The sequence below is a fragment of the Trachypithecus francoisi genome, unplaced genomic scaffold (genome assembly GCF_009764315.1).
Source record: "Trachypithecus francoisi isolate TF-2019V2 unplaced genomic scaffold, Tfra_2.0 Lachesis_group20, whole genome shotgun sequence".
Taxonomy (NCBI): domain Eukaryota; kingdom Metazoa; phylum Chordata; class Mammalia; order Primates; family Cercopithecidae; genus Trachypithecus; species Trachypithecus francoisi.
Genome location: NW_022681466.1, coordinates 24,394,554 through 24,537,800, shown reverse-complemented (window position 1 = coordinate 24,537,800; position 143,247 = coordinate 24,394,554). Strand labels below are relative to the sequence as shown.

The window sequence follows — 143,247 nt, the reverse complement described above, 5'->3', positions numbered from 1 at the left end:
GGGAAATACATAAGCCCCAAGCCTGAGGGTTCTCTGAGAAGCCCAGCAGGGCTACAGAAGGGCCTTCCTAGAGGGATATGATTCCTAAAAAAGAGCCTCCCCCGAAAGGAGAGCTCAGCCCCAAGCCCTGTCACCCACTCCTCCTGACTCCTGGGAGACGAAATTCCCTCACACTGGTCCCCTTGTCCACCCAATCCTTCTGGAAAACAGGCAGCCTATAAAAGACAGCTAGATAGTCCAGCCCTAAAATACATAGCTTCTCAAATGCTCAGGAGCCCCAGGGTCCTTGGACTCAGTAGGAAATCAGAAGGGATGAACCCCTCAATGATTTTCCCAAGTCTCCCTTCGAACGGGCCCTTCAAGCTCAATTTGTGGTGCACACTCAGCTGTTTCCAGCCTCTGGGATTCTTTCTTCTTCTTTTTCTCCTTTTTTTTTTTTTTTTGATGGAGTCTTGCTCTGTTGCCCAGGCTAGAGTGCAGTGGTTTGATCTCAGCTCATTGCAACCTCCGCCTCTCGGGTCCAGGCAATTTTGTCCCAGCTTCCCAAGTAGCTGAGACTACAGGCACACACCACCACACCCAGCTAATTTTTGTAATTTTTAGTAGAGACAGGGTTTCACCATATTGGTCAGGCTAGTCTCGTCCTGATCTCAGGTGATCCACCTGCCTCAGCCTCCCAAAGTTCTGGGATTACAGGTGTGAGCCACCGCACCCAGCCTCCAGCCTCTGGGTACATGGGCAGAGGAGGGGAAGGGAGAGGCTGAGGTGGGGAAGGGGCCTTTGGAGGAGAGGCAGAGTAAGGGCAGGACAGGTGGGGAACCAGCCCCAGCAGCTCCAGGCTCCCAGGACAGCAGGAGCAGAGATCTGCTGCTGGTCCCCTTTTCCTCCAAAAGTCCTTTCAGACATTTAAAAATCTTGACTTCTTCAAGTTCTGTCTCCTGGAGGCCAGTCGCTGCTGTGAGAGCAGGTCAAAGTTTGATCTAATATCTAGATTTTTCTGAAGCCCTTCTCTGCCTTTAGAATTCTGCTAAGTTGACCTCCTCCTCCTTCTCTATCCTTAATTATGTAATTAATGTCTGGGGAGTGGGGCTGAGGCCACCTTTCAGGGGAGGAGCAGCAGGATCGCCTTCATTCGGGGCCAGCATTTATTCCTGACCTCAAGAAAACAGCCACCTTTGCCTGAACAGGAGACTGGTAAGGTGTGTGAGTGGGGAAGTGGGGTGGAATATTCAGGAGACCCTGCTGCATTTTCCCCCAACTCAGCCCTGGGGCCAGTGACTCCATCTCAGTTATCCCATCTCTAAAATGGGATAATAATTTTAGCAACCACACAGTGGGTGTTCTGAAGGTGCGTCTGTTAATTAGACACCCTGGGAGAGCAGGCCAGCCTGGCTGCTGTGATCATACCCCGAGCTGTGCAATCTCAGATAGAATGAGATGTACCATCAAGCCACCTACCCCCAGCTCCACTGCCCTCAACCCCAAATTGGGACATTCTTCCAACATTCTAGGCATTATCTTGAAAAGAAGGCTGAGAATCTATGAATAATAATAACGCATCAGGCTAAAATCAGGTAAGGACTAAATAAGATCAAATAGGAAATCAGGCAACAGACCTCAAAAGAGCTGGCTTCTCCTGTATCCCTTTGCCTGGCCGCTAGGGCTTATACTTTGGTAGGGTGACAAGCTGTCCCAGTTTGCCTAGGCCTGTCCTGGCTTTAGCATTAAGAGTCTCACATCCCCAGGAACCCTTCAGTCTGGGGCAAACTGGGACAGCTGATGAGTCTTTCTCAGGACAGGTTTGGAGATTGGAGAGATCGCAGATATCTGATTTCCTTCACCCCACCTGGTTTTCTGTATGCATCCATGTGGCAATGGAAAAATCCTGGAGATCGGAGAAGGTTTTTCTCTCCATCCCCACAACTATGTGACCTCACAATAAAAAGCAGCCTGCCTGCCCTCCACTGCAGTCCAGGACCCCTTCCCCCAGTTATCCCTTCTCCAGGAAGAATTTTCATCTAAGGACTAAGGTCCTGGACCCCTGCCTCCATTCACACAAGCCAGGTGATGGCAGGGCCCAGGAGCTCCTAGCCAACCAGGGATAACCTTCTAGGAGACAAGCCCCAGGTTGCCATCTGGTGGCAATTCTCCAGGGAGGAGATTTGCCCAGGTGACCCCTAGGTCAGGCTCCTTTAAATAGCCCTTAAATTGTCTTTGACACAGGCAACCTGGGGTCGCTGCTCGGGGAGGAAGACCCAAGGCTTAGAAGACCACACCCCCAAAGGCACTACCTTGAAGCCACTTCTGGGGGCTAGCCTTCCAGCTGTGCGACGGCCGTCTAAAGGCATTCCTGAGGGGTAGCTGCAGCATCAGGTCTCTGGGAGGGGTGGGGCAGGGGTGAAGGAAGTGGGGTGCAGGCCCTGCCTATTACATGCCCAGCTGTTTTCTTTTAGGAAACACCAGACCCCTGTTTCCTCTACCACCATGCACACACATACAAGTCTCTGTTAATCTTAAAACACAACAATCATTGTGCAAGATGACCAAGGCCCAAGGCCCAAGGGAGGCCTGAGTCAGGGAGCCTAGTGAACCATGCTCCCCAGGCCCCCACTCAGCTATGGAGCTGTGCACACAGTAGAGGGATGGAACCTACAGGGCCCATACAGGTGCCTGGGCCCTGTTTGGAGCATGGCATCCCCCGTGGCATCAGGTCAAGGGTGTGGGCACGCAGCCTGGCCTTGGGCCTCTCACTCAGAGCCAGGCCTCCCAGGCTGGCCAGGGAGCTGTCAAATCCCCCACTACAGAGACAAATGGAGCCGTCAGAGAAAATAGCTTCTAATGGGGAGCAGGAGCCAGGCTGGGCTGGGGTTGGGGGGAGGACTCTGCTGGCCAGATGTGAATTCTTCACTAATCACACCAAATTGGCCCAATTTGTTCACTGACACGCGGGGGGACCAGCTTCATCTTTTCCCACTGATGAGGGTTCCCTCCCTCTTGCATGGAAGCAGTTTGGCTCCAGGGATGGGGCTGGCCAGCTGGCAGCAGGGCTGGGAGGGAAGAGGGTGAGGCAAGATTTACATGCCCTCCCTCCCTGTAGGACCCCAGAAGCTGGCTTGGGTTTGCCTCCTTTCCATCTCTGCCAGCCCCCTGAGCCCTGGGTGCTGAGGGTCACATAGTTTGGGGGAGGGAGGTGAGGAAGAGAAGTGGGCTGGGCCATCTCCTCTCTTGAAAATGAGTGGCACAAGTGGGAAAGGAATTGGGACGTTCTTGGGAAGAGTAAGGAGGGGTCTTTGGGAGAGGCTAGGGGACTATTTAAGGCAAAACAACGTCACCTCGTAAAGGCAGCTGAGTTCACCAGGTCCCTGTAGGGCCACAACTCTGAGCATGCTGGTGAAAGAAGGCAAAAGAGACCCTGTGCCTCACCTCTCCAACTCCACGCCAAACTCACCCCTTCAATGCTTGCTCCAGAAAGAGTCTTGAAAGCTGGGACTGTCACAGGAGGCCTGCTGGTGGGACTTGGAGAAGAATTGCCTCTCACCTTCCCCTTCCCTAGGGCCTCTCTCTCCACAGCTGATCAACAGGCAATATGGAGATGTACATCTCCTGGGGTTTGGAGGTTCCAGGAGGTGGAACAGGAGTGCTGATGGCTAGTCAGCCAGGGCAAGAGCGTGCATGGAGGTCCCCAGCCTCTGTAACCTTGTCTTCTATGTCCTACACCAGGTAGATGCACTCACGCACGTGGAGTTGGGTGTCCTAGCCCACCATCCATGGTCCATCCTTCCCACACAACCTCCACTCCCCTATCTCACCCCTCACCCCAACAGCCACCCTGGGGCCTAAGAGTTTCAGTGGAAGGCAGAGTGAAGGGAAAAGCTGGCGCAGACTCTGACAGCGGGCTCGGGGCTGCTGGTAGGGAATTCTGAGGTTCTGTGGTTTAGAAAGGGGTAGTGTGAAATTCCCCTTGGTTTCCCTCTTGGGGAGGGAGGGATTCCACTGAAAGAGAAGTAGAAGAGGGCTATCAAGCCTTAGGGCCCGAGGCAGGAGCCTCAGTGCCCAGCCAAAGAGTAGGTTGATGAGGGCCCCAGTTCCTGCCTGAGGGCTGGGGAGAAGGTGAAGGGCATCCGGGTGCCCCAACCTGGCTAGCTCTGCAGGGGGGAACACCTCCCAACCCCATGTCCCCTTCCCCATTCTTTCTCTGTCTTACCTCAGGGCTAAGCCATTCCTACCCCCGGGGATGGCCCTTAAGAACTTTCCCAGGTCACCTTTCACCCCAAATCCCAAACCTACCCAAGGCCCAATCCTGTTGCAATCAGCAACTCCTCCCTTAGGGAAAATTCCACTCCAGGAACCCCGTGGAGGGTGGGGCCAGCCCTGAGGGGGAGATGAGCCACTGGGTGGGTTCTGAGAAGGAAGGGAAAGCACCTGGTGTGGTGTGATAACCTGTGGGACCAGGTGGGGCCCGCTCCTGGAGGGAGAAGCAGGACAGAGCTGGAGGCAAGGGGCTCGAGAGATGGAGGGCAGAGGCAACCAAGCCCTGCGGGGGAAGTCCAGGGCATCCTGGGGAAGAAGGGGTGAGGGGAAGAAAGAGCAATGTGCTGAATGGACTTCATCCTGCTCTACCAACAAGTTGATTTTTTTTTAATATATAATAATCCCACCAGGCACAGTGGCTCATAACTGTAATCCCAGCACTTTGGGAGGCTGAAGCAGGAGGATCGCTTGAGCCTAGGCGTTTGAGACCAACCTGGGCAACATAGGGAGACCCCATCTCTACAAAATAAAAAAATTAGCCAAGTGTGGTGGTGCACACCTGTGGTCCCAGCTACCTGGGGGGCTAAGGTGGAAGGATCACTTGAGCCTGACAGGTTGAGGCTGCAGTGAGCCATGATCCCGCCACTGCACTCCAGCCTGGGCAACAGGGCAAAACCCTGTCTCAAATGAATAACAATAATAATCCCTACTCCTCCCAATGGCACCTGCCTCCCTGGGTCAAGGTACTTGCCTTTGCTCCTTTCTGGTTTGCCCTGGCTAAACAGAGTGCCCCCTCCTGGCAGGGTTGTAGACCTGGCTTCCAGAGAGCTGAGCACATATAGGAAGGGAGGAATGCAGGAAAGTCCCCGGATTTTTCTTAGAAACACTCGCTACCTTCCATTTTCTGGCACAATTCCTAGTTGATGTGTGGGCTTCTCTTCACTATCATGAAGGGCTCTTCCTAGGCCCAAAGAGTCACGACGACCTGGGTATGAATTCTAGTTCTGCCACTTACTTGCTCTGTGACCACAACATACCATTACATAACCCTGAGCTATTATGTAACCTCTGTGAGCCTCAGTTTCTTCATCTATGAAGACGGAACTCTACCTTTGAAGATCACTGTGAGGACTGCAGTCCATCCTGTAAGCTGTTTGCATAGTGGTGCCTAGCATACAGAGCTACCTGAGTCAATAGCTGTTGAATGAATGAATGAGTGGACTTTCTGTTTATGTCTTTGCCTGACTCCATTACAGATTCTTGGACACCATCTGGAACAGATGTCTGAATTCCCAATAGAACAGGGACTTGACTCCTCCATGTCTGTGTCCTCATCTATAAAATGGGACATAATGAAAGTACCTACCTCATGGTTTTATTTTGAGGATTAAACGAGTTAATCCAGGTAAATCTCTTAGAGCACTGGCTGGTACCAAGTAAGAGTCCAGGGTCAGGTATGATAGCTTGCACCTATAATTTCAGTACTTTGGGAGGTCAAGGTGGGAGGATCACTTGAGGCCAGGAGTTGGAGACCAGCCTGGGCAACACAGTGAGATCCCATCTCTACAAAAAATATTTTTAAAAATTAGCTGGGCATGGTGACACATGCCTGTAATCCCAGCTACTTGGGAAGCTGAAGCAGGAGGATTTCTTGAGCCCAAGGAGGTTAAGGCTGCAGTGAGCTATGATCACATGATTGTACCACTGCACTCCAGCCTGGGCAGCAGAGGAAGACCCTGTCACCAAAAAAAAAAAAAAAAAAAAAAAATCTGGAGAATGTTGGTGTCGTTAGACAAAGTCTGTTGTCCTTCTCTCCAGCCCACACCATCCTATTTTCAAATGGCTGAGGAATGAGATGCTCACAGCCCCAGTCCCTCCACCTTAGGGATCAGAAAGTCCTTTCCTCAGTAAGCTCCTTCTCCCAGGAGAGGATACCCTCTCCAAGACCAGAGAAACCTCAGGCAGGTTCCACATCCCTCAGAGCCTGCCTAGCCCCACCCAAGCCCGGGTTGGCGACACTACCCTCCCCTCCCACCTCTGTCTCCAGGACTGATCCTTCCAGTGTCCCTGCCCTGCACTCAACCAGTGACTTCCCTCCTCCCTCCACCTCAGCCCTCCTTTCTTGCCACCCCGCTGACTGGCGCCTGGGCCTCTCTCCCTGGTGGCATGCTGATGGTGTGCAGACTGAGTCCACAGCAGGCTTTGGGTGCGGAGCATCGGGTGCCAGGGCCAGCCCGTGCCAGCAGCTCAGGCCTCCTCCTGCTGAAACCTGCCACCGCCCAATGCCCGTGGACACACACTCATCCCCTTCCGCCGCCAGGAAGCGCCAAGCTCCAAACACCTTTACCTAGAAACCAACACTCCCTACCTTGTTCCCATCCTGGGAGGGCCCTTCCAGCTTGTCACCAAGGGTGGGGCCCATGATCTTTTACCTAGGCTCTGGCCCTTCCTGAGAGTCCTTCCCCCTCCCCATTGACCCATTTCTGACCTACAGTCATTCTGGCATGGACCCCATCTCCAAATGACAGGAGAAAAAAATCCCTGTGGGCTATGGGCAAACAGGGTTTCTCAAAGTTTCACCCGGGATTCCTGTAAGAGCAGGGGCTAGGGAGAAGTTGGGCAGGGAGATGCCACCCAAAGCAACTCACTCACAAATTCTTTCATTTCAGGCTCTGTTTTATCTGTTTTATATTATATACATGCACATTTTACTTCATATTATCTCCAAATCTGCTTACTATAAAGCAGACATTCTAAAACATATTCTAGTTGAATCTCTTATTTTTTCTTCAAAAATACATCCCAGCACTTCACTTGAAGTCTGGAGTTTGAGACCAGCCTGGGCAACATAGGGAAATCCCATCTCTACAAAAAATACAAAAATTAGCTAGGCGTGGTGGCACATGCTCGTGGTCCCAGCTACTAGGGAGGCTGAGGTGGGAGGATCGCTTGAGCCCAGGGGGTCAAGGCTGCAGTGAGCCGTGTTCCTGCCACTGCACCCCAGCCTGGGTGACAGAGTGAGATCCTGTCTCAAAAACAAAATCTTTAGGTCAAATAGACATACCAGAAAGATACACAATGGCTTTGGTCATCCCCTGGCACATCCTGTATGCTCAGGGCTCACTAGTGCCTCATTTGAGAAGCTCAGGCTGAGAAAACAAGAAGGGAGAGGACGAGGTCTAGGGTGGAGAGAGCACAAGAGGTGGGAAAGAGTGTTGAGGAAGATTCTGGTAACTGTTCCTTGGGGCTGACCTGACCATCATTTCTTCCCTTCCCTTGCCAATACAAGCTTCATCTGAGACCAAGTTCTCCATCCCTGACTCCCATATGCCCCATTTGTTTCTGATTTTTTCACAGTGGGGATAATCAAGGTTTCCTTCAAGCCTCACTGTTTCCAATTCCAGTGGATCTGAGCCTTTGCTCCTACCCAGAGAAGAGCTCTTGGCAGTTCCAACTCCAGGGAGCATCAAAAAAGAGGCTGGCACACCCCACCATTCTCTCACACAGCAGCATTCACCATCTGCCATCACTCCGAGCCCCAGTTTCCTTATCCACCAATCAATGGGGTTCAATTTAGGTTTCTAAGGATCCCTCCCACAGCAAAAATCTTAATATCCTTCATAGAAACTGGTGGCCTCACTAGAACATCATTCTGTTTGCTTCTTTTTTTTTTTTTTTTTGAGACAGAGTCTCGCTCTGTCGCCCAGGCTGGCAGGCTGGAGTGCAGTGGCCGGATCTCAGCTCACTGCAAGCTCCGCCTCCCGGGTTTACGCCATTCTCCCGCCTCAGCCTCCCCAGTAGCTGGGACTACAGGCGCCCGCCACCTCGCCCGGCTAGTTTTTTGTATTTTTTTTAGTAGAGTCGGGGTTTCACCATGTTAGCCAGGATGGTCTCGATCTCCTGACCTCGTGATCCGCCCGTCTCGGCCTCCCAAAGTGCTGGGATTACAGGCTTGAGCCACCGCGCCCGGCCCTGTTTGCTTCTTAACTAATAGTCTTCCATTCATTCCGCAAACATTTCTTGAGCAATTACTTTTTTTTTTTTTTTTTGAGACGGAGTCTCGCTCTGTGGCCCGGCTTGAGTGCAGTGGCCTGATCTCAGCTCACTGCAAGCTCCGCCTCCCGGGTTCACGCCATTCTCCTGCCTCAGCCTCCCGAGTAGCTGGGACTACAGGCGCCCGCCACCTCGCCCGGCTAGTTTTTTGTATTTTTAGTAGAGACGGGGTTTCACCGTGTTCGCCAGGAGGGTCTCGATCTCCTGACCTCGTGATCCGCCCGTCTCGGCCTCCCAAAGTGCTGGGATTACAGGCTTGAGCCACCGCGCCCGGCCAAGCAATTACTATATGCCCTCCTCTGTGCAAGGTGCTGGGGCATATAGTAAGGAAGGGTGGTTCCCACCAATGTGAGTCTCAAATGTGGGGATTTGTACTGTGTTCAGAAATCTTTCTTTTTCTTCTCTTTTTCTTCTTTCTTTTATCTCTCTCTGTCTTTCCTTTCTTTTTCCTTTTACTCTTTCTTTCCTCTTTCTCTTTCAGATGGTCTCACTCTGTTGCTTGGGCTGGAGTGCAGTGGTGCAGTCATGGCTCACTGCAGCCTCAACCTCCCAGGCTCAAGCAGTTCTCCTACCTCACCCTCCCAAGTAGCTGGGACTACAGGCACACACCACAATGCCCCACTAATATTTGTATTTTTCTGTAGAGGTGGGGTAGTGGGGATCTTCCTGTGTTGCCCAGGCTGGTCTCAGACTCCTGGGCTCAAGTAATCCTCCCACCTCAGCCTCCCAAGGTGCTTGGATTATAGGTAGGAGCCACCATGCCCAGTCCTTTCTATTTTCATTGCGTTACACTTACCAAATCTGAAAGTACCAGAGCCTCTGGAGAGCTGGCCCAGAGACCCAGCCCTGCTCCCATCCCTGTGCTGTGTAAATACTACACACACACACACACAAAATGATCAGGTGCCCAGGCTTAATGTAGGCCACCTGGTTTGTATCCAGTCTCTGCACTTAACTGCTCTATACCTCAGTTTCCCCATCTGCAAAAATGGATTTAACAATAGTACCTTCCTCATGGACTCCTCTACTGCTCCCCGCATCCCACCAAGCCTTCTGCCACTGGCAGTCTCCTAAGCCCTCTCTGCTCCCACACACTGGCTTTCTTGCTGTGCAACATGCCTAGTGAAGCAAACCCATCTCAGGGCCATTCCTCTTGGCTGAATTGCTGGGTCCCAATATTCAAATGACTGATCCCTCATTTCATTCAGGCCTCTGCTCAAACGCCACCTCCAGGAGGCCCTCTCAATCACTCTCTGCCCCTTCATGAAGCTTCAGGTTCCTTCAGGGTACTTATCACTACCTGACATTAAATATCTGTTTTCTTGTTTCTTTTCTTTCTCCTTCATTAGAATGTAAGCTCCAAAAAGGCAGAGATTTCGTCTGATTTTGTGTATGTGTGTGTGTGTGTCTGTGTGTGTGTCCCTGTATCTCTAGTCCCAATATCTAGAATAATGCCTGGCATATAGTAGATGCTCAATAAATATTTCCTTGCATTAATCTTGAATAAATGAGATGTGGAGATGTGGAAACTAAACAAACTAAAGGAGTAAAGTGCTTTGCACAGTCCCTGGTACGTGGCAAGCAACAACAAATGGAAACTTATTATTAAACATACACCAACAGGCTTGCCTGAAAAAGACTGGGATTTCATGAGAAGAAAAACGAAATTCAGCATAAATTACATATATTGCTTCATGCGATAAATATTCCAATTGTCATTTCTGTCTTCCATCTTGATTAGAAGATGGTTCACTCCATTGCGTGTGTTCTAAACTTTCAGCCTGCCCAACAATTGTCAAGTCATAATTTTCTTTGTCCACTCTCAGAGTGAATGATTTGGACCATCAGAGAGGTGTCACTTCCATGGTCACCTGGACCGAATTGCGGGGGAGGACCCTCCAAAGCTGCTAATCGGTGGAGGGAGGCTGAGACACCCACCACCGCCAGTGGGAGAAGTTCTCCTCTCCCCAGGAACCCTAAATAAGGAGAGGAGGGTCAAAGAGGCCCTCCGGAAGGGTCTTTTTGGCCAGTTTCCTGCCTCTCATTGGAATTCTCCCACTCCAGTCCCATGCTCTGTCAACCTAGACCTCTGGGGAGAACCAGCACACAGGGACCCCCTTCCCAGTCTAACTCCCAATCCCCATGTTGCCCTTCTGTTCTTGGCCTGTGAGGACACCCACTTCCTGGGCCTGGCATGGCCTGTGAGACAGAGGGGTCACTCCAGGTCCTCTCTCCTCTCCCTGGCAGGACCCTGAGGGCACAGGGAGGAAGGTGACAGGAGTCCCTACAAGTTTGAAGGAAGAGACAGGTCCCTGCCCTTCATGGCTACATCACAAGGTCACCAAACACTCCCTGGGCCAATCTCCTCTAATACCCTGACTCGAAAGGTGGGGTTAATAGCCCCAGTTACAGCTGGGCAAGCCCCCTCGGACAGGTCAAGTGGCTTGCCTAAGGCCAGAACACAAACCCTCTCTCTGGGACTCTGTTGGTTGGGGGACACCACAGTGGGCAGAAACAGGAGCTACCCCAGGAGGGAAGGAGGTGTGGCCCTCAGAGCAGGCTTCCTGGAGGAAGAGGAGGAGGCCAGCCTGGATGGAGAAGGGAGGCGGCCAGAGAGGCGGAGGAAGGGTCGGGTGCAGGCCTGGGCAGCACGATGGCACTGCGCCCGCCTTGGATTCAAGGACAGGGCAGGGCGGGACCCAGCCCGGAGCGAACGCCACGCCCCCCTCGAGACCCCGACCCCACTCCCAGCGGGAACAGGAGACCAGCGGGTCCCCTGGCTACCCCAAAACTGGCGGGACTAGAGTAGGCAGTGACGGGGCCCAAGCCTAGGTGTAAGGGTTCTTCCACCTCTCTCAGGCATTTGGGGCCCCGGGGTAGCGGCGCGGGACCAGCCTAGGGGCCCGGGGTCTCCGAAGACATCTGCCTGCGGTAGAAATCAGGCGGCACAGCCAGATCAGGGGGTCGGCTTGGGCCCGGCGCCCGGCACTGCTGGGCGGGGGCGGCGTCGTCCCCGGAGCTGGCTGGGGGAGGGCCCGGCTGCCTAATGGTTTTCCGAGGAGGCTCCCTGCGGATTAGAGGTCGGCTCAGAGCCGGGCGGGGCGGATAGGGAAAGGATCGAGGAGCCTATAGCTCTGGCCTGAGCTGTGCTGAGGAGAGAGACCCGGCTTTGGAGCCGGGTATGGCCAGGGCTCTGCGAGTGCTAAGTTAGGCCAGGAGTCGGGTGGCTTTTTTTGCTAACCCAGCCCGTGCTGCGTAGATGCAGGGGCTGCTGGCTGTAGACCTGCCAAGGAGGGGTGAAGATCCAGCGAAGGTGCTGGGGCTGTCTTAGAGCTCCGATTGCCCAACACTTTACACAAGACAGAAACGCCAGCCACAGAGCATTGCGTGGGGTGGGGGTGCGGGATGCGTGTGTGAAGATGGTGGGGACTAAAACACCCCAAGCCACCTCCTGCCGATGGGCCATTCAGAAAGGGACAGGGAGTTTCCTCAACAAGTCCCCACCACCCTGGTGGAACCCCTTGCTTGTCACTGAGCTTCTTTAAGCCCTCTCCCTCCATCAGCCCTCCAGCCCCTTGCCAATCCCCACCCCTCACTCAGCCCCCTTCACCTGGGCCTCTGCCAGTCCCTGCGGAGGCCACGTCAAAGCTCCAAAGTGACTGGTGATGGGGGAGGGGGCTGGGACCTCCTGGAGCCAGGCCTGCCCCACCCCCACTGGAACCAGCCCTGGGCAGGAGGAGCTATCTTCTGAGAGGACCCCAATTCTTTTTAGGGATGTGACCTAGAAGAGGGGCTGGGCCTTGAGTGCAGGCTGGATGACTTCAAAGGGCAGTGGGTGGGGTTGGCGCCTGGTCACAGGTGCCACTCAGGGTGGGCCAACCTGCCCAACCAGGTCAGGGCCTGTGCTATACCCGCCCTCCCGCCCAGAACATCACAACACAGGCCTGACAGCAGCCCCACCCACCAGGGACTCCCCCAGGGCTCAGGAGAGAGACCTGACACAGGGATCTGAGGCAAGGCATCCAGGGCCGGGCAGGTCACCCATCCATCCCCCACCCGTGCCAAGAGCCTGTGCACACCTGTTCACCCACACGCACACACACACACATGCACACAGCCTGGCCGCGCAGGCACAGAGTTAGGTGCCAAGGCCACAAGAGGCTTCACTGAGCTTTGTCCAAAAGTTCTTCCTGCTATGTTTTTCTCCCTCCTGAATTCCTTTTTTTTTTTTTTTTTTTTAAGATGGAGTCTCTGTTGTCCAGACTGGAGTGCAATGGAGCAATCTCAGCTCACTGCAACTTCCATCTCCTGGGTTCAAGCGATTCTCCTGCCTCAGCCTCCCGAGTAGCTGGGATTACAGGCACGCGCCACTATGCCCAGCGAATTTTTGTGTTTTTAGTAGAGATGGGGTTTTGCCTTGTTGGCCAGGCTGGTCTCAAACTCCTGACCTCAGTGATCTGCCTGCCTTGGCCTCCCAAAGTGCTGGGATTATAGGCGTGAGCCACCGCGCCCGGCCTACCATCCTGAATCCTTAGGAAATGAGCAGAGGGTAGGGCAGTCTCCAGTCTGGCGCCAGCTCTTTTGGATTACAGATTCCTTGGAACTGGGAGGAGGCCTAGGCCTACCTCTGTACATGGAGTCCTCCACTCCCCTAAGCAGACTACATGTCAGGTGAACATCTGCAGGTTCCCACACACAGCACTGGGTGCGCAGGACCGTGCCAGACACTTGGGCAAAAAAAAAAGACTGAGGGCTGGATGTGGCGGCTCACATCTGTAATCCCAGCACCTTGAGGGGCAAGTCAGGAGGATCACTTGAGCCCAGGAATTGGAGACCAGCCTGCACAACATAGTAAGACCCCATCTCCAAAAAACTAAAAGAAAATAAGACTGTTTTCTCCTTCAAATCATGAGCTAATAGCCTCAGTTCGTTCGTCTGTAAAACGGGAACAATAACAGCACCTACCACATAAGATTGTTGTGAAGATTAAATGAAATGCCACGTAAAGTTCTTAGCACAAGGCCTGGCATAAAGTAAGTGCTCAATAAGTGGCAGGTGTAAGTGTTATTAATATGACTCTAGTGGGGAGACTTTGTCTGGAGAAACACATATGCTGTGAACTGGACTAGACTCTTGCAAACTGAGTGGGTCTTGGCTTTGTATGAATCCAGAGTTTGCCTCTGCCCTCCTCCTCCCCCTGCACTGGCTGCTGCACCTCCCACTTACCCCAAAGGGACCCCAAGATTCAGACTGATCCATTCATCCACCAAAAGGGACTGCAAGACCCAGGCAGAGCAGGAATGGCTGGTGGGGGCACTTGACTCATAGCCACCTATGGGACATCTCAGAGAAAAGAGCTCAGGAGAAACAGTCTTCACCAATCGGGTTCCAGGAAAGCCTCGCGGAGGAGAGAGCTCCCAGGAACAATGGGAAAGAGCAGAGGGCAGTGGTTCTGTGTATCCTGGGTCAGAGGTAGGATGGGGAACAGGGAGTGAGGAGGGTTTCCCCCATGTCTCTTTCCACATCCTGGGCTGGCAGGGATGAGCAGGGTACCAATGAGCCATATCCATGCGGGATACAGGGAGCCTGGCTCTTCAGCCAGCCCATGCCTCTGCAAGATGTATGCATCTCCATGCATCCAGTTCCGTGCTCTGGCAGGCATGTGGGTGTAACTTACTGGACATGACAAAGCCAGGATGTGTGCCAGGCCCTAGGCATATGGCAGTGACTGAAATAGGCAGGGGCACTGATCCTGGGATGCCTACAATCTGGAGGGCACAGTGATCCCTCAATCCGAGAAGGCCTCCTGGAGGCAGACGTCAGGCAGGACAGGAAGGGGGAAGGAGGAGGAGAAGGTGCTGGTTGGAGAAGGAAGTGTGGAAGAGCAGAGCATGCCAACCTGAAGACCCCCCATCACTACCACCAAGGAAAGAAGGGGTGGCCTGGCCAAGTCAAATGGATTGGAAAGGTCCCAGAGCCTCTGAACAAGTAGGGGAGGGGACCAGAAAGGGGTAGATGCTGCTGGCACTGGTTCCTGGCCTGAGTGGGAGGAAACGTCCTTGGACCTGCTGGCCTGGGACTCTGGCCACCTCCGACCTCCCTCTGTTGGTGGTGCAGCTGCAAGAGCTGGATCTGCCGCATTCCTCGGAGGCCCAGGTTGCCTTCTGACTGGGCTTGGAAGAGCCCCTGGGGGCAGGCAGGTCTCTCCTTGGTCTCAGGGCTGGAAAAACTGGTCTTCCTGCACACCCCCCACCAGCAGCCTAGAGTTCGAGGAGAGGGTGTCAGCAGGAACAGGAGGTTCCCTGCATTCCACCATTCCACAGGGGATGGGAATGGGAGGGGAGCGGGAGGAGAGAAGGCTAAGAAGCACATGAGGGAGGGAGCAGGATGGGAACTGGGAGCTTCTCTGACCAGGGAAGAATGTGATTAGACTGAATGGGGGGGTGGGGGGGACGATTTTTTTTTTTGAGTTGGAGTCTTGCTCTGTCACCCAGGCTGGAGTGCAATGGCACAATCTCGGCTCGCTGCAACCTCCACCTCCCAAGGTTTCAAGCAATTCTCCTGCCTCAGCCTCCCAAGTAACTGGGATTACAGGCACACACCACCACGCCCAGCTAATTTTTTTTTTTGTATTTTAGTAGAGATGGGGTTTCACCGTGTTGCCCAGGCTGGTCTCAAACTCCTGAACTCAGGCAATCCACCCGCCTCGGCCTCCCAAAGTGCTAGGATTACAGGCGTGAGCCACCGCACCCTGCCGGGGACAACACAGTTTTCCTTTATATATGTCATCTCAATTGGAGACATTTTTAATAGACTTCAGAAGCAGGAGGAGATCTGGGTCAGACCTCTTTCCTTCCCCTGTCTGAGAAGGAAGATAGATAGATGCCTTCCTCATCAGCAGGAAAGCTTGAAGTAAAAGATCAAGAAGCCCTTCCCCAGTGGTTAAAATGAAATAGATGACCGTGAGGCAGGATTGAAGTATCCTCTAAAGAAAAAAGGAGAGAATGGATCTCAGTCTGGGATACGCCCCCTCATCTTCCCGTGGGTGGAGGGGGACGGGGTAGGGGGCTCAAGACGAGGGCACTGTCTCGCTAGCTTCATGGAGTCCCCCTGCTTCCTGGGTCTCTAGACTGTGTCAGACCCAAGGAAAGCCCCAGACACTAGCATTACCTCTATACAAAAATCCTTTACAGGAAGAGCGACTTAATAGTGTAGAAATGAAAGAATCTTGGTGACCAAAGCTAAGCTTGATGAGTCCCAAGATGGGCCCAGGGACACAGCAAGGCCAGGTCTCTTAGAATATTCTCACTCTGTCACCTGGATCCTTTTCCCCTCTCTGGGCAGAGCTGCCCCCTTCTCCTCCCTGCCTCTCCCCATTCCTCCCCCAGGGCTTGCTGTGATGCTGGTCCAGAGTGGGTGCTCAGCACGGGTGCAGTGGGTTATAATGGACCAAACCCAAGCCCCTGAGGTTTCTCCAGCTCCATGAATCTTCTTCCCTAAAAACAAAACCCAACTCTTCTTGGGGAGAAAAAGACCAGATATCCTCTCAATGTCCTTTCTAGCATTCAGGGACATAGTTATTGAGGTTTTGTGTCTCAAAATATACGCCATGTATCACCTGCCTGCCTCAGTATTAGGGGAACCCTTGTTCAAAATGCAGATTCCCACAGCGTCCCCACTCTAATTCACTGGGCCCAGGAACCTGCATTTTATACATGCTCTCCACATCAAAGTTTGTCAAGATTCTAAGAAGTTTAAGAATCTTGACTGGGTGCAGCAGCTCATGCCTGTAATCCCATGCACTTTATGAGGCCACTGCAGGAGGATCACTTGAGCCCAGGTGTTCAAGACCAGCCTGGGCAACACAGGGAGACCCCATCTCTATAAGAAATAAAATAAAATAGAATCAAATAAGCCAGGTGTGGTGGCCACATGCCTATAGTCCTAGCTACTGGGGAGGCTGAGGTGAGAGGATTGCTTGAGTCTGGGAGTTTGAGGCTGCAGTGAGTCATGATGGTACCACTGCACTCCAGCCTGGGTGACAAAGCAAGACCCTGTCTTTAAGAAAAAAGGCAGACGTGGTGGCTCATGCTTGTAATCCCATCACTTTGGGAGGCCAAGGCTAGCAGATTGTTTGAGCTCAGTGGTGGTGCATGACTGTAGTTCCAGCTACTTGGGAGGCTGAAGTGGGAGGATCACCTGAGCCCAGGAGGTCAAGGCTGCAGTGAGCTGTGATCACACCACTGCACTCCAGCCTGGGTAACAGAGTGAGACTCCATCTCAAAAAAAAACTAAAAAGAAAAAAAAGAGACCAGGTGCGGTGGCCCATGCCTGTAATCCTAGCACTTTGGGAGGCTGAGGCGGGCGGATAATGAGGTCAAGAGATCAAGACCATCCTGGCCAACATGGTGAAACCCTGTCTCTACTACTAAAAATACAAAAATTAACTGGGCGTGGTGGCGCATGCCTGTAGTCCCAGCTACTTGGGAGGCTGAGGCAGGAAAATCGCTTGAACCCGGGAGGCACAGGTTGCAGTGAGCCAAGATCATATTGCTGCACTCCAGTCTGGCAACAGAGTGAGACTCCATCTCAAAAAAAAAAAAAAAGGAGCCAGGCGCGGTGGCTCAAGCCTATAATCCCAGCGCTTTGGGAGGCCGAGGTGGGCGGATCACGAGGTCAGGAGATGGAGACCATCCTGGCTAACACGGTGAAACCCTGTCTCTACTAAAAAAAATACAAAAAACTAGTTGGTTGTGGTGGCGGGAGCCTGTAGTCCCAGCTACTCGGGAGGCTGAGACAGGAGAATGGCATAAACCCAGGAGGCCGAGCTTGCAGTGAGCTGAGATTCGGCCACTGCACTCCAGACTGGGCATCTCAAAAAAAAAAAAAAAAAAAAAAAAAACAGGAAAAAAAGAAAAAAATCTCTGCAAGGGACCCACTCAATGAGCAGTTCCTCAGGGTCGGGGGGTGCTGTTGGGTGTCTCTCAGACACTGTTCCCCAAAGCCGGTCATTCAGAACTGATGGCCAGAAGCCTTCTGTAGCCTCTGCAGTATGACTGGAGGGAAAACTTCCCCATGCGAGTAGCCTGATTATGGAACATCCTTCCCTGATATCTCTATTCCTTTCATTTGATTTTCCCTTAACATTTCTTGCGAGCCCACTGACTGCCAGGCACTGTGCTAGAGGCTGATCATTCCCCACGAGGTCCTGCACACATGCCCGGGGAGGGGGCAAAGGATGAGTGAGAGCTGGCATGGAGCAGGGAAATAGAAACGATGGCCTCTTAAGGTCCCCTGAAGGCCCAGAGGCATCTCTGCCCAGGCCTCCTCCTCCCAGCTCTCAAGACACAGGACACGGGTGGGTGCAAGGCATCCTAGCCTGGGCCAGGCTTTGCCCTGCCTTCACTCCACTGCACTGCCCAGTCCAGGTGAGACTGGAAGATCCTGACAGTGCCAAGCCTCACGGAGGGGATGGCTTCTAACACTACAGTCTGATTTCCTTCCAAAACGTATCAGTGGAACGTCAGGAAGCTTTACCAAAGCTGAACTAACTGATGGCTTCGTCATTCATTTACACATTCATTTATTCACCAGGCCCCTCCTCTGTTCCAGACTGGGACTTCAAACACGGAGAAGGTATACCCTGTGCCATCAAGAGATGCTCACAGCCTCAAGGAAAAGCCACACATGAAACAGACACTTGCAATTCAGGCATTCAATCATTCACTCATTCATTCACCAAAAGTATATCAAGGATCTGACTCTCTCCAATCTACTAGTGCTGTTATCTGAGGCAGATGGTGCAGAGGCCAAGGGCTTTGCAGTCAGACAGTCCTGGGTTCAAATTCTGCCTTCTGGCTCCTGGTGAAAACCAGGAGGGCTTTGCCTCATGGACCTGGGACTTCCCCTGGCTTGTCAGAGAGCCAGGAGTGGTGTCAATTAGGGGTAATTGAGGTAATAGGCATCAGACCGTAGTGAGTGAGTTTCTAATCAGCAATTTCTCCTGTTGCTTCCTCAATCAAAGCACTTATCTCATTGTGTGGGCTCAGCTCTTGTCCGTCCCTAGATGCATACACAACACATTCATGAGATGTAGGTCTTGGGCCTGGGTGTTCGCAAGGGTTTGCTCTGTAAATGGGCGCTCAGAGTGCAGAGATAAGCAACGGCCTTGGGAAGGAACTGGGTGCTGCCCTGAAGGCTCTAGCTTTGATTAAATCTATTGGCTGGCTTTTGGTTCAGAATGCAGAGCTCTGCGGATCAGGTGAACCCACAGAGGGTTAAAGTTGACTCCTCTGACCCTTTTAGCCTCAATAAAAGAATTCCATAGAGGAGATGAGTGTGGAGCCATACACACACACACACACACAGAGTGACCACCACACAGTCTTCAAGCCCGACCACAGGGGCAGTGAGTGGAACTGACAACCAACACCAGAGTCAACTAAGGAGGGACACCTGGGTTCTCTCTGGCCCTCAAGCTCTGCCTTCCACTCCCACCCACCCTCCCCCAGGCATTGCGGAAGCCACAGTACCCTCCTCCCTTCCCAAAGGAAGCCTTTGCATGTATGTGAGAAGTGCTTTGAAATGTCTAGAAAGTTCTAGCTGAGAAGGCTTCATGTACTTTCCAGACATGAAGACCTGGGAGGCAGGAAGTGTCCTAGAACCACCATCCCCAACTCTTAGGAAGCACCAGTGCTAATTTTCCAGAGCTTCCTTGGTCCTTTCCAGAATTTTCTCTTTTCTGCAGGAAACGTCCCACAAGGAGAGGAGAAGAATGCTCCCTTCCCTCCAACACACACACACACACCTCTAAGAGAGCAGCTTTTCCCAGACCACCCAGCCAGCTGAGTGTCACCCCAAAGAAGAGGACCCTGCCCAGGGGATTTGGGAAAGGAACAGCTCAGATTCCATCTGAGGGGACTTGGATCAGACTTAAGAAAGGGCTTCCTGAACAGGTGGACGCTGCCCCAGGATCATATCACCGGGACAGAAGGGAGGACGCCCTCCTCTAAAGGTGGTGGCAGAAGTACAACCCACTGAGCAGCAGTTCTCAGGAGGTTTAATGCACACACCCGCTGGCGCAGCTGTTCTGGAGGAGCAGTCCTACAGAAGCTCACTCACAGGAGCACAAAGGTGCTCATACCAGCATCCTTGTTCCAGAGTTATCTATGACGATGAAAAATCAGAGACTGCCCAGATGCCCCTTGATAAGAAAAGTTAAGCAAGTTAGAGTTCAGCCACACAGAGGACAGATGCTCTGCAGCCCCTGAAAATGAGATCACTCTGTGTATACAGATGGGCATGATGGAAAAACAAGTTGAAAAACTATTTGTAAGCTCCCATTTGTATTTTATTAACAAAAAGGTTTTTTCAATGCTTAAAGACTCTGAAGGAAGCACACCAATCAGTTACGTCTGATGGGAGAATGGACTTATGGAACACTTTATATTCTATAGGCTTCCATATTTGAATTTATTTATTTATTTTTGAGACAGAGTTTCACTTTTGTCACCCAGGCTAGAGGGCAATGGCATGATCTCAGCTCACTCTGCCTCCTCCTGGGTTCAAGCGATTCTCCTGCCTCATCCTCCTGAGTAGCTGGAATTACAGGCGCCCGCCACCATGCTAATTTTCATTGTATTTTTAGTAGAGACGGGGTTTCACCATGTTGCCCAGGCTGGTCTGGAACTCCTGACCTCAGGTGATCTCTCCCCTCCCACCTCAGTCTCCCAGAGTGCTGGGATTACAGGCGTGAGCCACTGCACCTGGTATATATTTGAATTTTACAGCAAGTATGTAGCACTTTTGTAACTTTTTTTTTGGTCTTTTTTTTTTTTTTTCCTTTTTGTGGAGAACGGGGTCTCGCTATATTACCCAGGCAGGTCTCGAACTCCTGGGCTCAAGCTATCCTCCCGCCTCTGCTTCCCTGAGAGCTGGGATTACAGGCGTGAGCCACTGTGCCCGGCCTGTAACTTCTTAAATGAAACTTTTTAAAAATGAATAAAACTTAAGGAGTAGAAGGGAGGGGACAGGGCAGGTAAGGAGGGTTTTGCCCTATCCTCTAGGCAATGAATGGAAGTGATGGCTCTGAGGACACCCTTCTCGCCCCAAGGAGAGGTCAGCCCCCCTCCGACCCACATTCCCATCAGTCTCAGCTCAACTGAATGTTTACAGAGCACCTGCTCCAGCCCAGGCACAGGATTTAGAGAAGGAGCTTGGTCTCTACCTCAGGGGCTCCCAGTCTGTGGGGGAGACCATGTCTCTGTGGTTCCTGTCCAACCTCAAGCGCATCCCCCCACACATACGTGCACACGTTCACAAACACAATGCGCACATACAGGAGCTGAGGAGGGGTGACTGGAGACCAGCTGTCTCTGGGGAGTGTGTGTTGTGGGTAGAGGGTTTCATGGAGTTTTGGGAATCTACAGTAAAGAAGCCTGGAAAGGACTCCAGCGAGGACAGGATACACACACACACACACACACACACACACACACACACACACGGCCTCTCTCACATGCTGATGCTCTGACACCATATTGTATACTCTTAGGCTCACCCTCAAAATTGCTGCCGTCCCCCCAGACCCTGCTGGGAGAATGCTGGGCATGGGGCAAGGCGGGGCAGATGATGAGGGAGGGAAGAAGGGAGGGGGAGGAAGAAGCCCTCCTTCATGATGTGGCCCCCTGCAGAGGAGCCCCTCAGTCGGGCTCCCCTCCTCCATTCCCTCCCAAGGGCTGCCAAGACAGAGTCCTCCTCCCCCTCCTTCCTCGCACAGGCCCAGGACAGGGAGGGGCAGAGTCCATGACACTGGGCATGGAAGGGGAATGAGGGGCCCTGTCACCCACCTTGCCCTGAACTGCCCCAAACGTCCCTAAATTGCTTTTATCTTTTCTCGCCTGCTGAAGATTTTCCCGGCACACCTATGAATGGAAGTCCTTCTGGAAACCTAATTGATATAGAAGGGAGAGGCTTAGAGGGGTCTTTCCAAGGTTTTGCCAGGATCCCCCCTGCCACACCCCACTCTTCTGTGGGACCTAGACAATCCGCTTGGCCTCGGAGCTCCAGTGTCTCCCTGTGTAAATGGGACTCAGCAATACTAACGCCAAGTAGGATCACTTCGGCCCTTTGAGTGGCAGTTTCCCTTATAGTAAATGAAGGTGGCTCCTTTGCGGGGAGCGGGAGGGAGCCATAAGGCCCAGGTGAGGACCTGCCAGCTACGGGGCCGCCTGGGGCGGGGAACGACCGCAGCTGCCGAGCAGCACCCAGAGGCCTGCGCGGGAACTGCAACTGTCCCGTCCCGGTCCCTCGGCGGAGAGGAAGCCCTAGAATCGGAGGTGAGTCCGGCTGCCCTGCCCTACCGGGCTGGGTCCTCGGCAGCTTTCCGGGGACGGGGTGGGCAAAGGAGAGGCCAAGAGAGGCGGAGACTGGGTCCTCCACCTGCAGGGAGCTCCCGTCTCAAAGTGGTGTCTGGGCCCGGGCTGCCATAGCCGGGGACCCCAGGAGAGGGGCAGGATAGTGGGGAGGTGCCAGGAGAGGGCTAGGTCCAGGCTGAGGGGTGGCAGGGAGAAGGTTAAGGGGCAAGGGCAGCGGTCTCCGTAGAGGAGACAGGCTGAGGGCTGGAGACAGGACGGCGATTCAAACGGAGAAAAGAGGCCAGGCACGGTGGCTTACGCCTATAATTCCAACACTTTGGGAGGCCGAGGCGAGTGGATCGCTTGAGGTCAGGAGTTCGAGACCAGCCTGGGCAACATGGTGAAACCCCGTCTCTACTAAAAATACAAAAATTAGCTGGGCGTGGTGGCGCACGTCTGTAATCCCAGCTACTCAGGAGGCTGAGGCAGGAGAATCGCTTGAACCCGGGAGGTGGAGGTTGCAGTGAGCCGAGATGGTGCCACTGTGCACTCCAGCCTGGGCAGCAGAGTTACACTCCATCTCAAACAGCAACAACAACAACAACAAAAAGGAAAACAAAGGGAGAAAAGAACCGAGATGCCGGGGAGGCCATTTTGGCCAGCCCCCTGCCTCCAAGCCCCTCCCAAATGGGATGCCTTGTTTTGTTTCTTTGTTCTGTGAAAATCCACCTGGAACAAAGAGTTTCTAGTCTCATCCACTCCCCTCACCCCCGCCCCGAGTTAGGATTCCCCAGGTCCAGAACTTCTTGGGAAGTTACTCGTGGAGGGCCAGCGACCTCAGATATACCCCTCCCCCTGCCCAGCCTTGGGGGAGGGAAACCACTGCTTTAGTCACGCCAGATAATCACCTCTGGTCACTCACTGTCTGGCCTCTTCCTCCAAGTAACTCCAACTATCTCTTAGACATTATCTCACCATGCAGGCTTGGTGGGTGGGTGGGAGAGAGGAAGGGAGGGGGAGCCAGAAGTGGGGAGGTGGTATTTAAGAAAGGAGAAACTGAGGCCAGAAAGGACCAAAATGCCCAGTGCCCTGATTCCCCACATAAGCTAGAAAGGTGACATTGTCATGCTCATAGGAGGACTGGAGGGCAAACTGCAGAGAGAATTTCCCAGAGAACTGTGAAAATGACCATTTGAAAGGAGCTTCAGGGGAATCACCAGTGCCCCCTGAACACCAGTTATGTGCCAAGTACTGTGTTAGGGGCTTTATAGGAATTACCTCATTCGTTCCCCCAAGGAGATAGACACTATAATTATTATTCTTGCTTTACAGATGAGCAAACTGAGGCAGCCACTTGTTCAAGACCACTGGATAAGCCAGTGGAGATGCCAGGATTCAAGCCTAGGGAGCCTGACTCCAGAGACAGTCTCCTGGTGAAGCAATGGAGCAATCTGGACATGGGGGCCTGCCTGGGATGACCTCCTCTGGGCCCTCCTGCAGGGCTAATGGAGTGACCTGTAGGTTTCCATTAAGACGACAGGCACAGCTACCCAGGGCTGGACTGTGCCCCTCTCCCAATCATCAGTGAAGGATCCAGGCCTTAGCAGACCCCATTGTCAGTCTTGCTCTCCCCGCAAATTTATATGTGACCTAAGAATTATGCTGGAAGAGGAAAATAAGCAAGAAGAGTTTCAATCATTTGCCTTTCTCTTGTGTATATGTTACCCTCCGATTTTTTCTAGTGCTTTTTTTTTTTTTCTCTCTTTTTGAGACAGGGTCTCGCGCTGTCACCCAGGCTAGAGTGTGGTGGCACTATGTTGGCTCACTGCAACCTCTATCTCCTAGGTTCATACAATTCTACTACCTCAGCCTCTCCAGTAGCTGGGATTACAGGCATGCGCCACTACGCCTGGCTAATTTTTTTTTTTTTTTTTCAGTAGAGATGGGATTTCACCATGTTGGCCAGGATGGTCTCAAACTCCTCAGGTGATCCACCCACCTCGGCCTCCCAAAGTGCTGGGATTACAGGTGTGAGCCACTGTGCCCAACCAACTCCTTTTTTACTTTTCTTTTTCTTTCTTTCTTTTTTTTTTTCTGAGACAGGGTCTTTTTCTGTTGCTCATGCTAGAGTGAGTGCAATGGTGCCATCATGGCTCACTGCAACCTCTCCCTCCTGGGTTCAAGTGATCCTCCAATCTCAGCCTCGGTAGCTAGAATTTCAGGCACATGTCGCCATGCCCAGCTAATTTTTTGTAGAATCAGGGTTTTGTTATGTTGCCCAGGCTGGTCTCAAACTTCTGGGCTCAAGCAATCCACCCACCTTGACCTCCCAAAGTGCTGGGATTATAAGCATGAGCCACTGTGCCTAGCCTCTAGTGCTAACTCTTGAGCCTTCTTCTTCCCTCTCCTGTCAACTGCACCTGCTCCCATACCTTATCCAGTGCCATAGCAGTAGGGTGGCCTTCCAAAGCCTGGAGCAGAGGAATTCCCTAATTCCACCCCACTCTAGACCGGGATCCAGCACATTTAATGTCATGCACCTAAGACCTGGAAAGTTCCTCCTGAGGTCTGACCCAAATCCTTCCTTCTTTTTTTTTTTTTTTTTTAGACACAGTCTTTCTCTGTTGCCCAGGCTGGAGTGCAGTGGCATGATCTTGGCTCACTGCAACCTCTGCCTCCTGGGTTCAAGTGATTCTCCTCCCTCAGCCTCTCAAGTAGCTGGGACTACAGGCACCCACCATGCTCGGCTAATTTTTTTTGTATTTTTAGTAGAGACGGGGTTTTACCATATTGGCCAGGCTGGTCTTGAACTCCTGACCTCAGGTGATCCAGCCGCCTCGGCCTCCCAAAGTGCTGAGATTACAGGCTTGAGCCACTGCACCTGGCCGCCACTGGGCTCTTCTAAGCTAGGATGAGAGGGCAAGTGTCCAGCCGGGCCTGGATTTTTCTACCTCCCAATTGCCTTCCTCATTAGAAGAGCAAAAGGGGAGGCAGCAAAGGGGTGCCTAATCTGCGGGAGTCCTACTCAGGCCCCCTCCCCCAAAAAAGCCTCATTACCATGGCCCCAGCCACTCTGCCCTCAGCTCTGTTTACTCTGTCATAAGAACAGCACGACTCAGCGAGACTTCAAAGGGAGTGTTCCAGTGGCATGCTTGCAGGGCAGGCAGACAGAGACAAGAGGACAAGGGAGGTGCGGCCGGGGCTCGAGGCCCAGGACCTTTCCCTAAGTGGAACAGGCACCCTCTGTAAGCACAGAGCACTGAGGCAGCACTGCCCCTGCATTCAGCAAGCTCCCAGCTCTGCTATGGGAGCCCCTAGTCTGATGGTGTGACCTCTTTCTTGCTCTCTTTCTGACACACACACACTAGGACACGAATGTGGAAATTGACTCTGCTGCACACCTGGGCTGTAGACATCAGGCTGGGGTCAAGGAAGGCAGCTCAGCAGTCCCCTCTTTCAGACTCTGTGATTCGAGCTTGAACCCATAATAGACCCTGAAGATTAATTGTATTACTGGTCGCCTTGGCCAGCTGCAGTGGCTCACACCTGTAATCCCAGCACTTTGGGAGTCCGAGGCCGGCAGATCACTTGAAGTCAGGAGTTCAAGACCAGCCTGGGTCAACATGGTGAAACCTTTTCTCCATTAAAAATACAAAAGTTAGCTGGGTTGTGGTGGCGCATGTCTGTAATCCCAGCTACTTGGGAGGCTGAGGCAGGAGAATCACTTGAACCTGGGAGGTGGAGGTTGCAGTGAGCCGAGATCACACCACTGCACTCCAGCCTGTGCAACAGAGTGAGACTGTCTCAAAAGAAACAAACAAACAAACAAAAAAAAAAACAAAAAGAAACATTGTATTACTGGTCACCTAGATTCCTACCCAAGTCCCTCCCCAACACAGTTATTCCCCTACCCTCATACTCCTCCATCAACTCCTGCACCCACACTGGGTGGGGGGGAGTCTTCCGTGGTGCCTGTCCTTGACGCTTCTTGTAATGCCAGCATCCTATCATGAAACCCTGCCTCTGGGGCAGAGCTTCGGGGGTAGAAGGAATGGGTTGGGAGGCCTACCCCTACGCCAGCACCACAGGAATGCATGCCTCCCTCCCATGGGTCCTACCTGGGAGGATGAGATGGTGCGGGGGCAGCCACCTCCTCCTCCTTTGCCACCCCACGTCCCACCCCTGGGGGCCTCCAATAAGCCATCACACCCCTCATACCTTCAGGGGTTTCTCTTCTCAAGTGCTTTCTCCATCCCCAGCCTCCTTAACGAAGCCAGTGAACCTCAAACAACAGGCAAGTTAAAGTCTTGAAGCCTATCACATAGGAGGCACCCAGAGGGTAAATGGAAGGCAAGGTGCTCCAGCCTCCGGACTATCCTGGCTTGGGACAATTCCCAGGCTGCGTTTCCTCTTGCACTTATAAAAGGCAGAAGGTTGAAAGGAGGGGTGGGAACAGAGCAGGCAGTCTGGGATTCTGGAGTAGTCACTCCTGGTAAAGTTGTTTTTTTTTTTTTTTTTTTGAGATGGAGTCTCGCTCTGTCACTCAGGCTGGAGTGTGCAGTGACATAACCTCAGCTCCCCGCAGCCTCCACCTCCCAGGTTCAAGCGATTCTTCTGCCTCAGCCTCCCAAAGCAAAATGTGGCACGCACCTTTAGCTGGGACTAAAGGTGCGTGCCACCGTGCCTGGCTTAATTTTTTGTATTTGTAGTAGAGACGGAGTTTCACCATGTTGGCCAGGCTGGTCTTGAACTCCTGACCTCAGGTGATCCGCCTGCCTCAGCCTCCCAAAGTGTTGGGATTACAGGCGTGAGCCACCTCACCTGGCCCCAGTAAAGATTTCTAATGTCCCATCTGTGTCAATGTGTCATTAGGAGCAGTGTCATTTTCAACAGAAAACATTGGGTGCAGACAGCCCTGACATCTCGCAGCAGAGGAGCTCTGGCACAGCCATGGTGACAGTGAGGCCGATGAGAACACTGCAGCTATACCCACAGGAAGAGGGGAGGGGATTCAGCAGTGGACGGTCCCATGGGCGGTATGGAAGATCATTTTAGGCTTGATAATGGTTAATAGTGTTCTATTTTAATGTGAGTGAGAAAATAGAACTGGTGCACCAAACCATAATTTCACAGATGTTACCGTTCAGCAGTATTTATTTACTTATTCCATTTAACAAACACAGAGCGGTTTCCATGCACCCAGCACCCTCTGGGCGCGTTACAAATACTAACTATGGTAATTCTCTCAATAACCCCATGAGCTAAGTACTACTCTCATCACCATTTCACAGATGAGAAAACAGAGGCACAGAGAGCCCAAGGGACTTGCCCAAGTCACACAGCTAGTAACAGATGGAGCTAAGTTTGTTTGCTTTTTTAAGAGTTAGGGTCTTGGCCAGGCGCAGTGGTTCACACCTGTAATCCCAGCACTTTGGGAAGCCAAGGTGGACAGATCACTTGAGACTAGGAGTTTCGGACCAATCTGGGCAACACAATGAAACCTCATCTCTACTAAAAATACAAAAATTAGCCGGGCGTGGTGGCGCATGCCTGTAATTCCAGCTGCTCGAGAGGCTGAACCATGAGAATTGCTTGAACCTGGGAGGCAGAGGTTGCAGTGAGCAGAGAATGCACCACTGTACTGCAGCCTGGGCGACAGAGCAAGACTCCATCTAAAAAAAAAAAAAAAAATTAGGTTCTTGCTCTGTTGCCCAGGCTGGAGTACACTGGCGCCATCACAGCTCACTGCAGCCTCCAGCTCCTGGTTCAAGTGATCCTCCTGCCTCAGCCACCTGAGTAGCTGAGAGCATTGGCATGTGCCACCACACCCAGCTGGAACTAAGTTTTAAAAGTTTTAGGCCAGGTGTGGTGGCTCATGCCTATAGTCCCAGCACTTTGGGAGGCCGAGGCAGGAGGATGGCATAAGACCGCCTGAGCAACATTTTAATTGTAAAAAAATTTTACAATTAGCTGGGTGTGGTGGCACTGGTCTGTAGTCCCAGCTACTCATGAGGCTGAAGTGGGAGGATCCTTTGAACCCAGGAGGTTGAGGCTACAGTGAACTGTGATCGCACCACTGTACTCCAGCCTGGGTGACAGAGCAAGACCCTAGCTCAAAAATATACATACAAATAAAAAAATTAAAAAATCAAAGTTTTCAAAGGCATAATCAGGTCATTAGCAGGAACCATAGAAATTGCATCCTTAGCTCTGCTTATAAAGTCAAAAAATTATTGGGTGCCTATTGTAAGTCAGGCTGTGTACTCAGTGCTGGAATAAAGGCAAAAGGGAGGAAAGAGGGGAGGGACCAGATTGCTTATCTGTGAATTCTAACTGGGAAGCATCCCGCTTTGCCTACAGCCGAGGTCCCATCTCACCTAGGAGGCCAGCGCTTTGATCTGTGGGCTCTGTCTGCCCCAGCCCACAGCTCATCCCTGGCTGTATGGCCGGGGGAGGGTGGGGGGGCGGTTGTGGAAACACACGCTCCTGAGAGCTGGGCCAGGGCAGGCCAGAGGAGCATGCAGCTCTGGGGAGAAGGCCCCAGCCTCTAGGGGAGCAAGCAGGGATTAGGGACATGGTGCAGGAGCCGATGCAGCCGCTTTCATCTCTTCCACCCGGCGGGGGTGCTGTCTGTCTCCCACCATCAGTCTGCCTGGCCTCTCCTGCCTGCAGGCCTGCCTTCTACCTGCCCCACCCCCACCCTGTGGATTTCAATCCTCTCCCACCTACCCACCCCCACCATTCCATTGCCTCCCTGGCACCCCTCCCCTCCTCTAAACCTACCTCCTTCTGGCCCTGTTGCTGGAAGCTGGTCCCACCTCTCCCTCACTCAGCACGGGAAGAAGACCTTCTCACCATGACAGCCATCCCCTTCATGCCTAACATGGGTCCCTCTGGCCAGAGCCTGAGCCACAGTCAGTCATCAGGAGGGCACAGGAGAAAGTACAGGCAATGCACTCTTTCAGATCACTTTTTCAGACTTTTCCATTTTCGCCTCCCCTCCCCCATCTGACTCAAAGGCACATACCTCCTACCCGCCAAGCATGTGCCAGTCATAACAAGAGATGGGCAAGGGCTTTGGGCAACTTGCAAGGCACACTGGGTCTCTGCGCCTGGCAGGCCATAGGTCCATTTCCTTCCTGCAAGCAGCATCACCCATTCCTCAAGGAGAGGATGGTGGATGGGGATGGGAGTTAGTAAGAAAGGAAGAAGGGAGGGGTCCAGTTAGGAGCCACCAATGCTAATGCAAACATGTGGCGCTTCATTTGTGCCATGCACTGCTCTCTGTCCAAAGTGCCTTAGGCTCCTGAACTCACCTAATCCTTATAACAAGCCTATTAGGTAGACACTCTTTCCATTCCATCTTTACAGATGACACCATGAGGCACAGAGAGGTTTGGTAACTTGCCCAAGGTCACACAGCTAGGTGTTCAGGGCAAGACTTGGACCCAGACAGTTTTGCTCTCAACTATCACTGTGTAACTGTCCTGCTCAAAAGCCCCTCACTTACAAAATAAACTGAGGCTCACTCCTCTGAAGGGCATTCAAAGCCCTTCCTAAGTTCCAAGCTGTCTCTGCAACACCCCCTTTGACCGTGCCCTTCTCAGAGCCTGACAGCCTGAATCCCACCTCCTCCAGCTCCCTAGCAGTGTTACCTTGGGTACGTCACTCTAGCTTCCTGGGCCTCAGCTTCTCATCCCTAAAATGGGGGATAATGATACCTACTCTCAGGCTGATTGAGTTCACCCAGGTAAAGTGCCTACTAGGTCCCTGGCACCGGAGGAAGACGGAGGGGAGCCCTGAGGTGGTGAGTTGGGGTGTCGGGGTTGTTAGGTGGGCATGGAGGGGAGGGGTATCTTGCTAAGGACCATGGTGGGAAGGAGGCTGTCACCCAGAGAGGAGCGTGACTGGAGTAGGCTGGCCAATAACTAGCATGGGGGCCACATTGACACTGGAGTACCCAGGGTTACCAGGGGTAGATGGCACCAGATCAAAGGCTCCTATGCCCACCTCCCACCCATCCATAGAGGGGCAGCCCTGGCTAGGGCCTGACCCAGACCCTGTGCCTCCTATCAGCCCCCTGAGCCAGGGTGCAGCCCACAAGTCAGTGGTTAGGGCTACCAGGAGACAGGGCTACCACCTCGCAGAACTTGCCGGGCAGGAAGCCTGAGCCCCTAGGCTGGGAAGGGGGTCTGGATGCAGCCTGAAATGGGCCCATCCATCTTTGCTGGCCCCGCCCCCCTGGCTGACCAGACACAGCCTACCCAACAGGAATCCAAAGGAAACAAATTAATTTGGGTATTTTTTTTTTTTTTTTTTGACAGGGTCTCAGTGTCACCAAGGCTGGAATGCAGTGGCGCAACCACAGCTCACTGCAGCCTTGATCTCCAGGGCTCAAGTGATCCTCCCACCTCAGTCTCCTGAGTGGCTGGGACTACAAGCATGCACCCCCATGCCTAGCTAATTTTTTAACTTTTTATAGAGATGGAGGCGGTAGGTGTCTCACTATGTTGCCCAGGCTGGTCTCCAATCCCCAGACTCAAGCAATTCTCCCACCTCAGCCTCCCAAAGTCCTGGGATTATGGGTGTGAGCCACTGCCCAGCCAGGAATCAAATTAGTTTGTGAATGTGAAAAATAAGAAGATGGAGAAGTATAGACAGAGCTGGGGTTCCAGAGCCTAGGCTGGGGTCCAAACCCCTGGCACCTTTTCTGAACCACAGGCACAGCTCTTCCTCAATTTCCTCATCTGCAAAACAGGGAAAATACAACCCCTCCCCTGCCTTGTCTCATGATTGCTGCCAGGGGACTCCAAATGGGAATAGGTGTGTGAAGGTGCAACTGTAAAGGACTCGAAAACTCAAGCAGCTCTTATCTGAGACGTGCCTGCATCCATCCATTTTAAATACAGCTGTTAGAGCAATCACTATGCAAGACGGTGTGTGTCAGATGGAGCTTTCAACATGGGGCAGAGGCAGGCCCACTCGCAGCCCTCCAGAACCTTGATCTCCTACCAAGAAAGGAATGGGCTGAGGCGGGGGGCGGGGAGGTTCTGCCATCAGGATTTAATCCTAAATCCATCTATTTTGGTCATGTCTACCACTTCCTTCTTCCTTGAACCAGTCAGATGGGGGGATACATATACATATCCCCTGCCCCCAAGGGCCCCTCAGCTGATGGGGGACAACCAGCCTCAGGTCTCAGGACCCTCCCCACTCAGCATCCCACCCTCCCAGTTCTGCAGACAGACCCCAGGCACAGGGAGACACAGCAGCTCTATCTTGTAAGGTGAGGGCTGATGAGAGGAGGGAGTGGGCTGGAACCTGCTCTCCACCCACCCACTCACCTCTGGGTTTCTTTGAGCCTCATTTTTGAGGCTGCCGCCCTGCAGGCTACCTGGGAATGGGTAGGTCCCTGACACCCCTGGAGGCCCCATCCTCCTGATCTTGCCCACTACAGCCTTTTAGCCCAGCGTCTGGGGCTGAATGCAGGGATGACACAGTGGTTCTTTCCACTGTAGTCCTCCCCACCCCCACTTTGCCCTCCTCCTTGCCACTGAAGAGGCTGGGATGATGTTGGAGAGGAGACCAGTGTGGCAGGCCGGGCTGTGATTTCCAGAATTTGGCAGGGAGGAAGTGGGGCCACGGGGGACGTGATCCAGACGTTGAAGACAGTAGGGGCCCAGCTGGCCCCTCTCTCCCTGCCCCTGAATGACGAGGACCCTGCTTCCTCCTCCAAGCTGAGTGATCTCTCCAAGGAGGGGCACAGAGGAGGGAAATCCCTGCACAGGCTCTCTGGGCTGCTGATGGAGGAGTCCCCCAGTAATGGGAGTGGAAGATGGAGGCAGAAAGAGACAGCAGACTAAGCAGGGAATCTCATGAGGCTTTGGTTCCAGAGTCCTGGAGAGGCCTCAAATACTGGTCAAAGCTGGGCGTGGTGGCTCACACCTGTAATCCCAGCACTTTGGGAGGCCGAGGTGGGTGGATCACCTGAGGTCAAGAGTTCAAGACCAGCCTGACCAACATGGTGAAACCCTGCCTCTACTAAAAATATAAAATTAACTGGGCATGGTGGCGCATGCCTGTAATCTCAGCTACTTGGGAGGCTGAGGCAGGAGAATCACTTGAACCCGGGAGGCGGAGGTTGCAGTGAGCCGAGATTGCATCATTGCACTCCAGCCTGGACAACAAAAGCAAAATTCTATCTCGAAAAAAAAAAATACTGATAAAAATATATGTCAGAGGCTCAAACGCCCCCAGCTTTGCGGGAAAGGCTTCATTGTCCCTGCATCCTGGAGCCCTAAGGAAGCTGCCCAGGCTCCTCACTGAGCTCAGCACCACCTGTCTCCTCCCTCCCCTCTGGCTCTGATGTCATTCTTTCCTTCCTTCTTTCCTTTCTTCTATTTCATTCATTCATTTATTCAAAGAATTAGGCCAGGCATGGTGGCTCACACCTGTAATCCCAGCACTTTGGGAGGCTGAGGCAGGAGGATCACTTCAGCCCAAGAGTTGGAGACCAGCCTGGGCAACATAGTGAAACCCTCATCTCTACAAAAAAATACAAAAATTAGCTGTGCACGGTGGTGTGTACCTGTAGTCCCAGCTACTTGGGAGGCTGAAGTGGGAGGATTGCTTGAACCAGGGAAGTCAAGGTTGCCGTGAGCCGAGATTGTGCCACTGCCCTCCAGCCTGGGCGATAGAGCAAGACCTTGTCTCAAACAAACCATTAACCAAAAAAAAAAATAAAGAAAAAAAGAATTGAGTGGCCACTTTCTACACGGCCCTTGGTTAAACACTCTGGGGGTTCTGTCTGGCCAAGACTTGTGTCCTTATTCCACTATGTGTATCTGGCTCTCTGGGCATCCAGTGTGTCCTGTCTCTCTCATCAAACAGAAGGGTCCCCCAGGCCAGGGCTCTGCTTCACCCCTTGGATGGGGGCTCCCCAGAGCAAGTGTCCCCTTCGGACAGCTCCCTGCCACCCAGGCAGCCACAGGAGAAGGCAGTGCTGAGTGCCCGAGCCCAGCCCTCCCTGCAGCAGGGGTGTGCTCAGACAAGTCTGTCTGGGGTGAGCAAGCCAACCTCAGCCCAAAGCCCCGATTTCTAAAGGCAAAATAAACTCCCTCACTCCTCTAGGCCTTCTCCTCAGCCAAGAACCTCAGACCGCAGGCCCCGCCAAGTTGGCAGAGCCAGGAGAAAACGGGCCAAAGTTCTTGAGGTAGGAGAGGGGGTGAGAGCCAGGGAGCCAGGTGTGAGGATCAGAAAGAGAAACCTTCGAAGGTGAGGAATGGTGGCCTAGAGAGGCAGAGGCTTGCTAGGCCACAGGGCAGGGAAGGCAGGAGCTGGCACCCAGGGCACTGCCTGGAGCTGCCTCCCTCAGCAAAACAGTCCCACACTCAGGTCTCAGATGCTGACACTTAACTACCACTCTCTCTCATGCACATTTTCACCTGGGATGGTGCGGGGAGAGGAGCAGGGAGGAGGCCACTTTCCCCTACTCCTCCTCTGTACCCAGCTCCCAGAGATAGGGGCCATCGTGCCCTGGAGCCTTCAATCTCTGCAAGCCCCAGGACCCTCCTTCCTGAACCAACCATCCACCCCAGGCTCTGGGGACCCCCTTCTTGCCAGCAAAGGGAGAAAAGAACGTCCCCATTGTGCTTCCTGGAACTCGGTCTTCACAGGGTGGCCGAGCAGGAAAGGGAGAGGCAAGGATAAAGGGAAAGAGTAAGCGAGGCTGGGACGGAGGAAGAAGGTGGCCAATGCTATGAGCCCTAAAGATGGGGAGGAAAGCCCAGGTGTGCACACATGCTCATGCATCAGCACACACGCACACTTGTGTGCACACACTCTCATGCCTGCTCACTCCCGCCCATTCTCTCTCACCTTTACATGGATCCTCTTGCCAGCAGACCCCAGCCCATTCATATGCACACTCAGGGTGCAGCCACTGACACGGTCGTTCTCCCTCATTCCCATTCACTCACATAATCACACCTTCACACACGTGTATCTACATAGTCAAACCCTCGCTCACATACACACATATGCACACACACAGCACACCTGCAGTCACTTGTGCTGGTGTATATATGTTCACATCTGTACACACAATCCCACGCCACCTCACAATCATGTACACACGTGTTCACACACACCCTTGGGCGGCTAGCAGATCCCTCTGCCCCAGGTCTGGCCAGCTCAGACGGCCCCTCCCCAGCCTGTCCAGTCCTGATCCCCTGGGCAGCCCCCAGACATGGCCTCTCCTGGGGCCTATCCAGAAATGCTCAGTAAATATTGGGTTTCCTGCTGCAGCCCCTCCACTCCTCAGCTCCCACCTACCTGGTGAGCACCCATTTTTGCCACCTAGAACTGGCCAAACTACCCAGGCCTGAAGGGCAGTGAAGTTCTGGCCAGGGGCCTGTGTCCTGCCTTCCACCCACTGTCTGGGGTCTGGACTCCCATGGGGCCCTGAGCCTGCGGCCCAGCCTGCTTGCCCTCCTCCTCCAGGAGGGACCTTAGAGAAGAGCACCTGGGGAACCCCTGATGCCTCAGTGTCCTCATCTGTACAAAGGAGGTAGACTTCCTGCTTGTGTTGGGTATCAGAAGGCTCCTGACCAGGAAAGGGCTGTGAACTGGATAGCAGCACGTGCAGGTGAGGGCTGTGTCATGCCTTTCTTACCATCACAGGGCCCTTGGGAGACTGCCAAAGGCCCAGTCCGGGGCTGCAGTGCCAGTGGGGGCTCCCACCCACCCGGCTCTCAGCCCTGGGAGTCTGTGCGCAGCCCAGGCTCTCACCACCCTCCAAGGCCCTTGCCCCTTTAAACCAGTCTCTCCAAGAGGCCTGGATCTGCAGCACCAGAATTCCTGGGCCCGGGGCTGGGGGGCACGGTAAGCCTCTCCTCAGTGGGCATGGGACCCCTGCTTCTGACTGACAGATACTGCCAGAGGTGCCTGGGCCCTGGCAGGAGCTCAAGGTCCAGCCCAAGCTCCAGTGCTCTGTGCAGGGAGGTTTGTGGGGTTCTTGGCTCCCCCATTTCCATCAGGCCATGAAAAGGCTCCTAGGCAAGACCCCTCTTCTCCTGGGAAAGAGAATAGCCGTGGTACTGCCTCCCACAGGGCCATGAAGGGGGCACTCTGGGTGGGAGGCCAGGTGGGTCAGAAAATCCAGACCTGCAAAGGGCCTGAAAGAGGCCAAAGGAGGGGTGAAAGGGCCCAGGCCCAGAAGCCCAGGGGGCCCTAACCAGAAAGGAGGCAGAGGGGCCCTGTGCTGCCTTACTTCCTGCCTGCACCAGGACCCAGCTCAATCAGGGAGCAGAGGAGGGGCCCAAGGCCCAGGTTCTGGGAGGGTAAAGGCACAGAAGAGGGCAACTGCCCATGTGTTGGGGGGGTGAAGATCTCCTGAAAAGGAAGAGAGAAGAAAAATAAAAGGAAAGACAAAGATGGATAGAGAAGAAGAGAAGACACAGAAAAGATGACAGAGTGAGAAAATACACAGAGGTATTTCTCTAGGTATAAAATACATAGAGAAGGGAGGCCGAGACGGGCGGATCACGAGGTCAGGAGATCGAGACCATCCTGGCTAGCATGGTGAAACCCCGTCTCTACTAAAAATACAAAAAACTAGCCGGGCGAGGTGGCGGGCGCCTGTAGTCCCAGCTACTCGGGAGGCTGAGGCAGGAGAATGGCGTGAACCCGGGAGGCGGAGCTTGCAGTGAGCCGAGATTGCGCCACTGCACTCCAGTCCGGGCGACAGAGCGAGACTCCGCCTCAAAAAAAAAAAATAAATAAAATAAAATAAAATAAAATAAAATAAAATAAAATACATAGAGAAATGAGGAGGAAGGGGGAGAGAGAGAGAGAGAGAGAGAGAGAGAGACCATCCTTGGGAAACTGCAGCCTGGGAGAGAGGTTCCTGATCTAGACAGAGGATCAGATACAGAGAACCAAGAACAGAGGGAAGAGATGGAGAAAAAGAGAAAGGGGTGAGAAAATGAAGAGAGAATGGAGGGCCAGCTCCAAGAAAGTTGGGAGAGCTTCCCTGGGGAGCTGGGAAGAGAGTGAGGGCAAGAGGCAGGGAGCAAGGCTCTAATTATCGCAGGCAGGCAGGGCAGGCGGCGGGCAGAGCAGAGGGTAGCCTGTTTGAAGTCTGTGGTGAGAGGAGCATCAAAGGGCCAGGAGGCGAGGACAGAGGGAGAGGGGAGACACAGGAGGGGCCACTCTCTGCTCGGGCCACCTGGACCACACAGTCTCGGCCCTCCAGCTCCTCCACCCCTGCCCACAGCTGGCCAGAGGTCAGAGCCACCTGCTCACAGGAAGCATCCCCAGGCGAAGGGCAGGTTGCTGGCCTTGGGGACTTCTGAGCGAGGCAAGCATCTCTCATGGTTCCTGCAGCCACCACCTCTCTGTCTCCCAGAAAAAAGCATCCTGGCCTCTCTCTGCCCCAGGTTCAGTGTTCTGAGGTGGGCTCCAAACTGCTCCAGCTTCAGGACAAGTCTCCATGATTTGCCTTTCCTTGGGTTGGGAAAATTCCAGCTCTTGAGGTTCGGAACCTCCAGCCAGGCAGGGATGCCAGCCTCTTGGCTGAAAGGGCACGTCCTGAAATGACCTCTAGCCACCTCCTGCTCCGACCAGCAAGTCAGCCTCACGGCGGCTCTCAGCAGATGCTTTCTCCAAAAGATATATCTCTATGCCTTCCCTCTTCTGCCCATTCCAGAGTCCTATACCCCTCTAGGCCAGAAAGTCGGTGGTCTCACCCAAATCCTTCATGCTGCCTCTTATTTCAGACAGAGGCTGACTGGCCCCCGCACCAGCCCTGGCAGCCTTGAGGTTACCCACGCAGGCCCATCTCTGGTCCTCTAGCCTTTGCATCCTCTGCAGACCTCTCCTTCACCTCTCTGACATGTCCCTCTAGCTGATGCTCCTTGGACCCATTCTCTGCAGATGGGCCTGGGACTGCAGGGAGGGGGAGGTGTCCAGAAATTAGGGGAGGCATGAGGCAGAGAAGTCAGGCCAACTTGAATAGGAATCCTGATTTTCCAGCATCCTCAGTAGGTAATACTGAGCACATCCTTTCACCTTTCTGAGCCTCAGTTTCCTCATTTGTAAAATGGGAGAAGTACTCCCTACCTTGAAGGGATGTTTTGTGAGAATTAAATGTGACAATGTATATAAGGCACCTAGCATCTGGCATGTTCTCAATGAATGAGGGCTCCTATAATCATGGGAAACCAGGCCATAGAGTCACATGAGAGAAGATTTTTCCCAAGAGAAGGGCAGAAGAGACCAAGAAATAGGCCAACACTTTCTAGATTTTTCCGTAACATGGTTTCTATCAGTCTAGATGATTGAGAGCTGATCAAAACCAAGGGAGATGTGAAAAACTCATTCACTATGTATAGCCTGTCTTTTAAAGACTCCTTCAGGCTCCCAAATCTCTGCCACAAATCTACTCTCACACCTATCCACCCACTCTCCCATTCACCTACACATCCTTCCATCACCTATTTATCCTTCCTTCCTTCCATCCATATATCCATTCAACCATCCAGCCATCCAGCCATCCATCCATCCATGCACCCACCTAATAATCTATCCATTCAAACATTCACCCTTATATCCATTTACCTAAACACTCACCAATCTATCCAAACATCAGCCACTCCTCCATCCACACACCCCACCTGCCCACTCATCCATCCATCCACTTACCCACCAACTCACACATGCATCCTCCATTCACTCACCTGGACATCACCCACTTCTATATATTTATCCACTCACTCACCACTGTGTGTTCCTCTACATTTATAGGTCATCTCTTATTTCAAGACACTGAGGCAGCTCCCTAACCTTCATGGCCTCCCCCAGTCATTGGGAAATCCCAGTGTCCTTCCTGGAAGCACACTCCCATAGAAGGGATGGGGCCAGTGCCTCCCCACCTCCACTGAGGACCAAACCAAAGGAGACATCCTTTTCTGCAGCAGAAGGGGCCTCAACTGTATAACAACTTTTGGATAAAAAAGAAGAATATGGAGGGCTCCCTAAGAACAAAGTAGACCCCAACCCACGTAGCAGAAAGAGGAGGATTTCCATAACTACTCCCAAAAGCATGAGATGGACCATAAGAACTGTCTGTGGAATTGGGACCTGATTGCTCAAGGATTGGGTGTGACTCAGGGAGGAGCCAGGTCATCTCATCCAGCTCCCACTGACCCGGCTCCATTCTGGAGTTTCTTAAGACAGCAGATTGTTGGCCGGGCGCGGTGGCTCAAGCCTGTAATCCCAGCACTTTGGGAGGCCGAGACGGGTGGATCACGAGGTCAGGAGATCGAGACCATCCTGGTCTACACGGTGAAACCCCGTCTCTACTAAAAAATAGAAAAAATTAGCCGGGTGAGATGACGGGCGCCTGTAGTCCTAGCTACTCGGGAGGCTGAGGCAGGAGAATGGCCTAAACCCAGGAGGCAGAGCTTGCAGTGAGCCGAGATCGTGCCACTGCACGCCAGCCTGGGCGACAGAGTGAGGCTCCGTCTCAAAAAAAAAAAAAAAAAAAAAACAAGACAGCAGATTGTTCAGGGGTGGAGGGCACAGGTACTGGGGAGGCAGAGGCCAGGCCACAGGAATTATGAAGGATCCAAAGGTTCTCTCTTGACACTTAGAGAGCAAGACCCTGGGTTCTCTCTCAGCTTTCTTGCTCACCAGTTGTGTGAGTTTGGGTAAATCCCTTAACTTCTCTGAGCCTTGGTTTAAACACCTCTGAAATGAGAAAAGTAGCAATACTCGCCCTTTCTGTTGTGAAAATCCAAAGAAAGTAAATAAAGAATTTTGAAAACCATTTCTGGTTTTGCACAATGCGAAGAAAACGGCTCAACTTTGGGTCTTGAAGTCATGAGACAGTTACTCTAACCATATACTAGTGGCTCTGCTGATGCAGGGGAAGCCACAGGGGACTCTCCCAAAACACAAGTAACAGCCAGGCCCAGTGTCATCCCCAAGTCTCCTCTATCTAGCCTCTTCCTTCCTGAGCCCGTGGTGAAATGGACAGCTTAGCCTCGAGGGGGCATGCCTAGCTCTCACCGGAGGGAGCCTGCCTGCTTCTCTCCCTCCTGCTCTCAGAGCTCACTGGCCTGGTCATGCCCTCCCCCAGGAATGCAGGGGAAAGAATGGAAGGTCTGAGCTGCAGTCAACAGTGGGGGAGGGGTGAAAGGGCAGGGAATGAGGGATTCAAAGACACAGGGGTGACAACAAAGATGCAGGTCTGCCAAGCACAGGCTGGAGTGACAGAGAAGCAGAGACCCAGCCCAGGCTAGCAATGGAAGGTGGCATCCCAAGACCCGCTTCTCAGGGGCCTGTACCTCTGCTTCCACACATACCCCTGCTGAGCAAGACACACACACACACACACACACACACACACTCCCAGGCTAGAGAGGCTGCGGCGAGGGCACCGCCCCTGGGCTTGAGGTGTTGGTGCCAGCCGGGTGGGCTGGCACAAGGTGGGGAGAGGGCGGTGCGGGCAACTAATCCCCCCAGCGTCTCCCAGACGCCCACAGAGACCAGGGTGAGCTCTTTGTCTGAGCGTGGAGACGACAGAGGGGTGGCGGGCAGGCGGGCAGGCTCCTCTTTCTCTCCCTTGCCTCCCGCCCGGGGCAGGTAGAAGCCTGCAGTCTGTGGGGACGGGTCGGAGGGAGTGGGGGTGAAAGGATTAGGAGAGAGACAGGCGCTTACAACTTGTAGGGTTCCCTCCCTCAGGCCCAGAGGGCCTGTGGCTTTGGGGTGGGGGTCCCCGGAAGGGCAAGAGGCCATGAACCTCAGCAGGTAGCAGGCCTTGTTTGCAGTGACTGATAAGTCTGTGCACGTTTCACACACCTAGCTACACTCAGAATCACAATCACACGTGCGTATGCACGCACACACACACACATACACACATGCACACGCAGAGCCAGAGCCCCAAATCCCCATCCACACATGTGTTTACTCACAGTCTCACACACAGAGACCAACATCCAGGGGGATAATTACACACCCCACAAGATCACAGTTATACAGTTTAAACTCTAGTCCCTCGTCTCCAGTCATACTCACAGGCTGCCCCCACGGACAGCATGATGGAGTCACACGCTGTCCTAGTCACCCACAATGGAGCATGCCATGGTCACCCGTGGGTCATCTCACACCCACACACCACCAGATCCCAGCAACACAATCCTCCATGCCTCATGGGGTCCCAGCCCACCAGCCCCATCACACCATGTTCAGACTACATAGCCCCAGCACATGGTACTGAATCAAACATGTGTGCCCCTCCTGTAGACCCCAACACACCATGTGGCCATGTTGTTACCCCTCTGTGCCTGCCTCTTTCTCTCCTGCATGTGTATATCTGCCTCCCAATCCTCCCACCTTCTCCAAACATGAACACTCAAACATGGCAGGCAGTCTTGGGTACCCCTCCCTACTCCTTGAACTCTGCCCCTGCTCACTTCTAATAAGGACAGGCCCCCAGATTCCCAGGCCAGGGCTAAGCACCAGAGAATAAACCTGACACTGTGGCCATACTAGGCCTAGGCTGGGTCTAGGCTGGAGGGGCAGGCAGCAGGTCCCCCCTGCCCCCCACACCTGCCCTCCACTACCTACAGGAGCCCTCCAGCTTACAGGTACATATTCTGAGCATGGCAGTCAAGCCTCGCTTGCCCTGGCTGGCACCACCACTTGGCCCCCATCTCTGGCCCCTGAAATGGCGAGGATCACATTTGCCCCTTCTCCTCCCTGACCCCACTCTCTGCCCTGAAGCCTGCAGCCCAGGAGCCCAGCGTTGGCAAGCTGAGTCCCACTGCGGCTGGCGCCTCCAAGGATGAAAGACCTCTGGCTCCTCCAGAAACCAGGGCTAAATATACCCCTCGCCCGCTTTCTTGTGCCTAACTGGAACCAGCTGGGCAAGACCCACCCTTCCGCCTGCAGGACAGGTCATGGACCATCGCAGTATGGACAGCCAGAACGTCAGCAGGCAGCTGCCTGGGAGCCATGCCTGATAGCACTGGACCCTCAGACTGGAGCCTGAAAATATCTGGGAAGAAACGCACATCTCTCAGCACCTCCTTCCTCCAAAACCTCACAAAGACAAGAACAAGCCTGGCACAGGATACATTAACTATTTCTTTTATTTTCTTTTTTAAAGAGATGGGGTCTTGACTGGGTGCGGTGGCTCATGCCTGTACTCCTAGCACTTTGGGAGGCAGAAGCAGGTGGATCACGAGGTCAGGAGTTTGAGACCAGCCTGGCTAACATGGTGAAACCCTGTCTCTACTAAAAATACAAAAATTAGGTGTGGTGGCACGCGCCTGTAATCCCAGCTACTTGGGAGGCTGAGGCAGGAGAATCGCTTGAACCCAAGAAGCAGAGGTTGCAGTGAGCCAAGATTGCACCACTGTACTCCAGCCTGGGTGACAAGTGATAGAGCAAGACTCCATGTCAAAAAAAAAAAAACAGAGATGGGGTCTCATTCTGTCGCCCAGGCCAGAGTGCAGTCGTGCAGTCATAGTTTACTGCAGCCTCGAACTCCTCGGCTTAAGCAATCCTCCTGCTTCAGCCTCCCAAAGTGCCGGGATTACAGGCATGAGCCACTGTGCCCGGCTGTCAAACGGACTATTTTTGAGTCTCAGTTTTTCTATCTGAGACATGTATGAAGATGAAATAGCACTGATCTCAATGTGTTGTTGTAAGCAGTGAGTTAATACAGGTAAAGCACTGGAATTGTACCTGGCACAAAGTAAGCACTCTATAAATGCTGGTCACTATCATGAACATTCTGGGCATCCCTCCTAGGGCCAACACTGCCCTGAAAGTGCTGGGCTTGCACAATCTTTGGACACACAGAGTTGTAGGCTGAGGACTAACTGCCTCACATCAGTAGGGCTGGGGGCACTGGCTGAGGGATGGGCAGAGGTGGAACTGATCCATGAGGGGCCCAGGGAGGGGTCCAATGAGCCAAGACACGCCCCCACTCCCAGCCCTGCCCCAGGCCTGGCCACGTCCTGGGCTCCCCTCCCCCACCAGGACTCCGCCCGCCTGTGGTCTCTCCTGTGGCTGCAGCTCCCACGCCGCGGCCCAGTTTAGCGGCTCCAGCCCGCGGCCCCAGGACAGCCCACTCTCCGGCCCAGTCCAGAGGCCTGAAATAGGAAGGAAGAGGGGCCTAAAAATAGCCCTAATTACAGAGGGGCCCAAGGGGGTGGGGGGCGGCGGCTCCTCTCTGGCTCCTGGGCACTGCCACAGCCTGCTCAGGATCCTGCTCCGGCCTTGAGGAAGGGACCCCACCCTGGCCCTCCTGGCCCCAGCCCACAGCCAGCCTCCCAGTGGGACAGGGAGTGAGGGGTGGGGCGGGGAGGTGGGCCAGAGGGGAGCTTAGCCCAAGTTAGGGCCAACGTGGTCCCCTCCCCTGAATACAGGGCTGTGACAGCCCCACCTCTGCTCCCCCCACGTGAAGATCATTGGACAGCTCTTGGTCCCATGGCTGTCACAGAGGGCACTGCCCTCACTCAGCCTACCTCCCCGAGTCCTGGCCCACCCCTCCCTGGCTCCTCCAGGAAGCCTGCCTTGCATATCTTCACCTAGCCCAGGCTCAACACTAGTAAGGGCTCCCAGATGGCCGCACCTCTGTCTCCCCCACTCGATTGGCCCCGGGGCAGAGTTACGTTTTCCAATCAGCCTGGGGGCTCCCAGAGGGCAGGGGCCACCTCTCCTACAGTTCAACCTCATTAGAAGAGAAAGAGTGCCAGGATACACAGAACAAAGGGAAAAAAAGAAACTGGTTCATGTACAGATGCGTAAATTCTTTTTTTTCTTTTTTTCCAGATGGAGTTTCACTCTATTGCTCAGGCTGGAGTGCAATGGCATGATCTTGGCTCACCACAACCTCTGCCTCCCGGGTTCAAGTGATTCTCCTGCCTCAGCCTCCCGAGTAGCTGGGATTACAGGCATATGCCACCTTGCCTGACTAATTTTGTATTTTTAGTAGAGACGGGGTTTCTCTGTGTTGGTCAGGCTGGTCTCGAACTCCCAATCTCAGGTGATCCGCCCGCCTCGGCCTCCCAAAGTGCTGGGATTACAGGCATGAGCCATCGCGCCCAGCCCAGATGCCTAAATTCTAAGAAGACCCAAGGGCTGAGGTCATCATGAGCACCTCCATGGGCAGAGCATTCTGAGTCAGGCCTGAAAGAAGCAGACCAAGGAGACATGAGAGGGATGGCAGTAGGAGTAGGGACTTGGTGTGGGAGAGAGTGCTCTGGCTCTGAGGATCCTGGCCCCAGTCCCTTCCTGCCTCACTCGCCCAGGAAGCCCAGGGTTTTGGAACCTGTGAAGCTTGGGTTTGAGTTCCCTTGCACTACACATGTGCTGTCCTGCCTTCGGCAAGTGGCTTCACTTCTCTGAGTTCTGTTCTCTGGAGATGATCACTAGGACCTCACTGGCTTGCCAGGAGTAAAGGCTATCACACCCTCAGTGGGCGGGCACCCTGAAGGGAATGGCAGGTAGAGGCTCTCCCATGGAGCTGGATGCTCCTGCCCCTTCCCTGGCCATGCTGGTATTTTGCTGCATGTTTTCCTCTGGGTGTAAAGTCCTGGGAAGGCGTTGGACAGGGTGTGGGTGTTGTGAAAAGTTAATCATCTTGGGGGAGACCCCCAGCAAGGGGGGGGGACACATGATGCGCTGGTGCCATCTGGTGGTTACAAATAGCAATAACAGTTACCTGTGTTGAGAGGAGAGAAGGGATAGAGAGATCAGGAAAGAGGATGAAAAAGAAGAGGAGGAAGACAGAGAAAGGCAAGAGGGAAGAAGGCAGGGCAGGAGATGGCAGGAGAAGCAAGATGCTTAAGAAGATCGGACCTTCTCAGATGTTGCCACAAGCCTAGGTAGGCCAAGAATATTTTTCTGTGGCATCTCTAGGGTCCCAGAAGCCATAAGGGACCCCATAGCACATAGGTCTGAGCCGCGAGGCCTGACAACCAGGTAATCTGGGATCTAGCAGGCCAAACCAGGGGTTACTCCATGGGGACCCCCCAATCCTCAGGCCCAGGCTCATGAGCGTTGGGCTGTTGGCCATAGACATCATGGATGGGGTAAAATGGTCCCCATGAACCCGGCCAAGTTGGCCCCTGGAAAGGTTGGACATGGGCACCCTCATGAGTGTGAGTGAAAGGAAGCATGTGCCTGTGCGTGTCGCCTGCAGGAGGAGCCCAGCACACACCCCACTGGCCCTGGGACACCCGTGACATGCACCTGCATTGTGTAGAAGGCTTGGGTTGAGCTGCCTGAGGGGCCCCCACCTCACCCTCTGCTTCCTCTCAGGGGTGGGAGGCCGAGGGTGAACTTGTTTACCACTTCTGCTCTGGGCAGTGGTGATGAGCTCACACTGGCCCAGTGCCCTCCAAGGGCAGGGCCAGGCCTGAGTCATGGGGGTCAGATGACTGTGGAGGCTAAATGGGTCCCATCCTGCAGCCCCCGGGAGCTGTTGGACACCCCGCCCTTCCCCTGATGGTGGGCCACCCTCCCAAATCATTCAGCACCCCCAGGCCAAACACAGGGTGGAGAGGGTTCAGGGTTCAGGCCACCGTGGGCCCCTCCCCACAATTCCACCTATCCCAGGGCCATTCACTGCCCTCTGGGGGCACCACCCTAGTTCACGCGAATGCCCTCCCAGAGTGGCAAACACTCCTCTAGTCACATGTGAGGCCCCAAACACATCCTAGAAATAGATTAAACATTGAGGCTGTTACTTCTCCTGGGGCCTCAGGCTGCGGCACTGTCTAACGACGAGGTGGCGAACCAATGCTCTCCAGGGGCACTTCCCCAGTGACCTTTGCCCTTGGCCTGTGGTGCACGTTCCTGGGGCTGCAGTTGATGAAAGCTAAGAGAAGGCCTTCAGCTCTGTCCTCCAGCAGACCTGCGGGGTCAGGATTATCTGCTGATTGGAGGCCCACACCCTGGCTCCCTTCAGACAGCGTGAGGAACCAAGGTTAGCTTTAGCCAACAATAATTCCATCTTAACCGGGAGTGGTGGCTCACGCCTGTAATCTCAGCACTTTTTGGAAGGCCAAGGCGGGCAGATCACCTGAGGTCAGGAGTTCAAGACCAGCCTGGCCAGCATGGTGAAACCCCGTCTCTACTAAAAATACAAAAATTAGCCAGGCGTGGTGACGCATGCCTGTAATCCCAGCTACTTGGGAGGCTGGGGCAGGAGAATGGCTTGAACCCGGGAGGAGGAGGTTGCAGTGAGCCGAGATACTACCACTGCACTCCAGCCTGAGCAACTGAGCAACACTCCGTCTCAAAAATAATAGCAATAATAATAATAATTCCACCTTCATGATGGATTTTTGTCTTTCACATCTTTTCTAGTATGCTGGGATATTTGGGTTCCACTGAAAATAAACTCTTAACGGATTTAAAAGCCTCCTCTTTATTTGGAGCACTGCCCAAGCTACAGCTTCCGTGGCATACCTCCCTCAAAGATGCTGGCTCCTGGAGGGCTACTCCACTGTTGCCCCATAATATTTCCCCGACAGCGCACACAGCCTTCCATCCATGACTGGGTTTAGATGTGTTTGAGCCTCGTCTTGTCTCCCTCCCCCATAGGACTGCTGCTCCCTGTGGTCAGGGCTGGAGCTCTTCACTCTGGGAACTCCCTTCCCCCCAGGTCCTCACCCTACAGTCCACAGACGTTGGCAGAGACCTGGACATGCAGGCAGGTTCAATCCAGGTCCTGTCACTAGACTCACTGGGTGTTTGCATAGGCCAACCCCCCCACCAACTCTGGGCGTTCGCTGTCCCCATCTGTACAAAAAGAGGATTGGAAAAGATGACCCCATAGAGGACCTTCTGAACCCTAAAACTCTGTTTACAACTAACCAACAGGGGCATCTGTTTTTGTTGCAAAACTGAAGGAAGCCTGGGGAGGGAATTAGTGCTAGGGCTCCCTCCTGCTGCCCCAGCTCCCCACCCCCAGCCCCGAGCTGGCACTGATTCCTTCCCACTGCTGCTTTGGCAACGCCTGCTTCCTCCCGGCCTCCCCTGGCTTCACTGATTCCCCAACATGCCACCCCCGGCAGCCTCCTGCTTCAAGCCCTGACAGTGCCCCGGCTCCCCCATCCGCTCCTCTGATCTTCAACCCTGGCAGCCCCTCTCCCCAGTTTGGCACTGCATCTTTCAGCCTGCTGTCTGCCAAGCCTGGGCATCACTCACTCTCCATGCCCAGGCACCAGGGTTTGGCTTTGGTCTCCCCAAATCTTCAAGCCTCAACATCGTCCTCACCCACCTGCCCCTGGGCGCCGGAGACTCTCCACCGGAGACTCTCCAACTCTTCCTGAAGCCAGCTTGGTCATCCCTCTGTCTCAGGGCCAACCTACACCTCTGGGAGCACTGGCTGGTGGCACTACTGTCACCCCCTTAGGTCCTCCCATGAGTCTCAAGGTGATGACTCCATTTACTCTTTGGTGAGAGAGGAGGACAGCTTCACTCTATCATCATCAACATCAAAGAACCAAGGCGCTGCCTCTGAGTCCCAGAGGCAAGTCCCAGAGGCCGCAGGGGCTCTAAGTCACAGGGGGAACCTCCCAGAGGACCACTGACTGATAATGGGATTTCAGGGCCCTCTGGCCAGGAGGATTCTTCGCAGGAAACCTGAAAGCAGGCCCCATACACTGGTGGGCGTGCTCCTGACCGGGGGCACCCCAATGTCTCTGCCTCCAGCCCCTGCTGCCCTGTGGGACCTTCTGCTGCATTTGACACTGGTGACAATTCCCTGTGTGTTTTTTGTTTGTTTGTTTGTTTTAGACAGGGTCTCACTCGGTCACCGAGGCTGCAGTGCAATGGCATAATCTCTGCTCACTGCAACCTCCACCTCCCAGGCTCAAGTGATCCTCCCATCTCAGCCTCCTGAATAGCACATGCCACCATGCCCAGCTACTTTTTAAAAATAAACATTTTTTTTTTGAGATGGAATTTTGCTTTTGTTGCCCAGGCTAGTGTTCAATGGCGCGATCTCTGGTCACTGCAACCTCTGCCTCCCAGCAGGTTCAAGCGATTCTCTTGTCTCAGCCTCCTGAGTAGCTGGGATTACAGGCACCCACCACTATGCCCAGCTAATTTTTGGTATTTTTAGTAGAGATGGGGTTTCTCCATGTTGGCCAGGCTGGTCTCAAACTCCTGACCTCAGGTGATCCGCCTGCCTCGACCTCCCAAAGTGCTGGGATTACAGGTGTGAGCCACTGCTCCTGGCCTAATTTTAAAAATTTTTTATAGAGACAAGGTTTCACCATGTTGCCCAGGCTGGTCTCAAACTCTTAGGTTCAAGCAAGTGCTGGGATTACAGGCATGAGCCACTGCCACCATGCCCAGCCACCTTCCATGGTTTTATTTTGTTTTGTTTTTCTCTTTTTTGAGACATTCTCACTCTGTTGCCCAGGCTGGAGTGCAATGGAGCCATCTCGGCTCACTGCAACCTCTGCCTCCCGGGTTCAAGTGATTCTCCTGTCTCAGCCTCCCGAGTAGCTGGGACTACAGGTATGCGCCACCAAGCCTGGCTAATTTTTGTATTTTTAATACAAAATTTGGCCAGGCCCTGGTTCTTAAAACTCCTCTCCCCATGGGCTTTTCATATTTCTCTTCTAGTCTTTTTTTTCAGAATAGATGAATTATATAAAGCACATATAACAGTATGGCAAAACTGGAATATGCTCACTACCCAGCTTAAGGAATAACTCATTTCCAAGAAGAATTAAAACCACCTGTGTCCTCTCCTGACCCCATGCCCCTCCCTCCTTCCCTCCCCATGGGTGAGCTCCCTCCTAAACCCATCAGTTATTCCCATGAGTATTTCACAGTTCCACTCCATGTGCATGGATCCCTTCATAACATGGAGATGCGTCTTTCATGTTTGTAAATTCTACCTAGACGGGCTGGCATGATAGGTATCCTGCTGTACTTTGCTGCTTTTGCTCAACATTTTGTGAGTTGTTTTTTTGTTTGTTTGTTTGTTTGTTTTGGAGACGGAGTCTTGCTCTGTCACCCAGGCTGGAGTGCAGTGGTCCCATCTCGGCTCACTGCAACCTCTGCTGCCCAAGTCAAGCAATTCTCCTGCCTTAGCCTCCCAAGTAGCTGGGACTACAGGCCAGTGCCACCACACCCAGCTGATTTTTGTATTTTTAGTAGAGATGGGGTTTCACCGTGTTAGCCAGGATAGTCTCGATTCCTGATCTCGTGATCCGCCCACCTCAGCCTCCCAAAGTGCTGGGATTACAGGCATGAGCCACTGCGCCCAGTCAACATTTTATGAGTTTATATGTTGATATATGCACTCTAACTCATATATTTTCACTGCTGTGTAATAGTCCACTACCATAAGTGCTTAATCCATTCTCAGGTTAATGGACATTTTGATTACTTCTTATCTGTTTTCAATTGTGGTTTGTTGTTTTTGTTTGTTTGTTTTGAGACAAGGTCTTGCTTTGTCACCCAGACTGAAGTACAGTGGCACAACCACTGCTCACTGCAGCCTTGACCTCCTGGGCTCAAGCAATCCTCCCACCTTAGCCTCTGAGTAGCTGGGATTACAGGTACACGTCACCACACCCAGCTAATTTTTTATTTTTTGTAGAGATAGGGTCTTGATTTGTGCCCAGGCTGGTCTTAAACTCCTGGACTCAAGCAATCCTTCTGCCTTGGCCTCCCAAAGTGCTGCGATTACAGGTATGAGTAATTGAAGGCCCACACTGGGCCTTCAATTGCTTTTTAATGCTGCAAGTAATACATGCAAGTATTGTCACTGTAAAATATTCAAATAATACAGCATATCAAATAGATGATGTTACTTCAGCTCATCTCAGAAGTGTATGCTTCCTGCCCTTATCAGGTGTCAACATGTACATGTCTATGCATATGCATCTGCATCTTTGTAAGCGTCACTCTCCTTGGTGTCCACACCTCTTCTCTCTCCTGATGCACCTGCCCTTCTAATTCTCCTTCTCGGTCTCTCCCATCCCACCCCCTTGCCATAGCCTACCTAGGTCTCCATGTCAGCCTGTTATTGTTGATTTTGCTGGGTTTTCCTGGTCTCCTCTAGTTTCACCAGCCCCAAACACTGAGTTCCTTAAAGCTCCATGGCTTTGCCCCTGGAGTTCCAGCATCTCCGGCATCTCCCATCAAATTGTCCAAACTGACACTCACCCCGAGCCTGCTCCCCCAAGCCTGCTCTCCTTCCTCTTCCTCCTCCCCCGAGCCTGCTCTCCTTCCTCTTCCTCCTCACAATCCTCCTTCCCTCCAGGTCTCAAATCTACTGATGCCTGATGCCTTCTGCTATGTCATTGACCCCAGCCCTCTTCTCCCCAGTCCCAGCACTGCCTTCGAGGCTGACCCATGTCTTCCCTGGACTATTACAATGACTTCCTCCTAAAAGGCTTCCCTGCCTCCAGCCCCTCCCCATCTCCATTCCCCCCTCCTCATCACCTCTTTGAGGAGAGGAGAGTTTAACAGCCCTTAAGAGAAACAAAAATCCCTAGGGACTTTATCTGCCTGGATAAAATCCAAGCTCCCCAGCATGGCATTCGAGGCCTGAAGGGGCTCCCCATTTCCCAGACGGACTGTACGGCTCTCACTGAACTTAAACCCAGTGAGAACTGTCTTCTTTCAAGCCTCAGTACCGTTTTGTGCTGTTTCCACTGCCTAAACACCCTTCCCTACCATCACTCGGCAAACTGGCATCCACCATTCAGGATCTCCTCTGAGAACTTTTCCTGACTCTCCCCGCAAAATTTCCCCTCGATGCATCCATGCTCTGTACAAAACTCTACTATAACTCCTGAAGACTCATGCTCACGTTGACCAGAAAACTCCTAAAGTCAAAAACCCCTTTTTGTGAGCCCTGTATGTGTGCTCATACAATGTACACTATAACCTGATTTGACACTCAAATACATATAGTCGCCATGCTTAAAGCAATGGTACCATTGTGCTTTATCTCCAGTCACATGCCTCTCTCTCCCCCTGCCCTGAGTAAGCTTTCTGGGACTGTAACATGCCTTATTCTTATTTCCCCATCCTTAGCACAGGCATTTTAATTAGGGGTCAAAGGATGCCTATTTGGGGACAAGATAAGCTCCATCATCCCCTTTGGATTTTTGCTCTAATATTTTATCGTCTGTCCCCTCCGTCTGGCTTTATCAGGGCCTGTGCTAGCCCATAAGGCCTATATATGTGAAATGGAAAAAAGCAGCCCTTCCTTGAATGGTGCAGGTGAGCCCCAAGTGATTGGTTTGGTGAAATGAGCAGGGCTGAAGTTCAGCCTCCATGATCTGTCTCAGCCAGGCACCCTTGTGCAGTGCTCAACCTGCACAACTGTATAAGGCATCCCTGTCTATGATGGTTTACTTAACCAAAAAGGTGGCACTCAGACTATCCCTCTCCTCTGCCCCCTCCCTCCCTCTCTGCCTGTCCCAGATATATACTCACTCCAAATGACATCTCTAATCCACCTCACTTAAAATCTCAGATCTTCCCATTCAACAAACTTTCCATTTTACAGATGAGTCCCAAAGAGAATAAAGGTCATGCCTAGTGTCACCCAGAGCTGAAGGCGAAACAAGGAAATTGTGGAGGGAGAAGAGGAGTCTGCAGACAAGTGGAGGGAAAGTACCAAGACATGAAGATCCCACGGCCGCTAAAGGGAAGTTCTTTAAAGGCCCCACATCCAGTGCGAGGCACAGGGCAACTGTGCCCTGAAACTTTCCAACTGTTTCCATCTGCAGGGGCAGAACTGCAGGAACGGGGAGCCAGCCCAGCCAAGACAGCAGAGCCTAGGGTCCCAACTCCAGACCTGGACACTTCCTGGGATCACATCAGCCCTAAGGACTTAAAGAATCATTTACTTGCCTTCTCTAGCCATCTCTGTTCCCTGATTGAGTGCTCACACATGAGGCCAGAAAGGGACTGGGGTTCTTCCCTCCCCACCCCAAGACTAACCCCTGCTCTCCTAGACCACAGACAAACTGGGCAGCCTCTCATCCCCCATAGCTGCTGCCGCCAGCTCCATCAGCTCAGGGGTTCTGGTCCGGCCAGGGAGAGCAGGACGGAGGGTCAATCCCAAAAGGGCAGTTCCATGAGCCCCTCATACCAAGTCCCCGCCAGCCAAGTCCCCAACCTGTGGGTGCTGTCACCATGTGGCTGGCTCCAGAGTCCTCCCTGACATGAGAAACAAATTGTTCTGCAGACACTGGGGTCTGGAGGCTCCACTTGATAGACAGAGGACAGTGCATTATAATTACATTTGCAATTAGCTGTTCACTTTTCTCTCGCACTTGCTAACCAAGATCCAGGAAAAAAAGGTTGATGTTAATCATAAGCTTCTCTTCTCTCACTAATGGAGTCAGACGCTGGTGCCTTGATAGCACACAGGCTCCAGAAGGAATAAGCACTCTGGAGGGAGACTTCTTCAGGGCCACATTTGAGGCCAGGGTCAGGAGAAGACCCCACATGCCCCAACAGAGGGGCTTCACCAGCCTCCCTCAGCCTGGCTCCCTCTGCTTCTGAAATCTACCTTTAAGGTCCTTGTATGCTCAACCTTGTCTAAGAAATAGGCGGGGCACAGTGGTTCACGCCTGTAATCCTAGCACTTTGGGAGGCCAAGGTGGGCAGATCACTTGAGGTCAGGAGTTCAAGACCAGCCTGGCCGACATGGTAAAACCCCATCTCTATCACAAATACAAAAAAATTAGCTGGGCATGGTGGCTCATGTCTGTTATCCCAGCTACTCAGGAAGCTGAGGTAGGAGAATTGCTTGAACCCAGGAGGCGGAGGTTGCAGTGAGCCAAGATGGCGCTACTGCACTCCAGCCTGGGCGACTGAGCGAGACTCCATCTCAAAAAAAAAAAAAAAAAAAAGAAAAGAAAAAAAAATAGAAGTAGACCCCTCCACAGGGAACTGCTAGTATCATGAGAGAGACCCAGCTCCTGTCCTTAGGAAACTCTCAACCTGATGATAAAATATCAGGGAATACCTTAAATGACCTTCCTTCATCTGAGCTTTCCCATGAAATATTGAGGAATGTTACTGTTTAATTATATTATTAAGAGTAATAATAATTGCTACCATTTATTAAGTGCCTATGATGTGCCAGATGCTGCACGAAGTTCTTTTATGTATTATCTCATTTAACTTCAAAAATACTTTGATGTGAGGATATGTATTATGATCTCCATCTTACAGATAAGGTGAGTGAAATTCAGAAAACTTAAATAACTTGCCTAAGTAACAACTAATACCCATGGTAAGGGGTGGGGCCAGAATTGGAACCAGGCTATTGTTGTTAACACTATGTATGGTGTGCTTCTATGCTTGACTTAAGTCCAACATGTGGACAAACACGCGTCATCATGTATGTTGTCTTTCCTCATGGAGTCTAACTGCAAAAAACATGTGTGTGGCTATGAGCCCCATGGAGAAAGGTGATGGAGAAGGAAAGGAGGCAGGGTGAGAGGCCCCCAGGTCCCTGGACCCCTGGGTCAGGGTGCACATTTGATGGTGGTGGAGGAGGTGCTGATGATATGGGTGAGTTCAGGAACTGTGTTGAATCATTTTCAGAACTCTGACCAGGCCAGGCATGGTGGCTCACACCTGTAATCCCAGCACTTTGGGAGGCTGAGGCAGGTGGATAGCTTCAGGCCTGGAGTTCAAGACTAGCCTGGACAACATGGCAAAACCTTGTTGCTACTGAAAATACAAAAATTAGCTGGGCAGAGTGGCATATGTCTATAGTCCCAGCTACTTGGGTGGCTGAGGCAGGAGAATCCCTTGAACCCAGGAGGCAGAGGTGGCAGTGAACCAAGATCGCACCACTGCACTCCAGCTTGGGCAACAGAGCAAGGCTCAAAACAACAACAAAAAAGAACTCTGATCCACTAGTGGTGAGAATTTCTTTCTGAAACTGGGCAGTACTTTCAGGCCCTTCCAGAGACACACGGGGCATAACTGAGGGGCTAGAAATGCCAAGACCAAAGCAGGCTTGGGCCAAACCGCCTGCCACGAATATGGGCAAAGGCATCTGCCCACACCACCTCTGGGAACAGAGGGCAGGGGCTCTGTTTGCTCCATCTACACTGTGGACCTAGAGATCCGCTTTTCCAAACCCTAAGTGTTCTGTCTAGGACAAGTGTCTGAGCACACCCACATTATCAATGAGGTAAAGGGAGTCCTGGGTTCCTCCTTTTCCCCCAAATGCCCCTGCCATGGCACTTTCCACACTGTGGAAATAGCCGCGGTTTCCAGCCCATGCCCTGCCTCCCTCTCAGCCTTCCAGACCTTTGGAGTTTTCTCTGCCTTCTTCCCATCACCCTCTCCTTTCTGCTCCGTGTGCCCCACCTCATCCCCGTATTAAAACTGTGATAATGCTTGTCTGTTTCTTTTATTCCTCCCTCCCTCCCTCCCTGCCTCCCTCCCTTCCTTTCTCTCTCTTTCTTTCTTTCAAGATAGGGTCTCACTCTGTCACCCAGGCTACAGTGCGGTGGCACGATTTCTGCTCACTGCAACCTCCACCTCCCAGGTTCAAGTGATCCTCCCTCCACAGCTGGGATTACAGACAGTGAGCCACCGTGCCCAGACCTCTGTTTATTTCAACTCTGTTCACAGAGTTGCATTTGAAGGTGTTCAGGAAATCTAGAATCAGTGAATGAATGCATGAAAGGAACCTCAAAGACTTGGGGGAAGAGTTGTTTTTTCCAAAGTCTTAAGCCATCACAGCCAGAGAGGGCCAAGCACAGGGTGCAAAGTCCCAGGCAAGCACTCCTGGCTACCTTTACCCACCACCCTCCCCGCTACTGGAAGGGCCGCACTAAGTGCCCGAGGACACCCAGACTCCCCGCCCGTGGCAGCCCTGCCCCTCCTTTATCTCCAGTCCCTCTATCCAGGGACAGGCCTTTCCAAGTCCAGGACCCAGCTCCAGCCCAACCCGGATCTCGCCACGGCGGCGCGCTGGGAGGGGAAACGATGTGGTCAGAAGCTTCCACGTGGGGGCGCTGGAGGGGCGCGGGAACGACTGAAGCAGACCTCCCCCAACCCTTCGTGCTTGCTCGGTGAAGGAACCCAGATCGTCAACCTGCGGCTGCCCCTGTCCCCAGGGTCCCCACCAGGCAGTCATGACCCCCCACCGAGCCCTCTCCCTTCCGCCTCGCCTCCCGGCCCCCGCCAAGCCCCACTCCTTCGTGTTCGCTCCTCAGTAAAGATGAAAGAGCCCGCGAGTGGCAGATAGGTGTAGGTTCGAATCCCGTCTCTGCCCCTTAGTGGTTGGAGGCTTTCTCCCAGCGCCGGCCTGTAAAATGGGCTCATCACGCACCGACTTTAGCTGGAGGAGGCGTTCAGGAAACGTCAGTTTCCTGCCCGCATCCGCCCCTCATCTCGTATTTCCCTCTTCTCTGTTCTCCCTCTGCTTTTTTCCCCCACTTTGGTTTTGTTTTAAATCCCTCCCTCCTGCGCCCTTTCTCTTCTCGGCTCCGCAATCTTAGCCAAACCGCAGCGTTTAGCAATCCTGCGCCCACCCGGCGCCCGGGGAGCCTCGCCGCGGCTGCGACCCGCCCCCGGCCCGGCTCCCGCGGGGGCGCCACCGCCGCGACGTACCCCGCCAGGGGTCGCACGCTGCCACCAGCCCGGCTCACCTGGGGGTCGCACCCCGACTTGCGCTCGGCCCTGCCCCAGCCCACCCCGGATCGGCCGGGTCCCTCCTCTGGCGGCAGCGCCGCAGCCCACCCGCCTCCGGGGCCGCGGGGACCGGGAGGAGCTGGACGCACCGGCCAGGGCCGTGCCCGGGTGGCCGAGGGCACCGGGCGGGGCGGCGGGCTCGGCCGCCAGGACTGCCAGCGCCAGCCTGACCGCAGCCCGAGGGCGACGCTGCAAATAGTCGCGGTTTCCAGCCTGTGCCCTGCCTCCCTCCCAGCCTTCCGGACCTTTGGGTTTTCTCTGCCTTTTTCCCGTCGCCCTCTCCTTTCTGCTCCGTGCCCCCCGCCTCGTCTCTGCTGTGCGCCCACCACATCCTGCCTCATGCAGGACGGCTCTGGCGCTGGCGAGGTCGGGATCATGCAGGATGGCTCTGGCGCTGGCGAGGTCGGGAGCCGGAGAGGGGGCCAAGAGACCAGCGCTCCTTCGAAGGAATAAAATCATCATCATCGTCATCACCACCACAGCAATTAAGTTAGGGTTAACTGCGCGCGTGCTGTGTGCCAGGGACTCTGCTGAACGTTTTACCGGCAGGAATTCATGAAATCTTTACTATATACTACAAGGGCCAGCTTCAAGTTGCAAATGGAGAAACTGAGGCTCAGACACTGAGTAGAGACTAAGGTCATCCCATCTGCACCGGGAGAATGGAAGGCCATCTCCCCTGTCCAGAGGCCCAGGCTGTGATTCTGCCTGGAGCCCTGTGGGTAACACCCCACTGGAAGGTGGGAAGGAGCTGGCTGGGGGGTCCAAGTTAGTTTGCCAATGAATTCTCAGTGTATCCTAGGGCAAGCCCGGTCTGCCTCAGCTTCCACACCTGTGAAACCAAGGGGATGAAAAGCAACATTTTGTTTCCTCTAAGGAAGAACCTGTTAATGACAATGGAAAACCCCAAATGGAGTGTGAGGCTTTAGGCGTCCTGTGCTTGGGGGTGCTCAGAGAGAGGCTGGGGGACTGCCTCCCTGCAGAGTTGAGAGCAACCCACAAGCCAGGACTGGCTGCCTGGGAATTAGGTTAAGCTGGGGAAGCTGCATTTTAGCAAATTCGGGGATTCTGAAGCCTTCCAGTTTAGAACCCACCAAAAAGATTCCTGAAAGTGGGTTGGAGTAGAGGGGGAGTCCTCCCTCAAACACTCCATACTTACTCTTATTCATCTCTGACTTGGCTGGCCTGGATTCAGGGTGAGTGCAGGTTTATTAAGGACCTACTGTATGGCAAGCTCACATCTATCACAGCCCTACTCTCAGAGAGCTAGTGGCATAGTCACCAACCACATGGCTGACTAGCAGAGATACCCTCAGCCCAGCTGTCCCTTTTGGGAGAACTGGAGCCAAGCTGCTGCTTCCAGGGATGAACACCCTGAGCAGCGCCAGAGCCATCAGTGAGCAGAGCTGGGGTTGCCTTCACCTCCACTGGCCCCCTCCGCAGCCAGCCTTGTGCAGGACACAACCTGCACAACCTCGCACAGAGGCCTGTGGGAAGCCATAGAGATCCAAGTGGGAGATGTTGGCAAAAGGAGCCAATTATTTCTTGCTAGAGACAGGAATAGAGAGAGAAGAATTCTATGTAAGAGGTGAATATTAAGCTGGATGTTTAAGAATGAATGGGAGTTCACCAGGGGGAAAGGGAGGTCCAGCAGAGGCAACAGCCTGTCCTGGGACAGGGGTAGAGGTGCACTGGGAAGGAGGATGTGCCTTTCCCTTGCTCCCATCGCTATGCTGGCACATGTCAAACCAAACATAGCTTATCTGCCAACCAGAGGTCTCCGTGCCTGAACTGTGAGATGCTATAGGATCAGTGTCTTACTCATCTTCTACAGCCCACTGCCTCACCCAATGCCGATAACAGTAACAGTAATAATGGTCAAGCCGGGTGCTCATGCCCATAATCCCAGCACTTTGGGAGGCCGAGGCAGGCAGATCACTTGAGGTCAGGAGTTCAAGACCAGTCTGACCAACATGATGAAACCCTGTCTCTACTAAAATACAAAAATTAGCCAGGCGTGGTGGCGGGGGTCTGTAATCCCAGCTACTCAGGGGCTGAGGCAGGAGGACTGCTTGAACCCATGAGGCAGAGGCTGCAGTGAGCTGAGATCACACCACTGCACTCCAGCCTGGGCAACAGAGCCAGACTCCATCTCAAAAAAAAAAAAAAAAGGCAGCTGACATTGTCTTCTCTGCATGGGTGTTACAGAGGTCTCCAGAGCCTTGTCTCTCCTGTGCAAAATGGCAACTCTTAAGGAAAAACGCATTGCACCAGTTACGGAAGAGGCAACAGTCCCAAACAATAAGATCACTGTAGTGGGTGCTGGACAAGCTGGTATGGCATGTGCTGTCAGCATTCTGGGAAAGTCTCTGGCTGATGAACTTGCTCTTGTGGATGTTTTGGAAGACAAGCGTAAAGGAGAAATGATGGATCTGCAGCATGGGAGCTTATTTCTTCAGACGCTAAAATTGTGGCAGATAAAGATTATTCTGTGACTGCCAATTCTAAGACTGCAGTGGTAACTGCAGGAGTCCGTCACCAAGAAGGGGAGAGTCGGCTCAATCTGGTGCAGAGAAATGTTAATGTCTTCAAATTCATTATTCCTCAGATCATCAAGTACAGTCCTGATTGCATCATAATTGTGGTTTCCAACCCAGTGGACATTCTTACATATGTTACCTGGAAACTAAGTGGATTACCCAAACACCACATGATTGGAAGTGGATGTAATCTGGATTCTGCTAGATTTCGCTACCTTGTGGCTGAAAAACTTGGCATTCATCCCAGCAGCTGCCATGGATGGATTTTGGGGGGACATGGCGACTCAAGAGTGGCTGTGTGGAGTGGCGTGAATGTGGCAGGTGTTTCTCTCCAGGAATTGAATCCAGAAATGGGAACTGACAATGATAGTGAAAATTGGAAGGAAGTGCCTAAGATGGTTGAAAGTGCCTATGAAGTCATCAAGCTAAAAGGATATATCAACTGGGCTATTGGATTAAGTGTGGCTGATCTTATTGAATCCATGTTGAAAAATCTATCCAGGATTCATCCCGTGTCAACAATGGTAAAGGGGATGTATGGCATTGAGAATGAAGTCTTCCTGAGCCTTCCGTGTATCCTCAATGCCTGAGGATTAACCAGCGTTATCAACCAGAAGCTAAAGGATGATGAAGTTGCTCAGCTCAAGAAAAGTGCAGATACCCTGTGGGACATCCAGAAGGACCTAAAAGACCTGTGACTACTGGGCTCTAGGCTGTAGAAATTTAAAAACTACAATGTTATTAACTCTGAGCCTTTAGTTTTCATCCGTGTACATGGATCGCAGTTTGCTTTGATCTTCTTCAATATGTGAATTTGGGCTCACAGAATCAAAGCCTATGCTTGGTTTAATGCTTGCAGTATGAGCTCTTGAACAAATAAAATTAACTATTGTAGTGTGAAAAAAAAAAAAAAAGGTCAGCAGGTGGTAAATATTGACCATCACACATTGTGCTAAGTGCTCCAGGGCATTCTCTCATTTCATCCTCAAACTTTGGAAACAAGTGCCATTAATCCTGTTTTACAGACAAGGATTCTCGAGAAGAGTTAAGTAATGTGCCTAAGGTCACACCGCTATTTGGAATCCAGGTCTCTGTGGCCAGAGAGCCCTTGTTCTAGACCGATGAGTGGATAGATGGATGAATGGATCTGGGTGGATAGGCGAGAGGGAAGAACTAAATGAAGGACCATGAACTCCATGCTAGGGAGCTTGAATTCACTCGAGGGCAGTGGGGAGACACTGGAAGGTTGTGAGCAGGAGAGACAAGTCAGTTTAGGGATTTAGAGAGATCACTTTGACAACAGGGGAAAGATCATTTAGAGCCAATGACGCTTGAAACCTGTGGCCATTTTTCTGGCAAATCCCAATTCCCACTTGTGAGGAGCCTCATTTCTTTAAGCACTGTGTTATTTCTCTTAGAGCAAGACATGTGTTCTTATGCACACACAGGGACTATTGATGGAGGAGAATGCTGGAGAGGAGGGGGCTCAAAGACAGGAAGAGACAGAAAGGGGACACTGCTCATTTCCAGGGAGAGGCTTCTCTGTACAGGGGAGCAGAGCACTAGGAAGAGAGAAGGCATATGGCCCCCTCCCTTATTTCTAAGATGAGAAAGTCCCCTCAGGGTTTCCAGCCTGGAAGCTGCAAGCTCCAGGTCCCACACACTGCCCCACTGTGCACCTGCCACCAGGGAAACAGCCATAGGTGAGGCAGGTGTTGCATCAGAGTGTTAAGCCCTAGAATCAAATGTTAGAGGGTGGCAGTGAAGAGGTCTGATCCCTCCTCCTGAGCAGCTCCTTAATATCATTGGCCTGTCCAGCCAGGGAGGGAGGGGAGTCACAGAAACTGGCCTAGGGGGTTAGTTAAGCTGAAAGAAAGAAGCAGGAACAGCTGGAAGGACCAGAAAACAGGGGAAGTTTCCCCTATCTACACTCAAGGAGCCAAAGAGCGAACCAAAGCCTGCAGGAGGCGTATTCAGGCTGAGAGGGACTCCCAGAGGGTTCCGGGACAGTGCAGGCTCACCATGCTGCCCTACCTCGCCCTGCTTCTCCTGATGGAGCTGTTCGTGTGCACTGTGGCAGGTGATGGTGAAGTGGAACTCAGCACCAAAGCAGAGACATGGATAACTGTGACCTTGGAGGTACCTTTGGGGAGAGGCTCTGACCAGGGCAGGGGCTAATCGGCAGTAGAGAGGCAGAAGATCTCCTGCATGGCTGCTGGGAAAGCAGGTAGCCTGCAAGGCAGGTTGTCTCTCTACCATGGGTAGATTCAAGGCTATGTGCCCTGGCCTGGCAGACCTCCGAAGTGTGTGTGTGTGTATGTGTAAGAAACTGGCACTGTCTGAAATGCTTTATATTAATTCAATCCTCCCATCAACCTCATGGGGAAGGTATCGATACATGACTACCCCCACTTCACAGATTAGGAAACTGAGGCACAGAGAAGTCAAGTATTCTGTCCAAGGTTGCACAGCTTCAAAAGCACAACTACACCCTTTGCCCAAGGTCTGATTCTGTGTATCTGTGCATCTGAGGAGCTTTTCCAGAATTTTCTTTCAAGGGGATCAACTTAAACAGGACCACTATTTGGTCTCACATGTAGAAATGACCCCGCATCTGCCCCCCACTCCTGCCTGACAATCTGATTGGGGAGGCAAAGATTCTGACCTCAGGGGTTTCCTAATCAGACAAGAGACAGGGACCAACAAGCCAGAGACAAAGACAGGTAAATAAGAGGCCAGCACTCAGGGAAGGCTTCCAGGGGGGCAGACAGGACAAAGCTGGGCCTGGCTCCTCCCATTCCCAGGATGGTAAGGACACTGGGGTAGCCTTGGCTTGTGGTCCTGGACTATGGTGAGGTCCTTGGAAACGCTTAGAAATGGGGCCACAGGAAGAACCACCGCACGGACAGTCCTGCATGGTGGGTTTCCTTTCTGGTTTTTCTGAATGTGGAAGTGTGTGCAGTGAGAAGGCAGCAGGGCTAGGAGTGTCTCCACTGACGCCTGCTGCTTTCCGGACATCAGTTTCCTCACCTGCAAAACGGAGGAGGGAAGTGACCCCCCCAAAGCTTTTCTCCAGCTTTGCCATGCTTTATAGAGTCAGTGCCAAACATCAGGGTACCTGGTCTAGAGACAGAAGCTTTGCTGGGTGATGCGGCCTCATCTACGCAGCCCTATGGGAAACATTAAAAACTTCAACAAGCACTGCTGGACTGCCTCCCAAAAGCACCTCATCCTGCAGCTGGATCTAATCTTTATTCTCCTTTCACTCTCCTTTAATATCACATCCCTCTGCTTCCCAAAATACAGGGCTTGGAATATGGGAGGAGAGACTGGGTTAGAAGTTAGGAAGAACTTACACTGTGGGATGCTAAGCATAATTTAAGTGACGGCTGGCTGTGGAATCTCATGCCTGTAATCCCAGCACTTTGGGAGGCTGAGGCAGGAGGACTGCTGGAGGCCAGGAGTTCAAGATCAGCCTGGGCAACACAGAAAGATCCCATCTCTACAAAACATAAACAAAATTTGCTAGGCATGGTGATGCACGTCTGTGGCCCCAGCTACTCAAAAGACTGAGGTGGGAGGATCACTGGAGCCCAGGAAGTTGAGGCTGCAGTGAGTCGTGCTTGTGCCTCTCCACTCCAACCTGGGCAACAGAGCAAGACCCTGCCTCAAAAAAAAAAAAAAAAAAGAGGTGACAAGAATGGGGCATGATCGCATCACTTACCTCCCTTGCTCTCGGGGCTCCCCCAACCTGTAATCATCCCTGGAGTTGGGGATTTGGGTTAAATGGATATGGAGGGCTCTGGGTGGGGGTAGGAGTCCTTTCAGAGTGAATGGGAACCAATGTCTCCGAATGCCCCTCGCCAGGCACAGAAACCCAGTGGGGGAGAAAGGTCAGTCCCATGGAATTCATAAATGACCATTCTCTCCAGCTTGCACCTAAAGGCTGCCTCTTACCAAGGCAAATTGGTTTTCAGAAATGGGTCCAAATCTCCAAAGAGACTTTTCCAGTTATTGGCCAGGCTGGGCAACTCCAGCTCAAGATAGCTGCCCCAGCCACTGATGTCATGCTGGGATGTGAGGGAAGTAGATGGGAAGTGAGTGAATTAGTCCAAGGCTTAGACAACAATCCGTTCCTGATCCTGAAAGGTACGACAACACAAGTTGTGAGAGGCAAGAGGGTTTATATTGTCCCTAGCCGGGTCCCTGCTGGTTCCAGGAGCTCCAGCGCTACCCCTAGGGAAACTGGGGATGGAAGAAAGAGCCTCTGATGCAAGCCCAGCTCCCAGCGTCCTGGCAGGCAGCTTGCATTACTCTAGGGCTCTGTTTGTCTATCTTTAGCTTTCCTGGAAAAGGGGACTCCAGCCTCTTCCCTATTCCCAGACTCTCAGAGCAAGGACTCCTCATTCAGCATTCTGTGTCCCACGTGTGCTAGGATCCTATGTGTGCCAGGCTCAGTGCCAGGAACTGGGGATACAGACATATGAAGACAGTCTAATGAATGTAACCCACTGTCACTCTCTCAACTAGGAAGCAACTCTCCCTTTCAGCAGAACTGTGCAAGCCCCAGTTCAGAAGTTCAGGTTAAGGTCAGAGAGGGAGAAGCCTTTGGCCAAGGTCACAGAAGCTAATGGAAGAATGAGAATGTCAATCCACAATTCTTGGTTCAGGACGCCTGCCCCATCAGCTCAAGGATTAAAATGTCTTTGCCCAGGGTAACAGCCTCCACCCCCAGACCACATGCCATTTCCTTCCGGGAGGCCCAGGCTCTAAGGCAAGGGAAATCTGAGGCAATGGGGGAAGTGCCTGGGGAAGAAAGGTGAGTGGGCATTAGAGTGGGGATAAGGAGGGAAGCAGTCCTGCCTTGCCTCCTGGGGACCCACCATAAGTTCACTGGCTGCCCTCTCCTCATCTATGCTGGAGATACTTTCCAAGATAGAGCAGAACCAGTACTGTGAAGTGAGACTTTGAATCTTGGCTCGGCCTCTTTCTGTGTGACCTTGGACAAGGCACTTAACCTTCTTACATCTCAGTTTCTCCATCTGTAAAATGCAGGGGCTGGGGGCAATCATAGTTCCTACTAGTTATGGTGGTTGTGAAGATTAAACAAGATTACGACTGCACTGTTTCAGACCAGCCTTTGAGCCTGAGTTCAACTTCTGGTTCCACCTCTCACTTCCCAGCTGGGTGACCTTGGACAATTCTTTCTTTTTGAGATGGAGCCTCGCTCTGTCACTTAGGCTGGAGTGCAGGGGCAGGATCTTGGCTCACTGCAGCCTCTGCCTCCCAGGTTCAAGCAATTCTCCTGCCTCAGCCTCCTGAGTAGCTGGGATTACAGGTGTCTACCACCACGCCCGGCTAATTTTTGTATTTTTATTAGAGACAGGGTTTCACCCTGTTGGCCAGGCTGGTCTCGAACTCCTGACCTCAAGCGACCCACCCGTCTCAGCCTCCCAGAGTGCTGGGATTACAGGTGTGAGCCACTGCGCCCAGCCGGACAATTCTTTAACCTGTGTCTCGGCGTTTTCATGTGTAAAATGATGACAGTAACAGTACTTGGGGTACTGTTTTCATGGTGTTTTGGTGAGGTTTAAATTAGTTACTAGATTAACGTGCTCAGAACATAGTAGGTGAAACGTTAGCTATTATTACGAGGATGTGCAGTACTGTGTAAAATATGCAGAAGTGCCCAGTGCCAGTGCACAGCGAGTGTCTGCTGACCACCAACTGTCACTCCTGAGATTGTCATTGCCCAGGCTGGCCTCCCCGTCTGCTGGACAACCTCCCAACTCTAACACTAACTCTGCTTCTTCAGGAAGGCGCTGGCCCCAGCATTCTGCTCCAGCTACAGGAGGTGAAGACGGGCAAGGCAAGCCAGTTCTTTGGGCTGATGGGGAAGCAAGTGGGAGGTGAGTGACAATGACAATGGAGCCCAGCAAGCAGGGGTTCTGGGTGGGTTCTGCAACATCAAGCAGAGGCCCTAAGTTAAAGCCCAGGAGCTAGGGTCAGGTACTCCAGTCCAGTAGGGGTCACTCATGAGATGGGGTGACACAGACTGTCCACAGAAATTATCATCCAGGCCTGGGGGCACTGGCTCATGACTGTAATCCCAGCACTTTGGGAGGCTGAGGTGGACAAATCACTTAAGGTCAGGAGTTCGAGACCAGCCTGGCCAACAGGGTGAAACCCCGTCTCTATTAAAAATATACAAAAATTAGCCGGGCATGGTGGCACACACCTGTAATCACAGCTACACGGGAGGCTGAGGCAGTAGAATCGTTTGAACCAGGAAGGCAGAGGTTATATAGTGAGTCAAGATCATGCCACTGCACTCTAGCCTGGGTGACAAAGTGAGACTCCATCTCAAAAAAAGAAATTATCATCCAACCAGGACACTTTGGGGAGTGTTAGTAACTACACCAGGCAACAGGTGTAAACCAGGCTGCTCCCAACAATGGGGAGCATGGTCACCTGAAGGGTGGGGGCACAGGCTCTGCACCCTGGGTGGGGCCTTCCATGCTCTGGATGACTGGGGAGTGGCAGTGAAGCTAGAGACCAGTCTGGATGTGGGCAAAGCCACAAGCCAAGCTTTCTAGTCAATTTTGTTTGGCTCAAACAAAATTACTAACTTACACCTGTGCTCCCTGAGGGCACTTTCAACTCAGGAGTCCTGTCCTCAGGGGACCAGGAGAAAATACTCTGCACACAGAGCAGTTTTCTCTTTTCTTATTGTCAATATTATATTTTTTAAGTGTCATTTATATTTTATTGTCAATATTATATTTTTCACACTCCACGTTGGCTGGGTGTGAAAAAACTGGCACTTTTACACTGTCTATCTGGAGGACACGTTGGCAATATCCAGGCAAGTTGGGAATGTGCTTACCTTTCTGACCCAAGGTCTCGCTTCTCAGGTAGATATGCTGTTGCTACATGAGCCCTGAGGGTGTTCACTGCCAATATGCTTGTAATAGCAAGAATTCGGAAATAACATAAACACCATCAATCAGGGAATGGTCAAAATATATTAGGCATATCCTTAACCCTTGTGGCCATTAAAAAGAATGAGGCAGACCCAGGGAAAGATCTCCAAGATACATGGTTAAGTGGGAAAAAGCATGTTACAGATCAATATTCAAGAGGAACCTACTTGTTTTTAAAAAATGACATACACACAGATATGCAAATGCATAGGGAAAGTTCTAGAAGGATACATATCAAATTGTAAAAAGTGGCTACTTCAAGGACAGGAAGTAGAGATGAGGGGGAGAAAGGGAAGAGAGACTTTAAATTTTACTTGTATGAACCTTTTCAAAATAATGGATGTATTCAAGGACTGCTTTTGTAATAAAAAAAAATACACATATAAAAATAGAGAAAACCAACTTGTGACCAAGCACTTTTGGCCTTAGTTTCCTCTTCTACAAAATGAGTTTTGAACTGAGACATTTCAAACTTTTTTTTTGAGACGGAGTCTCACACCATCACCCAGGCTGGAGGGCAATGGCGCGATCTCGGCTCACTACAACCTCCGTCTCCCGGGTTCAAGCGATTCTCCTGCCTCAGCCTTCCAGGTAGCTGAGATTACAGGCACCCGTCACCATGCTTGGCTAATTTTTTGTATTTTTAGTAGATATGGGGTTTCACTATGTTGGCCCAGCTGGTCTCGAACTCCTGATCTCATGATCCGCCCACCTCAGCTTCCCAAAGTGCTGGGATTACAGGTGTGAGCCAACGTGCCTGGCCCATTTCAAACTTCTTTTCCAAATCCAACAACCCATGAGGAATGGGGAATGGGAACGTCAGAGAAAATACTTCTTGAGCACCTGCTATGAGGCCAAGGTGGCAGGACACGAAGGCAGGACATCGAGACCATCCTGGCTAACATGGTGAAACCCCATCTCTACTAAAAATACAAAAAAATTGGCTGGGCGTGGTGACGGGCGCCTGTAGTCCCGGCTACTCGGGAGGTTGAAGCAGAAGAATGGCGTGAACCTGGGAGGCGGAGCTTGCAGTGAGCCGAGATCACACCATTGCACTCCATCCTGGGCAACAGAGTGAGAGTCTCAAAAAAAAAAAAAAGAAAAGAAAAAGATTTAATCTCCACAGCAATATCCCCCTTATCACAAGCGGGGAAACTAAGGCTCAGACAGGTTAAGCACTTTTCCCCGGATGCTCGCCCGGCTGGCATCAGGTGCCAGTGACCCCAAAGTCTGTACACTTCCAGCCACTCCACACTGTCCCCTACCAGCACACTCCTACTGCCACAGAGGATAACCCAGGATGACTAGAATTCCACTGAAGACCCACCAATGCACCGACCCCCAAAGAACTGGAGCCTTTCCCACCTCACCAAGCCCTGAGGGAAGCAGTGTAGTCTGCAGTCCTCATTCCTTCTTTCTCCTTCCCCTAGGAAGACCTCTGATCCAGCCAAGGAGAAAAAAAGGTAAGTATTACCCAAACCTGCCCTCAATATGCCCCTGGGGAGGGTTGAGTTGCCCTCAGCACAAACAAACCAGGTGGGTGAGGGGAGATGCTCTGGCCAGAGGCAGGCCAGGCTGGCATTGCTGTGCAGAGGTGGGGCCAGTATGGTTTGTCATGCTAGGCTTTCTGGTTGTTTCCTTAGAGGGGTGGTCCTAAAGAGTGGCTGCAGGGATAGGAACAGACAACGATGGATCTAGTTCTACCAGCGTTTCAAAATTACTTTAGGTCTAAAGCCTGGAATTAGAGGAAAAAAAGTCAACCACTAGAGATAAGAAGTGCTTAAAGCTTCAAACCCTGGCACCCAGATGATCTTAAAAGTGCATATCTGGGCCAGGCAGTGGCTCACGCCTGTAATTACAGCACTTTGGGAGGCCAAAGCAGCCAGATCACTTGAGGTCAGGAGTTCGAGATCAGCCTGGCCAACAAGGCGACTAAAAATACAAAATACAACTAAAAATGCAAACATTAGCCCGGTGTAGTGGCAGGTGCCTGTGGTCCCAGCTACTTCGGAAGCTGAGGCTGGAGAATCACTTGAACCCAGGAGGCAGGGGTTGCAGTGAGTCGAGTCCAGCCCGGGTGACGGAGGAAGACTGTTTCAAAAAAAAAAAAAAGTACAAATCTGAGAAGCCACTACTCTGCTTAAATCTTTCAGCGAAAAGGGAAAAACAAAATCAAAAGAAAATAAACCAACCGGCCGGGTGGGTGTGGTGGCTCACACCTGTAATCCCAGCATTTTGGGAAGCTGAGGCAGGTGGATCACCTGAGGTCAGGAGTTCGAGACCAGCCTGGCCAACGTGGTGAAACGCTGTCTCTACGAAAAATATAAAAATTAGCTGGGCGTGGTGGCGGGTGCCTGTAATCCCAGCTACTCGGGAAGCTGAGACAGGAGAATTGCTTGAATCCAGGAGGCAGAGGTTGCAGTTAGCCGAGATCGTGCCACTGCATTCCAGCCTGGGCAGCAAGAGAGAGACTCTGTCTCAAAAAACAAAAAAAAGAAAAGAAACCAACCTGTATCCTCCACTCCCTCAGTGCTCTCAGGACCAAGTCCAGTCCCCTAATGCGACTCACCGCATCCTTCAGGCCTGCCTCACTGACCTGACTCCCAGCCCCATCCTAACCAGCTCTCCTTCTCTGATCGCCTGCCCTACACAGACAGAGCTTGTTGCCATTGCCTGGTGCGACCCTGTTCCTGGCACACTGCATTACACTGTCTTGCTGGGTCACATGGCTGGCTGGTGTCCTCAGACTGGAGGCCCCCCAACAGGCAGGCATCAGGTCTGCTGTCGCCTCTGTATCTCCAGTTTCCAGCAGTTTCTGCCTGTTAGAAGCACCACTAGGTGTCTGTGAAGGGAGAGCAGAGGGAGAATGGAGGAGCAGGAGGAAGGAATCAGTGAATGAACCAGTGAATAAATCAATCAGTCCATGGTGTTTCCTCACCTCTCGGGATGACGGAGAAATGATTCCATCTGCAAGGCCCCAGCCCTGGCCCTGGCCCTGCCATTACCTGGTTCCCAAGACAGTCCACCTCTGCTGCCTCTCTCTTCTCTACCACTTCTCTCTCCCACTGCCAGCGTATCAGAGAACACACGTTCCAGGGCCTCCTGGGCAAGAGAAGTCTGTCCACAGAAGGTAGGCGAGGGCCGCTGGTGGTTGCAAGGGCATCATGGGAAAATGGCCATACACTTTGCTGCCAGTCTCCAAGGTAGGGGTTGGGCAGCTAGACAGACAGGCTCCCCACGAGCCATCATGGGGAGGCCCCCAGGGGAGGCAGTCGAGTGCAAGGAGGTGGTCTTTTTGATGATCCAAGACTGAAATCGCTGTGGCCCAGAAGCTGCACCCTCCCCACCCATGACACACCCAGGCACACTCTGCCCTGCCCCCACCCCTGCCCCTCAGAGCCAGCTGAAACCATGAGGGCTGATGCCTAGTTTTCCAGACCTTGGAACATCCCCTATTCCCTCACTATTTGCAAAGCTCTAATCACTGATCGTTATACTAATCATTGATCATTAGAGGGTCATGCCTTTAGTCTTCAGAGATTTTCTGCCTTCCACAACTGTAAGTAAGTGCAGATCACTCTGGGAGGAATAACACCATAAGCAGTTATCAGCTCACACCTTCTAGCAGAGGCCACAGCCCCAAATGGTTCCAGGGGACCAGACATGAAAGTAGGTAAATCAATCAGGTTGGGGAAAGGTCACGGCTCAAGTGAGCGGACACAAGAGGACAGGCAGTGGGCGCCCCAGCAGGTCACAGATATTGAGCTCCAGTCTGCCTTCCCTAGTGCCTAACCTCTTCCACTGGAGCTGCAGACTTCTGGACCCCTCCCCTCCCTAGCACCCCTGATAGAACACCTGCTCGACTCATTCCATTCAAGAGCTGTGGAAGTCACCTCGATAACAAATAGAGATGAACGTTCCTCCGTGCATGGTGTGGGCAGGAATATTAGGAGTCAGTCATCATTTTTCAGAGATGGGAAGCTACTGGCCCAAAGTCACACAGTGAGCTGATAACAGAGCCAGGACTAAACTGTGTCTCCATGTCAGCTGCCATGTTCCCAGGACTCTTGGATAGCCTTCCCCACCTTTAAAGAGGATAACTGAGGGTGGGCTCCATCCATGCTCTGGAGGCATTAGCATTGAATAATGGAAGGTATGACAGATGAGCCTGCAGTTCCATTGCCCTAGATATCTCCAGACAGGAGGGAGGGGTTAGGAAGATGAAGGCCTTCAATGTGACTAGAGAAGACTTCCAAGGGTGGAGGAGCCAGACAAGACCCCCCCACTAACTATGGTTCATATACCAAACTCTCCCTAGGCAGAGAGGATGAGGCCCAAGATTCAGAGTAAAAGCCCCCACCGCAGACTTCCCAGAGGACGTGGTGCCGCTTCTTCCTACCTGGATGTCACAGCTGACAAGCCGGCAGGCCAACTCTCTTCTCTGTGTCTCCTGTTCTCATCACTGGTACTTCACACAAGGCCCACACTGAACCCACTGGGTTTGTTCCTGGACTCTCGGTGTCAGGCAGCAATCTTGCATAAATGCAGTCTTTGCTGTTGCAAGCTGCATTGACTCTGCCCTCTCTCACACTCAGAGCTGGCATCTCACTGCACAGCAGTGAGGAGACTCGTACACTCTGTATCCTGTGCTTAGCACATAGTAGGCGCTCAATAAATGAGTGGCCAGTGAACGGCTCCTTGTCTGGTGCAAAGCAAAGGGCAGGAATGGCCTGGGCTCTGTAGACTTTTCAGTGGCCTCACTGATACGTCAAGAGGCCAAGAGCCCTTTCACAGAATTGCAGAGAAACACCGAACAGCCCTGGTCCTGCCCCCAGGTGGGAAAACAGGCTCGGGACACAGGTAAGGATGACAGAAACAGGAAAGAGACCATGACAGGATGGGAAGGTATTGCAGGCATTTTGGAACAGAAGGGATCTGAAAACAAGGGGTCTTTCTTCCCTTTAGGGTCCTCTGAAACCCAAGCCTGAAAGAAAACACCCTCTCCCTACTCACAGACATGATCTCAAAGGCTCAAATGCATGTGTCTCCTGACTCAGAGAACAGGGTTCCAGGTGACAATTGATGAATATCAATTGTCTTGTATAAGGTGACTCTTCAACTAACTGTCTTATGGTTAAGACACAGTCTCATTCTTGAGCACCTTAGAGGAGCAAAACAGTTCCCAACCTCAGGGAGCCCCAGTCTGAGGAGGCAACTGTCCCTGCACTAGCAGTTTATAGGGAGGTGGGACACAGAGGACCCCTTAGAAAGCAGCGCATGAGCCAGCATGAAATCCTGGAGGCAAACCTAGGTCCTAAATATGGCAGGGCTGAACCAAGGAATGCACTGGGAATTGTGTGTGGGTCCAGCAGTAAAGGAGGCTCATTAATCCACTAGGCTACAAAGCATTTAGCTTGTGTCCCTCTCTCCAAAAAAAAAAGAAAACAGGTTAGGAGTTTTTCTGGGTGTTTGATTCTTTGCAGGCGGGCAGGGGGGAGCTGGGAGCTGGACTATGTTTAAAAGGAGGGGGGCCAGGCACGGTGGCTTACGCCTGTAATCCTAGCACTTTGGGAGGCTGAGGCAGGCAGATCATGAGGTCAGGAGTTTGAGACCTGCCTGGCCAACATAGTGAAACCCCATCTCTACTAAATATATAAAAATTAGCCGGGCATGGTGGCATGCACCTGTAGTTCCAGCTACTTGGGAGGCTGAGGCAGAATAATCGTTTGAACCTAGGAAGCGGAGGTTGTTGTGAGCCAAGATCACGCCACTGCACTCCAGCCTGGACAACAGAGCGAGACTAAAAAAAAAAAAAAGGAGGGGAAGCAGGCGTGCTGGTACAGAAGGCAGGACCCTCCTGTGGGTGCCAGAAAAGGCTTTAGTGACAACAAAGACGGCTGCAAGGAGGCCAAATGGTACCAGCACAGGCAGGAAGAGTCCTTGCACTTAACCTGTAGTGAGGTAATCTCTCTCCCAAGACTGAATGTTCACTGTGAGCCCTGAATAAACCTCAGGGTCCCGTTTTCTCCATCTTCATGCCTTACTATCATGTCCAGCAATGAATATGGGAGTGGGGGCCAGTGCAAGCCTCCTCCTTGGAACTCTGACACTGCTGCACAATTTTCCAGTTAATGTACTTCCCATCTCACCCACTCCTAACCTCCTAACCCACCAGGCATCCCCAGTGCCTACTCCACCCCACCCAGCCACCGGTGAGGTGCCAAGAGGTGGTTCGCTGCAATAACCCAACTCAAAAGCACCAGTAAAGAGGGCTGAAAACCTCATTCTTGTGTTTGAAGTCAGGGACATTTAAGAAAAAAGTGAACTCACCACTTTCACCTATGTGCCAGCCTATCACTAGGAACTCAGATGGGACTGGGGATATGAATGAAGTGTGAGATTGGAATTTGCCCTTGAAGACCTCACAGTGTTATAGGAGAGCCAAGATGTACTAACGGATGCAAATCCCGCCTTCTGCTCCCCAGTCCTCTCTTTCTCAAGCTCACCACGTTCACTCCTGCTTCTGGCTTCTGCACATGCCATTCTTTCCATCCTGGTGAATGAATTCTTTGCCAAGATCCATTTCTCTGTAAAGGTTTTCCAGCCCAGGAAACACTCGTCCATTCCCTCCTTGGCATTCCCGAAATGCCTGACAAGTTCTTTCATTCAGCACTTCCTCTATGTTACAATGTTGATGTTGTAATGAATGATTTACCTCCCCTGCAAAACAGGGTTTCTGAAGAACACAGACCACATCTTATTATCTTTGTGTCCTCAGCGCCAACAAAAGTGCTTGGCACGAGAGGTCCCTGGAGAGCATTGTGATGGACTCACATTTCCTGTCCTCGAGGAGTCTGTCTCTAGGAGCCAAACTTAATACAAGTAACTGAAATAAACAGCAGAGCTGCTACTTCCTGAACACGTCCCACAGTTCTCAAACTCAGCCTGTCCATACACTGAACTGCTGATCCACTGCCCCAAAACTACTCACCATCTTCCCCATCTCTACGAACGGCACCTCCACCCACCCAGCTACAAACCTGAGAGTTCCCCTCAATTCCTCACACCTAACTCATTATCCCCTAGCTGTTGAACCTTCCACAATCTATCTGGAGTCCACCTACTTCTTGCTATCTTGTCACTGTTGGTAGCAGTCACCTTCCTCCCTTGTCTTGGAGGGCAACAGCCTCCTGGCAGACCTCCTTGCTTTCCACCCTCAAGCCAGCCAGCTACCCCCAACCTTTGTCCACTGGAGCGTGACCTTTTAAAATGAGAAATAGGATCGCGTCCATCCCTTATTGGTCACAGTCCAACGGTGTCCTAGCATACACTTGACATTCTTGCAGAAACCTCCAGGGCCCTGTGCGCTCTAGTCCCTCTCCTCCAGTCCATCACCAGGCTCTCTCAGACACACACACCAAATGCTGGCCTGCTCTGGGATCTGGATATTGCCCCCATCCTGCTAACTCATCTTTCAGCTCCCAGGATAAAGGCCCTTTTTCAGACAGCGGTTACCACTGGTTCCCCAGACTCAACTAATTCCCACCTTAGCTGGTGGGCACAACAGAACTTGTTTACTGACTACATGAATGAATATATGGCAGGTACTGCAAGAGAATTTTCCGCAATTTTATCCCCATTCTGCCAATGTGGATAAGCCACTTGCTTGAAGTTACAAATGAAATGACAGCCAGGATTTGGGCTATGGTGGCTTGACTTCACATGCATCAACCCCCACACTTGGTCTATGTCATGATAGTTCAGACAAGTCTCAGGCAGAATTAGGGGCCTATTTGGGTGGGAAACATTTCCAAAAGCCCTACCCCAGGACACCAGTCCAAGAGGCTCCTTCCAGACCAAATCATCTTAGGAAATGTTATATCCTGTGTCTTCTTGGAAAACCCCAACGCCCATTAGCCTACTGAAGGTTTTGGGAAATCTTGAAGTCAAGAAACATACTGGTATTATCTTTTTTTTATTTTTTGAGACACGGTCTTGTTCTGTCACCCAGGCTGGAGCACACTGGTGGGATCTCAGCTTACCACAGCCTTGACTTCCTGGGCTCAGGTGATCCTCCTACCTCAGCCTCCCGAGTAGCTGGCACTATGGGTGCACACCACCATGCCCTGCTAATTTTTTTGTAGAGATTAGGTCTCCCTGTGTTGCCCAGGCTGGTCTCAAACTCCTGGGCTCAAGTGATCCTTCCACCTCAGCTTCCCAAAGTGCTGGGCTTACAGGTGTGAGCCACCATGAATGGCCTGATACTAACTTTGGAAACAGTTGTTTTCCAAATTTATTTGACCACAGAACTTTTTGCCTATACTTTGGTATTTAGTGGAACACACTTCATGGAACGTTGAAGTGGAGGCTTTCTCAGTAAATACAAGAAAGGGAATAACAGACTAATCCTGTTGCACGTTGAGGTTATGTGTAAGGGAACGATGAAAGCTACGTGTAGGTTGAGCCAGCTTACGGAAAAACTTGAAAGCCAGGATAAACATGAACTTAATCCACTGAGCAATGAGAAGCCACATGAATTCTGGAGCACGCAAGTGATGAGCAGTATCTTGACAGCAGAAGGCTGGGCGCAGCGGCTCATGCCTGTAATCCCAACACTTTGGGAGGCCAAGGTGGGCTGATTGCTTGAGCTCCGCTTGAAACCAGCCTGGGCAACACGGCGAAACCTCGTCTCTACTGAAAATACAAAAAGTTAGCCAGGCATGGTAGTGCATGCCTGTGGTCTCAACTACTCTGGAGGTTGCGGTGGGAGAATCGCTGGAGCCTGGGAAGGCGAGGCTGCAGTGAGCTGTGATTGTACCATTGCACTCCAGCCTGGGTGACAAAGAGATCCTGTCTCATAAATCAGTTAGTCAATACACACATACATACATACATACATACAGAAGGATATTCTTCAGTTTTCCTGATCCACTTAAGGAGGTGGCTAAGAATTCCAAGGCCAGCCAATTACCTCAGAAGCAATTTGACTGACAGTTGACACGATAAATAACCAAACGAGGTAAACTGTCTGAGGCTGCCATTTACACAGAACATAAACAGTGTACCTTGGAATTGCACAAGGTGGCAGCCGCCCTTCTCTAGGCACATCTGGCTTCCAATCAACCTACAGGGCAAAGTGAATTCCAGCCCTTCAGTTTCCAAAGTCCCCTTGTTTCACTTCTCAATTGCGATGTATCAAACCATTCCAAAACGTGTGGTTAAAACAGTATTCTCACAATTCTCTGGGTTAACAGGGCTCAGCTAGATATCTTTAGTGTCATGTGGTACCAGCAAGGGCCACTCATGAGGGTGCATTCAGCTGGGAGTCTGGCGGGGTTGAAACCTTCAAGAGACACAAGTCTGGGCTTTTAGTTGTGTGAGACTAGAGCACCTTGGTTCTCCTATGCATCGTCTCTCACCATTCAGTAATTTAGCCCAAGCTTCTCATTTGAAAACATGTCAGCACATTTTCAAGAACAAAAGTGGAAGCTACCAAAATATCACTTCCATAACATCCTATTAGTCAAAACAAGTCACAAGTTCAGCCCACACTGAGGAAAAAAATAGATCTTATTGGAAGAAGCACGTGCACAAAGGATGAGAGCAATTGTTGGTGGCCATCTTGGAGATGATCTATCATACCTCTAAATTTGTGAGATAAGAGTGTAGGTTTCTGATAACTTTGGAATTGAATGTACGGTAAGCTGTTTCCAGAAACAAATGCCCAATTAAGAACAAAGACGGGTTTCTTGGAACGAACATGCCTTGTCGAGGATAAAGATGTTTATATCTCACATGGAACATTTGTGAGGAACCATGGAGCCAGAGTTGTGCAATCGCACAGGTTATTTTCTCCACTCTTGGGCACAAGTAAACAAATCCCCAAACCCCCAAATGGTAACAATATGACCTGGACTTAAAGGTATTGCACAAGAGGTTAGGGGCAAACTGATGTTTTGGCACCAGGGACATTTCTCATCGCTGGGCAATCCTTTGTTTCCTTCTTAGTGACATTCATTGGGATTTTGTTGCAGATACCACACAGGAAGAAGGCCATTAAATTGCCCCTATGAGCAGGAAACAGTCTGGAGGAGGCAGTCACACATAATTTTGTGGAAGAAAGTGCTGAGGCAAAACCAGTTGAGGTCCGATTCCATGATCCCAATGAACAGCAAAGGGTGGCTTCTAGAAGTCCTAGCACACATCACATACCATCACTCAGCAAAGCAGTTTTTGTATTTTATTCTCATGACATTCAACACCTTGATATGCTGTACATATGTGCACCTGTGAGACACATGAGGTAGAGGAAACTAATGCCGAGATCCTCAGTGAGCCAGGCCTTCTCCCTGCTGCCATTCATTTCACTTGATGGGATTGGTTATTTGAGCCTGAGCACACTAAGAACTAGCTGAGGGGTTGTGTGGTAAGAGGATTCCTGCTGTCTCACTGGGGCTTTTTCTCAAACCAGGGTTTCTTAACTCCATGTCCAAGAATGCACTTCAAAGGCACAATTTCCTCAACTATAGACAAATGTGTATTTACAAGGGTGATTTTTAAAAATCCAGTGCTTTAATCAGAGTCTCACAGGACAGAAGAAAAAAGTGGTAAAAGGATCACGGCCGAGTTGTGCTGCTTGATCCTGGTGCAGCTCCTGAGACTTTGTTTTGACCCACTCAGAACTATAGGGACAAATCAGGACAAATCAAAGTAGAGGACAAGTCAAAAGCATCACCTCGTCATTTAAAACTGTTAAAACTTACTTGGCTGGGAACAGTGGCTCCTGCCTGTAATCCCAAAGGAGCCAAAGAGGCTCCAGCACTTTGGGATCACCTGAGGTCAGGAGTTCGAGACCAGCCCGGCCAACATGGCAAAACCTTGTCTCTAGTAAAAACACAAAAATTAGCCAGGCGAGGTGGTGGGTGCCTGTAATCCCTGCTACTTGGGAGGCTGAGGCAGGAGAATCGCTTGAACCCGGGAGGCAGAGGTTGCAATGAGACGAGATCACGCCACTGCACGTCAGCCTGGGTGACAGAGTGAGACACTGTCTTACAAAAAAAAAAAAAATAATTACTTAATATGACTCATTATCCACAGATAAGAAATGGGAAAATAGCATGGAAGCATCAGATGACCAGACCTCACGGTAACAATGCCAAAAGTATGGGATTTGGACTCAGGGAAGCAAGGCTCTCTCATTCTGTTGTTCTCACACAGCAGCAAGACCGCTATAAGCCTCAATTTTTCATCTGGCAGAGGGCTATAATATCCACCTTACCGTGCTGCGGTGAGGAATGAAGAAAACCACGGAAGTAAAGGGACAATGCTTACTATCCTAAATCAGAAACAATGCCAGCATGAGGTACATCTTTTGCTTCCTGGTTTAGCTCTGTAGGCCCCCAAAGTTGCTGCTTGTAAAGCCAACTAACATCAATCAATTCTGTTTTTTGTTTTTTTGAGACAGGGTCTCATTCTGTCACCCAGGCTGGAGTGTAGTGGCGTCATTTCGACTCACTGCAACCTCTACCTCCCGGGTTCAGGCGATTCTCATGCCTCAGCCTCTGGAGTAGCTGGGACTACAGGCACATGCCCACGTCTAATTTTTCTATTTTTTGTAGAGCTGGGATTTCATCATGCTGCCCAGGCTAGTCTCAAATTCCTAGACTCAAGCAATCTGCCCACCATGGCCTCCCAAAGTGCTGAGATTACAGACTATTACAGAGCTATCATGGCTGGCTTAAAAATCAGTCCTTTTTACTGTAATGAGTTGAGTTGGTTAATAATTAAAAAAACAGTAAGAAGAAAAAATGTAAAAAGAAAATCAATCCCTTTGCCTGAAAGTTTTCACCAGTTTCATTATCATCCTTGTAATGGAAGCCATTAGAAACATGGGTGCCTATAACAAAGAAATCCAACTAGAAGGGAGAGGATTCATCATCATTAAGGAATCAAAAAAAGTTGTGGAAGCAAACCGTAGAGGGGAGGGTGCGGGCTATCAAGGTAGACAGACCAGAATTGAAGTTTCTGGATTCGCTGCTTACTTCCACCTTGGATTCCAGGTCTCCTTTGGCAAACCAGTGTACACATCTACTGCACAGCGCTAGTATGACGGTCAAATGAGGCAGTATGAAGGTACGGTGGCAACCATATGGGAAGCAACCAGCCCATGCCACGGCTCTCTTCCTCCAGAAATAAGAGTAGGTACTTCCATTGAGCAGGTTTCAGGAATAACTTCAGACTTTTGCTCTTCTAATAAAGGAGCTTAAGCAGCTAAGCTTCTGTTATGCAGATGAGAGGGAGCTAAAAGCTGGGTGCAGTGGCTCACGGCTGTAATCCCAGCACTCTGGGAGGCCAAGGTGGGCACATTACCTGAAGTCAGGAGTTCAAGACCAGCCTAGCCAACATGACGAAACCCTGTTTCTACTAAAAATACAAAAATTATCTGGGCATGGTGGCAGGCACCTGTAATCCCAGCTACTCGGAAGGCTGAGACAGGAGAATCACTTGAACCCGGGAGGCAGAGGTTACAGTGAGCCGAGATCGGCCATTGCACTCCAATCTGGGTGACACAGCCAGACTGACTCAAAAAAAAAAGCGGGGGGGAGTGAAATGGGATAGTCTTACTCAAAATTGCCAAGGGAAGTCTGTTCCCACACCTGTGGGGGTTGAAATGAGATGATAAATTCTTTTATTTTTCAGTGAGTAAAGTGGGATGCCAAAGCGAGTGGAGGCTTGGGATCAGAACTGTGCAAAAAACTTCAACTGTATGGGTTCTCACCACTACTGGTCACAGTGAGCAACACCATTCCAGCACATACAATTCCCAGCCTCCTCCTTTCCACCATACAGAGGTAAGTGCTCAGCCACCCTTTTCCTGTGCTGGGTATATCTTACAGGAAAATGCAGCTATTTTCAAAAATAATCATTTCAACCTGGGAGTCAATAATTAGATGTGACACTGCTCAATACTGGTGAATGAACTTGGAAATGAGAAGGGATATCTGTTCCCATCTCCCACAGGCATCAACTGTACCCCCATATATCCTAACCTCCTATTGGTTCCTTTGCCCCTAAAATCAGTGAAAAATGGCGCTTAGTGAAAGAATGGGTTATACTGACTAATCATTGCTATGTATACTGATTAGCTGGAACCAAAGTGAGGCAGATCAAATTTGTGCCACCAGCTAGATAAGTTCAAAGTGAGCACTCCCTTGATCTTTATAGACAGCCTGCATCACAGGGAAAAACATTCCATAGCCACAAACCACATCCCTCAACAGTGTACTGCTAGGCAAAGCAAATCCTAAGTGCATTTACTATGAGTAGCAGATTGTGTGCATCATTTTCATATATAAATGAGAGCCCCCAGATGAAACAGACTTGAGCAGAGAACATGCTTTATTGAGGAGTAGATATAGAAGAGCACATTCTACCACATGTGGGGAAGGGTTTAGCTTCTGTAAAAGGCCTTTACCCCTTAAGAAAACCCCTAGTGAAGTTGCTTTTGGATAAATTTTAACAGTGACACTGAAACTGGAGGGGAGCTGCCACTGAACATGCTTAAAATTAGCTCCCCCAACCCACAGTGAATATAAGTAGTGTACAGAGATGACAAGAGAAAGGCACAAATGACCGGAGTCAGGGATTGTGGTGAGGGCTCCACATGAAGACAGCATGTTGGAGGAGACCAAGTTGGAAGGGTGACATGTCATACATCAAAAGTTGCCCCAAGATAGCAGGTTATAATGGGCTACAGAGAAATTAGAGGGAACATCTCTTCCTTCACTTGAACAACACCAAAAATAGAAGACCAGAGAATAGAAGGACGGTGACAAATCCCAAAAAGGAAATGGAGGAGGAGTTCGTGGAAGGGCAGAAGCACTTTAATCCTAGAGGGAGGGTGAGGCACTGTTGAAAAGAGAAGCAAACCTTGGCAGGGGTGGCCATTCTGCCTTGCTGAGTCATGGGCTGAGATACGAAAGTCACTTTCAATCATTTTCAACTTCTCCCAGGGCATTCAGACAGAATCAGTGCAAGGTATACAGAAGTAAAGATGTGGCCGGGCGCGGTGGCTCAAGCCTGTAATCCCAGCACTTTGGGAGGCCGAGACGGGCAGATCACGAGGTCAGGAGATCGAGACCATCCTGGCTAACACGGTGAAACCCCGTCTCTACTAAAAACTACAAAAAACTAGCCGGGCAAGATGGCGGGCGCCTGTAGTCCCAGCTACCCGGGAGGCTGAGGCAGGACAATGGCGTGAACCCGGGAGGCAGAGCTTGCAGTGAGCTGAGATCTGGCCACAGCACTCCAGCCTGGGCCACAGAGCGAGACTCCGTCTCAAAAAAAAAAAAAGAAGTAAAGATGTACTGTATCAGACTAGTGGAGGTGAGAAGATTTCTGCAGTATAATTAATCAGTTAACATGCAGCATGAAAGGGAGAAGTGGACATTACTTTGGCACCTGCAAACGTAAAAAGGGACTGGGAGTAAAGAGAGAAGGAAATATTTACTAGTGGGTACTTTACGGTGAGGCAAAAAGTAGTATCTGCTCCCTTTCACCAAGACACTGCCCAATGCCCACAGGTGAATTCAAATCAAACCCAGAACTACCACCTCTTCATTCTTCTCTCCATCTCATTCAGATCAATTATATGCTATTACCAAGACTAGTCCCTGGGAAACTCTTCAAAAGTATTTGGCTCTGGTTAGCCCAATACAGATCAAAAAGAGGTCTCTTAATCAAAACGAAGGAAAGAAATTTAAAGCAAGATGAAACCCAAAATGAATGGATCCCCTGCCAATCCACACACACTCACAAGTGCCACCTCTTCCCTGCCCCTCCACAGAACACACATATAAGGAGTAACTGGAAAGGTCCTGGTGGTGGCAGCCATATTTGGAGGTCTGGTGACCAGGCGGCAAGCACTAGTACCACGCTTAGAAGACACAACACAACCTCATGGGGCAAGAGGACATGAGGAGAGAACCAGTGACTGGACAGGTACAGTACCATAACAGAACTCCTTGGGTCAGTGCTGAGAGACCTGCACTCAAGTCTAATACAGATCCCATCCAGGCAACCTCACTGAGGCCGAAACAACAGTTCCTCAGAACCAGCGTCTGCAGTGTACACAAAGGTCGGAGCCAGGACAGTCCTGAGGGGGATGGCCTTCCCAAAGGATACTGTACTTGCCAATCACAAGAGCAACAGAAATGACAGACAGATCCCTAGGGTACGGATTCCTACTGCTGGGGTTCGCTGGCTCGGAATGACAGGTCAATTTAAGTGCCCTTGGGAGGGGTCCATTTTAAGCAGCTGGGATCCATGGTTTTATTGGAGTTGGACCTTTTGGCCTCTTTGGCTATCCACTCATCAATCAGGTCCTGGGGGAGAACAATGGGAAAAAGGATTATATACTTTCAACTCAAATGCCTTTACATAGATTCCAAAATAACTAACCGCCAAGAGGAATTGCCAAAGGTTTAACAACATATTAGGGTATAAAAAAATACTATCTTTTGACTTATAAATGACTTTTCTATCTAATCCATTCTTCCTACTTTACCCTCAGTGAGAAATGAAAATCATCGCTCACCTACCTTTATTGTATGAAACAATTTAAAAAATTAGAAGTGAGTATGAGTTGAGACAGCATTTGTGAAGATTCCTCTACAGATGGGCAATTTCCTCCCATGTAAGAAAATCATCAAATGACAGAAGTGCTGTACAACATAAAGCTGCTTAACTGGAGCTGCTTAACTTGTGTCATCCAAATTTGAGACCGGAGCTTACCAAAACCTTCTGATACGGATAAGGCAATGCAGGCATCACTGCCAGCTACAGAAACGAGACCCAATAAAAGGGGCATGTAGCCAAACTCCTTTAAGGGAAGGTTTTCTTGAGTCTTAAGGCCCCTACTTTGCTCTGCTAAGCCTTGAAGGACATCCAGCAATGAGCAAGCTGCTGATGAAAACCTTACCTGTCTCTTTAAAACTAGGTGTTTTCCCTTCCAGTACTTGAGCATCTGAAGGGCTTGTAGAGTGCTGACAATGTCCACAGGATTCACAGCCGTCTCCTGACTGATTTCTGAAACAGAAGAGCTACTGACAACCTGACCAAAGTGCAGGTTCCCACCCCTTTGCCCCCAGCCAAGGTCTACTTTCCCTTAAAGGAAATCCAAATGGACAGAATCTTCTGTACTCAACCCAATCTGTTTAGGAGTTTACAAAGTATTCATTTGACCAGTCCAAATAACTACAGAAGGATATTACAGCAAGAAGCTATTCTTGGCCCCTTAGAAATCAGGGCCAAATATAGATCAAACTAAATTGTTCCACCCCTGCATAAATACACAGGGATGTCTTTCTCAGAAAGATGAACCAAAAGACCTGAAGTTTTCCTTCTTGACTTTTATAAGAATTAGTGTTAGCAACTCTGGATTTGAGAAGCCAATTAATAACCATTCCCAGGGGCCAAATGTTTTGGATTCCCAGGCAACTTCAGTGAGGGTCTCTGCAGTGGTCCATTTTCAGTTGGCCTTCCTTTCTCATATTCAGGGGAAACACAACACCCAGTAGAGTTAACTTCTCGGGCAACAATCAACCATTCCAAGGAGTCAAAAACCAACCTTTGATAGAAATCTCTTTGCCTTGGAAATTATGCAGGTAGCGGAGAAGTACTTCTTTCCAGTAACTGCGATAGCTTATAAGCCCCAGATCTGAGAGTGGACGTTCTGGGGAGCCAACTTTTTCTTCGACTTTGGAAAGCAAATAACCTGCCAGGGAACAAATACAGACATTTTCTAGCAGCACTAGATCTTATCCTAATAGCAAAAAACAGTGTGCCAACATGCAAGAAGGTTTAAGCAGCACAGTCCCCTCTTATTCCAGGGAATGTGTTCCAAGACTCCCAGTGGAGGCCTAAAACTGTGGATAGTACCAAATCCTATATATACTATGTATTTTCCTATCAACACATATGTATGCTATAGTTTAACTTATAAATTAGGAACAGGAAGACAGTAATAGTAAAACAGAGCAATTATAACAATATACTGTAATAAAAGTTATGTGAAGGTTATCTGTCTCTCAAAATATCTTATTGTACTATACTCCCCTATTTTTGGGCCGCAGTTGACTACAGGTAATTGAAGCTGCAGAAAGTGAAATGGCAGATAAGGAGGGCACTACTGTAATAGGCACTAAAAGAACTCTGGAAGGCTTCACTATTAATCATTTTTATAACAATGGTTCTCTATAGGTGTGTGTTGGAAACAAGGGAGACAGGAAAAAATGTGAAGCCACTTCATTACCTAGTTTTTTAATATTTTTTAAATCTTTGAATGGTAAAAACAGATTAGCTCAGTACCACCTATGAGATGGGGGGGGGGGGGGGGTGTAAAAAACCCAAATGATGAAGCCTCTAGTTGTAAAGTCTAAACACCTAACATTCAATTTATACAAAATATACAAAACAACATTATGGAGATGCAGTCTGCAAAGTTCGTAATCTGGGGAACCTTTTTAGACAACTAACCTCCTTTCTTCAACAAAAACACAGCAAGGAAAAAAAAGATGGGAGTGGAAAATTTTAGACTGAAAGTGAATTATGAGCCATATTTCTCAATCTCACTATCAATTTTACCTGGATCTAAGTATTAAAAAAAAAACAATTTTTAAAAAGAACAAAATCACACCAGGGAAATTTGAGTATCACAATTTATGATATGAAAGACTTTTTTTTTTAAGGTGTAATAGACCTTATCTTTTAGAAATACCAAAATAATGGCAGGTGAAAGTATAGGTAAAACGAGGTTAGGCCCCCCCGCCCCCAAAAAACAGTAATTACTGAAGCTGGGTGATGGGTATAGGAGGGTTTATTATACTTTTGTTAATGCTTAAAACTTTCTATAAAATCAAGTTTATACGAACAGTGTTACCTATTCAAAGATATATAGTTACCCTCTTATGTCACTTTTCAGTTCATCTCTTCTCAGATGACTTAAAAATGAAAAAAGGCGGCTGGGCAAGGTGGCTCACACCTGTAATTCCAGCACTCTGGGAGGCCGAGGTGGGCAGACCACCTGAGGTCGGGAGTTCGAGACCAGCCTGATCAACATGGAGAAACTCCATCTCTACTAAAAAAACACAAAATTAGCCAGGCGTGGTGGCACATGCCTGTAATCCCAGCTACTCGGGAGGCTGAGGCAGGAGAATCGCTTGAACCTGGGAGATGGAGGTTGCAATGAGCCAAGATCGCGCCATTGCGTTCCAGCCTGGACAATAAGAGCAAAACTCTGTCTCAAAAAAAAAAAAAAAAAAAGAAAGAAAGGAAAAAAGAAGGCTTGGAAGGCTAATTCTAGGAATTCCAATTTTGATTACAATATACCCTGTCCTTTGACAGTGTACATCAAATAGAGAATAACACACAGTGGAGTCTTGTTATTCACAGCAGTTATGTTTCATAAAGTCACTGAGAACCTGAATTAGTGAACACTGAACCACTGCTACTAGAAGAAATACAGGGAGGGTTAGGTTCCTGCAAGCCTCTGGTCACATATTGGTCAACCATCAATACATAACCTTATTTTATGTTTCTGTTTAAAAATGCCTTATTTAATATACACTGTTGACATCACTAACATTGAACTCACGGCCAGCAACTCTCTAATTCACCTGAAGAAAGCGATCTAACCTCCGTAAGGTACCCCGGGATTCCTGAGATTAGTGTAAGGTACCTCCAGGACTCCTGAGATTAGTGTAAGGTACCCCAGGATTCCTGAGATTAGGAACACCAGACACATCAGGACTACTCATAGGGGCCATCTAAAATCAACAGAAGGCCAAAACCGTGTGGCATTCACAGACTGAAAATGAACTTGTTTACAGTATAAGAGCTGAAAACTGAAGTCAGCTGGGAATGCGTGCATCCATGACTCTTATTTTTGGCTGCTCTGTGCATGTTCACGAATGACCACAAAAATGTTAAGACTGATTTTGGGGTTACAAATAAAACTTAGTGAGTAAGCAAATTCACAAACACAGAATCCACAATTAATGAGGGCAGAGTATATTATGCAAAGGGTCCATTGGGTACATGGATTACTTCTAGACAAGTCCCTACAAAAGTGAAATCCCTAGCATCAAGGAACAGATTTTAAGCCTCATGCATGTATGTGCTGTTTAAAAGTCTCAAACTGGGATAATCCTAAAGACCTCACTTTATCATCCTCTGTACTTCCTACCCATTAAGGAGAAGTCCTGTATCCCTTCAATGGTCAATGTGTATCAGGCAGAATGACAATGTTCAGGTTTTTCCTACTTGTTCATTCATTTACTAAATATCCATGTACCTCCACTACATTCCAGGAATTGCAGAGACCACAGGACAAAAAGACAAACAGCAATATTCACATGGTCCCTGCCTTATGGAACTAATGACTTAGCAGTTTCACTTACTGAAATCAATAAGCATCTTGCCATAGCCCTGTCTCATGTACTGAGGCATAGTAAGGATACAGGATACATTGTAGTTGAGGAATGAATTCTTTTCCTAAAATCAAGAGCAAACAGATGAACACGTCAGGAGGATTTGAAACCAAAGGTTTCAGCACTTCCACAGATACAAAATAAGGCTGCTTGCAAAACATCTGGCTAACCAGTCCCAAGGAGTGGCTGTCAAGCTCACAGCTGTTATAACCACACCCCTTATCATGGCCAAAGCCATTAATCATCCCAGGATTTACCTAGCTGAGACCTCCAGTTTCATTTTAAGGGGGCTGACTCTGGGTTCCTGACAGCCACAGAGCAGGGCAAGAAGGTTAAGGCTGCTCACTCAGTATATAGAAGCCCACTTTAAATGCAATTTTTGAAAAGGAGCTGCCTACTGGAAGAGAAGGGAAGGAAACAACACAGTAAGTCTCCATTCTGCAAAGGGATTTAAAAAAAAAATCAAATTGAATGAAATCAAAATGTGTGATTCCAGTTGCAGGAAATGTCCAGAATAGGGAAATTTGTACAGACAGAAGGGCTGAGAGGGACTGAGTGGAAACAGGAGTGATTGCTAACAATTTCTTTTCAGGATAATGCAAACTGGATTGATTGCACAACTCTGTGAATACACTATAAACAACTAAATTGTACCCTTTCAGTGTGTGAATTTATGGTGTATGAATTATTATTTCAATAAAGTTGTTATACTAAAAGTCATAAAATCTGGCCTTGGGCCAGGCGCAATGGGTCACACCTGTAATCCCAGCACTTTGGGAGGCTAAGGCGAGTGGTCACTTGAGGTCAGGAGTTCAAGACCATCCTCGCCAACATGGTATAAAACACCATCTCTACTAAAATCACACAAAAAATTCGCTGGGCGTGGTGGCAGGCGCCTGTTATCCCAGTTGCTCAGGAGGCTGAGGCAGGAGGGTCACTTGAACCCGGAAAGCAGAGGGTGCAGTGAGTCAAGATCACACCTCTGTACTCCAGCCTGGGCAAGAGTGACACTGTCTCAAAAAAAAAAAAAAAAAAAAAAAAAAAAAAAAAATCTGGCCTTGGGTCTTTAAAAGGCACAGTAGTGTTATCACTGAAGGGACTGTGCTAGAAGGAGCCCAGCTAAACAATCAGGCAAAAGGAGTATATTCCTGGTTTTAAGCCGATAACATAGAGGCAGGCAAAGCCAGGAAAGTTGGCTTGACTACAAGATGTTGGCTTGTGGGTTACTAGGGAGGGCTCTGGCCAGTTATTAATAGGCAGCTCCAGTCCACAATTCCAGAAAAGAATTAACCCGAAGCTTTTAATAAAAACTGCATTTTCATTAAACAATCTTTGATACATGGGTTTGCCCTTTTTTTTTTTTTCTTTTTTTTAAATTTACGGAAGGGGTGTCATCATTGCCCAGAGTACAGCTTTTTCCTGTTGGTGATTTGAGCCCCCAGCTGCGAACATGGATCACCCTGCTCTGGCCAGTGGCTTCTTAATCTCCAGATCCTGCTTACCTTGGAAAAATATCCAATCAGGTGACAGCCAGTGTTGTCCGCCTCTGTCATAACATAGAACAGGAAGGGTTCCACATCATAATATAACGTCTTATGGTCCAGAAAAAGTTTGGCCAACAGGCACAGGTTTTGGCAGTAGATCTGGAAGCAGAGAAACAGAGTTCATGTGTGGGCCACTGATTCCTAAACAGATAAAGGCCTAAAATTCACAAACATACCATAATTATTAATGAAACATATTGTGTATTTTGGCAAAAGAAGAGTTCTATATCCTTCACAAGGTATGATGGAGAAAAAACACATGCCTTCTGAAACCTGTGAATATACAACATTACAACTCCTTTCTAAAGTCACCACTTTTTACCTTGTTTTTCTTGCCATCCACTTCAAACACAGAGATTGAACCTTTGCGATATATCTCATCACCAGGTGGGTGTTTCCACACACATTTGGCCTGCGAGACAATGAAATTCACATTAGGGAACCAAAGCCCCCCAACAAGACTGTTCCTCAAAAGGGAAAAGGAATGACAGGTCAAATGTGGTTAACTGAGCTACAGGACACTTGGACAAGTTGAGAACATACAGCAAAATATAGATTTTTTTCCATAAAACAAAGACTTCCAAAGTCATTTGAATATATTTATGACACTTCTATAGCAATCTGGAACAAGAACTCTGGATTACATTCTGGCACTGCTTTAGCCCAGGAGATTAAAATCACCCACTACATAAAGGTCAAATAAATAACAATACCCTTGCTTATTACCAAATGCCTCAAGCCAACAGGAAATTCTTAAGCAGCTTATTTCCAGCAGCTTAGGGTGGCTAAGTACTTTACTCTCACCTTTACCCATAACTTCTCATTACCACCTAACCATTATGGTCTTCTTTTGTTCAGATCAGAAAACTCACTCACAATGATAAAAACCATGTACTACCTGTCTGCCTTTCTCCCCTGCAACTGCATTGCCTTTGCTATATAAGGAAATTAAGAGAAAGTCCTGTGGCAAAAAAAAAAAAAAAAAAGCAAGCAGCCTAGCTGAGCAGCAAGAAGCTAGGGTCACTTGGCCACAAGGAGGCATGAAGTACCCCCTTTTCCTAACTCTCAAGTGCTAATTGTTTTAATGCAGCCAGTCAGCTGCATTCTGCTGTTAGGTGAATTCTTTAAAAGGTTTACATTTTAAAATGTTTAAGGCCTGGGGCGGTGGCTCATGCCTATAATCCCAGCACTTTGGGAGGCTGAAGTGGGCGGATCACCTGAGGTCAGGAGTTTGAGTGCAGCCTGGACAACATGGTGAAACTCCACCTCTACTAAAAATACAAAAATTAGCCAGGTGTGGTGGCAGGGGCCTGTAATCCCAGCTACTCTGGAGGCTGAGGCAAAAGAACCCGGGAGGTGCAGGCTGTAGTGAGTCGACATCGCACTACTGCACTGCAGCCTAAGTGACAGAGCGAGACTCCGTCTCAAAAAAAAAAAAGTGTTTAAAAAGTATAGATACATAAAACTTATTTTTTTGAGGTAGGCTATCACTGTCACCCAGGCTGAAATAGCACGATCATAGCTCACTGCAGCCTCGAACTCCTGGGCACAAAAGATTCTCCCATGTAGCTAAGATTATAGGTACATGGCACTACGCCTGGTTAATTTTTAAAATGGTTTTTGAAGCGACAGAGTCTATTTTACCAAGGCTGGTCTCAAATTCTTGGCCTCAAGCAATCCTCCCACTTCAGCCTCCCAAAGTGCTGGGATTACAGGTGTTAGCCACCGCACCCGGCCCATGAAACACTTTCTATTAAGCAATTTTACTGCGAATCTTTTTGTCAACTCAAGAAGCATATTCCAATTTGTCATATGTAAATCCAAATATTTATTAACTGGAATCCCTCCAAGAAAATTCCATCTGTAGTTTGTACCCCTTTACTCATGCTGGCTCTTCCCAACAATAACCAAACTCATGAAACAATTATTGTTTAGAAACAGAAGCCAAGTCAAAGGAAGACCACTTCATTTCAGTGATCACACCTGAAGCAATGGGAATAAGAACAGGCATGGAATAAAATAGGTATTTCCTGAAATCTGATTTTTATATTATATAAAATGGAAGATTATCAAATATTCATGTTTATTCGATCCTCAGATTTATTCAGACCCTTTGTTTTCTCCTTCTATTACTATTTCTTGCCCTTTTAGCTATTTTATCAGTTAGTGTCACTAAACAACCAGAAACAAAAAAGAAAAAAGGCATAAATGGTAAGCAGTGCACATCAATAAAAATACCTGCTTTCACATAGTAAAACCATTTTATCTCCATGAACTGCCATCTGTGTCAGTGCCCCTCCTTCTGACCCCATTATTCCCTGTACACTGGTATCTCTACCAATTCCCGCCAATCACCTCCCCTCCATGACTCTAGCCCCATGTAGTCAAGTGTGCCAGGGCCTGCAGAACCTGAGTCGAAGCAACAGTTCTGGGCCCTGAACCTGCAGACCACATGCTCCTGAACTGGGAACATAAAAAAGCAGTATCACCAACCAAACTGGGGAGAAGAGTATAATGACAAAAATCACAGGAAGACTGGATCATAGATGCTCAGCATATGGAAATCCTGGGAAATAAAAAAGGAAGGGGAAGGAAAAAGAGATACCCCCGAGGCCTTAGAGCCAAATTATATTGTGATTATGAGAACAAGGGCTGGGCACAGTGGCTCATGCCTGTAATCCTAGCACTTTGGGAAGCTGAGGTGGGTAGATCACGAGGTCAGGAGATCAAGACCATCCTGGCCAACATGGTGAAACCCCGTCTCTACTAAAAATACAAAACTTAGCCAGGTGTGGTGGTGTGCACCTGTAGTCCCAGCTACTCAGGAGGCTGAGGTAGGAGAATCATTTTAACCCGGGAGGTGGAGGCTGCAGTGAACCGAGATCGCACCACTGCGCTCCAGCCTGGGCAACATAGCAAGACTCCGTCTCAAAAAAAAAAAAAGAAAAAAGCTTCTCTGCCTGAAAGGCTAATCTAATCTCTACTCCTTCCCGTTCCACACTCTTGCTCCATGGCAAAAATTCCCCTTAAGACAAAGCTTCTTATTCTGTAACAGAGGGGATTTTTTGAAGCTGCAAAAAATCTAGTAAACATATTTGTCAACAATAACAGATTCAACTCCTTATACCTGTTTTATTAGGAAAAAGAGGGGAAGGCACCAAAGGACCCATTCTGCTACTTTCATAATCTGTCACAGGCTGATCACTCTTACATATTAGTAAGTGTACCCATTCAACATATATTTCCTGGGCATCAGTTGTCCACACTAGTTGCTAGGGATATGAAGGTGAGCCATACTGTCCCTGCTCTGCCTAATGAAGTCTGTATTTTCATCTAGTTTGGGACACATAAAACCTGTAGGCAGAGGTAGTTCATATTCCAAGGAGGAAATGAAGAGGAGTAGGCAGCAAGAACAAAAGACAGGAAGACGTACATGACAGGATGTGGGTAAGGGCCCTCAGCTGCTCTGGGTGGCACCCAGCACAAGCCATGCCTCAGGCTCTACACCCCACCTTAAGCTGTGGCCTTCCATTTCCTATGCCTTCATCCCACTGCTGAGGACCACTGGGAAGGTGCCTGAACAGAGGCAATCACTATGGCAAAATCTAGAGATCCTACAGCTTACTGCCATCATGGTCAAGGCAGAGGAACCCAAGACAACTCACCATGTGCCGGCGGAGTATCGTTTGGCTCTTCATATATTTTAAACAGAATTCACACATATAGAGACGTCCCAGCCGTGCATATTCTTCAGGATATGGAGAATGGTACCAGGTATCAAGCTCATAGCGGCCAAAAGCAATTGTTTTAATCATGTTGCTTCCCTCTGTGATTTGGCCTTGCAGCCTTAATTTCTCCTATTGCCAAGAAATCAAAAGTCAAAGGAGGATTAGAATTTATTATCTTTGCTTTCAGGCAGGACACAATGGATCCTGTAATTCCAACACTTTGGGAGGCTGAGGCAGGCAGATCACTTGAGGCCAGGAGTTCAAGACCAGCCTGGCCGAAATGGCAAAACCCCACCTCTACTAAAAAGACAACAATTAGCCAGGTGTGGTGGCAAACAACTGTAATCCCAGCTACTTGGGAGGCTGAGGCAGAAGAATCACTTGAACCCAAGAGGCAGAGGCTGCAGTGAACCGAGATCACACTACTACACTCCAGCCTGGGAGACAGAGCGAGACTCTGTTTTAAAAAAAAAAAATAGTCTTGTTTCTAAAAGCGTGTGTGCATGCCACCATGCTAGGCTATAAAAAAATCAGACAGATTTGGCTTCTATCCATGAGAATTTACATTAAAGAGAGCTACATGAAAAATCAGGCAGGCATACAGAAAACTTACTGCCCATATTGCTCAGAGCACAGGTCTCAAAAGAGGGGTTTCTCTGCTACCTCCCACAGTCTGGGCCTCACCAGAATGAGACCTTAGAAACTTCATTATCAGTCTAGACCAAACTGAATTATAAAGCAAATCATCACAGATACAAACTGCCCACCCTTAGAAAGTATTCTAAAACTAAACAAAAAAGTTGATTTAGAATCTGCCTTACTTATCTGCAGAAACTTTTATAAAGCTATATGAATCTCTGTGACATATATCCACAATGCTCACTTAGAAAAAAAAATAGGCCTTTTAAAAAATATTTTTGAAATGTGCATGATAATTCTAGAATCTAAACTCTAGAAGGCAGAAAATATTTCTGGGCTGGGTGTAGTGGCATGCCTATAGTCCCAGCTACTCAGGAGGCTGACGTGGGAGAATCGCTTGAGCACTGGAGGTCGAGGCTGCAGTGAGCCATGATGGCACCACTGCACTCCAGTTGGGGCAACAGAGCAAAATTCTGTCTCAGACAAAAAAAAAAAAAATTCAATGACTCTGAGTTGGCTACAAAAGTATTATAATTTGTAAGTATAACCAGGTGTAAAGTTGTGAAACGCTAGCCCAGAAATGCTCCATGACAAAACAGGATAGAGAAAACTAGCAGCAGAAACTGCCCATTCCAGCCAAAGGTAGCCAGCAAACCCTGCCTCCGCCCAGTTTTCAACAAGTCTACTTGATACAATTTTTTTTAATACAAGGGGGAAGGGGGTGAAGATGAGATTCACTTTAAAACCTGAGCTTCCCTGAACACATTTAATCTGTTACATCAGAGGTAAACTCAATCACCAGAATTTTCTTCAAGAAAAGTTGTTAAAAATTCTGCCTAGGACAGCAACTCAGTATAAACTAGCTCTAAATAAATAACAGAATGGAAAACCAATGCATCAAACTTGACTGTGTCAAAGATTAATTCTAAAACATCTGACAACAGCCCTTTCCATTATCCCCCTTCACTGTTATTTTCACTCTTAGTGCAGAGGAAACCTAGCAAAAGGGGAGTTCCTGTTGGGATTAAGAAAACAACAGAGATGAGTCTCTCCTAGGCTACAGGTTCTCAGAATTGCAAATTGCCCAGCTGAGACAAAGGGGAGCCTATAGTTTTATCCAGCCTCATCAGCTCTAGCCAAACTGGTACTTCCGGGAGCTGAGGTGGAAAAAAGGAATAAAAAAAGGAAGGGAGGAGGGGTGATTTGTTTTAAATCTGAAAGGGAAAGGCTAGCCTCCAAACAGGGAGAGCTGGGAAGAGAGGGAAAGAGATTCAAGAAGCAAGGTACATTTAATTCCCACCAAACTGATTTGCAATCATTTTTCTTGGCAATTCTAAGCACCTTTCACAAGTGGTCTTCAGTTTGGAGGTTTTAATACTCACCAAATCCTCTGAAGCCCGGGCTTGTGCTCTTCGGAAAAGATCCAAGTCATACTCACTTGTCAGGTTTTCTAAGAGAGGTTCCCGTGTGTTCCCATAGGTCTGTCTGTGTTCCTAGGAAAATAACCAGAGCATGACACCCTGATACTCTCTGCTTCTAAGAACTTTTTAATCTATTTCACTTCAATCCATGCAAGCCACACAACCATAAGCTATTTATTTAGTGCCTACATACTAGGTGCTAGGGATTGAGCACAAGACATACTACTTATCAGATTAATGCCACAAGACTCCCACTACCCACCCCAGTAAATCTGGAGAGGAAATGCTCCCACACCTCCAGAAGGGAGCTTCATTCTTCTATTTCTTCGTGGATCAGAACTCTATGCCTCCATTCCTTTAGGTAAAAATGTGCATGACAGTACAAATAAATAAAGTACAACAAACCCAGAGACACTACAAATTCCCAGAATCCTGAGATGTGGAAGGAGGTTTGATGGATACTCCTCGATTTAAAAACAAAACAAACAAAAACCAGATTCTCTAAGCCTTAGTGTCTAAGATTTTAGACTCAAAAGAAAATCTGCAGGAAGGGAGGGGCAGGGGCAGCTGGATGAAGTAGTCCTTTGTAACTTCTTTCACTTGAATTGCTCCAGCCACCATTACACTGTCTGCAAAAGGCATGCTACCCTCAAACTCCAGTCCACATGCTCAGGAAAAATAGGCTGGACTCTTTAAAAAATGCCTTACTAAATATTAAGCAAGAATAAGACAGGGAAAAGCCATAGAAAATTAAAAGCGTGAAAATAATCCAGTCTCAAAATAACTTCCCAATCTTACCATGTCAGTCACTACAAGAATCCTTTCCAGGAAAGAGATTCTACAAAGGAAACTTCCCTTTTAAGCCTTTGATTTTAGCCCTTCCCACTCTGTTCTAGTCTCCACCTCCCATCCAGAGAATAGGAGATAATAGTAGTTAAGTGGAGTGGATGGCTTATCCCAGGAAAACACTATAGATTTCACACACATATTAGCATATGAAGATACCACTCATCAGTATCTTTATCCCTATTAAAATTTCCTCTGGTTAATCTGATTCCATCTGCTGTGAATCTTTTTAAATTTGGACCCTTATCATCTAAGATTTGGGTTCTAAGCATTAGTTATTTCTTCTATTTTGAGGAACACTGGGGAAAAAAAAAAAAAAAGGTTGAAAAAAAACCTAGCCAGCATTTTAATCAAGGAGGTTGGGTCCTACTAACCTATCCCAAATTACTGAAAAGCAGAGCAGATGTTTGTTAAGGTTAAAAATTTCGGGAACTTTTACTTCACTCTTTCTACCTGTATGATTTTGGGCAAGTTACCTCTCTCAGTCTGTTTTCCTGTATATAAAATACGGGAAATACCACCAATCATACTGGACTGTTAAAAGATCAAAGGAACATCACAACCACAGTGCCTAGCACTAATCACTCAAAATATGGTATCATTGTCTTATTACTCTTCTAACCAGTTTGCAGATAGAAACAGTGAGCAAGACTGGGGCAAGCAAACAACCTGGTACCCTACAGCCCACTACTAAAGCCCTCTCACTCTACAAACCAACAGTCTGGTGTAAAGGTCTAACTACAAATTCACCCCACAACCCATCTCACATTGTCCTATGTCCACTTATTCATAAAATTATCATTTAAGACAGTGATGACTGTCGAGAAAGTAAATATAGGCCAGGTGCTCACCTGTAATCCTAGCACCTTGGGAGGCCAAGATGGGCAAATCACTTGAGTTCAGGAGTTTGAGACCAACCTGGGCAACATGGCAAAACCCTGTTTCTACTAAAATTATAAAAATCAGCTGGGTGTGGTGGCCCACGCCTATTACTCCAGCTACTTGGGAGGCTGAGGCAGGCGAATGGCTTGAACCCAGAACCCGGGAGGCAGAGGTTGCAGTCAGCTGCGACTGGACCACTGCTGCATTCCAGCCTGGGTGACAGAGTGAGACTTTGTCTCAAAAAAAAAAAAAAAAAGAGTAAATAGTCATCTCTTGATATCCCTGGGGGAAGAATTCCAGGAACGTCCCCCAGCCTTCCCGCATATAATAAAATCCATGGATGCTCAAGTCTCTTATGTAAATGATGTCATATTTACATATAACCAGGGCACATCCAGCAGTATACTTTAAATAATCTCTAGATTACTTATGTGATGTCAATGCCATGTAATAGCTGTTATACTGTACTATTTCAGAAGTAATGACAAGAAAAAGTCTGTACATGTTCAGTACAAACGCACATTTTTTTTCCCCAAATATTTCCGATCTGTGGTTGGCTGAATCCACAGGAACAAAATCCATGGATACAAAGGGTCAACTATACATAGTCTGGCATATTTTTGTCTTAGTGAAGCCATGCCCTGAGTAAGTATTCACATGCCCTACGTTTAAGAATCTATTCTAGGCCGGGCGCGGTGGCTCACGCCTGTAATCCCAGCACTTTGGGAGGCCGAGACGGGCGGATCACGAGGTCAGGAGATCAAGACCATCCTGGCTAATACGGTGAAACCCCATCTCTACTAAAAAATACAAAAAACTAGCCGGGTGAGGTGGCGGGCACCTGTAGTCCTAGCTACTCGGGAGGCTGAGGCAGGAGAATGGCGTAAACCCGGGAGGTGGAACTTGCAGTGAGCTGAGATCCGGCCACTGCACTCCAGCCTGGGCGACAGAGCAAGACTCCGTCTCAAAAAAAAAAAAAAAAAGAATCTATTCTAATGGCTAAATAAGAAAACATTCCAATTCTATGAAAAAAACTAAAATGTCAGAAAAAACCTAAAAGAACAGCCATAAAAAAGAATGAAATCATGTCCTTTGCAGCAACATGGATGCAGCTGGAGGCCATTATCTTAAGGAAATTAACACAAAAACAGAAAATCAAACACAGCATGTTCTCACTTAAAAGTGGGAGCTAACCACTGGGTACGGAGGGACACAAAGAAGGGAACAATAAACACCGAGGATTCCAAAAGTGGGGAGGCAGGCAAAGGTCGAAAAACTACCTATCAGGTGCTATGTTCACCACTTGGGTGACAGGATAAGATCAATAGAAGCCTAAATCTTAGCATCACACAACACATGTATGTAACAAACCTGTACATGTACCCCGTTATTTAAAAATTTTAAATAAATAAATAAATAAATAAATAAACAAACAAACAAACGGCTGGGCACAGTGGCTCACGCCTGTAATCCCAGCACTTTGGGAGGCCGAGGTGGGTGGATCACGAGGTCAGGAGTTCAAGACCAGTCTGGCCAACTTGGTGAAACCCCGTATCTACTAAAAATACAAAACTTAGCCAGGAGTGGTGGCAGGTGCCTGTAGTCCCAGCTACTCGGGAGGCTGAGGCAGAGAATTGCTTGAACCCGGGAGGCGGAGGCTGCAGTAAGCCAAGACTGTACCACTGCACTCCAGCCTGGGTGACAGAGCAAGACTCTATCTCAAAAAAAAAAAAAAAAGAAAAAGACAAAGACTGTGAAAGAACACACATCAAAATGTTAAGCAGTGCTTTGTATCTTGAAGGACAATTTTTTTTAATTGGAATGTTTCTTCTCTATATTTTTGGTATTTTCAGTAGTAAGTATGTATTAATACATTTATAATAAAATCTTTTCCTAAAAAAAGATGTTTAAGGCCAGGCACAGTGGCTCACACCTGTAATCCCAACACTTTGGGAGGCCAAGGCAGGCAGATTACCTGAGGTCAGGAGTTCGAAACCAGTCTGGCCAACATGGTGAAACCCCGTCTCTACTAAAAATACAAAAATTAGCCGGGCGTGGTGGCACATGCCTGTAATCCCAGCTACTCGGGAGGCTGAGGCAGGAGAACTGTTTGAGCCGAGGAGGCAGAGGTAGCAGTGAGCTGAGATCATGCCATTGCACTCCAGCCTGGCTGATAGAGTGAGATTCAGTCTCAAAAAAAAAAAAAAAAAGATGTTTCAGTGAAAAGCCAGAATTCAAAGTGCTACATACAGTAAGAAGGCAATTACATAAATAAGGGATTGTGAAAAAGCTAGGATATAGCCAAAAACACTAACTGTGGCTATTTTTAGGTGGTAGGATTTGTTTTCTTCCATATACTTTGCTTAATCACTCTAAACTATCTTACAAATGTAAGATAATTACTTCTAAAATTAGAAAAAAAAGTTAAAATACTACAAGAACATCTATTATAGAATATTCACCCAATTAATACCTTTTAATCATGGAGGAAATCTATTTTTCCATTAAAATAAGCAGCCTACTATTAAGGTTGACTATTTTTCTTCATACAGACGTTTCCAGCGCCATGGCATGTGTTCTAGTGGGTAAATTTAACCCGTTAAGATGAAAGTAAAATTTATGAACAACCAGAGGATCAAATTTTTTTAAATCTAAATTCTAATGGTATTTCATTTTCCCAAGACCTCCTGTTTCCACTCTCAACAACTCAGTTTTAGGGGATGAAATAAACTCTAAGTGCCATAGAAGAGTCACTTGGTATTCACATGTACAGAATACTAAATGGCAAATCTGAAAGGCACAAGCTCAGAAAGCAAAAGGAATCAAATGTGATAGCAGGAGTTCATGCTCATTTAATATTTAACTTTTCCTCACCATATATTTCTCTTTCTGTTCTTTGCTCAGTCCAGAATTTCTTTTCTTCCTGAGTTCAGCCACTTTTTCCTTATATCGAAGCTGCCTCTCCGTTGGTGCCTAAAAGGAAAAAGGAGAAAACTGAGAGAAAACTCCTTATAAAGCTAAGCTTCAAAATGAAAGTGCCAAGGTCCAGCACGGTGGCTCACGCCTGTAATCTCAACACTTTGGGAGGCCAAGACGGGCCAACCACGTGAGATCAGGAGTTCGAGACCAGCCCGGCCAACATGGTGAATCCTCGTCTCTACTAAAAATACAAAAATTTGCCAGGCATGGTGGTGTGCTCCTGTAATCCCAGCTACTTGGGAGGCTGAGGGCGGGAGAATCATCTGAACCTGGGAGGCAGAGGTTGCAGTGAGCCAATCATGCCATCGCATTCCAGCCTGGGAGACAGAGCGAGACTCTGTCTCAAAAACAAACAAAAAAAGAAGGTACCAAAACGTTTTTTAAAATGTAAAGAGAAAAAAATGCCAGAAATGTTCTAGCCACACTGCAAATCATATGGCAATTTTATTTTATTCATTTGTATTATTTTTGAGGCAGGGTCTCGCTCTGTCGCCTAGGCTGAAATGCAGCAGCGCAATCATGGCGCACTGCAACCTCTACCCCGTGGGCTCAAGCCATCCTTCTGTCTCAGCCTTCCAAGTAACTGGGACTACAGATGTATACCACCACGCCCGGCTAATTTTTTCATGAATATGGCAATTTAAAAATTCCAAATCAGGTTATCATCACCCCATCACCTTTACTGTCAGTTAAATACAGGTTCAGGAAAACAAACTTATTTTACTATTAACATAAACTAAGGATGGACGTCTCCACCAAAGCAACAAGAACTGTTTTCCAATGAATGCTTATTGATCTGATCAACAGTGGTATAAAAATTCATTTATATATATTCATTTAAATAGAAAAACTGAGTAAGAATAAAACCCAAGGCTGGGCACAGTGGCTCATCCCTATAAACCCAACACTTTGGGAGACCAAGGTGGGTGGATTACTGGAGGTCAGGAGTTTAAGACCAGCCTGGCCAACATGGTGAAACCCCGTCTCTACTAAAAATACAAAATTAGCTGGGTGTGGTGGCGTGCCCCCGTAATCCTGGCTACTTGGGAGACTGAGGCAAGAGAATCGCCTGAACCTGGGATTGCACTCCAGCCTGGACAAAAAGAGTAAAAACTCTGTTTAAAAACTTAAATAAATTAAATAAAATAACACCCAAGATAGACAATGAAGAAAAGTGTAGTTACCACTTATGGAGTGCTTTTTACCTGCCAAGCACTGAGTAGAGGTGCTTTACATACATTATTTAGCTGACTCCCCTGCCAGGAAGGCATTATTCACCTCTTCTTATTAACAAAGAAATAGGTTAGCTGACCTGCCCAGGACAACAAAGCTAGAGTTAATCAGTATTCAAATTCACATCTGTTTGGCTCCAAAGCCAAACTTCTTCCTTATCACCATACATCTCTGCTATCCACCTAATCTAATTGCAAAAACAGACACCTAAATGATGAACAAAATACAATATGTCACAAAGGCATATTTTGAGAGCACTACAACGGTAATACATAAGGAAGAAATTCATTAACGGTGGGAGAGAATTTGGGAAAAAGTCCTGCAACAGCTGAGAACTGCACAGGCCTTGAAAGAAAATACAATCTCTTCTCGGTACAGGTATAGTGTCCCAGGCAGGAAAACAGCAAGAGTGAAGACCAAAGGCATTTAGGGAAGAACAAGGAATTAAGCGCAACCAATGTGGCAGGAATGTTTAGAGAGGCAGGAGGAGGATTAGGACCAAGCCAGGATGCTCCCTACAAACCAAGGGAAGAGACAAGTACAAGAAAAGTAACATAGTCAGCAAGTGTCAAATGCTGGGGAAAAGTCACTGGTGGCCTTGGAAAGGTGCTAGCAGAGTGGAGAAGTTTGAAAGCAAGCTACAATAGTCTTAAAGGATGCAAAGTGAGGAAATGAAGCAGCAAGTGTAATCTTTCGAATAATCAGAATTATCTTCTACTACTACTACTACTACTACTACTACTACTACTACTACTGATACTACTAGTACTACTACTACTATTACTACAGATAGCATGATTCCCTCATGAGGCAGAAGTGTTTGTTTTATGAAAATTTACTGTTTGAAAAAGAAACGTGATTCTAAGTATATCTGGAAGACATATCACAGGAAATGAGGCATAGACATGCCTGAAGACAATTACAGAGGAGATCCAAGAAATGGACCTCAAACTATGAGTGGCCAGCACTTTAACAAGGCCCATACCTGGTGCCTGGTTGCATGCCTGTTGTTGTCATCTTGCCTGTGAGACAGCATCCTTTCTTCTATCTGCTTATCCCGGCTCTGTGCTCTCACCTGCAACCATCAACAACGTCAATAAATCCACCTGCTTCTAAGACTACGTTTACTTAAAGCATAAGAATACAATGATAATGCCTTGGATTTATGTTGTACTTTACTTTCAAAGTGTCTTCACACTTATTATCACAATCTCTACAAGAAAGAGATAACGCAAGCTTCACATTCTGCCTTCTCAGCCAGTAACAGAATCAGAGAAGTTGAAATGATAACAGCTAAATGATGGGATCACTAAGGTTTTAATCATGTCTGATGACTCTGAGCCTGGACTCTTCCCAAAGTACAACAAATTTTAAAAAAGCATGAGGAAGTGCAAGAATAGAGTATGGAAGTACAAAGGAAACATTAGAAAACCTGGGTTTGGGCTGGGCGTGGTGCCTCACACCTGTAATCCCAGCACTTTGGGAGGCTGAGGCAGGCAGATGAGCTAAGGTCAGGAGTTCGAGACCAGCCTGGCCAACATGGTGAAACCCTGTCTCTATTAAAAATACAAAAAATTGGCCGGGCGCGGTGGCTCAAGCCTGTAATCCCAGCACTTTGGGAGGCCGAGACGGGCGGATCATGAGGTCAGGAGATCGAGACCCTCCTGGCTAACACGGTGAAACCCCGTCTCTACTAAAAATACAAAAACTAGCCAGGCGAGGTGGCGGGCGCCTGTAGTCCCAGCTACTCGGGAGGCTGAGGCAGGAGAATGGCGTAAACCCGGGAGGCGGAGCTTGCAGTGAGCTGAGATCCGGCCACTGCACTCCAGCCGGGGCGACAGAGCGAGACTCCGCCTCAAAAAAAAAAAAAAAAAAAAAATACAAAAAATTAGCATGGTATGGTGGCAGGCGCCTGTGATCCCAGCTACTTGGGAAGCTGAGGCAGGAGAATCACTTGAACATGGGAGGCGGAGGTTGCAGTAAGCCTAGATCGCACCACTGCACTCCAGCCTGGACAACAAAGCGAGACTCCGTCTCAAAAAAAAAAGAAAAGAAAAAAGAAAACCTGGGTTTGGCCACACGCAGTGCCTCACATCTGTAATCCCAGCACTTTGGGAAGCCAAGGTGGGCAGATCACTTGAGGTCAGGAGTTCAAGACCAGCCTGGGCAACATGGTGAAACCTTGTCTCTACTAAAAATACAAAAATTAGCCAGACGTGGCGGTGCACACCTGTAATCCCAGCTACTTAAGAAGCTGAGGCATGAGAATTGTTTGAACCCAGGAGGCTGCGGTTGCAGTGAGCCGAGATTGCACCAATGCACTCCAGCCTGGGTGACAGAGCGAGACTCTGTCTCGAAAAAAAAAAAAGAAAACCTGGGTTCAAGTCTCCAGGGAAACTTAACTCTGTAGTTACATGACCTCAGACAAATCACATCAGCTCTCAATAGTTTCTGTTTCATAATCTGGGAATTGGGAACTGATATCCAACTGCTTATTCCACTTCACCACTAAAACTCAGAATGGTCAAAACAGAACGCCTGGCATTTCTCCACAAATCTGCTCTACCCCAAATCTTTCCAGTATTAATAAACAGCAATACTATCTAAATAGCTGATACGGTCAACAACTTGAAGGTTACCCTAGATTCTTCTCTTTTCTCACACCTCACATCAAATCAATCAGCAAGCCTAACAGGTTGCTCCCCTCTAAAATGTATCCTGAATCCAAACTAGTCTTAGAATTGCTGCCAATACAAAGCTAGTCCAGTCCACCAATTACTGCCTGAACTTCCATGCAGTCTCCCAAGCACCTTATACCCTGCATGAACTCTTGCCCCCACACTCCATTCTCCACATTAGCAAGGCTTCAGTTTTTAAAAGTGTGCATGAAATCCTATCATGCCTTTGATAAAGCCCCCCAAATGCTTCTCATTCTATCAGAACAAAAGTATACTCCTGTGCCAAGGTCCACAAGGTCCTTTATGATCTGGATCCAGCCATACACAGCCTACTTTCATTCAGCCTCTCAAACCCATCAGTTTAGCCATGCCTCATGGCCTCTGCACTTGCTGTTCCTTCTACTTAGGTATCTTTTCTCCTAGATCTTTACACAACTGCTTCTTTGCCATCATCCATGTACCAGATCAAATGCCAACTCCTCAGGAAGGTCTTCCTGGACCATCCTGGGAAAAGCAGGGCTATCCCTACCCTCACCCCCAAAACAGACTGTATCATTCGTCTTTTTTCCTCACAATATTTATCACTGCACAAAATTATTTACTTATTAATTTGAAGGTTTATGTTGCCTCCCCCTATGAGAACATAAGCTCCTTAAATGCAGTCTTTTATTCACTGAATCTTCAGATACCTGTATTTGGTACATGCAGCTACAGAAATGTATGACTGAATACAAATGTAACATCACTGATCGCAAGGGTGTCCTGGGAAACTCAAGAGCAATCACATATATGCAGGTTCTTCAAAAACATTAGAGCTGTTAATAAATGTGGGGAATTTATCTAATCTTTCCACTTACAGTTCTAAATGTAATAAAAATATATCATCTCAGAAATTCTCCTGATCCTCCATGTACATGTTCCAGTAGTAAAGATGGATTATGCTGAGCCTAATGCCCCTTGCAAAGAGGAGGGAACGAAGAGGATAAATTCAGGATAGAAATGTTTTCCTTTTATCAGAATTTTCTTCTCCAAACTCAAATTTTTCTTTTTCTAAAATAAGCTGCTTAACACAACACAGTCATATTGTTATAAACTAACAATTTCAAAAGCAAAAGACATCTCAGAAGATTTTTATGTAAAACCATCCATAGTATCAGATCATTACATTTAGAGACAAATGGTAGAGAACAACTCTCAACAAGCAGGGATCGCAGTTATTTTCTGAGAAAGAAGTACCTAAAGACTTGCCTGCTTCTGACACAGACGGGGGCACAGCTTTTTCTGTTTTGATTTAGTCCCAGGCTAATGGGAAGACAATGGGAAGATCTACAACTTACTTTTACACAGAGCAGAAGGAACTGCCGCTTATAAAAAGATTTGGAATGAAGAAAAGTAAGAGTAGGATCATTGACCTTAAAATCCATATAAACACGGAAAGTACACTACTTTGCTGAAAGACTAACCACATAAAAGAAACTTTCACCCCTGCAGTCTACCTGTAAATAAGAGAACAAATACCTAAATCAAGGAAAATCAATGTTAGCTAGGGAATCTAATTTTCCTCACAATGAAATTGGCTCAGACAGGAATAAATCTGTGACCCTGGCATCATTAGCAAAGTAACAACAAAAACAACAATAATACTTTGGTCTAACCAGCTTAGAGAACCTATTCAATACTACTCAAGCAATCCATTTAATTAATAACATTTTCCACTCTTGCTTCCCCATAATTAGATCTTTGGTTCCATCCTTGGGAACAGCAACCCACACAGGAACATACAAATAGGATCTGAGCTTCTGCTCCTAAATACATCATCTCAAAATCCCAAAGGTTATTTAGGAGTTATGTTTCAAGAATTTAAAAGAAGAATCAGCCAAGAGTAGGTGCAACTGACAGTAACAAAAAGTATTTCATAGAAAAGGACAGAAAAAGGGACAAGAATTATGAAAAGTTTTTAAAAGCAAAATGACTTCATAGATTTATAAGAAGAGAACTGAATGCATAAATATTAAGATCACATATTTATGCAAATTATTCCTTAGTGTAATAAGTCCCTAGCAGTCTTCGAAGCCAATTTTCAATAGAAAATATCAATGCACTAGCGGCTGATGTTCCAAATGTTTCATAATCTCCCTGTTAATTTCTTTCAAAGCACTCATAACATATTACAATTCTTTTGTCTGTTTAACTAGTTTTTTCTAAAAAAGCACAATTGGTTTTTATGTTTCCTTCACTACAATGTAAGAACAAGGACCCTGCCCATCTTATTGGCCACTGTATCCCCAGTGTTTAGTAAAGTGCCTGGCAAAAGATAAGCACTCAAAACGCATATGTTGAATAAACGAGAACACAATTACCTTGCATTCGTCAGCTGAGAGGTTATGATAGAGTGGGCATCCTGAGATGGAGAAATGTCTCTCATGTTTTCCTGTAAGGTGTCCTGTTAAAGGAGGGAAAACTTAATCTCAAGAAAGAAGACAAGCTTAGAAAGTAGTATGTTTCTCTATGACAAACCTGTTTTTTCACTACATCATTTTTATCAAATATATGCCTGATCAGACTGAATCCACCAGAGGTAAGGCTGGTAGGGCTATAACTTGCACTCATTCTTTTCTTCCACAGGATGGATCTGGCTATCTTTGAACATGCTTATGTATGATCAATATAAACCATAGTTCTTTCTGCTCTTAGACTTCTCAAATCTCAAAACGTCATGAAGTCAACATTTGTAATAAAGCACAAGACAATGAACAGGAACACTTTCTTTTGGTGGAATGTAACTCTCCTACGCTAAATTAATCAGGTCATATGTATAATAAGTGTACTTTTCTTTCTACTGTGCAATGCTATCCAACCTGAATTTAACCCCTTTCAATACTCAAAATAAATTTATGAAAAATGGAGAAAGAAACGGCCTTTTCTATCATATAAGTAAACACCTTTACATAACTTTAAACCAGATTAAATACTTATTTTTTGGAGGGAGAACAGAGTTTTGCTTAAAGATTTAGGATTCTTCTATAATCAGATTTTTTTTACTTTTTAAAAAATTTTTATGTCACCTAGGCTGGAATGCAGTGGTGCAACCATGGCTCAAAGCAACCTTGAACTCCTGGGCTCAAGTGATCCTCCCACTTCAGCCTCCCAAGTAGCCAGGACTATAGGCTCACAACATCACACTGGGCCTATTTTAAAATTTTTTGTAGAAACGGGTCTCACTGTGTTGCCCAGGCTGGTCCTGAACTCCTGGACTCAAACAATCTTCCTGCCTCCGCCTCCCAAAGTGCTAGGATTACAGGCATGAGCCATCACGCCCGAAACAGGCAGTAACACAAGGCCTTCTGAAGATGGAAAAACATAAGGAATAACAATACACGAAAGCTTGTTTTATTTAAATAAGTTTCTCTTCATTCATCTATTTTTCATGTGGTTTTTTTGAAAACACACAGGGAATTGAACATTATTTCCTTTTTATATATTTCTCTTCAACCAAAAGGTTTATAAAACACCTAAGATTGAAAGGGCTCGGAGGACAATTCTAATGAGATATAAAGTTAGCTAAGCTGAATAGCTAGTCTACAAAAATCTCATCTTTCATTAAAAAATATACACATATATTTAATTGGGGGTAAAGAAGACAGTGGGAGTTTAAAGCTTACACAACATAATTTACAGAATAAACTTTAAAAAGAAAAAAAACAGTCCAAGTATTGGGGAGTGGGTGATTTTAGGACATTCAGGCCACCATTTCTCTGGGACTGTATTATTAAAAATGCAATTTTAGGGCCAGGCACGGTGGCTCACGCCTGTAATCCCAACACCTTGGGAGGCCGAGGCAGGTAGATCACCTGAGGTCAGCCTGGCCAACATGGTGAAACTTCGTCTCTACTTAAAAATATATAAAAATCAGACCGGCATGGTGATGCATGCCTGTAACCCCAGCTACTTGGGAGGCTGAGGCAGGAGAATCACTTGAACCCAGGAGGCAGAGACTATAGTGAGCCAAGATTGTGCCGCTGCACTCCAGCCTAGGCAACAGAGCAAGACTCTGTCTCAAAAAAGAAAAAAAAAAAAGTGCAATTTTAGAGATCCGCAAAATTATCTCGGACAGAAAAACCATCCTCACTGATCAAATACCATATATACAACGTAGTGTCAGCTGGGCGCAGTGGCTCACACCTATAATCCCAGCACTTTGGAAGGCCAACGCAGGAGGACTACATGAATCCAGAAGCTCGAGGCCAGCCTGGGCAACATAGTGAGACTCCACCTCTACAAAAATAAAAATAATTAGCCAGGCATGGTGGTCCATGCCTGTAGTCCTGGCTATTCAGAAGGCTGAGGTGGCAGGCTGACTTAAGCCCAGGAATTCAAGGCTGCAGTGAGCCATGGTCACGCCACCACTCTCCAGCCTAGGTGATAGAGAGACTGTCTCAAATATATATATATATAAAGGAGTTGTCACTACTACTGCAAGACTTGTTTTTCAGATACTATATATCCATACTTCTTTTTTTTTTTTTTTTGAGATGGAGTTTCACTCTTGTTGTCCAGGCTGGAGTGCAAAGGGGCGATCTCGGCTCACTGCAACTTCCACTTCCCAGGTTCAAGCGATTCTCCTGCCTCAGCCTCCTGAGTAGCTGCGATTACAAGCGCCACCACCACGCCCGGCTAATTTTGTATTTTTAATAGAGACGGGGTTTCACCATGTTGACCAGGCTGGTCTCGAATTCCCGACCTCAGGTGATCCACCCATCTTGGCCTCCCAAAGTGCTGGGATTACAGGCGTGAGCCACTGTGCCCGGGCATATCCATACTTCTTAGTAACTTATTCAGGTCATGTTTTCTTTTATATGTTAATGAAAACCAATCTATCATGTACATTAAAAAAGAAACAGCTGATCTATTGACCTAAAAATTCCACTGCTATGAATTTATCCTACAGATTTGCTAGAAAGACACCAAAATATGTACATACAAGGCTACCCATTACAGTATTGTTCAAAAAAGCTAAAAATGAGAAACAATCTAAATGTCAATGAAACAATTTAAATATTTATGAACTATCAACATAATGAAATTCTCTGCATCTTCTAAAAACACAGACCTCTAAATACTAATAATGTAAAATATCCAAGATGTACAACCAATGAATGTATCCTATTTTCCCTTTTATGAATAATCACAAAAAGGAAATACATGTACATATATGTGTGCTTATACATGTAGAAAAACTTCTTGGAAGCATTCACAGAAAACTGCAAACAGAAGTTTTCTATCTGTGGCACGGTTCTGGGGGTATGAGTGAAGGGAAGTTTTTACTTAATGCACTTCAAACTTTCTTATAGAGTTTCAATTTCTCACAAGTACAAAAAATTCTTAAGGAATAGACTAGGGTCAAGAATATTTTGGGGGCCAGTGCAGTGGCTCACACCTGTAATCCCAACACTTTGGGAGGCTGAAGTGGGAGGATCACTTGAGACCAGGAGTTCAAGACCAGCCTGGGCAACATGGTGAAACCCTGTCTCTATAAAAAATACAAAAATTAGTTGGGCATGGTGGCATGTGCCTGTAGTCCCCGTTACTTGGGAGACAATTCAATGAAGCCTGGGAGGCGGAGGTTGAGCTGAGATCGCACCACTGCACTCCAGCCTAGGTGACAGAGTAAGATTCTGCCTCAGAAAAAAGGATACTTTGGAAGCTCAGGTTCATATTTTTCAAAGTTCCAATACATGAAAACCAAAGTCAAAGAAAACTTTTTCACTTGAGCCCAAGTGTTTGAGACCAGCCTAGTCAACACGGCAAAACCCCGTCTCTACTAAAAAATACAAAAAATTAGCCAGGCATGGTGGCACATGCCTGTAAACCCCAGCTACTCAGGCAGCTGAGATAATCGCTTGAGCCCAGGAGGCGGAGGTTGCAGTGAGTGATCATGCCACTGTACTCCGGCCTGGGTTATAGAATGAGACTCTGTCTCCAAAATAAATAAATAAATAAATAAATAAATACAAATAAACTTTCCTCTAATGCAACATCTTTTTTCTTTACCCTATGGTCTACCCCATTAAGAGGTTAACTCCTGGGCATAAATAACACAATCAGGCCCCATTCTCACCTACCTCCTCCTCTCCATTCTGGTCACTCTGCCCCAGGTATATTGGCCTCTAAGTGTTCCTCAAACTGGTTAACTATTCTCTTGCCCAGAGCACTTGCTGTTCTCCCTATCCATAATGCTTATTGTCAAATATTCAAACAGCAAGTCTCTGCTCAGATGTGACCATATCAGAGTAGCTTTTCCTAGCCAACTACATATATGTCACATATACATATACATATGGATGCATATACACATACAATATCCTACCCTCAGCACTCCCAGTTTTATTTTCCTTCACAGTATTTACCTCCAGTTGATACATTATACATCTATCTATTTGCCTTCCTCAGCTAGACTATAAGCTCCATGAGGGCAGAGACTTTGACTTGTTCATAGCTACATCCTCATAACTCAAAACAGTGTCTGGCACATGACCAATATTCAGTAAATATTTACTGCATGAATGACCAAATATAGTACATAAAAGTAACAATTTAGCCATGAATGGTTAGTAACAAGCAGAAGCAAAAGAAAATTCCTTTTCTTGTTGCATGGCAAGTAGATCCCCTTCAACTCTTAAAGCACATCAGCCATCATCTCTTACACTAGTGTAATATGTTGTCTTTCTTAGTTTTTCATTATTCATTCCAAGGAAATCAATGTAGGCCTGAAACAATTATCCTCTTTGAGTGACAACTGGTATGGAGTTCAAGAGAACTTTGCTGTATTTATTCATTTTGATGGTTTGAACTTATCTGAGAAACTGCTATAAGACCAGGAAATGATCCAAATTAATTAAACACTACAGAAAACCACTGGGCATGGTGGCTCACGCTTGTAGACCCAGCTACTCAGCAGGCTGAGTGGGGAGGATTGCTTGAGCCCAGGAGTTGGAAGACCTGAACAACACAGAAAAAAACCTCATCCCTAAAAAATAAGACCAAAAAAAAAAAAAAGGTAAGACACATGTCTATAGTCCCAGCTACTTGGGAGGCTGAGATGGGAAGATTACTTAAGCCTAGGAGTTGAGGCTGCAGTGAGCTATGATTATGCCACTGAGCACCTGCCTGGGGAACAAAGTGAAACCCCTGTCTCTCTATAAAAATGAACAAAAGGCCAGGCGTGGTGGCTCACGCTGTAATCCCAGCACTTTGGGGGGCAGAGGCGTGCAGATCATGAGGTCAGGAGTTTGAGACCAGCCTGACCACCATGGCGAAACTCTGTCTCTACTAAAAATACAAAAATCAGGCCTGGTGGTGGGCGCCTGTAATCCCAACTACTTGGGAGGCTAAGGCAGAAGAATTGCTTGAACCTGGGACGTGGAGGTTGCAGTGAGCCAAGATCGCGCTACTGCAATCCAGCCTGGGCGACAGAGCGAGACTCCGTCTCAAAAACAAACAAACAAACAGACAACAAAAAAACCACTTGAGAAAGTGTACTGTTGGCCTGCCAAGCAGTAACTTACTCTGTTCTACTGTTTTTCAAACTTGATAGCCACATGCAAAGTGTGAATTTGAGAAGTAGACCCAGTAGTGAAAGGCCCCTTATCTCCCAGTCAGCTTCCAACTCTAGACAAAAGCTTAAGCCCAATATACGCACCTCAGCTCACTGAAGGTGCACAAATAAGGTTCAAACCACTCCAAGAATCTCTAAAGTAATTCACTAAGGAGTAAAACTCATAAGAAAATAAGATATTTATCACAGAAGAAATATTTTATCTTGTTTATACTTACTAAGCACACAAAGCACAAGACCTAAAGCTACTAAAGTTACAGAAGGCTAGGGTCTCATACGTACTCTTAATTTCACAGCCTCCTGACAGGAAATGTTTTCCTCATTTCCTTAACAAATATGGCTGTGCAATCACTATTCTGCACTAGCTTACCCTTAACTAGTCCTCACTGAGTATGAGCTATGTGCCATGCAATAAGATATTTGGAGATAATCTTTTTTGTTTCTGCTGGATAAAGGAGTGAATTTTTCACTGGGAAAAGCTCTTGATAAACTAAATTGTTCATCATAGTTAATTTCCTTACAACCAGGTCTCTTCTCAAGAAGAGAAAGGCTTTTATTCAAGTGAGCAACTCATTATCACTCAGCACATGACCACGAAGAGCCTAAGAAGCTAAACCCCAACAGAACACAAAACATTTCTGGATGATCCTGGGAGAGAGAACCATGGAACAAAGGATGTCATGAAGCTGGGGCACACTGACCTAGAGAGTTACAGCCTGGTGTAGGACACTTCATATTGAAGTTGTAGCTTTCATGGAAGCGACGGCGCTTGGGGCGATGAGAGAGATCACTGCCTGAGTCCTTCAGGGACATGTCCTTGGCAATGCTCTCATCATGAGACACATTGGGGCTGGAGATGTCTATGTCAGACTCAGAAGAAGGTGCGTTTCCAGTTGGAGTTCGAGGTGGTGACTCATCATGATCAGCTGTATTTTTAGTTTCTAAAGCAAAAACAATCGGTAGAAGTCATGAGTGAGGTTCATTTATTTAGAGGTTTACTATTCAGATGAGTTTATGGGCTTCCCAGATTCTTTTTCTATGATTTAACCAGTAACTTTCAGCTACTTGTCTGCTAGACAGCTAAGTGGAAAATGAAGAGGCACTTCTACACCATTCCTTTTGCGCAACTTTAAATTCTGATTAAAATTAAATTTGTACTTTACCTATTACACCTATCTATATTTCTTCTGAGTTGCTAATCATGGATAATCAAAACTGGATGGAAATAAATTTTAAAAATATTACAGCCAGGTGCAGTGGTTCACATCTGTAATCCCAGCACTATGGGACGCCAAGGTGGGCGGATCACAAGGTCAGGAGATCGAGACCATCCCGGCTAACACGGTGAAACCCCATCTCTACTAAAAATACAGAAAGAAAAATTAGCCGGGCATGGCAGCGGGCACTGGTAGTCCCAGCTAATCGGGAGGCTGAGGCAGGAGAAAGGCGTGAACCCAGGAGGCGGAGCTTGCAGTGAGCCAAGATCATACCACTGCACTCCAGCCTGGGCGACAGAGCAAGACTCCTTTCCCCCAACTAAAAAAAAAAAAAAAAAACCCACAAAAACAATTACTATCCCACTTCCCTTCCAGGAGAGACACAGGACAGAAGATAAGTGACAGTGATTGTCTTTCTTGATGACACTGGACAGGCTTGGTGTAAGATGTGAACGGACTTAGACTCTTGAGTGAGTCTGTTGGTAGTCTAACAATTCAATCTTGAAATTCCAGACTGTAAATCAGGAATTGCAAACCAAATGGCTACAGGGGCTCAGCAAGGCCAAATAGACAGCTCATTGTCCATCTAAAGGGGACAGCTACTATTCAACTCCAGCCAATTATTACTATGGGTGATTGGCCACCCAGTGTTCCCAGATCTTTTCATTGTTTAAAATAAACGATTAATCCAGGTTTTTATATGAAATCACTGTGTTTTCAAATACTAGAAACAAATTTTAAAAATTTTAAACACTGTGCAAGCAAACCAACCAACCATGCAGACAGGCTAGAAGTAGTTCACCAGTCAGTAACCTCTGCATGAAGAAATTTGGAGATAAATGGGCTGAGAAGTATGGCTACAAGAAAAGTCTGCTTCAAGCCCTTTTAATCTATGGTTAAGAAGGCCCCAGTCTCTTTTTCCTATTACAGGTCCATTTTAATATACTCCAGCTACTCTGGACCTTGAGAATATTCTGATATCAAACTGTCCTCAGCAAGATATAAGAAAGGAAACAAGCAAACAGCATTCATCTAGCTGAAGTATTAGGCATCTACCTGCAGTGGCCCCAAGCCCTCCTTAAAAAGAAATTCACCCAGATGCTCTGTGATAGGTCTAAGTCATACCATACCCACTCACCTCTATCTGAAAAATCAACCACTTGCTCAGTTTCTGAGCCAGACGAACGAGTCTGCCGAAGGGGGTATTTTTTCGGTGTCACTGGGGTAGGCTGCTGCTGACTACGGGTCACTCTTCTGGTAGAGTAAGCAGGCTCCTCAGTGCCAAAAGACTGCAAATTTCGAACAGGACTGGAATCTGATCCCAATTTTAAAAGAAAATAAAGAAAAAAGATGGAAATCTGTTTTACTTCCTATCCATATAATTCATTAGAATGTAGCTCCTCCTCCTCTTCATGTTTCAAAAAATCCAACAAATCCTTAAAATGTCTATTTAATTAAATAAAATATAAGCAAAAGAGCCTAGCTCAGGTATAGAGATGTAATGTAGTACAGCATTAATAGTTTAGGTTCTGGAATTATGACTGAATGTGATTCATACCAACTTGCTATGGCATCTTGGGCAAGTTATTTTCTCCAAGCCTGTTTCCTGACCTATTGAAAAGGAAAATACTAGTAGCACATTCCTCATAACATTGTAGTGAGGAATAGGTGAGATAATGCACGTGAAGCACTTAACATCATCCGTGGTACAAGTGCTTTATAAATATTAGCTGCATCCTCTCATTCTTCCCTTTTCCTAACCCACCATAAAACAGATATTCTATTAACAAAGATATAACAACAAACAAAACGATTTCCTTTCTTAAGGGGCCGTTTTTTTCTTTCTTATTACCCTCTCTGGCACAATCATAATAGATTCATAAAGGTAAAACAGGAATGCAGCATTTTAAGTTTTTTGGATGAAAAAACCTATTCTGAGGCACTCAGCCCCCTCTTTTATATCTCCAACCTAATGACAAAGGAAATGAAAGAAATTCAAAGCTGAAATGAAAGCATTTTTTAAAATATATATAGATATGTTTTAGTTTTTTTTTTTTTTTTTTGGATAAATAGACATGTTTAATGATAGCTTACTCTCTACAGAGATGACTACAGAGACTTTTAATCTATAATCCAGGAGTATATAACCATGCAGTACAGACCAATTAGCCAAATGTAAAATAAACTAGATTCTTACCACAACTACCCTATAAACATTGCAGCTATTCTTCGCAAAAGGATCCTACATCTTATGTGAAAACCTAGCGTGGGGGAACCAGAAACCTAGCTATGTGGCCAAAAGTAAAACCCAAAGGAAAAAACAGCAATTCAGTGGTTAATTGGTGAAAGCAGGAAATTTGTGCCCTTTACTGTGCTACTGCTTTTGTCTTCTTACTTTTGTTCTTTTTGTCCCTTTTCTTCAGCCCATCCATGTTAGCACTCAGTAGGTGTGAATAAGCCATCTGAAACTTATTCACTTGCTCGGAGCTCACCACAGTACTGACCTTCTTTTTCCCATAGATAGCTCTTAGCAGACACTTGTCTGAGGGCTCAAAGCCCTCCACAGAACCTTTCTTTGGAACGGGTTTGGTTTGACCACCCTACTTCTTCAAGGTGATATAGATGCTGCCCAACGTCCAGCACTTCTGGAAGAGTCTGGTCAGCTCCATCAGGAACTGCTCGCTCTCCAACACCATCGTGGTGATGCTCGCTCAACTCCCTCTGCGTAAGCCCCTAGCAGTCTTAGTTTTGTTTTAATCAACACATAAGTGTACATATTTATGGAGTATACTGTGATGTTCTGATAGATGTATACATTGTGTAATGATGAAATCAAAATAATTAGCATATCCATATCTCAAACACTTGTCATTTCTTTGTAGTGAGAACATTCAAAATCCTCTCTAAAGTATATTTTATTTTAATTAATTAATTTTTTTTTTTGGAGGGTAGGATGCACAGGCCGGGTGTCAGCCTCACTCTCTCGCAACTGCACCCCCCAACGGATATTTTAAAAACAAAAAATCTGAAGAAATCTTATAGACTCTCCAAAGAAGAAAACTGAAAATTTCCAAACTTTCGGGTGAGAAAAGTTAGCACACAGCAAGGTTATCAATTTGTACATCTCCAGGGGCCTCCTTTCACAATATGATCTACATTTTGCTCTAGGGAGGAACACCTTACATTGATGATATTGTAAATGGTACCCCTGGAGTTGTGCAATTCTGTGGTCATGACGTCAAGACCTAGCGCTTACGCATTTCCTAGCTGTTTTGAATATTTAGTCTTCAGGTGTCTAGGGCATGGTCAATTATACTTTCTACGAACATTATGTATTTTCCTTAGCATATGCTGTTCCATCTGCCGAGAATAACATATTCCCATCTTTCAACTTGTAAATTCCCATCAGAGCCTTTAAGACGTCAGTGTGCAGCCAGGCACGGCAGCTCACGCCTGTAATCCCAGCACTTTGGGAGGCCGAGGCGGGCAGATCACTTGAGATCAGGAGTTCGAGACGAGCCTGGACAACATGGCACACCCTGTCTCTACTAAAAATACAAAAAATAGCCAGGTATGGTGGCACTCACCTGTAATCCCAGCTACATGGGAGGTTGGGGCAGGAGAATCACTTGAACCCAGGAGGCGGAAGCTGCAGTGAGCCAAGATCATGCCACTGCACTCCAGCCTGGGCAACACAGCGAGCTCTGTCTCGACAACAACAAAAACGACTTCATCATTGTGGGAGTGCTGCCCTAAGTTGGCTGTCCCACCTCTGGGCTTCCGTAGTTCTCTATGCAAACCCCTCTCACAGCCCTTGCCATAATGTATTCCCATGATCAATTTTCATATCTATATCTTGCACTGAACTGTAAGATCCTTGAGGACAGGAACTATGATTTTTCTATCATGGTTCCTAGGACATAACATAGTGCTTGAGTTATAGTAGTTATTTATCCATAGTCTCATTGTGGTAAAAATTTAAAGCTTAAGAAATCAAGAGACAATAGCAATACTTTAGCTGAAATCCTCAATTCAAAAATAAAGTTAGGAACAGTTGTTAAAGAGGATATTCCCACTTTCTTGCTTGAAAAACTGATGGTTTTTCTCTCATTGTGCAACATACTCATATAAAAGTGACCAAAGCGGCAGGGCACGGTGGCTCACGCCTATAATCCTAGCACTTTGGGAGGCCGAGGCAGGCAGACCATGAGGTCAAGAGATTGAGACTATCCTGGCCAACATGGTGAAACCCCATGTCTACTAAAAATATAAAAATTAGCTGGGCATGGTGGCACACGCCTACAGTCCCAGCTACTTGCAGGCTGGGGCAAGAGAACTGCTTGAATCCAGGAGGCAAAAGTTGCAGTGAGCCAAGATCACACCACTGCACTCTGCCTGGTGACAGAGCAAGACTCCATCTCAGAAAAAAAAAAAAGTAATCAAAGCAACACTGTTGAAGTGCTCAAAACATGTTAAAGCTTTTTTCCCCTAATCTATTATCACCTATTGATCATCAGCTCTCTGTATTAGCTACAACCTTCTTTCCTCCTCAGGGAATACCAGAGAAGAGCCAGGAGGGGTCAAGGGTACCCTCCAAATCTAACCACAGATGCCTAAATGCACTAGAGATACTTCAAACTACCTTCCAACCCCAAGATTCTCAATTCTTTATTACCAAAGCAAAATTCCATATTTCCACACTGATACTTTGGTACAATTATTAATATCTATCAAGTGTGTATTGGATTACATTCCAGAATTAAACATGGTTTTAGAAGTACTGGGCCTCTGCCAATAACAAGTCCAAGAGACTACAGATGCTCCTTGACTTATAATGAGGTTAAGTCCCAATAAAACTATCGTAAGTTGAAAGTATTATAAGTTAAAAATGCATTTACAGGCTGAACATGATGGCTCACATCTATAACCCCAGTACTTTGGGAGGCCAAGGTGGAAGGACTGCTTGAGTCCAGGAGTTTGAGACCAGCCTGGCAAACATAAGACCCCCAAGTAGTCCCAGCTACTTAGGAGGCTGAGGTGGGAGGATCACTTGGGCCAAGGAGGTCAAGGTTGCAGCGAGCCAAGATCACACCACTGCACTCCAACCTGCACAACAGAGCACAAGACCCTGTCTCCAGAAAATAAAAGCACTATACACCTAACCTACCGAGCATCATAGCTTAGCCTAGCCTACTTTAAACAGGTTCAAACCGCTTACATTAGCCTACAATTGTGCACAATCATCTAACACAAAGCCTATTTTTAATAAAGTGTTGAATATTGCATGTAATTTATTGAAGACAGTACACTAAAGAGTATGGTTTACCCTCATGATCAAATGGCTGACTGGGAGTTACGGCTCGCTGACTGGGAGTTATGGCTCATTGTCACTGTTCAGCATCACAAGAAAATATTTCGGCCACATATCACTAGCCCAGGAAAGGACTGAAATTCAAAATTCCAAAAGTTTCTACTGAATGCATATTGCTTTGGCACCACAGTAAAGTTAAAAAAATAATAATAATTAAATCAAACCACCATAAGTCAGATACCATCTGGACTTCAAGTCCCTAAGCCTAAACCATTCAAACAGAAAGTGAAGGGATAACATTTTGATTTTGCTGATGGAGACACAGCGATCCAAAAAAAAAAAAAAAAAAAAAAAAAAAACACAAATGACTCAAGACATACATGTATCTCTATCCATTATACCATCCACAGTTCCTTTGGGTCTACAAACTGGATAGTAGCCCCGAACAGAAGCATTGTTAAAGACCTGACAACTCTGCATTCACTCCACATTTTACCAATCATCTGGTGCACTGTCATCTATACCAAGCCAAGGGACCAGTTTCCACATTAACTAGGAAAATAATGTGATGGGCCAGTCAGCCAGATGTGAGGAGTGGTAAGGAAAAATGAAGATTTTTACCTTGAGAACTCTGGCTTAGCCTGGCTGAGGAGCGGGTGACTCGAGCAGATCGTCGGGATGTGCCATCACTTTCTGAACTGTCTGTGTGCTCGAGATCTGTAGAAAAATCGGAATCTTCGGTTCCATCTGAACTACTGCCTGCATTCCTCTGTAATACCATAGATCCAGATATTAGTACAGAAGCATTTGGTCTGAGGGTTTGCATTAACATTGAAAATAAAACAAGCTGTGACATCGAAAACACCAAGTTCAAACCTAAGAAAGGATTCCACAAGCATTTCCCATCCTCCCACCCAACCAGGCAACTTCACTTTATTTAGAACACTTAAATGGAACAATGTACAAATAAGGGACTTTTGTTAAATAAATGAAGAGCTTCCATTTCATTCACTCCCGTTGCCCAGGCTGGAGTGCAAGGGCACAATCTCGGCTCACAGTAACCTCCATCTCCTGGGTTCAAGCGATTCTCCTGCCTCAGCCTCCCAAGTAGCAGGGACTACAGGCACCCGCCACCACGCCCAGCTAACTTCTGTATTTTTAGTAGAGATGGGGTTTCACTATGTTGGCCAGGCTGGTTTCGAACTCCTGACTTCAGGTGATCCACCCGCCTTGGCCTCCCAAAGTGCTGGGATTACAGACGTGAGACACCACACCCAGCCATGAAGAAAATTAATTCTTATTGTATTAGCACTAAGTATGACCCAAGATCATTCGGAGATCAGTATCACAAAAAAAGGTTCACTGTAGTGAGAAAATCGTTGGTGCTAGACCTCATTTAACTTTAGAGTAGCTTTTGTTCAATGTCTCCATGAAAAGCTATCACATTTTTTAGAAACCATATACTATCTCAAAATATCATGGACCACAACTCTGATCCCAAAAGAATTTAGGCAGAAAAAGACAAAAATTGTTACTGCGTATGCCATCTACCCTTGAAGTTTCTCCACATGAAAGCCATCTATCTTCCAAAAAGGCAGCTTGCACATGAAGACTCACGGGTATTCAAAAACAGTTGTTTTCAAAACCATCTTTTCAATGAACAATTATTTGTCAATTATTAACCTTCTGAGGAGTTCTTAGCCATAAAGATAACTTTTATCAATTGAGCACTAACACTATACCCTTTACAAAACCAGAAAGGAAAAAATATTTGCTAAAAACAATACAAAGATTCACACTGTAAGTCCCAATTCTTTTTCAAAACCCTGAGGGCCAGTTGTGTTTAGAATTCGTAATTTTTTTGGATTTTTGAAGGGGAGTACTTTGCATCTATCCTGCAAATACCACCCAATAACAAAACATAATACTTCTGCAGCAAAAGATATAAACAGTCACACTAAATGAGACACACAAAAACCATAAGTAGCCTCAGGACAGATTAAGACAGGTTTGCCACCAAACAGGTTACTTAAAAAATGTACATTTTCAAGAAACTCCTGGTATTTGGGAAATTAAGAAAGAGGACTGGGGCCCTATTTCAAGGCACCAATATTATTCCTGCATTTGGTGAGCCTTAACACATATACCACTGGCTGGGCGCAGTGGCTCATGCCTTCAATCCCAGTACTTTAGGAGGCCGAGGCGGGTGGATCACCTGAGGTCAGGAGTTCGAAACCAGCCTGACCAACATGGTGAAATCCGGTCTCTACTAAACATACAAAAATTAGCTGGGCGTCATGGAATTCGCCTGTAATCCCAGCTACTAGGGAGACTGAGGCAGGAGAATCGCTTGAACCAGGGAGACAGAGGTTGCAGCGAGCCGAGATCATGCGATTGCACTCCAACCTGGGCAACAAGAGCAAAACTCCATCTTAAAAAAAAAAACATACATACCACCCACCAGCTGAGATTTTAGGAGACATTAAAAAGCATACATTTTCAGCCTGAAAAACCTCTGTGAAGAGAAAGATTTCTACTGAAATGAGCAAGAATACCACTCAGTTTCCAAATATCTCAAGGGTAACCTGCCAGGAAATGAGCAAGAATCACAGAAAATGTCTAAAATAAGCAAGAATCACAGAAAACAGCTAAAATGAAGGGGGAATCTTAAAAGTCACCATTATAGTCTAATTACTTAGATATTTAAAGCCTTGATGTGAGACTTGTTCCTTCCTGGCTTGATCCTGGAACTCAGCTTTTCCCTGTGGCTTTTACCAATATACCTCCCATTGTACTCAGAGCAGACCAACTGCTCCTTCACTTCCTTCCTGTAACACTTTGTATACACTTCCAAGCAGAGAACTTACTAGATCCTTCTAAGGTTATTCATGTCTGTTTTCTCCTATCGGGCTGTGATACCCTTAAGCCAGGGATCACATCTAATAAATTTCTGAATCCTCAGCAACCACCGCGCAGAAAGTAGTCAATAGACATTTGTTGAATTGAGTTAGATTTGTTCTGTATTCTGGATCTGCCACTGCCTGAGTGGCTTGCGGCACTCCATGGACCTCCGTTAGTTCAACTGTTAGAAGCAGGGGGCCATTCCTGGGTGACCTCCTAAGTCCCTTCTAATTCTAGAAGTTTTCGGTTTTTACCAACTGGATTTTCTAGGCGCTGTCGAACTAGCAAATAAAGATTACGGCTTGGAGGCAACTGGCCTGAGTGGGATCCCCTGTGAGTGGGCGCTGGCTTCCCACCACTCAGTCTTCTGCTTTGTTGTGCCCCTCACCTGGAAAGTAACGAGGCCTCCAAAACCCCGCCTCTGCACCTATCAGCGTCCCCGCTCGGAAAGGCGGGGATTCGGGCCACCCAATCGAGGTCCGCCTAAGCCGCGCCCCCACAAGACAGACTGCCAATCTCGACCAATCAGGAGAGGAGGGATCGTTCTCTCCAGCCAGTGGGAGAGCGCTAGGGCCGGGGCCAGACACCGCCCCCGCACGCGGGGAGGTGACCGTTGAGCCCAAACAGGCGGCGTCACCAGCCAATCAATATGCTTCCTGACGTTTCAGCGACCAATTAGTAAGAACGCCTCGGATCCAGGCAAGCAGAGGGCGGGAATAGCTGCAAGCATAGGCCGAGGCCAGGGTCGGGCCCACATTTTTCTGTTGGATATGGACAGAGAGGGTGGCTGAGCAAGGTTCGGGGGAGCGGGAAGTTGGGACCCAAGCACTATGAGGCGTGGCCAACTGCGTCACGGTGCTCAATCGACTGTCCTTAGAAACCCGCCATCCCTCCTCTCCCGTTTCTCACCTTCCTTCGCGGCATTGCCGGCGGCTGCGGCCCGACGGTTCCGATTCGGGCAGCGGCGGCAGCAGCAGCAGGAACGGTGGCTCCGGCGGGCTCCGTGGCGGCCTCTGTAGCAGTCCCAATCCTGCGGACGATCCCTAGTGCCTCCTGCCTCTTAGCGTCTGGACCGTTCTGCGCAGGCGCCGCGGGCTGAAGCGCTTTTTCCTTCACTTCCGGCTGGGTCTCGCGTCACGTGACGTTACGGGCCAAAGAGGGTGCTGGGAGGTTAGATCCTTTTGGTGAAGCTAGTGGGCGCCATTTTGAAGTTGGGCAGAAGGTGACTCCAGTGGTAGAATCCGGGGCCAGCCATTTTTAGTTAACGTGAGTGGCGCTGTTTGTGGGCGTGGGTAGCCATTCTTGTTTGGGGCAGAAGCCTGACAGTTGATGTAAACGGTTCTCATCTTTACCTTGGGCAAAATTCCCTTCCCGGTCGTTTTAATTTCTAGAGTCGAGGAAGAAAACCCCCCGGAATCCATCAGGTTGCTGAGATTAGATTTAACCTCTTCGTTGCCTGATTGTTTAAAGGACGTTTCCGTTTATTACATAAACTCAAAAGTTGCGGAGGGATGTTTTGTAAAAGAAACTTTGTATTTTAAGAACCATCCTGGTGTCGAAGGGGTGGGAATGGGGAATTGAAAAAGGAACTAAAGGGTAGCGTCCGCCATCAGGAAGTTTCCTGTCTGGTAGAGGAGACATTGTCCTTGCCCTTAGCTAACAGCAAGTAAGTTAGTTGATGTCGCGGGGAGGAGGCAAAACCATTCTCCAGAAGCTACAACTCAAAAGAATTCCCAATTTAGCTCTGTGGCGAGCGCCCACTTCCTTCCCGCACTGTTTGGGTTTGAGACCACTGGGGGCCCGGGGGGTGAAAAATGTGATTTGAAAGTGTCCCGGGAATGCAGTACCAGAGTCAGAAAAGCATTGAACCCCATTTAGCTCAAATGACCTCTGGAATCCAGATGCTTGAGGCGGAGGAAGAAGAGGGAATGTTTTTAGTGAAGCTGAAGCTCCCAAAAGAATGGAAATTTAAATAATAATGAGAGGGCCTAGGAAGGAGAAGTTGGTCACTGATACTAGGCTGAAAGAAGAGCCTTAAGAAAAGGCTGGAAAGTGGAGAGAAGGCGTTGAAGATTTAACCTCTCTGGAGGAAAGGCCTTGAGAGGACCAAGTCTTGCCCAATTGCGGCTGGGTGGAACCCAGGCACTCCCAGTCATTAAGTTAGGATACCTAATCCCAATTTCAATCTGACGCCGCTTTAGATGGAGATTTCCCCCCGTTAAGATGGAGATTTTCCCCAGGAGCTAAAGAACAAAGTAGCAGAAGGTAAACATCTGATTGATGTGCTAAGTAAAGAACTCTAAAGAGTTCAAGTTCCAGACCCTTAGCCATCACTCTCCTTGGGGATGTCCTGGGCCAGTGTTGACACAGGCAGCTTTTAGTATTTAATACTTAGCTTTTAGTGCTTAGTATAAATACCTTTGATAACCTACTTAGGTTGAACTGCACGTAAGAACTTATTTGAAAATGGCTCACATTACTTCTTCCTTTGTAGCCCCTCACCACTTAAGCATTTAATTTCATACCATTACTCTGTTGTTTTGCACTTACTGATATGTTCCTGAGGTTACATTTGAATGTTCTGGCTCCCCAACTGGTGGTAAGGATCTCTTATATTAAGAGCATATCTCAATTATTTCATACCATCCTTCTTTTTTTCTCTCTCTTCTTCTTTTTTTTTTTTCTTCCTAGATAGAGTCTTGCTGTGTAGCCCAGGCTGGAGTGCAATGGTTGAATGTCAGCTCACTGCAAGCTCCGCCTCCTGGGCTCAAGGGATTCTCTTGCCTCAGCCTCCCAAGTAGATGGGACTGCAGGCGTGTGCCATCACACTCCGCTTATTTTTTGTAGAGACAGAGTTTCACCATGTTGCCCAGGCTGGTCTTGAACTACTAAGCTCAGGTGATCCGCCTGTCTCGGCCTTCCAGAGTGCTGGGGTTACAGGTGTGAGCCACAACTCCCAGCCGTACCAGCTTTTCTTTTTTTTTTTTTTTTTTTTTGAGACAGTGTTTTGCTCTTGTTGCCAGGCTGGAGTGCAGTGGCACGATCTCGGCTCACAGCAACCTCCGCCTCACAGGTTCAGGCTATTCTCCTGCCTCAGCCTCCCGAGTAGCTGAGATTACAGGCATCCACCAGCACGCCTGGCGAATTTTTGTATTTTTAGTAGAGACAGGGTTTCTCCATGTTGGTCAGGTTGATCTTGAACTCCCAACCTCAGGTGATCCACCTGCCTCAGCCTCCCACAGTGCTGGGATTACAGGCATGAGCCACCCCGCCCACCCCTTACCATCCTTTCTAGTGGTGCTCAAACCTTGTTCTTCCCACAGTAAATGCTTGCTGCTCAGTAAGAATATCATTACTGTTTTACAGTCTCTGAATGTATAGCACTCAGAGATGGTGAAGTTACCCTCCCTGGAAATTAGTGTTTTAGAATAAGATCTTATCCCGACTCGCATCCACCACACAAATACCAGCATTACAGGAGTTCGACATTAGTTAATTTCTTACACTAGAATCCCTAAGACTGCAGCTGACACTAAAGAGTTTACAGTTTCATTTAGATATGATTCTTGTCCTTGGAAAATGTACACTCTGGCAGAAAGATGAAAAAACTAACACCAGTAGGATAGAAACATGATCATAAGGAAAAACGTGTATAGTACTTGAAAGTAGACCAGCTAGGTATATTCAGAATGGGGAAGGGGAGGATCTTAAAAGCTTATTCCTTCTTCCTTTCTTTTTTTTAAACCAAATATATTATTTACTTTGAGGGTCATGCTCATCACAACACAATTAGCTTTCCAAGCAGGAACTGATGTTGATTTCAAAGCCTCTGACTGGTTGCCCCCTGGCCATCCTCAACCACCAGACTTCACCATTGACACTCTGGACAGTTCTCCTTGCCTTTCTATTTTCTTAGGCTTTACTTCATGCCTGGATGCATCTCCTGACCCTCTTTAAATGTTTATTTATTTCTTTTTATTTATTTATTTTTTGAGACGGAGTCTTGCTCTGTCACCCAGGCTGGAGTGCAGTGGCACGATCTCAGCTCACTGCAAGCTCCGCCTCCCGCATTCATGTCATTCTCCTGCCTCAGTCTACCCAGTAGCTGGGACTGCAGGTGCCTGCCACCACGCCCGGCTAATTTTTTGTATTTTTAGTAGAGACAGGGTTTCATCGTGTTAGCCGGGATAGTAAAATTGTATTTTTTCAGAAAATATTTTTCCGATTCATTCTATGTAAGGTAGTAGGGCATAATGATACATTATTTTGCACTTAACTGCTGGATTTGTTATTTTCCTTGTACAATTTGCTAGATAATTCTGTTCATTTCCCTTCCCAAACAGATAATAGAAACATAAATAAATCATGTTTATTGTATCATCAGCTCTACTAGTGTCCAGTACAGGGCTTTGATGTCAGATCTGAATTTTAATCTCAGCTCTGCTGCTTCGTACCTGCATTACTCTTGGACAAGTTTTTGTTTTTGTTTTTTGTTTTTTAAGAGACAGGATCTCACTCTTGTCACCCAGTCTGGAGTACAGTGGCACAATCATAACTCACTGCAACCTTGATCTCCTGGGCCAAGCGATCCTCCCACGTCAGCCTCCCAAGTAGCTAGGACTGCAGGTATACAGCACCATGCCTGGCCAGTTTTTAAATTATTTGTAGAGATAAGATCTTGCTACATTGCCCAGACTAGTCTCGAACTCCTGGCCTCAAGCCAAATCCTCCCACCTCAGCCTCCCAAAGCACTGGGATTACAGGCAGGAGCCATGCCTGGCCTTGGACAAGTTTTAAATTTGTTTGTGTCTCAGTTTTCTCACCTGTGATGTGGGGACATTAATAGCCACCTCACAAGATTGTAAGGAATAAAGGAGATGAGTGTTGTAAAGCACTTTGCACAGTTCCTGACATAGAGTAATTGCTCAATAACTGGCTATTGCTATTTTTATTTCCAGTTGCTGTAGTCATGGCTATAACATTCTAATGTTAGTGACTGTATCTTTACATGGTCTCAGTGATTGTTTACTTTTATCTGTTCAACCTCTTTAACTCTGTTCAACCTCTATTCAACCACTTTAACTGAACACACACAGAGTGATTACCCAGGCATTAATCACCCAGGTACCAGGCACTGAGTTACACCCCATGGACAAAACACCATCTTTCCCCTAAAGGAGCTTAGAATCCAGTAGGGAAGACAGGCCAGTAAGCACACAGTTACGAAAATGTAGAGTATTACATGGGAAAACAGAAAGATAAGCAAGGTTCAGAAGTGCTGCAGAGGAGGACGTAGAGTGTTTCATTTAGAAAGTTTACGAAAGGTTTCATAAAAGACATGAAACAGCCGGGCGCGGTGGCTCAAGCCTGTAATCCCAGCACTTTGGGAGGCCGAGACGGGCGGATCACGAGGTCAGGAGATCGAGACCATCCTGGCTAACACGGTGAAACCCCGTCTCTACTAAAAAAAACAAAAAAAAACAAAACTAGCCGGGCGAGGTGGCGGGCGCCTGTAGTCCCAGCTACTCGGGAGGCTGAGGCAGGAGAATGGCGTAAACCCGGGAGGCGGAGCTTGCAGTGAGCTAAGATCCGGCCACTGCACTCCAGCCTGGGCGGCAGAGCGAGACTCCGTCTCAAAAAAAAAAAAAAAGACATGAAACGAGTGGAATTTCACAGGATGAATGTTTGCCAGTGAACAAAGACAATATATGTGTTTTACATGCAAAGAAAACAGAATGTACAATAGTACAGAGGTGTGGAGGAGCATTATCTATGGGTGCCTAGGAGGGTGCATAAGAGGCATGGTTTTGGGAACCAGTTCATGCAGAGTGTTCAACACCCTCCTATGGAGACTGAACTGGAAGTGGTAGGCAATTTCTGAAAGTCCTTAAGCAGAGGAGGCCCCCATTGAGACATGCATTTTAGAAGTCTCTTTCTGGCAGCTGTGAAGAGCACTGATCAGAGTAGGAGGGAGACCCAAGGCAGGAGACCAGTTAAAAGGCTGCTGAAATAGCCTTAGCCAGAGACGAGGAGGGACTGAAATAGGCACTGGGAGTGGGGGCAATCTTTTGTGTGTGTGTGTGTGCTTGTGTATTTCCTTACTTGTACCAGTGTCTTGTCTCCTCAGTTTTGTAAGCTCCCTGAAAGATCCCTCGATGTCCTTTAAAATGTTGCCTTGACAGTAAAATTATAGGTACCATGTTTCAAATACAAAATGTAATCGTTCATTGTTTGCTTCTCCCAGAGGTTGATAGCCTTGCCTGGATGGCCACAGCATCTCCAGCTTCTCCCTTGCTGCCTGGCACCCAAAAGGGCTCAGTAGTTGGGGTAGCACCAAATTGAATGTTTCTCACCCCACTACCAGTTGTTGACACAGCTAGGAAAGGCTTACACAGAACCAGCCATGCTCTCTCCTCTAAGCCTCTTTCTGACCAGTGAGGTGGCTAGTAGGGGTTAGGGATAGCCATTTCCTCTGTGTGCAGTCTTGTAAGGTGGGGGAAGCATGCCTTGGCGTTTTAAAGACAATGCTAGTGTAACCAGGCCAATCTCATAACTTCTGAGGCTTAGTCTCCATCCCTTTGGGAGAATCTCAGGGGTTGCTGATGTGACCACAATTCCTATTAAAATATTTTCATTTGCAGCTGCCTTAAAAAGGGTCAGCACAGTCACTGATAGGCCCTTCTTCCTTACTCTTGCTGGAGATGGCCTGGAGCTTCTCTTACATTCTGGCTACCTGATTTGGATCTTGTAGCACCCTTAGCCCCCAGCCGCAGCCCCACCCTGGGAGAAGTTATTGGACAGATCCCAGCAGGCTCAGGCACAGCTCCCCGCCTCTGCAGCTGGGGATATAAATAACCACCAAAGCTAAACAGTCAAATAACCACATTTTTAAAATCGCTAAAAAAAAAATCACTCTGATCTTGATTCAATAGCAGTTCTTCTCCCACCTCTGCCCTTCATCTCCCCCCTTCCTCCACTTATCTACCTCCCTTCCCTGATCCAAGCTCCCTAGGGAAGTCAATCTGAGCACAAAGCTGTCTTATGATGAAGACATCCTTTTCCATATTCAATGGGGCCAAAGCCCTCCAGGGCTGTAGTTATAGTTACAAGATGTTGTTATGGCAGCAGAGGCCTCAGGGCAACATATGTTCCACAATGGTAATTGGGTTTTCTTTAACAGACTGTCTCTCCTGGGTTCTCCATGCCCAAATTCACTTACCAAGAAGACCAGGGAATTGCCATTATGGATGAGCCTTCATTTTTTGATTCCAGCAAAACCAAATTGCTCTATTCCCCGAGGTGGAAAGTACCCGGTCACCATGGGCTGAGACATTTAGACTGCAGGCATTTTCATTTATACATTCAACAAATGTTTATTGAGCACCTGATGGGTGCTAGGCATTGGCCAGAAGCTGAATAAGCAGACATGGTCTTTCCTCTCTGTCAATTTAGGACAAGTATGTACAGGAAGGGGCTAGAGGAACACTTTCACCTGCCCTCAACCCCCCTACACCATTTCAAAATGATTAACCCAGTGTAATAACACTAAATGAAAATTAGAGGAAAATAAAAGACATCCTTAATCTCACTGCTGCCACAGAAGCTTTTTTTTTTTTTTTTTTTTAATTGAGACAGAGTCTAGCTCTGTTGCCCAGACTGGAATGCAGTGACCTGATCTCAACTCACTGCAACCTGCGCCTCCCAGGTTCAAGTGATTCTCCTGCCTCTGCCTCCTGAGTAGCTGGGACTACAGGTGCGTGTCACCATGCCTGGCTAATTTTTCTATTTTTAGTAGAGACGGCATTTTGCCATGTTGCCCAGGCTGGTCTCAAATTCGTGGTCTCAAGTGATCCACCAGCTTTAGCCTCCAAAAGTGCTGAGATTACAGGCATAAGCTACCATGCCTGGCACAAAGCAATTTTTTTTTTTTTTTTTTTTTTTTTGGCGACGAGTCTCGCTCTGTCACCCAGGCTGGAGTGCAGTGGTGCGGTGTCAGCTCATTGCAAGCTCCGCCTCCCGGGTTCCTGCCATTCTCCTGCCTCGGCCTCCCAAGTAGCTGGGACTACAGGCGCCCACCACCACACCCGGCTAATTTTTTTTTGTATTTTTAGTAGAAACGGGGTTTCACTGTGTTAGCCAGGATGGTCTTGATCTCCTGACCTCGTGATCCGCCCACCTCAGCCTCCCAGAGTGCTGGGATTACAGGTGTCAGCCACCACAACCAGCCCAACTATTTTTATTTTTTGTATATTACCTTCCATTTTTTTCTCCTCATGCATACATTTTATGTGCATATTTTAATATAGATACACTCATTATTTACATGAAATTTTTATTTTTTTTGAGACAGGATCTTGCTCTTTTACCCAGGCTGGAGTGCAGTAGTACAATCACCTCTCACTGCAGCCTTGACCTCCTGGTTTTAGGTGATCCTCCCACTCAGCCTTCCAAGTAGCTGTGACTACAGGCACATGCCACCATACCCCGCTAATTTTTTAATTTTTTGTAGAGATGGGGTCTCATTATGTTACGTAGGCTGGTCTCAAACTCCTGAACTCAAGCGATCCTCCTGCCCCAGCTTCCCCAAATGCTAGGATTACAAGCATGAGCCACTGTGCCTGGCCGAAATTTTATATTTTATACATCTTCTCAGCATTTTCTATGTTTCCCTAGAGTCCTCGTAATTGTAACCATACTACTGGGTGACATTGCACTGTGGTGCTATGATGTAATGTGCTCTCATTCCCCTGTTGTGGAGTTATTAAAGCTCTTTTATGTCAGATAATGCTGCAGTAAGTGTCTGCATGCATCCATAGCTCTCTCCTGTTTTTATTTCTGCCACTTATATATTGCTTCTTTCCTTTCCTTAAAGACTCACGCAATTTACAGTGTCATCATCAGTGTAAGGGTGCCAATTTAAGTCATTGTTTCCAGAACTAAGCATTACCACTTTTTAAAAATCTTGTAATTTTAATAAAAATGAAAATGGCACCCCAAATGTGCTTTTGATTTTATTTCTACTGAGGATATACTTCAGTCTTTCATGTGTTTACTTACTAGGTCTGTTTCCTCTTCTGGGAAACCCTATTCATTACTAATTTATCTTGATGATTTTCTTAAGTTTGAGTGAGAGAAAGCGATGCTTTGAGCTACATTCAGTTATGGGTCAGTGTTACTGTTACTAAGAAGGTAGAACATGGCCGGGCATGATGGCTTACACCTGTAATCCCAGCACTTTGGGAGGCCAAGGTTGGGTAGATTACCTGAGGTCAGGAGTTCGAGACTAGCATGGGCAACATGGTGAAACCCCGTCTCTACTAAAAGTACAAAAATTAGCTGGGCATGGTGGTGGGCACCTGTAATCTCAGCTACTTGGGAGTCTGAGGCAGGAGAATCGCTTGAAACTGGGAGGCAGAGATTGCAGTGAGCCGAGATTGTGCCATTGCACTCCAGCCTGGTGACAGGCGAAACTCCATCTCAAAAAAAAAGGCAGAACATTTGCTTCAGAATAATTTCTTTAGTATTTTCTCCTCACTCTTTCCCTCTGTCATCCAAATTACATCTAGTGGTGAATGCTGTCAAGTTCACATACTATTGAAACAGAGTGAGATTGTAAACAGAGGCCAGGCGCGGTAGCTCACACCTGTAATCCCATCACTTTGGGAGGCCAAGGCGGGCGGATCACGAGGTCAGGAGATTGAGACCACGGTGAAACCCCGTCTCTACTAAAAAATTTAAAAAATTAGCCAGGCGCAGTAGCGGGCGCCTGTATTCCCAGCTACTTGATAGGCTGAGGCAGGAGAATGGTGTGAACCCGGGAGGTGGAGTTTGCAGCGAGCCTGGATCGTGCCACTGCACTCCAGCCTGGGCAACACAGTGAGACTCCATCTCAAAAAAAAAAAAAGAAAAGAAAAAAAAGAAGAGATTGTAAACAGAATGTGTACATGGCATGGATGAAAGTGGTGAGGAGAGGCTGGGCACAGTAGCTCACGCCTGTAGTCCCAGCACTTTCGGAGGCTGAGACAGGCAGACCACTTGAGGCCAAGAGCTCAAGACCAGCCTGCCCAACATGGGAAAACCCCATCTGTACTAAAAATACAAAAAAATTAGCCAGTGGACCTGTAGTCCCAGCTACTTGGGAGGCTGAGGTGGTAGGATTGCTTGTGCCCAGGAAGCAGCAGTTTCAGTCAGCTGAGATCACGCCACTGCCCTTACCCCAGCATGTGTGGAGAGGCCATTATAAAAGCCATAATCATTCTTGCCCACTATAAGAACCATGAAGATGATTCTGTAGACACTGCTTTCCTGGTGACCTGGGAGAAACTAAAAAGTTTCCCAAACTAGGCAACCTCAGGAGGATACAAAAATGACACTGCATTTTGCCATTTGTAAAATGTGGGTCTTTTTATTTGTTGGGAGATGCTTTCCCAGGCATGGTGGCTAGGAACGGGTTCCTCTGAGTCATTTATACATGTTTGCCCAATCTCCCTTGTGATTAACTATACCCAAATATGAATCAACTGGCCAATGGGAGGGGTATAAGCCACAACTAGGAAACACATTTTCTCTATTTAAGGCAAACCAGCCCATACATAGTTCAGACCCACAACTTTGGACATCTTAGTCTTGCTCTTACCAGCTGAGGTTACTGAGCCCAATCCAATCTCAGCAGTTAAGGACGATTTTCTTGCTAGTCTGGAAATTACATGAGGATGAGTGGACATCCAGTCATTGTATTATGTGCCTAGCCTTGCCAGCAGATGTCACTACATGAAACCACATTTTCCAAAGATATGACTGGAAGGAAAGGACAAGCTTTAGAAAGACCGAGTCCGACCATTGTGACCCTCTTCTCCCATGGCTTCCATTAATACCCCTGGAAAACTATCAAGGATATGTATATATCCATGGTTCCCAACAGTCCTGAGGCCTAAACTCAGCAAGTCAAGACCCAAGGCTCTGGGCAGAGTCAGAGTTCTTATCCAGAGACCTTCTCCAGATTGGGTGGGGAGCACAGCTGTTGTAGGAAGGATGGCAGGCCATTTAAATGGGGGATACGCATGATAGAGTTATCTAGGAACAAGAGCCATAGTCTTGGAGCTGTTCCAGATGTCATGTGGAGCTGATATCTCAGGCAAAGCACTCCACCCACCCTCTGCCCTGCCCCTCTGTCCACATGGGTGGGGGCTATCCCTTGCCTAAGGGCTGTAGGCTAGGGCTGATCCATGGGTTCTGGGGGCTCCCCAGTGACAGCCAGGCATAGCCACACCATGTCAAGATGCTGGGAAAGTTCCTAGCAGCTTATACCATCATGACTGTTCTCCTTCTAGACAACTATAAGTAGCATTAGTAATCTGGGAGAAAGAACCGTTGGCAGCTCTTCTGTAAAGACCTTCATTCCACGTGCCTGTCCATGGAGGAATAAAGACAGAAATCCTTCCCTGGCCTGCAGTGTCCTGCATGGTCTGTCTTCTGGCTAACTCTCCAGGCCCATCTCACACAAACCTGCTTCCTTCTCAGTGCCGCAGCTTCACTGGCCTTCCTGCAATTCCTTAGGAGTGTGCAGGTTTCTTCCTTCTTTGCACATACTCTTTACTCTGCCTGGAATGTTCTTCCTCCGTGTTCTTCTTGGCCTATTTTCACTAATCCTTCAGATCTCAGCTCAAATATAATTTTCTCAGGAAAACTTTTCCTGAACCCTCCAGGCTAAATCAAGCCCCCCACTGCTATGCTCTTATAGCACACCGTGCTTTTCTTCATAGCACTTGTCTCAGTTTGTAATTATACATTTATGTGTGTGATATTTGGGTTCTTTACTTTCTGTCTCCCCAACACACACCCTAGACTGTAAGTTCCATGAGGGCAGTGTCCATTTTACTTACCATTGCATTCTCAGGACCTGGCAGAGTTCATGGCACTTAGTAGGCATTCAATAACTATCGGATGTATGCATGAATGGCAAGTGGGTAAATGAAGGAAGTTAGAAAACATAGTATTACTCTCATACATACATTTATATAGTATTTGCATGTGAAATATAGTGCCTAATTCTGGTCACTCTACCTGCAAAGGAAGATATATCAGAGTTGGGGAAAGTCATCTAAATTGATCTAAGTGGAGACTACTATACCAGGCAAAATGTTAAAAGATTGTGAAAAGATAAAGGCTGATATCATGATCCATGTATATGAAAATATAAAGGTGATACATGCAGATTTGTTTTCCAAATCCCAAAAGTCAACGCTAAGGGTCATTTTTTAAAAAACAGACTGTGGATTCCCCAGAGGAGGGACCGTGTGTTATTTATCTGCGTATCTCCAGCACCTAACATGATGCCTGGCACTTAATAGGGACTCAAGAAATGTGTTCTGAACTATTTTTGTTGTTAGCTTAAAGGAGGTAGACTTGAGTCGAAGGATAAATAAGGTAGTATGCAATTATTCACTTGGGAAACCCCCGAGGCAAAAAAAGAAAAGTATGAATAGGGTCAAGAAGGGTTCCTTTACATGTATAGACAATAGCTACACAATGGACTGTTTCAGGGACATTAGGGCTATTCAAGGCCCATCCGTTGACCTTTTGAGATCATCCTTACGAAGGGCAATTACCGTGTGCTCCCACAAAGTGCATCTTCTTCCCACCAGGAAGGACCAAATTCTAAGCTGTATGTCATCGGTCTCGCCCTACCCTAGTGCCTCCGTGTTATCGCCTTCAGTGCCCTCCACTCTTGGGCACAGACCCTTGGTCCCTTGGCATATTCTACTCTGTTTCCCACCAGAAAAGGGAAAATCCCAGAAGGTGGTGCCCTTCAGTCAGAAGTAAAAATGGCTGCATCTCTCAGGGCAACCAGTGCCTGGGCCTGGCATTCCTGAGCCCACAGCAGGGAGGCCATTAGCCCCGGTCCCAAGAATCCCTGCAACCAGCATCCCTGGCATTTAGCCTTCCATCCCTGGCACTTAACCCCCTGGCCCCATAAGAAGGGACATTTCAAATAGTTTTTCTTGGAGCCTGGAGGGTTCAAAAGAATTCTTGAACATTAAAAAAAAAAAAAATCCTCCAAAAACAGCTATTGAGCTGCTTGGCCTCACTTATTTCTTCCCTCTCCCAGCAGTGTGGAGCTTAAAGAAAAGGTTGAGGATTTGGATGTGTGTCCATTAGCCTCATTCCAGCCAGTTCCACAGGTCTCGTACAAGATACTACAGAGTCCCAGGCCCCAGGAGGGGTGAAGGCTGCATCCTGTCCCAAAGCTGGGTCTGAAGGAATAGGCATCAGGAAAAGACATACCTTGACTCTTGTCAGTGGTGCACTGGTGCCTCATGAAAACTAGGCTTGGGGCTTCCCTCTTTGCTTCCCACCCCTCCCCTTCCAGCAGCCTATAAATCACTGAGTATTAAATACTGTCTGGAGGACCCTGTTCCCCCACCCCTACCCTGAGGATCCCTGCCAGGCAGAAGGCTGCAAGCTAAGCAGGGAGAAAAGAGAGAATGGGCAGCAGGCAGGGGTGCCCATCATTAATCAACCAAACACAGCGGCCAGCCACTCTTTCCAGCAGCATTCTGGCAGGCTGGGCAGGCGATGCAGCCAGTGTTTTCTGGCAATGGAGAGCACAGTCCCGCAAGAATTCCCCTTATTTGGCTGCCCCACCCAAGAGGTGGGGAGACAGAGTCAAGGAGTGAGTCCTTTTCTCTTCTGATTTTTGGTAGTTTCAGAATCCAAACACACTTCTGGTCCTGTATAGATTCTTACCTCCTCTTCTACCCCCTTCCGCCCACTCTCCCCTAGGGCCTCCTCTTGCAGCTTCACTTTTGACCCCACAAAGAGCTTTCCTACTTTCCCTGGCACGCTATTGAAGTGTCTTAGGAGTCCCGGTTCCCTAGCTCTGGCAGGCTTTCTGAAAGGGCAGTGCCAGCCTCCTTCTCCTTTAATCTTCTGGTTTCTCCTTCATGGAAACCCCCCAGCTTTCTCCATCTTGCTCTCCTCCCCCAAGGTAGGAAGCTTGGAGAAAGGGAGTGGATTTGGTCCTAGGCTAGTCTTCTGGAGGCAGAGACATAATATTAAATAATCATCCTTTCACAGAATAGTTCAACTCCCATACCAGGAGCAGCTAGAAACCTCTAGACGCACCTCCGTAATTTCTTAGCATTATAAACAAAATCAGAGCTCTAGAGTGTTTAGGGATGGGGAAGGCGACAGAGAGGCAGGAGAATGACTGGTCTGGCCTGTATTTCTCACTTGTGTAGGTCTGGGTCTCTCTGACCTAGTCCACTGAGCCCCTCAGTAGTGGTTGTGCACAGTCTTTTTTTTTTTTTTTTTTTTTTTTTTGAGACGGAGTCTTGCTCTGTCGCCCGGTCTGGAGTGCAGTGGCCGGATCTCAGCTCACTGCAAGCTCCGCCTCCCGGGTTTACGCCATTCTCCTGCCTCAGCCTCCCGAGTAGCTGGGACCACAGGCGCCCGCCACCTCGCCCGGCTAGTTTTTTGTATTTTTAGTAGAGACGGGGTTTCACCGTGTTAGCCAGGATGGTCTCGATGTCCTGACCTCGTGATCCGCCCGTCTCAGCCTCCCAAAGTGCTGGGATTACAGGCTTGAGCCACCGCGCCCGGCCTGTGCACAGTCTTTGAAAGCAGTTGGACCTGTCCCTTTTAGCTGTATAACCACTAGTACATTTTTTAACCTCTCTGTGCCTCGACTTCCTCACCTGTGAAATGGGGATGATTATACCAATAGGGTAGTCATGAGGATCAAATGAGACCATGTGTGTAAATTGCTTAGCCTGTAGTCAGCACCCAGCCAAGTGGAAGCCTTCTGCACTGTAAAGCAGGGGCACGTGGCCCGTTACATCATGGCTGTTGGCTGTGTTACTTCCTTCCTGGAGCCTTGATGTTACTATCTTCACAGGCGTATGAGGAGAGGGGGGTGGTGCTTTTTTTGGCATTTCAAGGAATGCAAACCCACCACTGGTTCAGGAATCCCATGGTTTCTAATCAGGAGAAGAATTCAGAATTGGGTGTACAGGGCAAAGAAATCGACAGGATTGGTATCTAAACCCTAACTTGGCATTCTGGGCAAACACCCAGGAGGCCAGAGAGTTGGACTAAGCTTTTGGGTGGGACTTCCAGGGAAGGTGCCAACTTGTGTGATATTATCAGAGTGGCAAGAAAGAAGCAAGGCCAAGCTGCTTCCTACCCCAGCAGAATACAGGCTACTTTGTAGACTACCAGGCCTTTGCCAAAGTTGAATGGAAGCAGGGGTCACAGAGGCCACTAGTGGAAGGTACTGGAACATTCCAGGCCCTTCTGCTGCACAACGCAACTCCTCGAGGCATTGAACCATCAGGGGCTTCCAGAATTGGGTACAAGGTCCTCATCTTCCACCATGCACAGCAGGATAAATCACCTGCTGAAAGCAGCACTGTTCTAAGAGCCACTAAGTTACTAAGTGGGAGGAATGTCAGTCAGCCCTTTGGAACTTTTTCATCAGATAGAGAGACTTGACTGCCGAGGCCATTTTGTTGAGCCAGGGCCGTCTTGTGGAGCAGATGTGTTGGGGACAGGAAATCCACAGTAAAAACCAGGAATAGACACCAAATTCAGTCAGGGTTGAAGTGTTGGGTGGGATATAACTGGGCTTCATTCTTTCAGTCAGAAGTAGATTTACAGTGGCTGGGCGCAGTGGCTCATGCCTGTAATCCCAGCACTTTGGGAGGCCTAGGCAGGCAGATCACTTGAAGTCAGGGGTTTGAGATCAGTCTGGTCAACATGGCAAAACCCCGTCTCTACTAAAAATACAAAAATTAGCTGGGCATGGTGGCACATGTCTATAATCCCATCTACTCAGGAGGCTGAGGCAGGAGAATTTCTTGAAACTGGGAGGCAGAGGTTGCAGGGAGCTGGGATCGCGCCACTGTACTCCAGCCTGGGCAACAGAGGGGGGCCAGAGGGTGGGGTGAGAAGTAGATTTACAGTGATGCTAGTGAAACTTAGGGAGTCAGAGCCCCTCACTCGCACATACCCCTTCCAAAGCACTGTACCTAATTCTATGTGTCTAATTTTTTAAACTCTTTTACTGAATGGGGAGCCCCTGAAGTGATTTTTTTTTTTTTTTTCTGAGACAGTGTCTCGCTCTGTCACCTAGGTTGGAGTGCAGTGGTGCGATCTTGGCTCACTGCAAGCTCTGCCTCCTGGGTTCACACCATTCTCCTGCCTCAGCCTCCTGAGTAGTTGGGACTACAGGCACCCACCACCACACCCGGCTAATTTTTTTGTATTTTTAGTAGAGATGAGGTTTCACCTTGTTAGTCAGGATGGTCTCAATCTCCTGACCTCATGATCCGCCCACCTTGGCCTCCCAAAGTGTTGGGATTACAGGTGTGAGCCACCACACCCAGCTTGAACTGGATTTTGATGCTACTTTTTTTTTTTTTTTGAGGCAGAGTTTCCCTCAGTTGCCCAGGCTAGAATGTAGTGACACAATATTAGCTTGCTGCAGCCTTGATCTCCTGGGTTAAGCAATCCTCCCACCGCAGCCTCCCAAATAGCTGGGACTACAAGTACACCCCACCATACCTGGCTAATTTTTAAAATTTTTAGTAGAGACCAGATCTCACTATGTTGTCCAGGCTGGTCTCGAACTCCTGAGCTCAAGTAATCCTCCCACTTCAGCTTCCCAAATTGCTGGGATTACAGGTGTGAGCCACCGTACCTGGCCCTTTTAATGATACTTGATGCCTGATTTGGTGCATGGTGTGAAGGGAAGCCTGTAATCCAATTACCAAGGCGCCCGGCTGATTTTTTTTTTTTAAGACGAAACATCAGGCCTCACAAAATCTGGAGCCTTCCCCACTATCAGCCTGCAGGACCGTTAGCCTCAACTTTCAGGAGGGGATCAGGAATATTAGTTGGAGAAATAGTCAAATACTTAACTAACCAACACTGACTCAACATTGCTGGATGCACTAGTTTGTGCTAGTTGCTGATAAGAAATAACAGAGTTGACTGGGCACGGTGGCTCACGCCTGTAATCCCAGCAGTTTGGGAGGCTGAGGCGGGCAGATCACAAGGTCAGGAGTTTGAGACCATCCTGGCCAGTGTGGTGAAACCCCGTCTCTACTAAAAGTACAAAAATTAGCCGGGCATGGTGGTGCGAGCCTGTAGTCCCAGCTACTCGGGAGGCTGAGATAGGAGAATCGCTTGAACCCAGGAGGCAGAGGTTGCAGTGAGCTGAGATCGCGCCATTGCCCTCCAGCCTAGATGACAGAGCGCGACTCCGTCTCAGGAGGGGGAAAAAAAAGAAGACCAGCCTAGGCAACATGAGAAAACCATGTCTTTACAAAAAATACAAAAATTAGCCAGGTGTGGTGGCAACTGCCTGTAGTCCCAGCTACTCTGGAGGCTGTGGTGGGAGGAGGATTGCTTGAGCCTGGGAAGTTGAGGCTGCAGTGAGCTATGATTGCACCACTGCACTTCAGCCTGGGTAACAGAGAGAGAGTAAGACTATCTCAAAAAACAAAAAGGAAAAGAAAAAAAGAAATACCAGAGTTAATGAGTTCCTTTGCTTTCAGTTGGGGAGAAAAGACAACCATGTTTAAAATGACTTGGAGAAATTATAAAGCTACCTTAAGGCCGGGCACAGTGGCTCACGCCTGTAATCCCAGCACTTTGGGAGGCCAAGGCGGGCAGATCACCTGAGGTCGGGAGTTCAAGACCAACCTGACCAACATGGAGAAACCCCGTCTCTACTGAAAATACAAAAATTAGCTGGGCATGGTGGCGCATGCCTGTAATCCCAGCTACTTGGGAGGCTGAGGCAGGAGAATAGCTTGAACTCGGGGGGACGGAGGTTATGGTGAGCCGAGATTGTGCCATTGCACTGCAGCCTGGGTAACAAGAACGAAACTCTGTCTCAAAAAAAAAAAAAAACAAAAAAAAAGCTACCTTAAGCTACTATAAAATTATTCTGGCCTGCAAACTGAACACCTAAGTCCTGAAAGAATTAGTGCTGATAAGGGCAGATGAGGAACACTTGGAGAAAGTGAGGTCTAATTTGAAGCTAAAGTAAATGATGGTGAAGATGGAGTTGCAGGGCAGAGGGATATCTCTGCCCTGGCACAGAAAATAAAATTGAATAAAAATCTATGGTGATATTTTGTAGTCATCTACAGCAATTTATAGCTACAATATAAATGATATTTTTCTTTCTTTTTTCTTTTTTTTTTTTTAGACAGAGTCTCCTCGCTCTGTTGCCCAGGCTTGAGTGCCATGGTGTGATCTCGGTTCACTACAACTTCCACCTTCTGAGTTCAAGAGATTCTCCTGCCTCAGCTTCCTGAGTAGCTAGGATTACAGGCATGTGCCACCACACCTGGCTAATTTTTTGTTTTGTTTTGAGACGGAGTCTCACTCTGTCGCCCAGGCTGGAGTGCAGTGGTGCAATCTCGGCTCACTGCACCCTCCACCTCCCAGGTTCAAGCAATTTTCTGCCTCAGCCTCCTGAGTAGCTGGGATTACAGGCGCCCACCACCACGCACACCTGGCTAATTTTTTGTATTTTTTTTTTTTTTTTTTTTTTTTTAGTAGAGACAGGGTTTCACTATGTTGGTCAGGCTGGTCTTGAACTCCTGACCTCGTGATCCTCCCGCCTTGGCTTCCCAAAGTGCTGGGATTACAGGTATGAGCCACCGCACCTGGGCATAAATGATATTTTTCAACTCTGAAAATAAACTCTGGGGCCTATGCCCCAGGTCTAAATGAAATCAGACCATAGACCACTTTTCAAATTACTCATCTCTTTTGTTATATTTTCATATCTTTGAATTGGTTTGTTTGTTTGTTTGTTTGTTTTGACAGAGTCTCACTGTGTTGCCCAGGCTGGAGTGCATTGGCATGTTCTCAGCTCACTGCAGCCTCTCCCTCCCAGGTTCAAGCAATTCTCCTGCCTCAGCCTCCCAAGTAGCTGGGACTACAGGGGCCCACTACCACACTCGGCTAATTTTTTTTAATTTTATTTTTATTTTTTGAGACAGAGTCTTGCTCTGTCACCCAGGCTGGAGTGCAGTGGCGCAATCTTGACTCACCGCAAGTTCCACCTCCCAGGTTCACGCCATTCTCCTGCCTCAGCCTCCCAAGTAGCTGGGGCTACAGGCGCCCACCAACACGCCGGCTAATTTTCTTGTATTTTTAGTAGAAATGGGGTTTCACTGTGTTAGCCAGGATGGTCTTATCTCCTGACCTCGTGATCCGCCCACCTTGGCCTCCCAAAGTATTGGGATTACAGGTGTGAGCCACCGCACCCAGCTTGAACTGGATTTTGATGCTACTTTTTTTTTTTTTTTTGAGGCAGAGTTTCCCTCAGTTGCCCAGGCTAGAATGTAGTGACACAATATTAGCTTGCTGCAGCCTTGATCTCCTGGGTTAAGCAATCCTCCCATTGCAGCCTCCCAAATAGCTGGGACTACAAGTACACCCCACCATACCTGGCTAATTTTTAAAATTTTTAGTAGAGACCAGGTCTCACTATGTTGTCCAGGCTGGTCTCGAACTCCTGAGCTCAAGTAATCCTCCCACTTCAGCTTCCCAAATTGCTGGGATTACAGGTGTGAGCCACCGTACCTGGCCCTTTTAATGATACTTGATGCCTGATTTGGTGCATGGTGTGAAGGGAAGGGAGAGGGAGCAGATGTAGAATCAGGTGGAGAATGTCAAAGATACTGTAGCTTATTTGCCCCTGGGGACAATTGTAGTTTTGAGGCAGACTTGAAGAAGGTAAGTGGGAACAGTGGAGAAGAAAGAAATTTAAAGTGGGGCATGAAACAGATCTTTCGGTTTATACACAGTCTCCTGGGAATGTACTCAACCAGCATCCCCTCTCCCAGACTTTCCTCTGGGAGGGTGTGCCTGGGAAAGTCAGGTGTGGAGGATGCAAACTGTTCCCACTAAGGCACTGCTCTAGAAACCAACTGGTTTCTCAAGGTACCCACATGACACAGCAGAACTAGAGTGTACTTTAATTCATTTTTCATGAAGCACCATCTGCATGCTGGTCACAGTGCTAGGTATTATGGAGAGATGACCAAGACATACCTGCTTTCCTTAGGAAGCTTATATATTTTAGTGCAGGAGGGCTTTTTTTTTTTTTTTTTTAATGAGAAATACCAGCCTGGATATTCCATAGTCCAAAGAGCCACATCTTCTGTCTCTCACAGTGACTCTTTAGGGATATCTTAAGGGCAGATATATTTGTTGCCTGGGATGTTACCCTGAAAAGATTAGCAGAGTCTCCCACACATCATCAATCTCTCAGAGATAAATTTATCTAAATCCTTTTTTGTTTTTCAAAACAGCTTGGTCGAGGTATAATTTATAAACCATAAAATTCACCCATTACTCATGTATAATTCTATTATTTATTTATTTATTTATTCATTGAGACAGAGATCTCGCTCTGTTGCCCAGGCTGGAGTGCAGTGCCACAATCTCGGCTCACTGCAACCTCCACCTCCCAGGTTCAAACGATTCTTCTGCCTCAGCCCCCTAGTAGCTGGGATTACAGGCACCTGCCACCAAGCCCAGCTAATTTTTATATTTTTAGTAGAGATGGGGGGGAGGTGTCTCCATGTTGGCCAAGCTGGTCTCGAACTCCTGACCTCAAGTGATTCACCCACCTTGGCCACCCAAAACGCTGGGATTACAGTTGTGAGCCACCATGCCCAGCCTATTTTTATTTTTACTTTTTTGGGACAGGGTCTCACTCTGTCACCCAGGGTGGAGTGCAGTGGTATGATCATGGCTCACTGTAACCTCCACCTCCCAGGCTCAACAGATCTGCCAGCCGCAGCCTTCCGAGTAGCTGGGACTACAGGCATGCGCCACCACACTCGGCTAATTTTTGTATTTTTTGTAGAGACAGGGTTTCACCATGTTGACCAGGCTGGTCTTGAACTCCTGGGTTCAAGTGATCCTCCCACCTTGGCCTCCCAAAGTGGTGTGATTGCAGGCGTGAGCCACCACGCTGGGCCAATTCTATTATTTTTAAGTATATTTATAGAATTGTGCAACTATCATAACATTCTAGCTTAGGAATATTCCCATCACCCCAAAGAGTTTGAAAAAGTGTTGATTGGCAGGTAATCCCTGCTCCCACCTCCAGTCCAAGGAATCACAAATCTGCTTGCTCTCTCTGTAAATTTGCCTTTCTGGACATTTCATGTACATGGAATCATAACATATGTAGTTCTTTGCGCCTGGCTTCTTTCATTTAGCATAATGTTTTCAAGGTTCATTCATGCTGTAGCAAATATCAGTAGCTTGTTCTTTTTTGTGGCTGAAAAGTACTCCATCTAAATTCTTTTTTTTTTTTTTTTAATACAGAGTCTCTGTCAACCAGGCTGGAGTGCAGTGGCGGGATCTCAGCTCATGGCAACCTCTGCCTCCTGGGTTTAAGCAATTCGCCTGCCTCAGCCTCCTGAGTAGCTGGGATTATAGGCATGCACCACTACGCCCAGCTAATTTTTGTATTTTTAGTAGAGACAGGGTTTCACCATGTTGGTCAGGCTGGTCTTGAACTCCTGACCTCATGATCTGCCCACCTTGGCCTCCCAAAGTAGTGGGATTACAGGCATGAGTCACCATGCCTGGCCCTAAATTCTTTTAGAAGTTGTTTATGTTTTGAGGCAACACTGAACGGGATGCAGAAGTCCTGGTCCTTTGCTTGTCTCTGATTTGCTGAATGGCCTCTGACAAGTCCTTCCCTTGTCTGGGCATCTGTTTCTAGGTCTGTAATGTGAGAGGCTGAATCACATATAGTTTCTAATGTTTCTTCCAATTGTTTGTTTAAAATCTACTTTGTATTTTTCTTAGAGTGCCATTAAGTTCAATATTCTAGAGTTTTATTTTATTATTATTTATTTATGTATTTATTTATTTATTTTGAGACGGAGTCTTGCTCTGTCGCCCCGGCTGGAGTGCAGTGGCTCACTGCAAGCTCTGCCTCCTGGGTTCATACCATTCTGCTGCCTCAGCCTCCCGAGTAGAGTAGCTGGGACTACAGGCGCCCGCCACCACGCCCGGCTAATTTTTTTCGTATTTTTAGTAGAGAGGGATTTCGCTGTGTTAGCTAGGATGGTCTCGATCTCCTGACCTTGTGATCCACCTGCCTTGGCCTCCCAAAGTGCTAGGATTACAGGCGTGAGCCACCGCGCCTGGCCTATTCTAGAGTTTTAATGTCTCTGATCCTACATTTACCCTTTACCTCTTTGAAAACTTACACCATATCATTTATTGTCAAGGATGAGAATCTTCATTTTATTTATTTATTTATTTATTTATTTATTTATTTATTTATTTATTTTATTTTGAGACGGAGTCTTATTCTGTCACCCAGGCTGGAGTGCAGTGGCACGGTCTCGGCTCACTGCAGCCTCCGCCTTCCAGGTTCAAGGGATTCTTCTACCTCAGCCTCCCAAGTAGCTGGGACTACAGGCACACACCACCATGGTCAGCTAATTTTTGTATTTTAGAAGAGATGGGGTTTCACCATGTTGGCTAGGCCGGTCTTGAACTCCTGGCCTCAAGTGATCTGCCCGCCTCAGCCTCCCAAACTGCTGGGGTTACAGGCATGAGCCACCACACCCAGCCGAGAATCTTCATTTTAAAAGGACTGCCATTTAGCAAGGAAAGTAGATGCCCACTGAGAGCAAAAGGAGACTGAAGGGGTGAATGTCAGCCAGTCTGAATGAAGAAGGAACAAGTGAGAGAACTAAGAAAGAAGACAGCATGTGGTGGGCCACAGCAAGGAACAAAATGAGTCAGAGAAAGTACTGAAGGTCAAAATCCAGGTCATCTGGCTACCCTGAGAGTAAGAGGGAAGGGATGCAGGGAGAGGGAGGCACCAGAGTGGGAAGAGATGCTGAGGGCTAGGACCCCCCTCCCTACTCTGTTCCCATAACCTCATTCATTCCCTCAACCCTCCTTCCCAATCCCTCTCAGGCTGCTTTGCTCCTTCAGTTCTGACCCCATTTCCTCAGGATCTTGTTCCCTGAGGAGCCAGTCCTGACATTTCAGACAGAGGCTGAGTAAAGGAGGTAGGTCGGAAAGAGACACAGTGTATCTGCGTCATCTTATTTTCTGTTTTATTATTTTGGAACTTGGAGGGGGGAGCAAAGACATAAGCACTTAGAATTTACAGGAAGTTCAGAGACTGTCTTCCAGGTACCAAGGAATACCAAGACTTCTCTAGTCTGCTGAATAATTGCTACTGGGTGTCATATTTTGAAGGGTAAAAATAGTGATTTGAAACTCCCATTCTTGTTGGTTATTGTGGCATAAATGGAGGCACAGGGTGGAATTCAAGGTGCCCTGGATGTAGGCCCAGCGAGGTCCTTCAGGAGTGGAAAGTTCCTCTCGATTCAGTAGCCAGCAGGGTAAGGCTTCCCTGCTGATCCTCTGATCTGCCAAAAGTCCCCACAGCCTTTTGCCCTTGGTAGTATCTTAGACTCGTGCAACTTTTAAGACTTGAAACCTCATAGGGACTGCTTGGGGAATGGCTGTATCTCTGACTTACACCTGTAGGAAAAATAATGCCAATTCCTTGAGTCCTCATTTATTTCTGACATTTAGCTGTGGACATCCCAAGAGCATGCTGCAGTCATGGGCCTAAGCATTTGCTGTTGGAAACCCATAAAGCAAATAAGTCTCTTATAGATTAAAAAAAATTATTGATACACTTACTATCTTTAATCCTCTACTTTTTTGTTGTTGTTAGACAGAGTCTTGCTCTGTTGCCCAGGCTGGAGCACAGTGGTGCGATCTTGGCTCACTGCAGCCTCCACCTCCTGGGTTCAAGCAATTCTCTGCCTCAGCCTCCCTAGTAGCTGGGATTACAGGCGCCTGCCACCATGCCTGACTGATTTTTTGTATTTTCAGTAGAGATAGCGTTTCACCATCTTAGCCAGGCTGGTCTTGAACTCCTTACATGGTGATCCACCCACTTCAGCCTCCCAAAGCGCTGGGATTACAGGTGTGAACCACGACGCCCGGCCAGTCCTCTACTTTTGATGTTTTTAAGTGTGATCCTCTGACCCAAAGTCTCTGAAAGCAGGAACCAGGTCATGTATCCCAAATGAAATAGCATCTAGCCCAGGGCCACTTCTGCATACAGGCTTCACGGCCTACTGGCTTGTGAACTTGAGCACAGGGACAGTGTCTCTGAACATTATTGTCATTCAGAACTTAGTGCCTAGCTCAGTGTCTGGCACATAATGATCATTTCAATAAACTTGTGATGAGCTAATTAATTAATGGCAATGATGTTGATAAGGATGACAGTAAGGGCTGTAGCAAAGTTTTGTTGCAAATTAGATGCTTTGTAATGAATGCAAGGCATCTCCCCTTAGCAGCACACAGCCTCCCCAAAGCCAAGGCTTCTTTCATTGGAGGAAGCAGACAGGGGTTCATCTTCAGAGGTAGTCCTTATCCTCCCATCATGCCCATGCCAGGAGAAGCTATTAGTGATAGAGAAGAGAATAAGAGACAGCTGGTTGAGCATGATACCTAGTAAGGAGACGACCAAATTCTCCTATGCATGCCTCCCTTGTCACTCCTCCAGCTAGGATCAACTTTAGTGTCTTGCCAGCAACTTATCAAGAAAGACCATGACTTTCTGGACTCAGAAGATCCATTTCTTCAGCTTTACCACCTCCACTGGCTCTTTTTCTACTGTCCAGGTTCTTAATTTCTGGTACCTTGGCTTTGGAATAAAGTTTAAACACAGTATCCATGGAACCATGCATATTACTCCTCTCTCTGAGGGAAGAAAGCATCTGTACAATAATGTGTCGCCTTATTTTTAGAACAAGTCTGTGAGGTTGATGGAGCAGGGTGATTCTGGCACAGAGAGAGGAAGCCACTTACCCAAAGTGTTTCAAGATCCTCATCCTAGGGCTTTACTTCTAAACACATTGTCTGGCTCAGCCAATAAAAACCACTCATCATCTCCTAAGACTGAGAATTTACATGTTGAGGGGTCCTAACATAGTATAAATTGTCAGACAAGAAAAGCTTTCAAAAGACCAACTAGTCTACCTTTTGCCCCTCAGGCAGGACCAATGGTCTAGAAGTTGAGTGTTGGTTGGGAAAGCATTGAATCTGGAGTCAAAAGACCAAGGATGTAAGTCCTAGGTCTGCCATTTACTAAGATGATCTTGGGCAAGTCACCTAGCCTCTGTAGAACTTAACCTCCCGAAGAATGAGGACAATAATATCTGCATTTTCTGCCTTACATGCCTATTGTGATAATTAAATGAGATAATGTATGTGAAAGCTATAAAACACTAGACAGATGTTAATTTTAACATCTTAATCAGATTTGCATCTTTGGAGACTCTTTATGTAAGATATAAACAGTAATCCTGTGTTCTTAAGAAAATTGTACACTCATAGAGATCAGGAGCTCAGCTCTGGAGTCAGGCTACCTGGGTAACCTTGGGCATGTTACTGTACTTCTCCCTGAAGTTTCAGTGAAGAGGAAATAATACCCATTTCACAAGTGTGATCTTGAGCATTAAATAAGATAAGGTATGCATGGTACTTAACATGTACCTAGCATGGAGAGAGGAATTCAATGAATATTCGTTGCTACCATTACTGATTTTATTAATGAAGATGTGAGGCAGGGTGGTTCAATATGATTGATGTGTTAGAGATTTGAGCTAGGAATCAAAAGGACTCACTTCTTTGGACTTCAGTTTCACTACTTGCATCATGGTAAGAATCCACGTTTTTCCTTTTCCAGATTGTCATGAGGATTTTTAAAAAGTATATGAAGACTTTGAACTACTTGAAATTGAGGAACAATATAAATGCAAGATATCTTTTTTCAACTGAGTTAATTAAGCTTATAAAGACTGAGTTTTTAATCAGTTCATCAATTTTTGTTTATTACTCTCTGTCTTTGATTAGGTTGTCCTCTTCGTGGAAAAGTAGTACAGCAATTCTTCAATCAATAAAACAGTTCAAATGTCAGATCTTGAGGTAAATCCTTCAAAACTGCAAAAGTACACTCTTTGCAAAGAAAACCTTTCTTCAGGATGTTCCATTGCCTTAATTCATTCAGTGTATGTAGGCTACTTTTAATATTCAACCCACTCTTGAATTTCCACTTTGGGTATTATCTACTTTCAATATTTAATCCCAGAATGACCTCTCCTTGCCTCACAGCAGGCTCCCAGATTACCTCTTTTTCTCTGATTAGTTAGTATTGCTTCAGGGAATATCTTCTTTTTAACATTAAACTGGGCAAAAACAGAAATAGAAAGAAAAATCTGTAGCAAGATCAAAAATAGAATTCACAGCTAAATATAAATCTGGAGGGAATTATTCAATTATTTGGATGGTCCCTAATCACAGACAATCCAGGGTTGATTGACTTTTGCTTTTTCCATATGTAGAACAAAATGATTAACAAATACCAAGAGTAATTTTTTTCTTTTGAAACATAATGCTTTTTAATAGTATCTTAAATGTTATTTTCTTTCCCAAATCCCTTTATATATATTGCAGCATGTGCTTTTCACAACTGCGTACATTCTCTTTGGAGACCTTCCACTCTCATTTTGACTTGTAGGTCAGAGAGCATTGATCTGGGAAGACCAGGATTTGTTAACGGAGTCATGGTGCAAACTTGGGCAAGTTTTTTAGTCGCTTTGTTCCTTTCACTCTGCTGAGCTAGACTTGGAGTGGACGACTCTGAAGGGAAATTCCCTGCTTCTTTTCAGAGTCCCAATTTAATTTACAGGCTAGCAATTGTTTTATTAAGCTTGTATCAACACCAAGTAGGGACTTGGAAATGTGGAGAAAGACAGAT

General features: G+C 47.9%; 2 protein-coding genes, 1 long non-coding RNA gene and 1 pseudogene across 5 annotated transcripts; 3 read left to right on the top strand and 1 right to left on the bottom strand.

Annotated features, from left to right (window-relative positions):
• The first annotated feature begins 21,592 nt into the window (after window positions 1-21,592).
• LOC117066486 lies at window positions 21,593-23,335 on the top strand. The gene is made up of 2 exons (XR_004430358.1): window positions 21,593-21,641; window positions 22,992-23,335. It is a non-coding gene; the product is annotated as an uncharacterized LOC117066486 (long non-coding RNA).
• Window positions 23,336-56,629: 33,294 nt separating this feature from the next.
• LOC117067200 lies at window positions 56,630-57,843 on the top strand (annotated as a pseudogene). Its single transcript, XR_004430651.1, has one exon. The product of XR_004430651.1 is annotated as an L-lactate dehydrogenase B chain-like (transcript).
• A 1,108-nt stretch (window positions 57,844-58,951) lies between these two features.
• Window positions 58,952-68,262, top strand: TAC4 (tachykinin precursor 4). The gene is made up of 3 exons (XM_033183426.1): window positions 58,952-59,056; window positions 62,745-62,838; window positions 68,231-68,262. Exons 1-3 carry the CDS (start codon window positions 58,952-58,954, stop codon window positions 68,260-68,262), a joined length of 231 nt encoding a protein of 76 aa, XP_033039317.1.
• Window positions 68,263-78,275: 10,013 nt separating this feature from the next.
• Window positions 78,276-117,600, bottom strand: KAT7 (lysine acetyltransferase 7). 2 transcript variants are annotated; one of them, XM_033183412.1, is made up of 15 exons: window positions 117,303-117,600; window positions 114,114-114,261; window positions 109,320-109,496; window positions 107,666-107,905; window positions 101,710-101,792; window positions 97,657-97,746; window positions 95,334-95,432; window positions 90,693-90,803; window positions 88,609-88,800; window positions 85,266-85,355; window positions 84,902-85,042; window positions 83,370-83,463; window positions 80,540-80,686; window positions 79,892-79,998; window positions 78,276-79,295 (listed from the first exon to the last, which is right to left on the bottom strand). In XM_033183412.1, exons 1-15 carry the CDS (start codon window positions 117,315-117,317, stop codon window positions 79,194-79,196), a joined length of 1,836 nt encoding a protein of 611 aa, XP_033039303.1. In that variant the 5' UTR covers window positions 117,318-117,600; the 3' UTR covers window positions 78,276-79,193. The 2 variants fall into 2 exon arrangements, with proteins under 2 accessions (XP_033039303.1, XP_033039304.1); XM_033183413.1 differs by lacking the exon at window positions 97,657-97,746.
• Between the last annotated feature and the right edge of the window lie 25,647 nt (window positions 117,601-143,247).

Coding starts and splice junctions, on each gene's coding strand:
- TAC4 (XM_033183426.1), top strand. CDS start 58,952: ATGCTGCCCTACCTCGCCCTGCTTCTCCTGATGGAGCTGTTCGTGTGC. Junction 59,057..62,744: donor AAGCAGAGACATGGATAACT/GTGACCTTGGAG, acceptor CTGCTTCTTCAG/GAAGGCGCTGGCCCCAGCAT. Junction 62,839..68,230: donor GATGGGGAAGCAAGTGGGAG/GTGAGTGACAAT, acceptor AACTCTCCCTAG/GCAGAGAGGATGAGGCCCAA.
- KAT7 (XM_033183412.1), bottom strand. Junction 107,906..109,319: donor GGTTGATTTTTCAGATAGAG/GTGAGTGGGTAT, acceptor TTTTTGCTTTAG/AAACTAAAAATACAGCTGAT. Junction 97,747..101,709: donor TCTCAGCTGACGAATGCAAG/GTAATTGTGTTC, acceptor TGATGGTTGCAG/GTGAGAGCACAGAGCCGGGA.